This window comes from Lissotriton vulgaris, chromosome 4_1 (assembly GCF_964263255.1).
Source record: "Lissotriton vulgaris chromosome 4_1, aLisVul1.2, whole genome shotgun sequence".
NCBI lineage: Eukaryota > Metazoa > Chordata > Amphibia > Caudata > Salamandridae > Lissotriton > Lissotriton vulgaris.
In genome coordinates, this window is record NC_141691.1 from 219,295,272 (window position 1) to 219,432,342 (window position 137,071).

General features: G+C 47.3%; 1 protein-coding gene across 2 annotated transcripts; it reads left to right on the top strand.

Annotated features, from left to right (window-relative positions):
- Positions 1-64,869: 64,869 nt before the first annotated feature.
- Positions 64,870-121,683, top strand: LOC147718578 (C1GALT1-specific chaperone 1-like). Of its 2 annotated transcripts, none has more exons than XM_086918512.1 (2): positions 64,870-64,961; positions 119,779-121,683. In XM_086918512.1, exon 2 carries the CDS (start codon positions 119,785-119,787, stop codon positions 120,736-120,738), a length of 954 nt encoding a protein of 317 aa, XP_086774638.1. In that variant the 5' UTR covers positions 64,870-64,961; positions 119,779-119,784; the 3' UTR covers positions 120,739-121,683. The 2 variants fall into 2 exon arrangements, with proteins under 2 accessions (XP_086774638.1, XP_086774639.1); XM_086918513.1 differs by lacking the exon at positions 64,870-64,961 and adding an exon at positions 117,112-117,279.
- The last annotated feature ends 15,388 nt before the right edge of the window (positions 121,684-137,071 follow it).

Sequence of the window (137,071 nt, forward strand, 5' to 3'; positions counted from 1 at the left end):
TATCCTATCCTACACATTGAAGTTGCCACAGCTGAAGAAATAGATACAAGGGAGATTAGCATGTGTGGGCCTTCCTATAGGAAGAGGGGAGAAAATTAGCAGTAAGTTCCCACATACACTTTTGAACAAAATGTGGGCCCTTATTTATGAGGCCTTGCATCAGTTTTGCGCCACCGGTGCGTCACTTTTTGTGACGCACCAGCGGCGTAGAATATGCGCCTTGTTGCGCCATATTTAAAAAGTGACGCATCTAGGTAGATGCGTCACTTTTTAAACCCCTGCGTCACATTATACCTGCTTCAGGTATAATGTATGCAGAGGGGGCGTTCCCCCGCAAAAAGCCTCGCAATAGTGACGCAGTGAAATTTATGAGATTTCACTGCGTCACTTTTAGGGTGCTGTTGCGTCAAAATCTTGCGCCTGCCTCACAGCAGGCGTAAGACTGACGCAAGCCCTTTCACATGGGGCTTTCCCCATGTGAAAGGACGCATTGCTGGAGTTGCGTCACTTTTGTGACACACTCCAGCAATGCGTCACTTTTGCGCTTACAGATACGTCAGAAATACTGACGTATCTGTAAGTCCTTGCGACATGATACGTCATACATTAAATATGACGCATCATTGGTGTCGCAAGGAGTGCGCAGTAAAAAGTGACGCATCGCTGTTTTCACGCAGCGATGCACACTTTTCATAAATGAGGCCCCCAATGTTTAAGTATCCTTTATAATGATACAGAGGCCAGGCATGAGCTGACCCCTCCTTGCTCCATTGAACACCATGCCCCGGAAAGATAGACAAGTTAGTGGTACAAGCGGTGGTCAGACACACAAACTGGTTGTTTGAGTGAGCACTAAACCATGGAATTCTGACTACAAGCCTGAAGGCAGCATAAGGTATCCAGGCATGGCAAGATTTGGCATATTAGCAAATAAGTAAAACTTGCTCAACCATTCCATTAGAAGGCTGGTAAAAAACAATTTGGTAGAAACCAGTGGGATAAGGAGGTATGATTAAAAATAGTTTCGACATACCTGGCCTTTGCTGTAAGAAACAACCATAATTATTGCAGAACTGTTTACATTATTTATAATCATTCTGATACACTTGATTCAGATACATATTGTGCATAATTAATATTCATATAGTAAAATTCCAATCATCGTGCGAGCATACTGATTTCTGGGGTTTTGAGGCGAAACTCTATATATACCACCAGTGAATAAAAGATTCTCTGGCAGTTTTGTCTGAATCTAAACACTCTGGTCCAGTCAAGTCCAGATCAGTGAGCATAGAGTGAGTGACCGCTGCTAACTAGCTGTTCTCCGAAAAAGCTGTACCTGCCTTTCGGGACTTAGGAGTTCTACCAGGTGTCATACCAATTACCTGGAAGTAACACAACAAAACCAGGTAAATAAGCAAAGAATTAGGCACCATCAGTTCCATATGTGGTCATCAGAGGGAGGTGCCCTAGCATGACTCTGGAAGTTGCGTTGTTTATTGGACATTCAGACCAATGCATGGTATGATATAAACTAGTGCGGTCAATTCACATAAAATGGCTACAACTCAAGCAAACAAGCTCTGAAAAATGGGAGCTCTGAGGCAGCAGTATATTTTGGTGGCCTCATCACAGGGCCACACTTGGAAGCACTGACTTGGCATAAGAATGGGAACAGGCATGCTGGATCCATTGTCAATCAATAAATCCTTTCATTTATAACTGGGGAGCCCTGGTGGCAGTTTCCATTCTTCTCACCCAAAACTACAGGTGTGGGTTGTTTTAGGAATGAAGCATATTTGATTTATTTATTGGAAAAGTTTTATAAACCGCTAACAAGACCCACAGGGGTATCAGAGTGCAGTACAAAATTGGCGCCAGCAAGGGTAAAAACATAATGCAAGACAGTGAAGTTACAACCTGTGGGAAAACATTCAAGTTAAGGAGTAGGGATTATCAACGGTGCCTAGAACATGCAGAGTAAAACATCATACAACAGAAAGAACCGAGAAGTGCAATATGAATCAGGGAATTTTAACCCAAAAAAACAAGCGCAAGATCTGCGCGAAATCATCAGTTAATACAGTTAAGGATTAACCAACACAGACGCATGATCACGGGAATCAGGAGTTAATGTACGTTCATTAATAGTCGTTTTACCAGTTTATTAAAGGAAGTAGTTGAAGGATTGGATCTGATCACAGATGGCAAGGCGTTCCAGATTCTTGGAGCAAGACTGGTGAAAGCACGGTTGTAAGACCTTTTCTTTTTGAATCTTTGACGTTTCAAGAGAAGGGTAGGAATATGTTGCAGAGTTGATCAGAGCTCCTGCTAACTTCTCCATGATTTTCTCTATGAAAACCAGATTGTCACCAGTAGGGTGATAGATCGAGTGCAGCACACAAATCATCTTGCCTTTGTTCCAGATTTCAGTGAATAGCTGTTCACAAGAGGATAAAACAGCACATGAGGATTGTTTTACTGTGAGGTTGGAGCGATGAATGCAGGCAATTTCCCCTCCTGTTTTTCCAAGTCGATCACTTATGAGAATGGAGCAGTCATGGGGGATTAAGATGTCAAGAATTGGGGAGGAAGTATCATTGAGCCAGGTTTCAGTGATGATCAGAAGATCTAGGTTATGCACTATGATGAGGTCTGAAATATCAGCTGCATGTTTCACAGCTGATCTACAGTTGAGTAGCATCGAATTGATGTGCAGGTTGGAAGTGATCACTTATTGAAGAGAGGTGGTTATGTGAAGTAGGTTCTCTTTGTTCACCTTTCTGAGCTTAAGGCTTGGTTCCATGTTCGTGTCCGCAATGATTTAGAGGTTGTTGAGAGTAGAGTTGGGGTGGGTACACAAGAAGGGTGAGAATGTCTTCTTCAGATAGCTGAGGTAAAGGTCTGTGTGGCCTAGAGTGGTGATTCGGTAAAGGCCTCGAGCTCCAGCTGGAACTAAATTAGGATCAGAAGGCAGAATGGTCGCTAGTTAAGTAGGACAACTTCTGTGAATTGTAGATATCATTCCTCTGAGCGGGGGTGAGACCCAACGCTTCTCCATCTTCAAGGAGAACTGAAGAAAGCTTTGCACTATCTCTTTGACCAGTGAGATATCATGCTTAAGGTCAGCAATCTTCTAATCAAGTCCGGGATTGTTTATGCACTTGTTCGCAGAAATAGCCCTCAAAGGTAGTCCTGGTTCAGCTGTGAGAGGGGTAATAGAGGGTTTGCAAGACCATTGGCACAGTTACAGAGGGAGATAGATTCATACTTGAGACTGGAATCAGAGCCTGGAGTGGGAAAAGGGAGAAGCAGAGTAGAATTAGGAGGGGTAGAGGGTGGTGAAGTACCTAGTGAGAGTGTGGGTGAGTGTCTGTTATAGGTCAGCAGATAAGAGACAGCAACTACGTTCCAGGCCCTGCAATTGGAAGATCCAGGGCCTAAGGAAAGAATATCCGATCCTACCTGACTGTTAGAGTTGGTAGGGTGACCATCACTCCTGTTATTGTAGCGAGGAGTGTGTGACACAGGAGGATAGGAGGGAAAGTAAGTTAAAGGAGGAACAGTGGTGCGGACAGCAACATGGTGACTGGTGCTCAGGTCACTTAAACCCTCACCTGCAAGAGGCAGACGTGGGTTGTTCAGGTTCATGGGGCGGGGAGTAGAAATAACCTCTGTAAAGTTGGGTAGCGCTGTGAGGTACGTGTTAACAGAAAGGAGCATGGGAAAAGAGGAGTAGGGGTCGTCAATCACCTCGGGATCAGAGCAAGTGATTGGCACATTCTGACTGCGAGTGGGAGTGTTGGAGTTAGTTAATGTGTTCTTGATCCTCAAGAAGGCATAGTTAAATCACTTGAGGTTAAGGTCCAAGCCTTGAATAAGGACATTACCATTATTGTAGAGGGAGACCGTCAGCTTAGCCATAAGGGATGGAAGTGAGGTTAAACAAAAGCCATGCAGAGTTTTGGTCTGTTTGGAACGCAGCATAGAGGTGAGGGCCTTTCTCCACTGCGCTCTTCTATTGGTGTAGAAGATGAGATGAGTCACTATCGAGCCCTTACTAGAGATATATGTGTCAGATATAAGTGTTTCGGGCCACCGTTTGAGGATATTGTGTTTAAAGGTCTTCTTAGCCTTTATCAATAGGTTGGGGGGGGGTAGATACAGTAACATACAGTATATATTGTGACTGGTTGATGAGTGGCCAATACAGAAGTCATGTCAGGCCAGAAGAAGGCCTGTTAGGCCTGTCAAGCAATACATTCCTTCATTTAAAATTTGGGGAGCCTTGGGGGCAATTTACTTTTTTCTCAACCAAAACTACAGGTGTGGGTTGTTTTGGGAATGGAGCATACAGTATATATTGGGACTGGCTGATGAGTGGCCAATGTAGAAGAAGGCTTGTCGGGGAACACAATACCTCTTTCAATAAGCACACACAGCTGAAGCACATCTGCAAACCACATCATGATGCAAACCAGAAGTGAGAGGAGTCTAGGGCTAAGGATGCCGTAGTTTGATTGGGTACCACAAGGTCGGTCGGCATGCATAGCTAGAGTACCTCTACATAGCACATAATTCTGCAGGCCTGATGTAAAGGTGTCTAATGGACCAGAGGGGGTCTAGACAGGGCTTGCTATTGATTATCTGAATGCATGAAGGTCACCAGTGGCTTATTAGGACAGCAGCTAGTGCATGTATAGTGTGGTACCGGGGACCACTGTCATCTCGACACTCTACCAACCAAGAAGGAAACGTCTCCAGGGCACAGGAATGCTCTTCTTGCATGACATTACAAGAGAAGAAATGGGGGTTCCTCTTGCTGACCTCTTTTATTTTTCATACTGAGTTGCAATACTTGAAAATGTACGCTATGAGCCGTTGCATTACTCATTTTTGAGGATGGAACTCAAAAATGTCAGGGTAAGGAGTAGTAATATTGTGGAAACAGGTGATCACCTTGGAGAGGAAAGTAGTTTAAGCTGTATCTTTGTAACTGCTTCTTTGCCTAGAACAAATTAAGTTTGCATCACTGTCTCCTCTGATGTGTGACGGTTCTGAACGGGGTGCAGTACACCTGTGGGATTTGGCAACACTATGTGGCTGGTATCACACACACACACACATGAGTAGTAAGGCACAGTTTGGATTGTTATCATGGGAAGGAGTTGGATTAGAGTAGTCCCTCAGTCAGACAGTGTTTGGGAATTATAGGGTGTCCTTCATTGGTGAATCATAAGATATTAATTGGCATTAATACTAATTTACTGATTAATATTAGAGACAAAGCAACCACGGTCATAGAAAAACAAGCAAGTCTTTATCATAGCACGCTTTGGCCTATTGCCTACATGGAGAAAAACTGAAGAGACACTGAATGTAGGCTATGTAAATGTGGACAGGAGAACATTATACAATTACTGTGTCTTTGCCCCGAATTAGAAACGGAAAGGAAAATTATCCTTGAGAGACTATTTAATGACCGTGGAGTAAGGACATGTAGGCAAGCATTGATGGCATGCCTAGGTTCTAAAGATATATTTATGATCTCAGCATTTGTAAAATGTTTAAGTGCAGTTGGAAAAAAAACTAGAGGAGTGATATTTGAATTATTTATCCACTATATTCCAAAATATACTGTGTATTGTATTTTAGTAAGACATGATTGTAATTGTGTATATGGTGTTTTAAATCTTTTTATAGTTGATGATATTTTAACCACTTTTTGTAATATTTTAATTATTCAAACAAATAAAATAAACTTGAGATAAAGCAAGCAGGGCCCATCACAGCACCATTCTATATCCCAGTCCTGCTCCTTGGCACAAGAAAAGTTCCCAGTGGAATACCTGGGGCTTAGTCCAGCAGGCATCTGTGGATGTATGGCTCTGCACAGGTGCTACCCCACTGTGTCAACCTTTTCATGGCCTCTGTAGTAAAGGCTCTGACCCGGAATGTGAAACCATTCAATAGCAAGTCGAAAAAGAGAAAATTAATTACATATGCGAAAAGGTGGAGGTTTAACATACTGATGGTGCAAGAGAAATACTCTTGAATGGGCCAGCATGCCATAGTGGCTCCTGAGTGAATATATTCACCAGCTAATTCCTCCGAATCATAATGATGGTACAGCGGTTTCTGGATTGCAGGATGAAACTATAGTCTAGCCTGCTCAAAGAGGTGATGTGTTCTTGTGAGAGCGCCAGTACTGATCCAAGTAGTAGTGCAGGCAAACACTTACGCCTCTGAGTTCTTCAATCCGGACTTCAGACACTGTCAGGAGCAGAGATTCAAACTGCCAGCTTGAAAATATGCCACAGAGAATACACCCGTCTTCAAACAAGAGTATTGGCATAAGACTATGGATGCAAGAGTATTGGCATAAGACTATGGATGCAATAGCAGACAACTCACTGGGCCTGATTCACAAAATAAACTTCCACTTTTAAGTATGTTAACATTTGAAGTAAGTTTTTTACTTTTGGTATCCCTCCCACATTTACTACTAAAATCTATGCTTAAATGCAATCTATGCATGTATAAATGGAGGCAAAATTACACTTTGAAGTATGTTTTGTTGTATTGTTTGCAGTACTACAAAATGTACTACAAAGTGCAGTTAGTCTGTCAGGCCCACTGAATACAATAGTGATGTTTGAAGGGCATTAACACACTTCAAGCAAACTAAGTACATGTCGATTTTTTCAATAAGTGACTATGAGGTCGACTTACAGAAAACAGTTTCATAAGACCAGTGTTGCTGTTAGATACCAGTATAACAGTAGAAGAGGCGGATAAAGCCCCAAAGACATAATGGGCATCTGCTGGCTTTACCAATGCATGTTTTTCAATGCTTTTGTTAAATCTTTTTTAGAAAACCATTAAAAACATGGACACTTGTATGTGCACTTGCATTCACATACATAAATTGCCATCTTACACTGTTTTTGTAATAAAGTTTCACAAAAACATCAAAAGATGGTCGCACATAGAGGCAGCCATCTTTGAATGGTTTAGAAGCATATTCTTCAATGGATGCAGCAGGTGTAGCCCATGCACGGGATGTGGCACATTGCAAATGGTGGCACAGATCTGGTAGCAGTGTCTTAAAAAACATTTTAAAGTACTGTTCTGGACAGTGAAGGGAGCTACTTGAAAGCCCATACAATAAATGTGAAGAAATGGTGTATTATATGTTGTGGTTGTGCAACCTCACCATGTTATACACTTACCAAACCCTTTAGGGCCAGTAGATTTCGTTTTTTAAACCTTAGCTCAACCCTGGGTAGCTTTGACTTAGAGCAGCAAGGCTTACACAAAGGAACATGTGTAAAACATTTAAACAGCACCAAAACAATTGAAATAGACAACCCAAGATATCCCACACCAATTATTACAAGCATTTGCAAAGCAATCGGTCTCGCCTTTGGGACCTTATAAGTATTTAGCCATGCAGCACATTATCCTGGAAGCTGTAATATCTACTGTTGTTTAACATGGAGGCTTTGCTTTGACACTAATAGGCACATTATTGCATTATACAATGTTTACGATAATATTTCCAAAACAGTTGCACCGGCTCTGTTAGAGTGGAAGCGACCTAGTTAAACACATCATCACTTAAGGCCCTTATTTTCAAGTTTATGCCAGCTTTCCTGTTTGCAAAATCTACTACAATTTCCTGTATGTTTGGCAGCAGTATGAGGTTTTCTCCTTGCAAGGATAATCAGCCTAGAAGAAGAGGCTAACAACACTTAGAACAGTTGGAGCCTGCGTCTGGACCCATTCGACCAAATAACGGGTCACTTTAACCCAGGACCCGAATTACAGATAAGCGGAGAGACTACAGGCCGTCTCCTTTCTATACAAAGAGAGGCTGAAGAGACACACAAGGGGAAAACTTCACTTCAAAAAGAGACTTTTAGAGGCTTCCTAAGTAGCAATGACTCCAATGCACCAAGTGACCCATAAGGAAGGTCGAATAAGAGTGTTAGGGAGACGGTGCTTAATTTGTAAAATACTAAGTGCTGGTCCCCTTGCTCAGAAGCCCATAGCCGGTGCTACGTATATTGCGGGTGCCAAATAACAAGGGTACAAAGCATTGATTCCACTGGATAACTCTTTCTTCTACCACCAAACCCTCCCTGCCTCTTAATCTCTTTCAGGTTCCTTGTCATCCCAGCTTTCCTCCTTTATCATTGTTTTCACTTTCTCCTCCTATGCTTTTGTGTGTTTCTCTCTCTCTTGCGCTGGATGAAAGCTTGATGAAGAAAAATAAGTGCTGGCCCCAAAAAATAAGTGTTGGTGGCCCGCAGCGGCAACAACCAGCTCAAGTTAAACACTGAAGAGAGGACTCAAATTCTAATCTCTACACATGAAGATCAACTTCAAACCGTCCTCAATGCTTGAGGAACAACAGTCCCAAAAAAATATGCCTTTATGTCTGAGGCAGACTGGAAGCCTCAAAAGCAAGATCAGAATGGATATCAGCGGCCGACTTTTCTCTTGCTCACTCAGTAATGAGCAGATTTCCCAACACCAATTGTTTCTCTGAGTCGAGAGAAAGATATAAAGTCTACAGAGCTTGAGTAATTGCATCGTTTAAGGCATAGGGCTGTATTTATTGATCCTGTTACAAGACATTCTCCAGCTATGACTCCAGAACAGACAGAGACGTTTTAAGGCATTGGGCAAAGAGGGCCCGCGAATAGAGTAGATCTTTTCTGCAGAGAGTCTTGCCCTAGGACCTTGAATAATTCCTAAACTGGCCGTTTTCCTTTAATTTATGTTAAGGTGTGCAATATGCGAGAATCTATTACAGAGATTTTGCAGAAACATGTGTTTATGTTTCATGTAACATACATAGAAAATGTTGTTCTTTTTTTAATCAAAACAGGATCTTACCTATGAGAGCTTATCTGCAGTAATATCAGTGAGCTGCTGCTGTGTTACAATATTGACACTATTCCTTAATATTAGATGTAAACACATTAGGAATTTAGAAAAGTGTGCCTGTACCCTGCCAGTGACCTGGCCAAAGAGGTGAAACTAGATCATAAATTTAAAGCTGTTCGGATCAGCTGCCCCTAAAATATGTTTGGCCCAGGGCCCCCAGGATCTTTAAGATATCCTTAAGAGCAGCAAGAGGGGGGGGGGTGACACATTAGCAACAGACGCACTAACAAGAAAGCCAGCTGGATCACCACGGACCTCCAGGCCTCCAAGCAAACCTGCCAAAAAGTAGAGAAGAAATGGTACCGTGAACACACACTGGACAGCTACGCAGCCCACAAGAACGCCATTCGCAGACATCATCTCCTCATCAGATCTGCCAAAAGGGCCTCCTTCAAGGACCGCCTCAACAACAACGCGCACAACAGCAAAGAGCTCTTCAACATCGTGAACAAACTCTCCAACACCAATGACATCCCACTATTGCAAGACCTGTGCGACTCCCTTGCCACCTTCTTCCATCGCAAGATCGCAGACATCCACGACCGCTTTGACAACCTGGCTGCCCGACAGCCACTGACACCTCAGACCCCACGGCCATCACCCACATCGATCCCCTACTCACCTGGAACAACATAAACAACACCATCAAAATCATGAACATCATCCACTCCGGCTCTCCGTCAGACCCTTGCCCACACCACATCTTCAACAAAGCTAGCGCCACCATCGCACACCAGCGCCGCAAGGCCATCAACCTCTCCTTTGAGACCCCGACCTTCCCGGAGAGCTGGAAGCACGCCGAGATCAACGCCTTACTCAAAAACCCCAAGCCGGATCCGAAGGACCTCAAGAACTTCCGGACCATCTCCCTGCTCCCGTTCCCGGGGAAGGTCATAGAGAAGACTGTCAACGGACAACTCACCCGCTACCTCGAGGAGAACAACATCCTGGACTCGTACCAGTCCAGGTTCTGCAGAAACCACAGTACCGAAACTGCCCTCATCGCTGCCACCGAGGACATCAGGGCCCTGCTGGACAATGGCGAAACCACGGCTCTCATCCTCCTGGACCTATCCGCAGCCTTCGACACTGTCTACCAACGCACCCTATGCGCACGCCTCCACAACGCAGGGATCCGAGACAAGGCTCTGGAATGGACCACCTCCTTCCTGTCCGGCAGAACCCAGAGTGTCCGCCTCCCCCCTTTCCATTCCATAGCCTCCAAGGATCATCTCTCAGCCAAACATTATTCAACATCTACATGGCACCGCACACCCACATCGCCCGACTACACGATCTCAACATCATCTCTTACTCCAACGACACCCAGTTGATCCTCTCCCTCACCAAGGACCCCCTCACTGCCAAAACCAACCTCCACGAAGGAAGGAAGGCCGTCAAGGAGTGGATGAAGAACAGCAGTCTGAAGCTGAACTCAGACAAGACGGAGGACCTCATCCTGTGCTCCACCCCCTCAGCCTGGGACGACTCCTGGTGGCCGACCACACTGGGAGCAGCCCCGACACCCACCGACCAGGCACGCAACCTGGGGTTCATCCTCGACTCAACACTCTCAATGTCCAAGCAAGTCAACACAATCTCATCCTCCTGCTTCAACACCCTCCGCATGCTCCGCAAGATCTACAGGTGGATCCCCACCGAAACAAGTAGAACGATCACCCAGACCCTAGTCAGCAGCAGTCTAAACTATGGAAATGCCCTCTATGCAGGAGCCTTGGACAAACTCCTGAAATGACTACAACGCATACTGAATGCCTCTGCATACCTGACCCTCGCCGCAGCCACATCACTCCCCACCCGAGAGTCTTGCACTGGCTTCCCGTCAACAAGAGGATCACCTTCAAGCTCCTCACCCACGCACACAAAGCACTCCACAACACCAGACCGGCATACCTCAAGAGACGACTCACCTTCTACACACCGAACAGCCATTGCCGCTCTGCCGACCTCGCCCTCGCCACTGCCCCCGCATCCGAAGAGCGACCACAGGCGCAGTGGCGGCTCGTCCATGGGGGGCGTTTGGGCACCGCCGCACTGCTTTCTCGCCGTGCGAGAAGGCAGAAACAAATAGTAGTTATTACCGTAATAGCTACCATTTGTTTCTGCCTTCTCGCACAGCGAGAAAGCAGAAGTTAGAGTGGGCGGGGTTACTCGAGGGCAGGGGGGAGCGGCTTGCCCACTGTTGTTAATACTGTCTGTTTGGGCAGCCTGAGAGGCTGCCCAAACAGACAGTATTAACAACAGTGGGCAAGCCGCTCCCCCCTGCCACCTCCCACTCTGCCTGTTCTCTGTATGCTGCTTGCTGCAGCATACAGAGAGAAATGACGCGGTTGGGGCAGCCGACCGAACCAATCACAGCGCTGGCTGCGGTGGAGGGGAGGGAGTCTGCCTGAAGCCTTTCTGTTGACGAGCCCAGACGTCAGACAAATTCAAAATCAAGGACGGCGGGAGTCGGGAGTCTGCAGTCTCGGGAGAAAAGCGGGAAGCCAAGGTAAGTTTTATTATATTTTATTATTTATCGCATGTAAAGTGCTCTGATACCTTCGGGTAGATAATGCGCAAATAGCACCCCCCAAAAAAAACGCTATTGTTCCTGAACATTTCATTTACGATAAACACTTACATTTATGAGGGATCTGCAACTGCACTCCACCCTCTTTTGTAATGTGGCATGCTTGTACTACGTAATTCATAGTTTAGGATGACACTCTCCCTGTGAAAAAGGACAGGTCTGTCAGTTGTTAATGAAGACGGATCTCCTCTTTCTTTTGGGGTCGGTGTGTTATTTTGCATTTTATTGCCGCAGGGTCTGAGTGCTTCTTCGATTTAAGAGCAGTAGTAGGAGACGCAGTAGTTCGTAGTGATCGGCCGTCTGGGGGGTTTCTTGCAACTTTTTCCACCTTGGATGTCAGAGAAGCTCAGGCGGCGAACGAGAACAGACATTCCTTATCAAATATACACTGCTCTTTATTTTTACTGAACTTTCATTGCAAAGTATTTCGAACAGTGCTGTGCATATCTAAACACGTCAAAATCACCAACATCTAAATGTGAGCAAATCCTCTGTTGACTTGTTCATTTCCACTTTTTGTTCAGGCTGCTAGACAGGATATCCTGTAGGCTGGCGAAAAGGGAGGGAAGCTGGCAACATATCAGTTGATGATTTACTATTAATTTTCCAAGTGTGTTAGGCTGAACGCAGAATTTGTCTGCTGCAATTCCTGTGCGTTTTGAAGGCCAATAAAAAAATTTGATTTGCTGGAGAAAGAAGTCTGGCCAGTAGACAGGAAAGGACTCAACAAATTTGAAAACGTGATCATGGCTGAGGAAACATTTGGAGGTTTGCAAGCTCTGAAAGTCCACTTAAGACTTTGCTGAGGGATGGCTGTGACTGTGAGAGAGAGGCCAGTCTGAATGCAGCTGCAGCTCGAATACTACACTGGGGCACACATCCCTATTGTAACCTTATTGAGAGCAATAATGTGTATGACAATGTAAAATCCTGGTTCTTCTATAGTAATGTTACTCAAGAACTTAACTTAAGGATGTATGTATAAATTGTTGCTATCAAATAGAAAAATAAAATGTTTAGTCTGCCATAGACAGCTGAAACATTTTTTTCTGTGACTAAAACTGGTGAGATTTGGATAGGTTATGCATAGATTGTGTGGGTCATTATATTTTATTGCAGTTAGGATGCATTTATATTGCCCTTCATATCTCTGACAAAGTGCTAAAGTTCATTAGTAGATGGGTACAGCACTGCATGGTTGGTTGGTCGTGGATACAAGGATGCTGGTTACAGTGAGGAATGTGAGGGAATAGCTAGCCTAAGACCTCGCAGCATGGCATCACACTGTGTGTGCTTCCCTGCGTAAACCCGCATTCCTGCCACTCCAGTCTGTTTCTGGTGTCCGCATGAGTGATAATTAAGGGATTTGGGCAAAAGCCATTCTTGTAACAACATAATGAATTTTGTGTGTGCGAGTCAGGTGGGTGTCTAAGTGCCCATGGATGTCGGGCAAGCGTAAAGTTGCTCCAGTGTGCATCAGAAACCAGCTTATTGATAGAGAAGGGTTTCTGTGATATAAGTGTGCGCCTTCTATTTGTTTATTTTACATTGCAAGTTCAACATTTGGTGCCACTGCTTATGGATTGGCTGCTGTGCATTCTGTGCTTCGGTGGAATTTACTGAGCCCAGCATCCACATATGAGGACTCATGTGAGTTGCTTTCATGAGTTGCTTTGTCTGACACTAGTATCTAGTGAGAACGATTTAAGTGGGTGCTTGGCCTCTCATGGCTAGTATGCAGTATTAGGGGTGGCTGCTATTGACTAGGCATTACCAACCAGTACAGAGGACAATAGAGTGGTCAGTTCAAACCGTTGACACAATACAAAATTGGTGACACTCATCCTGAACCTTTACGCCTCACTACTTTCAAATGTCACCAGCCGCCACTGCACAGGTGGCAGATCGTTCTCCCACCTCGCCGCCAATACCTGGAACACCCTCTCCATCCTCCTACGGCAGACCCAGGACCTACTAACCTTCAGGAGGCTACTCAAGACCTAGCTATTGGAGCAGTAGCAGCACTCCCCTCCCACCCCCAGCGCCTTCCCACGGGTGAGTAGTGCACTCTACAAATGTTCTGATTGATTGATTGATAGCACCTGGACTACACACAGAGCCTCAGGAGCCAAGTGCACTGTTGTGTAGTTCCTAGGAATCCCCAGGACCTGCGCATTTTGGATGACCTAAACGTAGGGCTTGGTGTTCAAACCGCTTCCGGACACCCCCACATGATATGTCAGCTGTTAGACCAACTAGCTCTACAGTGCCACTGCCACCCCTAGCATATCTTGCAGTGGTGTAGTTAGTTTCTGGCAACCACTGAACATGACAACCCTGAATCCTCCGGGATCGTGGAAAACAATACAGAACTTTTGCTCAGTCACTAGTGCTTGCTTATTCTCAAAAAATACACAGGATGGCGATTAGGATGTTTCAATAAGTATTTATTGGTCCAGTTTCAGTCGTGTGTAAAACATATTTGCTGCGACAATTAGGAGACAAAATCCTATGAACAAAATCGCAAGTACTGGTCCCAGTCCTGAGGCGGAAGCCGGGAACTGGTGGTACTCTGCTGAATTTTTAACTAAAATTGTATTTTCGTCTGATTGTCACTTTATGAATGCTTTTAACCTAAGCACAACGTAGCGCTCACTCGCGCTCAGCTGTTCACTTGGGCTGCATCGCGCCCTCCTTGCTAATCACCTGCAGCCGCCATAGCCTCCGGCGTGCGCGCAGACTCAGCCCCCTTCTCAGGCCACGCCCCCTTACCCCCGCCTACTTAAACCGCTGACAACAGCGGCAACGTGATAAACTGGTCCCAGTCCTGAGGCGGAAGCCGGGAACTGGTGGTACTCTGCTGAATTTTTAACTAAAATTGTATTTTCGTCTGATTGTCACTTTATGAATGCTTTTAACCTAAGCACAACGTAGCGCTCACTCGCGCTCAGCTGTTCACTTGGGCTGCATCGCGCCCTCCTTGCTAATCACCTGCAGCCGCCATAGCCTCCGGCGTGCGCGCAGACTCCGCCCCCTTCTCAGGCCACGCCCCCTTACCCCCGCCTACTTAAACCGCTGACAACAGCGGCAACGTGATAAACTGGTCCCAGTCCTGAGGCGGAAGCCGGGAACTGGTGGTACTCTGCTGAATTTTTAACTAAAATTGTATTTTCGTCTGATTGTCACTTTATGAATGCTTTTAACCTAAGCACAACGTAGCGCTCACTCGCGCTCAGCTGTTCACTTGGGCTGCATCGCGCCCTCCTTGCTAATCACCTGCAGCCACCATAGCCTCCGGCGTGCGCGCAGACTCCGCCCCCTTCTCAGGCCACGCCCCCGCCTTCCAACATAAATGTGTATGCATAGGACGCGCAGCGGACGAGCGCAGCGGGAGCGCCGTTTGCGCGCCGAAGGCGCGCCTAAGGCAAGCCCGTCTGCGACAAGACGGCGACAGGCGCAGGACACTCTGCCCAACATACCTCTCGCATCTCCTATCATCCCAACGACCTCCGCCAGCTACAAGTCCCTAAGCACTGCCCAGCTACATTTGACCCAACGTCTATATCAGGCCCAGTCAGTTGCAAACTTTGCCACTGGTCCACTGAACTCCACTCTGCTGCCCCTGCGGCCAACACTCCACTGGCCCCTTTACCTCTCTTTAAAGGTGGTCTGATCAACGCACGCTCTATGTGCAAGCACAACCAAGATTTACACGATCTGATCTTGGAGTCCGACTTCGACTGCCTCATGATTACCGAGACATGGCTAACAACAGATAGTAACCCTGATATTGCTGTTGCTCTTCCCCCGGGCTACTCCCTTTTCAGGGCAGACAGAGCCAAGGGCCGAGGCGGAGGTGTGGCAATCATCATTAAAGACTCCTTCCCTTGTCACACTTTCAGCCTTGAGCCTCTAAAAAAGACCGAAGGACTAGGTTTCTCTATTAAACTGAGTGAGCACACCTCATTCTCAGGCGGACTTATTTACCGCCCACCTGGTAACGCATCTGAGTTCCTCGACTCACTGTACGATTCTTTAGGCCTACTCTCACTTAGATATCCTTTCTTCACCCTCCTCGGCGACTTTAACCTTCATTTAGAATCGAAAACAGACACTCATACCATTAACTTCACACAAACTCTCGTGATGTTCAACTTTAGGCAACTCGTTTCCTCACCCACCCACTCCCTTGGTCATACCCTCGATGGTGTCTGCACAAATTCCCCCCTTCTGATCACCCTACCCCCCTTACCTCAGATCTGGTCTGACCACTTCCTGATCCCATTTCACATTCCTAGCGAAAACCTATCCAGGCGTAATAAAGCTGTTCCAAACCTTGACAATTACATTAATTGGAAAAAGATCCAGGACAACATCACCCTCAATCCTACAATGCAAACTCAAGCCCCCATCCTTTCCGGCAACGTTGAGACCGACGTTGATCTTTTCCACAACTGGATCACTCAAGAAATCAAATCCAGAATTCCGCTCTCGCGTCCCCGCACTTCTCGAGGCAAAACCAAAATCAATGCCCCCTGGTTCACTCCAGATCTTACAAATGCGCATCTGCTATGCAAAAAGGCAGAAAGAAAATGGCGGACGACCTATGAAGTCACTAACCGCACCTCCTACATCGCGACTAGGAAAAACTACCTTTCAAAAATCAAACTTGCTAAAAAAAACTATTATGTCAATGCTATAAATAATGCAGGCCAAAAACAGAAGGCCCTGTTCACGATTGTCAAATCATTTACGCATCCAAAAGCACTTCAGCCTGAAATCCCCCCTTCCCAGAAGCTTTGTGATCAAATCTCTGATTACTTCGAGGAAAAAATTGCCTCTATCCAAAGCACTTTCCCTACCCCCACCATCTCCACAGCGCCCCCCTCATTGGCTCCCCCAGACTGCACGCTCAGTTGCTTTCCCTCTGTCACTCTGGAGCAGTCGAAAAAAGCTATCCTGGCCTGCAGATCCGGCGCCCCTTCCGACCCCTGCCCCCCCAAGATCCTTCACCAATTAATTGATGAGGTTAACCCTACCATTAACCACTTGATCAATTCCTCGCTCAGGTCAGGTACAGTACCCAGCCACTGGAAAAAAGGTATTGTCAAGCCCCTTATGAAGAAGGCCAACAAACCCCCGACGGAACTTACCAATCTCCGCCCTATTTCGTTGCTCCCGGCTTTGGGAAAAATCACGGAACATCTGGTACACTACGAGCTGAAACGCTATCTGGATGATCACAACCTTCTTCACCCTCAACAATCTGGTTTCCGCTCTAAACACTCGACAGAAACTGCCCTCATCGAACTCTCGGACACCATAAAAACTCTACAAGACCAGAGAAAAAACTCCATTCTAATCCTACTCGACCTAACTGCGGCGTTTGACACCGTCTCCCACACCATCCTCATCAGTAGACTCAGGGACATTGGCATCTCCGACTCCGCCCTTTCCTGGATTACGTCTTTCCTGTCCGACCGTTCCCAATCCATTACTCTCGGTCCATTCCACTCCAAAGACAAACTTGTCCTTTCAGGTGTCCCGCAGGGATCTATCCTAAGCCCTCTCCTCTTTAATATCTATCTCATTCCTCTCCTTAATCTGATAGAATCATTCGGCATACCTGTCACCTCGTATGCCGATGATACACAACTCATTGTACCCCTGGACAAACTGTCTACCAAAGCTGAACTCAACCTGAAACTCTGCTTGACCGAAGTATTCTCATGGATGAAAAATAACCACTTGAAATGTAATTCAAGTAAAACGGAGATCCTCCCGATTGGCACCAATAATACCTTCTGTCCAGCACTTTGGTGGCCCGACGACTCTGCTGCTCCCCCCCAGACAGTGTCGTCAGCTAGGAATCTTGGTGTAATCTTTGACTCCGAACTCTCCTTCGATCAGCATGCCAGAACCGTCGCTGGCAAATGCTTTGGAACCATTAGATCCTTGAGAAAATTTTTCGACTTTCTCCCCATCGATGCCAGAAAGACGGTGACAGTCGCACTTATAATCTCGCGACTGGATTACTGCAACGGCTTGCTCGCAGGAGTTAAGAAGAGCACCATCCTTAAACTGCAGAGCGTACTTCACACAGCCGCCCGTCTAGTCCTAGGTCTCCCCCGCAGGTCCTCTATTTCTGCAGCGCTCCGTTCGCTTCATTGGCTCCCCCTCCACAAAAGGATCCTTTTCAAAATCCTGATCATGGCTTTTCGGGCCTACAATAAGACAGGCCCCAAATACCTCACAAGACGTTTTCCCCATTATTTGCCCAGCCGTCACCTTCGTTCAAGCGATGATAATCTTATCATTCTTCCGAAATACAACCTGAAAACGAAAGGCGCGAAAACCCTCAGCTTCCTTGCGACCAAAGCTTGGAACAAACTACCCAAAACCCTCAGACAACAAACCCAGGAAAAACCCTTCAGAAAGCTCCTGAAAACATGGATTTTCAAACTCCCGGATGACCACTCTAAGGCTTCCATCTAATTCCTTCCATCTAAATTCCTCCTGGACCGGCTTTCCTTCATTCACCAGCGCCAAGATGCTCCCTTCGGAGCGAACGTCGCGCTCTACAAATACCCCACAAAATATCAAATATCAAAAAAAAGTACCAATATAGTAAACAGTAGATACATTTCTACCATAGTACTAGGAAGATGAACCTATACAGTTCAAATAAAACAGTAGCACTTGCATAGTCCTAAAATGTGCGCCTTAAGTAATTTGCCCAAATATACCTAGCCAAGATCTGTAGGTGTAGCATGTACAGGCATATAGATCCCAGAGAACAGTGATCTACTATTGCCTGCTGATGAAAGGCCCGGGCACCCGCATTTCCTGATGTTGCTGCATGCCTAGCCTTAATGAAGAGTGCACAGCTTTAACGGATTGGAGAGGCTAAGGTCATTGAGACTCAGATCCTAACATATTCTGCCAGAAACAGCCTGCCTTGAAAGAGAGTCAGACTGCCAAACATCTCCTCACCTCACTGTTTGATCGCACTGGAATACAGGAACTATTGAGGGAGGCATGGAGCTCGTCGCAGCATGGTCTGGGGAACCAGCTGGACAAGCGCCACAGAGCAAGCACCGCTTGATGTTTGAATTACGCTCAGGGTTTCCCAGTAACAACGGGACTGGTGTGGCAGATGGAGCTATGACGAGGCCCCCTGGGCGGAAACCATGAATAGTGTACTGAACATGGAGACTGCGCAACATGGTGAATGCCTGGTGGAGCTGTTTAGGCAGCTATAGAGGAGTTTGGCTCTGGTTCACCCCCTCGGCCGTCACCTACCCAGCCGGACATTGGACATAGATTTTCATTTTTCTCCCAGTTGTGTTTCCTTCCCTCCACCACCTCCTCCCTCCGTGATCCTGTGGCTACCTCCCATTTCCAGCTCATACCTTAATATCTCTTGTTACTGTGTAATCACTGTTTTTCTACTTACGTTTATTCTTGGCCCCTATAACTGCTGTAATTTTGTAACCTTTAACTCGCTGATCCTCATGTAAAGCTGCGGTGCCCGAACAACTTTGACTGATGCAGAGTGGAGCTGTCATTTGCAGCTATAGAGGAGTTTGGCTCTGGTTCACCTGTTAAATATTGAACGGATTTGTTAGCATGAGCTGAAATACATTTTGTATTTCTGGCAGTCATTTTAGTTAGCCATGTGCTGCCACGTGCTCGCCATGTGCTCTGTCCTCCCTCAGTGTTGACTGCGCTCTTGTAATCTGCCTAGAAACGAACTATATTTAGCATCTTCCGCCTTCGCACATGCTCAGTTGAGCTTGTAGCTGTCCTTGCAACTGTTTGTAGTCTGTAAATGTCAGGATGTCTTTGCCAAAAACAGACACGATTAGCTCCTCCCACTTTGTTGAGCAAGCAGATCTTTTATGCCCATATTAGTCATTTTGCATGCTTACATGTGCCAGGACCTCCCCTTGGTCTTATGCTGACTATGTAACCCTAAGCATATATAAGGCCCCAGTTTTCTGTACTCCTGAGACTGTCTCATTCATTTGCTAAGGCTTCTGTGTGACTTAGTCTCCCTCATCTGAGGTTTAATAAATATGTATTTTATATTACAGCTTCTGTGCCAATTTCTTCTTTGTTGGGTTAAAAGGACCAAGGTGTATCAGTGGGACCCCTGAGAAGGTTTCTATTTTCTTCAAACCCCTCGCCCGGCACCTACCCAGCCAGACATCGGACATCTTTTTCCTTGCCTCCCCGTTGTGTTTTCCTAACTGCATTCCTTACCCCAGTTTACCATTCCCCCTCTACCTCTTCACTTCCCATAAGACGTGTGTACGCGCTAATAATATCACATTATTGTGTAATCTCATGTTTCTTCTTTTCTCCTATGTCTATACTTGTCTATGTAATTATGGAACCTGTAACTCACTGAACCTCATGTAGAGCGCTCTGATACCTCCGGGTCTAACTAGCGCTATATAAAACTTTGTAAAAAAATAAATGAATAGATATGTATGTGTACATATGTAACCAAGAATTCCCTAGGAAAGAACCATCCCCCTCACCTGATGGTGGAGAATGAAAGACCCATCTCTGCTTCGAGGATGACACCATGCAAGGGATGTCAGACCGCTGTGTGTCGAAGATTCAGAATGCAGGACCCGTGTCAGTGTGGAAGGAATTCTCCTCTAATTTGCAGGGGGGAAAAGGCTCATATATATTAGAGTGGTCATTCCAGGGTTTCTTCTAGAATCGATATGTTTTGAAAGCAATCATAAATGTTTTGAAAACAATCACAAATGTTTTTCCAAACAATGAGATCATGCACAGCGGGCTGTTGGCCAAGGATGAAAAAAGTGGTGACCCTTATACAGAATAATTATGCAGTGCCTGAGGACATGTTTATGTACGTCAAATACATGGATTATGATAGAATACTAAGAGCCTGGTGTAGAAGAGACAGGATCAAGCTACTATGTAAAAGGTCACCTGTTCAGAACCATTATTGTCGTGTGGATGGGACAGTGTATGTAAAAAAGGGGCTACATGGCAGGACTATCCTAAAAGACATGACAGCACTTGAGTTAAAATCTTAAAAAATATCGAAGTTGTCTGAGCCGGAATAAAAGGAAAAACAAATTCCTAATAATACTATGCCCTATTTGCATCTGTGCATCAGAAAGGCACTCATATGAAGATGAGCTCACACAAAACTGGACGATGAATGCATCACATACATGATGGACTCCTATAACGAAGATAAATAAGAACAATATCCAGTAAAGACATATTTTACTGACACTACCTCTACATACCACTCTGTCATACAAAGGGTGGGATCTAATAAAGAGCACCAGTGGCTATAGAAGGGGAAGATGTCCCGATAGTGAATTTGTAAAGTACACCACCTACCCATGCTAAAAACTGTTCTTCCAGGTACAGCTGAAAAGGTAAAACAAGCATTTACAATGCAATGGCCTCAGCTTTGTTAAAGTTAGAGCTACTGGCATTGCAAATGGCATTTTTTTTTTAAACATAAATAAATGGTATTGTCATTTACAATGGCAATAGGTGAGCATTAGAGAGTAGTAGATAGTATTAGCGGACACGGAGCCACACACACACACACACACACACACACACACACAGAGCCATACACACACACAGAGCCACACACAAAGAGAGCCACACACACACACAGCCACACACACACACAGCCACACACACAGAGAGCCCCACACACACAAACACAGAGAGCCGCCCGCACACACACACACACACACACACACACAGAGCCCCCCCCCACACACACACAGAGAACCCCACACACATACACACGCACACAGAGAGCCCCCCACACACACACACACACACGGAGAGCCCCACACACAGATCGCCACATACAGAGCCACACACACACACACAGTCGGCCACGGGCTTTTGTGTTTGATAATGGATTAAAAGCTACCCCACATTCAACCACTGTTGTGTGTATTTCAACATTTCAATGGTTCAGTTTTCAAATTAGTCCTTAAATACTATAAATACTATAAGGATTGGATAGTTAGGAGAGCAGTTGCAGCGCTGTGAACAACAGGGGGGGGGGCAGAAAAGCACGCACAACGAGGGAAGGGGGCAGAAAAGCAATCACAGAACAGAGTCAAGAAAACGGCAAGACTCGGCGGCGCATGAAGTGCCTTCAATTCCTCAGACCCCGCAGGCACACGTGGGGGAGGGGGGAACCTGCCCCCAGATCCTACCTCCAGGCCTCTACTCCTCCTGGCAGCGGCTGCCCCTTCGCACTCCTTGGCCTCTCAGTGGTCTGTTTGTGTTTTTACGACCGGGGGCACTGACATGTTTGCTGTTTGCATGTTGCCACCCGGCGATGCCAACCCTATTCCCTCCTTCGCTCCCCACTCGCTCCTCAAAGCCCCAGGGCAGACAGGTGCACGTGTGAAGTGCATGCAGCGGACACCACGGCTGCCTGCGCACACGAGGACTGTGCATCAGGATATGCGTGCGCCAGGAGCAGCGAGCACGGGGGCATGTGCACACGAACACTATGCACTCTTAAAAAGAAAGAATACACACTATATTTGAACGCCTGTTCGCAATCCGAAATCTGCGTCTAATTTCCCAGATCAGCGCCGCCCACGTGTTGTCGGAATGAAGGAAACGCTCTTTGTAAATAAACTCTGCTCACATATTGTAGCGTCTTTAGCGCCCTCGCACTGCTAAAGACACCCGGGGTGTTGCACTTCATTCTCCGGGCGAGGAACGACGAGTCTGGGGCGGATAACATTTAATTTTCGGCATGGTTAGAAGTGGGTGTAGCCCACAGATAAAAGGCTCTAAGGGCCACACTTATTTCAAAGACGCTCTATTTTTTATGACTACGATGCCCCACTCCTCAGCAATGTACATATTTACGTGAAATGCCGTATTGGGTTTGGGGTCGTTTCGGAAAGCCAGGGAAGCAGTGTCCAAGACCCTCAAAAAGACTCTAAAATGGCAGTGCATTTCTTAGATAGCACTTTGTGCAGCAGCCAATGGTCTTTGCAGCGCTGTGAACAACAGGGGGGGGCAGAAAAGCACCCACAACGAGGGAATGGGGGGCAGAAAAGCAATCACGGAACAGAGGCAAGAAGAGTCAAGAAAAATGCAAGACTCTGCGGCGGTCGGGCAGAAATGGCATCACAAAAGCAGCGCCATTTTCGCATTCGGGGGTGTGGTTTTTGCAGTTGAGTGACGGATGACGTCACGGCGAGAAAACTGCAAAAAACATGCCCCTGAATCCGAAAAAGACGGGGCTTGAACGGAGTGACTCCCCTCTCCGCCAATGGCTGGCCTCCGTTTAGGAAGCCAGCCAATGGAGAAGAGGGGCGGGTTCAAGCCCCCTACTAAGAAACATGAATTCTCGGCGGCGCGACACTGCTGCGCAGTGTACGCTAGGCCGAGACCTAAAAAGAACAGTGGAGACTCACTCAATAACAACAAGGGTTGAGAGAAAATACAAACCACAAGAACTCCACCTACATCAAGGACCATAGCTGCCAGATTGCAGGGAAGCGCACTCTCCAAGCAAATAAATGGCCACTCAGTGGGCCCTCATATGATAAAGTTCAACAGTGATGCAGGAGGCAAGTGAGTAGTTATGGGCACAGATTTGAATAGAAGGATTTCTTATTTCCAACACACCTCAGTAGATATGACAGGCATCAATGTGAGAGAAAGAGGCTCCGCTGCAACCTTTGTCAGAAAAGAGATGGTTGTGGAAGGAAAGACTACTTTGAATGCAGATATTCACTGTGCCATGGATGCTGTGGATACTGTTTGCAGGTAGGTTAGTACCAGCATAATTCTACAGAGAAATGCTTGGCGCAGAATGTCGGGTTTTAGACATTCAGTCTTGTAACACTATGTGAAATCTACCATATGATGGGCAACATTTAGTTGGTCAATAACAAGATTGCCTGCAGGAAACGAGAACGAGAAAGAAGGTCAAAGGGGTAATACCGAAACTATATTTTCAGTGACTAGGTAACAGTACGATAGGAATGACACAGTGCATGTGAGCAGTACATTTTCTGTGGCACTGTAATTCCGACGACTGCACCATCAAAAGTAAATGCTACTAGTTTCTGGTTAATGTGCATGCCCAGTTCACCCACCGTGTCTCAGGAAAAACTTTAGCGCCCAAAAGAGCTGAATGGAAAGGGGAGACCACTCGGTCCCCCCGAACGTATGGATGGGTGCCCCGATCCCCCGGGAAACCATTGTGGGCGGGGGGCGTGTTCCGGCTGGTATGCCCAAAGCAGCGTAGCCGGGGCACGCCCCCACCGCCCAGAAGAGGTTGGCCTAGACACCCGCCCGGAAGTCCGTGCACGGATGGGCGTACCTGGGGCGGGCCCCCGCCCTCCCGCAGATGGATAAATAGAGCGGGAATCCAACAAAGCTTCCTCTTGTTCCTGTGCTCTGAAGGCTGCACCACTCGTCGCTCGTGAGCCCTCAAGGGAACAATCTGCCCTTTTTTGAGAACTTGTAATCTTTGTCTTTATCTTTCAGTATCAGGCGTGTGGAAGATCGAGTCACCTTGGGAGTTAAGTCGGACGGAGTGATCGAAGTCATGCCTGGCAAGAAATCCGGAAAGAGCTCCGAGATGGAAAGAATGCTGCGCACATTGGTGAACCAAGTGGCGGTGATGGACCGAAAGTTGGGTAAAGTTGACCAGCTCGGTCGTGGCTTAGCGGCCCTCAGGAAGCAGATGGAGGCCCAGAATGCTCCCTCGGGGCGGCCTAAAAGGGTCATAGGACCGGCCTTGCCAAACGTCGCCCCGGGGGATAAGGGTAAGAAAAAGAAGGGGAGGGCAGGTCCTAGTGAGGTCCCAGTCCCAGTAGTAACTCCACCGAGTCCCGGCGCGGACATTCCCGTCGCGCCGGCGGCCGGCCCGGTACCAGGACCGGATGGGGGTTTCCAATTCCCGTGGTGATCACGCCACTGAGGGATGAGCAGATGCCCCCAGAATTAGCACTTCAGTTAGCAGCGGTATTACCATGGCTGAAGAAGGGAGCAGGGGGATCAGCGGCTGCGGGGGACCCGGCTGAAGAAGCCAGATTAATTATTGAGCAGTTGCGGCAGTCAAGGGATGCCGGGACAGCGAATGTACCTTCTATTTCCCCGCAGATGGCGACGGGGGTCACGGCTGACGGTCGGGTGAAGACAACGGACACAGTTGGGAGTTCGGCTGAAGCCGGTAAGAGAGCGTTGCCATTGGTGGGGGAGGGCCCAGTACCCTCGAGGCGGGAAAGTTTGTCGCAACATATTCCCATGGTTACAAAAGAAATGGTGTGGGGAGACAAGTATATTAACATGTTTTCGCTTTTGACTGACCATCGTGAGTTAGAATACGCAAAGACCCAGAAAGATCTATGGCACCCCAGCGTATGGCGGGCCAAGATGGCGGAATTCAGGGTCGATGAGACCATGGTGAACTGGGTCAGGGCCTTTTCTATTTTCACAGCAATTATCGGGGAGCGTAAACCAGAAGTGTTGACTGACTTAGCATGTTATCAGAACAGGATCAACAATGTCCATGCGATGTATGGGGGAAATTAATGCAAGGGTTACGATGTTACCTTTAGGAAAGCAAAGGAGTTTAATCAGGCCTTGACATGGGATTGTTTGGATACAGTGTCACGGCATGCTCAGCTCTTGCCGGGACCGGCGGGTACTTCGGTGCCAAGCACGAGTGGCTCTGGGGCATTCCATCAGAAGCCGTCACAGCCCATTAGGGCAAGCGCCGGGGGGGATTCCCAGCCCAGGTCGGGCGGGAATGGAGGCAAGCGAGGGGTTTGTTGGGGATTTAACAAAGGAACCTGTACCAGGCCTCAGAGAACGTGTAGGTTTCAGCACGCATGTTCGGGCTGTGGGAATTCCTCACACCCGGAAACCAGTTGCCGATCTAAAGCCAATAGCGCGGGGGGAAAGGGGGGATCCAAGCAGGATTGATGCGGTGCCTCGGAAGCAAACATCTTCGCCTGTTGATATCTTGGCTTTGAACCCTTGGCTGAACCGATACCCTGATCATGCGTCCGCCAGGACTTTGAGGGATGGCTTTTTATATGGCTTCAGGATCCCGGCGGGCAATTTTCGGGGGAGCCCTTCCTGAAAAAACCAGCAGTCTATTCAGCACAACCCTGCAGTGGCCGCCAGAAAGATAGCGAAAGAAGTTAGCTTGGGGCGAGTGGCAGGTCCATTTGGCGGCCCACCAGTTGCGGAATTTGTGTGTTCTCCGTTAGGAGTGGTTCTGAAGAAAGACCCGGGGGAATATAGACTTATCCACAATCTATCGGCAAATAAATAAATGAATAGATATGTATGTGTACATATGTAACCAAGAATTCCCTAGGAAAGAACCATCCCCCTCACCTGATGGTGGAGAATGAAAGACCCATCTCTGCTTCGAGGATGACACCATGCAAGGGATGTCAGACCGCTGTGTGTCGAAGATTCAGAATGCAGGACCCCGTGTCAGTGTGGAAGGAATTCTCCTCTAATTTGCAGGGGGGAAAAGGCTCATATATATTAGAGTGGTAATTCCAGGGTTTCTTCTAGAATCGATATGTTTTGAAAGCAATCATAAATGTTTTGAAAACAATCACAAATGTTTTTCCAAACAATGAGATCATGCACAGCGGGCTGTTGGCCAAGGATGAAAAAAGTGGTGACCCTTATACAGAATAATTATGCAGTGCCTGAGGACATGTTTATGTACGTCAAATACATGGATTATGATAGAATACTAAAAGCCTGGTGTAGAAGAGACAGGATCAAGCTACTATGTAAAAGGTCACCTGTTCAGAACCATTATTGTCGTGTGGATGGGACAGTGTATGTAAAAAAGGGGCTACATGGCAGGACTATCCTAAAAGACATGACAGCACTTGAGTTAAAATCTTTAAAAATATCCAAGTTGTCTGAGCCGGAATAAAAGGAAAAACAAATTCCTGATAATACTATGCCCTATTTGCATCTGTGCATCAGAAAGGCACTCATATGAAGATGAGCTCACACAAAACTGGACGATGAATGCATCACATACATGATGGACTCCTATAACGAAGATAAATAAGAACAATATCCAGTAAAGACATATTTTACTGACACTACCTCTACATACCACTCTGTCATACAAAGGGTGGGATCTAATAAAGAGCACCAGTGGCTATAGAAGGGGAAGATGTCCCGATAGTGAATGTGTAAAGTACACCACCTACCCATGCTAAAAACTGTTCTTCCAGGTACAGCTGAAAAGGTAAAACAAGCATTTACAATGCAATGGCCTCAGCTTTGTTAAAGTTAGAGCTACTGGCATTGGAAATGGCATTTTTTTTTTAAACATAAAAAAATGGTATTGTCATTTACAATGGCAATAGGTGAGCATTCGAGAGTAGTAGATAGTATTAGCGGACACGGAGCCACACACACAGAAAGCCACACACACACACACACACACAGAGCCACACACACACACAGAGCCACACACACAGAGAGCCACACACACACACAGCCACACACACACACAGCCACACACACAGAGAGCCCCACACACACAAACACAGAGAGCCGCCCGCACACACACACACACACACACACACAGAGCCCCCCCCCCACACACACACAGAGAACCCCACACACATACACACGCACACAGAGAGCCCCCCACACACACACACACACGGAGAGCCCCACACACAGATCGCCACATACAGAGCCACACACACACACACACAGTCGGCCACGGGCTTTTGTGTTTGATAATGGATTAAAAGCTACCCCACATTCAACCACTGTTGTGTGTATTTCAACATTTCAATGGTTCAGTTTTCAAATTAGTCCTTAAATACTATAAATACTATAAGGATTGGATAGTTAGGAGAGCAGTTGCAGCGCTGTGAACAACAGGGGGGGCAGAAAAGCACGCACAACGAGGGAAGGGGGCAGAAAAGCAATCACAGAACAGAGTCAAGAAAACGGCAAGACTCGGCGGCGCATGAAGTGCCTTCAATTCCTCAGACCCCGCAGGCACACGTGGGGGAGGGGGGAACCTGCCCCCAGATCCTACCTCCAGGCCTCTACTCCTCCTGGCAGCGGCTGCCCCTTCGCACTCCTTGGCCTCTCAGTGGTCTGTTTGTGTTTTTACGACCGGGGGCACTGACATGTTTGCTGTTTGCATGTTGCCACCCGGCGATGCCAACCCTATCCCCTCCCTCGCTCCCCACTCGCTCCTCAAAGCCCCAGGGCAGACAGGTGCACGTGTGAAGTGCATGCAGCGGACACCACGGCTGCCTGCGCACACGAGGACTGTGCATCAGGACATGCGTGCGCCAGGAGCAGCGAGCACGGGGGCATGTGCACACGAACACTATGCACTCTTAAAAAGAAAGAATACACACTATATTTGAACGCCTGTTCGCAATCCGAAATCTGCGTCTAATTTCCCAGATCAGCGCCGCCCACGTGTTGTCGGAATGAAGGAAACGCTCTTTGTAAATAAACTCTGCTCACATATTGTAGCGTCTTTAGCGCCCTCGCACTGTTAAAGACACCCGGGGTGTTGCACTTCATTCTCCGGGCGAGGAACGACGAGTCTGGGGCGGATAACATTTAATTTTCGGCATGGTTAAAAGTGGGTGTAGCCCACAGATAAAAGGCTCTAAGGGCCACACTTATTTCAAAGACGCTCTATTTTTTATGACCACGATGCCCCACTCCTCAGCAATGTACATATTTACGTGAAATGCCGTATTGGGTTTGGGGTCGTTTCGGAAAGCCAGGGAAGCAGTGTCCAAGACCCTCAAAAAGACTCTAAAATGGCAGTGCATTTCTTAGATAGCACTTTGTGCAGCAGCCAATGGTCTTTGCAGCGCTGTGAACAACAGGGGGGGCAGAAAAGCACCCACAACGAGGGAATGGGGGGCAGAAAAGCAATCACGGAACAGAGGCAAGAAGAGTCAAGAAAAATGCATGACTCTGCGGCGGTCGGGCAGAAATGGCATCACAAAAGCGGCGCCATTTTCGCATTCGGGGTGTGGTTTTTGCAGTTGAGTGACGGATGACGTCACGGCGAGAAAACTGCAAAAAACATGCCCCTGAATCCGAAAAAGACGGGGCTTGAACGGAGTGACTCCCCTCTCCTCCAATGGCTGGCCTCCGTTTAGGAAGCCAGCCAATGGAGAAGAGGGGCGGGTTCAAGCCCCCCTGAAACATGAATTATCGGCGGCGCGACACTGCTGCGCAGTGTACGCTAGGCCGAGACCTAAAAAGAACAGTGGAGACTCACTCAATAACAACAAGGGTTGAGAGAAAATACAAACCACAAGAACTCCACCTACATCAAGGACCATAGCTGCCAGATTCCAGGGAAGCGCACTCTCCAAGCAAATAAATGGCCACTCAGTGGGCCCTCATATGATAAAGTTCAACAGTGATGCAGGAGGCAAGTGAGTAGTTATGGGCACAGATTTGAATAGAAGGATTTCTTATTTCCAACACACCTCAGTAGATATGACAGGCATCAATGTGAGAGAAAGAGGCTCCGCTGCAACCTTTGTCAGAAAAGAGATGGTTGTGGAAGGAAAGACTACTTTGAATGCAGATATTCACTGTGCCATGGATGCTGTGGATACTGCTTGCAGGTAGGTTAGTACCAGCATAATTCTACAGAGAAATGCTTGGCTCAGAATGTCGGGTTTTAGACATTCAGTCTTGTAACACTATGTGAAATCTACCATATGATGGGCAACATTTAGTTGGTCAATACCAAGATTGCCTGCAGGAAACGAGAACGAGAAAGAAGGTCAAAGGGGTAATACCGAAACTATATTTTCATTGACTAGGTAACAGTACGATAGGAATGACACAGTGCATGTGAGCAGTACATTTTCTGTGGCACTGTAATTCCGACGACTGCACCATCAAAAGTAAATGCTACCAGTTTCTGGTTAATGTGCATGCCCAGTTCACCCTCCGTGTCTCAGGAAAAACTTTAGCGCCCAAAAGAGCTGAATGGAAAGGGGAGACCACTCGGTCCCCCCGAACGTATGGATGGGTGCCCCGATCCCCCGGGAAACCATTGTGGGCGGGGGGCGTGTTCCGGCTGGTATGCCCAAAGCAGCGTAGCCGGGGCACGCCCCCACCGCCCAGAAGAGGTTGGCTTAGACACCCGCCCGGAAGTCCGTGCACGGATGGGCGTACCTGGGGCGGGCCCCCGCCCTCCCGCAGATGGATAAATAGAGCGGGAATCCAACGAAGCTTCCTCTTGTTCCTGTGCTGTGAAGGCTGCACCACTCGTCGCTCGTGAGCCCTCAAGGGAACAAGCTGCCCTTTTTTGAGAACTTGTAATCTTTGTCTTTATCTTTCAGTATCAGGCGTGTGGAAGATCGAGTCACCTTGGGAGTCAAGTCGGACGGAGTGATCGAAGTCATGCCTGGCAAGAAATCCGGAAAGAGCTCCGAGATGGAAAGAATGCTGCGCACATTGGTGAACCAAGTGGCGGTGATGGACCGAAAGTTGGGTAAAGTTGACCAGCTCGGTCGTGGCTTAGCGGCCCTCAGGAAGCAGATGGAGGCCCAGAATGCTCCCTCGGGGCGGCCTAAAAGGGTCATAGGACTGGCCTTGCCAAACGTCGCCCCGGGGGATAAGGGTAAGAAAAAGAAGGGGAGGGCAGGTCCTAGTGAGGTCCCAGTCCCAGTAGTAACTCCACCGAGTCCCGGCGCGGACATTCCCGTCGCGCCGGCGGCCAGCCCGGTACCAGGACCGGATGGGGGTTTACCAATTCCCGTGGTGATCACGCCACTGAGGGATGAGCAGATGCCCCCAGAATTAGCACTTCAGTTAGCAGAGGTATTACCATAGCTGAAGAAGGGCGGCAGGGGGATCAGCGGCTGCGGGGGACCCGGCTGAAGAAGCCAGATTAATTATTGAGCAGTTGCGGCAGTCAAGGGATGCCGGGACAGCGAATGTACCTTCTATTTCCCCGCAGATGGCGACGGGGGTCACGGCTGACGGTCGGGTGAAGACAACGGACACAGTTGGGAGTTCGGCTGAAGCCGGTAAGAGAGCGTTGCCATTGGTGGGGGAGGGCCCAGTACCCTCGAGGCGGGAAAGTTTGTCGCAACATATTCCCATGGTTACAAAAGAAATGGTGTGGGGAGACAAGTATATTAACATGTTTTCGCTTTTGACTGACCATCGTGAGTTAGAATACGCAAAGACCCAGAAAGATCTATGGCACCCCAGCGTATGGCGGGCCAAGATGGCGGAATTCAGGGTCAATGAGACCATGGTGAACTGGGTCAGGGCCTTTTCTATTTTCACAGCAATTATCGGGGAGCGTAAACCAGAAGTGTTGACTGACTTAGCATGTTATCAGAACAGGATCATGAATGTCCATGCGATGTATGGGGGAAATGAATGGAAGGGTTACGATGTTACCTTTAGGAAAGCAAAGGAGTTTAATCAGGCCTTGACATGGGATTGTTTGGATACAGTGTCATGGCATGCTCAGCTCTTGCCGGGACCGGCGGGTACTTCGGTGCCAAGCACGAGTGGCTCTGGGGCATTCCATCAGAAGCCGTCACAGCCCATTAGGGCAAGCGCCGGGGGGGATTCCCAGCCCAGGTCGGGCGGGAATGGAGGCAAGCGAGGGGTTTGTTGGGGATTTAACAAAGGAACCTGTACCAGGCCTCAGAGAACGTGTAGGTTTCAGCACGCATGTTCGGGCTGTGGGAATTCCTCACACCCGGAAACCAGTTGCCGATCTAAAGCCAATAGCGCGGGGGGAAAGGGGGGATCCAAGCAGGATTGATGCGGTGCCTCGGAAGCAAACATCTTCGCCCGTTGATATCTTGGCTTTGAACCCTTGGCTGAACCGATACCCTGATCATGCGTCCGCCGGGACTTTGAGGGATGGCTTTTTATATGGCTTCAGGATCCCGGCGGGCAATTTTCGGGGGAGCCCTTCCTGAAAAAACCAGCAGTCTATTCAGCACAACCCTGCAGTGGCCGCCAGAAAGATAGCGAAAGAAGTTAGCTTGGGGCGAGTGGCAGGTCCATTTGGCGGCCCTCCAGTTGCGGAATTTGTGTGTTCTCCGTTAGGAGTGGTTCTGAAGAAAGACCCGGGGGAATATAGACTTATCCACAATCTATCGGCCCTTAGGGGGGCCTCGGTAAATGAAGCTATTGACCCCGAGGTATGTTCAGTGAGGTATGCATCGTTCGATGACGCAGTCGTACTGTTGAATCGCCTGGGCCCCGGTGCATTGTTGGCTAAATCAGACATTGAATCTGCATTCAGGTTACTCCCGGTACACCCTCAAGACCAGTGCCTGCTGGGATTCATGTTTCAGGGGAAATTCTACATGGATAAATGCAAGCCCATGGGTTGTTCGATTTCATGTGCCTATTTTGAAATGTTTAGCTCCTTTTTGGAATGGGTGTTCACCGAGGCCACAGGGCATAGACAGGTGATGCACTATTTGGATGATTTCTTCTTCCTGGGCCCAGCGGGTTCTCAGGACTGTGCGCAGGCGTTGCAGGACTTCTGCACGCTCATGCGGGGTTTTGGGGTCCCATTGGCGCCAGGTAAGACGGTGGGGCCATCTACCTCACTCGAGTTTCTGGGTATTGAACTAGACTCAGAGGAGGGGTGTTTCCGTCTGCCAGTGGCGAAGGTGGCCAAGTTCAGGGCTTCCTTGGTACAATGTCTCCGAAAAGAAAAGGTGACCCTACACCAGTTGCAACAGACAGTGGGTCAGCTTAATTTTGCCTTAAGAGTGATGCCGATGGCTCGCCCTTTCTCGCGTTCCATAGCACAGGCTATGGTGGGCCTTAAAGAAGGACACCACCGCACTAGACTGTCGGCAGAGGTTCGCCATGACATGCTCATCTGGTTGGCATTTCTGGCGGATTTAAATGGTCGAGTGGTGTGGAACAAACCCCCAGCCTCGTCGGACGAACTAGGATTGTGGACCGACTCGGCGGGGAGCAGCGGGTTTGGTGCAATCTTTGGAAACCGCTGGTCAGCACAAACATGGCCGGCGTGGTGGCACACAAGCGGCCTAACAGGTAACATTGGTTTCTTGGAGCTATTCCCTATCTGGGTGGCTCTGATGGCATGGCCAGAAGACTTTAAGGACCTCTCAGTAGTGTTTTGGTCAGATAACATGACAGTGGTTGAGTGCATTAATCACCAGGCGGCACGCTGCAAATGGATCTTACGACTGTTGAAAGAAAATGTATTGCGATGCATGAGATTGAATGTACAGTTCAGGGCAAGGCATGTTCCGGGTGTACTGAATAATGCAGCTGATGCACTCTCTCGTTCAAACATGCAGGCTTTCAGGGTTCTACCTACCCACAGCGGAGCTAGTGGCGGCACCTTTCCCCGAAGCACTATGGCAGATCGGTGCCCCGGACTACAAGACCTTGTGGCAGCCAGTTTAGCGCCCAGGACGAGGAAAGCCTATGAAGGGGCGTTCCGTTCATACTGCGCCTTTCTGGGGCCGGTAGGAGAGCATAGATGGGGGCGGGAAGAGTCCTTGCTCCAATTTATGGTGGCACTTCACAAGGAAGGCCGGTCGGCGGCGACCGCCAACAGGTATAGGGCCGCCATATCATTTATGGCACAGCTCCACGGGATACGGGACCTGACAAATTCCTTCTTAGTCAGGAAGGCTCTCCGCGGCTGGCGGCGCCTGGAGGGTCGCAGGCAGGATAACAGGCACCCGATTGGGTTGGATAGATTGTCCACATTATTAGCGAAACTGGATGAGACATGCTCCTCGCCTAGTGAGGTACTACTGTTCCGAGCATCTTTCGCATTGGCATTCTATGGGGCCATGCGGGTAAGTGAACTGGTGGCAGGGAATAAGAAGGATGTGGAGGGAGGTCTACACAGGGATCATGTCCAAGTAAGGGGCGATTCTATGCTGATCTCGATAGCCAGGTCAAAAACAGACCAGGAGGCGTTGGGGAGTAGTGTGGTGTTGCAGCGCGCTCGGGGGAACCCCTGTTGTCCAGTAGGGCATGTGGAGGCCTACATGAGACAGAGGGTGACAACATGGGGGGGGGGGCCCTGCTTAGACACGAGGACGGCACCCCGTTGACAAGATTTCAATTTCGGAGGGTACTGACAATTACGATTGCAGCGGCGGGCTTGAACCCATGTGATTTTGGGACCCACTCATTCAGAATAGGGGCCGCTACAGAAGCTACGGCTCGGGGTCTACAGACAGAGGAGGTGAAACAGTTAGGTCGTTGGTCCTCGAATTGTTTCAAGAGGTATGTGCGCCTGCACATGTTGTAAAAGACTGATGAAATGCACTCACGCTTGTTGTCTTTTGTTTCGATTACAGTTTCGCAAGCCTGTTACGGGGGGCGGAAATTGGGATCGGCCCAACATCAGCTGACCATCGGGAAGGGATCACCAAATGGAGATCAAGTGGTCTGGGTCGTGGGCCACTCATACGTGAGGCGTGCAGGTGACGCGATCCACGCATCTGAGGAATATGGGTTCAGAGTGACCTTCCATGGGAAGGGAGGCCTCTGTATTGACCAATTGCAAAATTTTGTGGAGGAACTTTTAGGGCAGCACAGGTCACCGCCATCTGTAATCATAGTGCATGTGGGAGGCAATGACTTGGTGAGACTGGGAAGACGGGTGTTAGTTGAGCACATATTGTCTGCAGTTAGCTGGTTGGCCAAGAGGCTCCCTGGGTGTATGATCGCCTGGTCCCACATGATTCCCAGGAGAATATGGCGGGGGGGTTTGTCGATGTCAGCGTTGAATCACTCGGTAAAGAGGGTCAACAACAAGATTGAGAAACTGTTTCGCTCCGCTCATCTACAAAGCATTCCCCATGGGTGTATAAAGGGGATCACTATTATCTGAATGATGGGGTGCATCTGTCCAGGGCTGGGAATGACTTACTCATAGGAGACTTCGTAGCCTGGCTAGTGGGTTTGAGGAGACATGACCTTTAGGAGGTGTGGGGGGGCCGGATAGTCGGTCAACTATCCGGCCTGTGGCGGTAAGGTCATGATCGGTGAGCAGTGATTTCAAGGTCTCTAGGGGGGGCGCCACCCATTATGGATGGGAGCACCCGGGGGGAGGCGGCCATTGGCCCCTCCCACGGGGGGCGGCACCCTCTACGGATGGGTAGCCCAGGGGGAGACGGCCATAGGCCCCTCCCAGGGGGAGACGGCTATATGCCCCTCCCACGAATTTCCCGGGGGCCAGATATCCGCTCCGGCGGAAGAGAGTGTGGGGAAGGGGGGAGGGGGGAGTCCACGCTGTCCTTCTGACGGATACCTCGCACGGGAACTCGGACGACCTTAAGATGGCGTCGAGTGAAAGGGGGCCCCCACGACAAGGGAAGTTACAGTTGGATGCGAGGGTAAAGTCCTCTGCGCATGCGCCACTCACACCGTGAGGGCGGGAAGTTGGTGATAGGGATCTGACACCGGTTAAGACCTTGCCGTTGGCCCTTAATGCTAGGTTGTACAAATTCTAGAATGTAATGCATTTTTCAGGATGCTAGACTCGGCTAGGAAACCTCTGTATTAGAGATTTGTTAAGGTTAGCCCAAAAACCTGTCTACATCAAAATGTAATTGAAGTTGAATTTGTACATGATTCATGAAACGTTTATTTAAAGTTTTAAATTTTGTTTCATATTTTAATAAATACGGCCGGGGGGGTCGTGAGGCCCCCCGCCTTCCAAAAGTTTAAACCTGTGTCTGTGTCCTCCCATGGGGTATTCGTGTTTACATAGACAGCAAGAGGAAAAAACATATGTAAATCAGAACTTTCCCCTCACATGATTGCTACTTTATTTTTATGTCTGTAACTCAAAATATTCTGTCCAAAATAAACCACTAGTTTGATCCCTTAAAACAAAACACACATAATTCCATGAGGGAACCTGTTTTCCTGACCTTCACCCCCTTCTGTTTTTCTGTGAGAGGCTTTGGTTGATGTGGGTGGCCTACCTACTGGGAACAGCACCCATGTTGGCGTGCAGGAAGGGAATTTATTTGCCTGCCGCCTATGCGTTGATGTTTATGTAGAGTGAATGAAATTCACACGGGCGGCAGGTGAGTGTGTGAGCCTGTTTTTAAAAATCTGACCCAGGCCCACGGATCCCGGTGTTTTGTGAGTGCGGTCGGTCACATACATACAGCGACCCAAGAAGTAGATTTTAAAACAAAACTCATGACCGCAGCAATCTGCTTGGGTGTGGTCCTGCTGGCTGCCCCGGTGCCGGCTGTCACCAAAGTCCCTGGCAGTTGCTGCAATTAACCGCACTCACTTGAGTGACAACCGTTACTGCGCTCACTCTCTCCCTAGGGCCGGTTTTCTAACCAGCAGACCTCAGAAATTAATATTCGCCGGTGTGCAGCAGCCAACATTTACATCACAGCCCCCACAGAAAGGGCGGCCCGACCGCTGGTGGGAGCAGCACTATAGCACTGCTGTGAACCGAGCTCCAGCAAACAAGTGATGGTAACCAGTGCCGATGGTTGTCGCGCAATAAAGACACTCCACACAATTCTGCTCATAGCATAAAAGGTCACTTTTAATACTAGGACAGCCAAAGACAGACTCCGCAGTTACGTTTATTAGAAACCCAAAACTTTGCACATTTACCAAAACATTTTCCCCAACTTGTTTTTCCATCAAATTCCCCAATGATTCATTTTTTTACCAAAATTCCAAAACTTTTCTTTTCCTTATTCACCTACCCTCCCCCCACCCCCCAGAGAGAAAGGATATATCCGCTCGAGACTATCCTCCCCCCAAAAACACGCCTAAAGCAACATATAACAGACAAGGAGCACTGCCCATGCTGCCCTAAAGTGACATGTTCTGCATATATATATATAAATATATATATTTTCTCTTTTTTTTTTTTTTTTTTAAAAGAAAAACACGAAAAGACTGACAAATATAAAAAACACCTTTTAACAACCTAATAAACAACAAGGGGGTGGGCGGGTGGGGCAAAAAACCGCCGCCGCCGCCTCCTCACTCACACAGGGAGTGACGTGGCCTATCCCGCTCCTGCCCCGAACGCCGCTAAGCCCGCCCACAAAACCCACGGCGTCCAATCGCCTCCCTGTGGGATGTCGCATTGCGCGAATAACCCCGGGGGGACACAGGCTCATGCCAAGTACCCCCGGGACCCATCGCGCAATAAAGACACTCCACACAATTCTGCTCATAGCATAAAAGGTCACTTTTAATACTAGGACAGCCAAAGACAGACTCCGCAGTTACGTTTATTAAAAACCCAAAACTTTGCACATTTACCAAAACATTTTCCCCAACTTGTTTTTCCATCAAATTCCCCAATGATTCATTATTTTGCCAAAATTCCAAAACTGTTATAATACCAACCAAGTTTACCTTCCAACTTTTCTTTTCCTTATTCACCTACCCTCCCCCCACCCCCCAGAGAGAAAGGATATATCCGCTCGAGACTATCCTCCCCCCAAAAACACGCCACTCAGGAAAACCCAAAGTGTTTTCCTGCCCCACCCAACCTCTGCAATAGAAAAACAATCTTTAAACATCTTTAGTAGAACACCACAAATCAACCTCCCACAATTTTGCCAGCACATCCCGCAGTTCCATTAAATAATAAGATTGGCCCATCTGCGACAGGTGCACCCCATCATATATGAACAAATGAAGCATCTCACTTGAAAAATGTTCGTGTACCAAAACAGTGATACCCATTGATTTACAGAAAACTGACATTGCCTTGTTCAATTTGCGACTGGCTTTTTCCACCGCTGAGTGTATTCTAGCCCCTCTCCATTGGTGCCTGTAGACAAACTCAGTCCACACGACCCTTGTTCCAACCCAATTGTTTTTTAGAACTGCCAGATCTAACTTCATTTGTTTAATCAAGGTGAGGCCTGACAACTCCACTAAGTCGTTCTCTCCCAAGTGTATAACCAGCAGATCCGGAAGACCCCATTCAGCAGACAGTTTGGACAGCAAAGGAAAAAGGTCCTTCCATCTCATACCACCCACACCTTTCCATAAAACTTCATGATCTTTCCCATACAAACCCAAACCCCTTCCACATATTTGCTGTTCCGCAAAGACTGACGACCATTTAACCAGGGAATGGCCCACAATCCAAGTCCGTTTCTTTCGGGGGAAATCCAAAACTCGACCTAATGATAAAAAACCCACAATTAACTAAAAATACTTATGAAGATTGCATTTTACAACCAAACATATCTGTAACAGCAGTTGGACTTCCACCTCCCAATACGCTGAATCTCTTCCTTCCCCAGCCCAATCTGGCAGCTTCTGTTGCAGCTCCTATCCTAAAGGAATGTGTCCCGAAGCATTGAGGGTTTTCCCCAGCCAACGAAAGCCCCTTCCTTAGTACTGATAAAAATTGAAAACCAGACAGCTGATCCCCTTGCTCATGGCAGAAAATCACCCCGGGCCGGAAAGAATTTGATTGTAAAAAGGAATCCCACTCACCCAATGGGCAACAACCCACCACCCCACTCGCTCTCAACTGTACCAACCCCTCTCTGGTCTGTCTTTGACTGTCTCAACCTGATCTGTAAAACATCCCCATTCACAACCCGTATGTCCAATGTCTGGATCCCAAATTGATTCCTCAGACCCAATAGCTCAGAAATCCTAAAAGCCCCGAAGAACAACCATACCATGCATAATTTGAAACAAACTAACTCCCATTCGCTATAACAGCAACTAGGCAAAATACTTAAAATCTTACGCAGCAACACAAAAGTAATAGGTTCCCTCAAAGATTTAACAACAACCTTGCTACGCCCAGCCCCTTCAGCATTTTTCTCAACAAAAACCCCACCTGGGTAACCTTACCCAACAACAGTTGACTATAAAAGGAAATGCCCGCAAGCTTCCCAGAAATAGTTGTATGGGACAAACCTTTGTCTAGTAATTGCAATACAAAATTTAACATTAACTGTTCATTCTCAACTGCAGCACCATCCTGATCGTGAGCCAAGGCATAGGATAAAAATTCAGACCACGCTTGCTGGTAACTCCTGCGCGTGGACTTAGCAAGGGAGTGCTCCACCAATGCCACAATCCTCACTCCCCCAGGTCCCAGATGGTCGATGGAATCGCCGTCTTGCATCTGTCTGCGTTGGGCGCCAACAACCAGAACTTCTGCCAATTGCAACGAGACAGAGCATCGGCGATTGAGTTGTTAACCCCGGGAATATGTTTGGCTCGGAACACAATGTTCAACTTGAGTATTTGCAACATGAAAAGACGCAATAATTGTGGTACTCTGACATCTCTTAACCAAGCTTACCACTGCCATGTTATCGATGTGAAATAACACACAACGATCCTTAAACTCCTCTCCCCACACCTGCAGTGCCACCAATAACGGAAAGAATTCCAGGAAGGCAATACTGCAGCCTTGTTCCAACCAATGCCTCGGCCAACTCCTGGCGCACCAACGCCCTTCCCAGAACAAACCAAAACCTTGAGCCCCCACAGCATCCGAGAAAATCTGGACTTGCCACACAGTGTCATCCTCCACAAAGTTAATGGACACGCCATTAAACTCATGCAAAAATCTCAGCCAAATAGCCAAATCCTCCTTCACCTTGTTAGACTTTCTTATATGGTGGTGCAGTAAGGAAGCTCCAGACAAGGCAAAACCAAGACGTCTACAAAAGGTTCTTCCCGCTCTTACTACCCTGCAGGCGAAGTTCAGGTAACCCAAAAGCCGCTGAACCGGTCTCAATTGTAACTTCCTTTTACCCAGAACTTCCTTCAGAAACAACCTGATCTCCTGCACCTTGGCCAAGGGCAGCCTAGCCACCATTGCCTCAGTATCGATCTCAATGCCTAAAAAGACTAACTGTGACGTTGGACCCTTTGTCTTGTCTGGGGCCAGAGGGACTCCGAAATCACCGGCCATCTCCTGAAAACATGTCAATACCCTGGTGCATTGCTCGCTCCCAGCCTGACCGATAAACAAAAAATCATCCAGGTAATGACAAACAGCTGAATGCCCTGATTTTCGTTTCACACACCATTCCAAAAACGTGCTAAACGTCTCGGAAAGGGAACAGGAGATAGAACAGCCCATGGGCAGCACCCGGTCAACATAAAACTTCTCGTCAAAATACATTCCTAGGAGTTCAAAGTCCAAAGGGTGGATGGGCAACAACCTAAAAGCCGCCTGAATATCGCACTTGGCAAGCTGCGCCCCCACTCCAGCAAAACGAACCAGACGCAAAGCGTCGTCCACAGAAGCATATGACACAGCCGTGTCTTCCTCAGAAATGAAATCATTTACCGAGTTGCCCTCCGGCCATGACAGATGATGAATGAGACGAAACTCACCCTGGGCTTTCTTCGGAACAACTCCCAAAGGGGAGACCATCAGATTGGGCAGTGGACAGTTAACAAAAGGACCCGCTATTCTACCCAGCTCCAATTCCTTCGCCAGCTTAGCTCTGACCACATGGGGGAATTCTTTGGCAGACTTAAGATTATCAGCCCAGCGGTGTACCCGGGGGGCCTTGGTAACCAATCCGAAAACCTACCCGAAACCCCCAAAGCAGTTTGACCGCTGCCGGTCCATCTGAGTATTCCTCCAACCAACCCAGCATGACATGCAGCTTAACTGGTGTATGCGCCTTTTGGTATAAGAGGTGGGAGGGTCCCTCTGCCCCTCTGCCCTCTTCCATGATCCCCTTGGTGGTGATTGGGGAAACACTGAAATACGGCATGCCGACCCCCACACTGAGAACACTCGTGCTTGAACTTGCAATATTGGCGGATACAGGTACCTCTATTAAATCCCCAACACGCTCCCGTGGCAGGCAACTGTCCCCGTACCGTCCCACCCGCTCCAATGGAGCGGGACGCTGGAGAAAGCGCCGGTACTGTATTGGAAGACCACTAGCTGTATGTATGGTAGCTGATGCCTGATGCCCTGACATCCATTGGAGCCACAGCTCCTGGTCCACCTCTCCCCAGGGTTTATCGTTGAACAAACTCACTCTGGCCCTAAACTCTTCATCATAATTCAGCCAGGCGTAACCCCCGCCTGCAAATGAGCCCTCCTGATGATGTCTATGTATTTAAATAAGGCCACCGCCCTCTCTGGGTACCGCTCACAATACACACTTGCATAAATTATGAAAGCAGCCGTCCAATTCTCAATTGTCTAGGGCACTTTGGGGCGGCGGGATAACTCTAGCTCTTCCTCCTTAGACCCTTCTCTAGCCTGCAAATCCCTGTGTAACAGCCGGAAAAAATCAACATAGTCATGACTCCAGATCCTCTGTCTTGTCCTCTGCGACAAGTGCATGCCCAGAGGCATGGCCACCCCCATGTAAGGTAGTTTGGTGCTACCACACCCCCGGCCCTCACTCAACGCAGAGCTTACTATGGACGAAGCAGGACTTGCCCCCCCATCCAACTGGCCCCCAGAACCCCTATTGGACTGTGGTGTTTCTTGGACAACATTACCCAAACCACCCCGCCCATTTACCTTCCCGTCAGGCCCACCCTCCCCCGGCTCCACACCTGAGCCGCCCGCCAAAGGCCGCGTCCACGCAGCCCACCAGTCTTCCTTACCTGATGGCAGCTGTGTAGCCCTTTGCTGAAAATCCTTCAGTCCATCACGCTGATGACGACCGCCACGCCGTCCCCGATCAGCAGAGAAAACCGCTCTGGTTCTCTGAAACACACTAGAAGATGTAAGATGCCCCTCCCCCCCTCGGACCACAAAATCTTGCCCACCCAAACACATAGCCGCCTCCCCCGACCCCCACTCCCTAGAACTAATCACATTTTCCTTATTAGTTTCATCATAGACACCAATGTATTCATTTTGAAATATAGCATCATCACCGCTTGTACCTGGCATGGCGCCATCGCCAATGCCGCCATCGTAATTTACCCAATAGGTCACAGGCCTCTGTCGTGCGTGCCTGGCCGCTGACTCAAACTCCGCACTAGAATCGCTACGGGTCTGCTGTGCAGTACCCAAAGCCGCACTTTGCTTCGCCACTAAATGAACAGAACTCTGACCAACAAACCTAGAATCAGAGTCCGTTGACAAGTTCCCGCCGCACCAGCGAGGAACCGCATGCAACTTACCCTTCACCTGCGAACCAGTGACTCCAGCTAGAACGTTCCTTGGTAAGTCAGCGTGCTTGACCCACACCCATTGCCCTTGTTGAGGCCCCCTATCAGAATCAAATTGCACCTGAGGGTGACCCGGGGGTCGCCTGGACTCCGGAAACACCTCCACCACCTCGCTGTCCCTATTATGAAAACTCTTCCTGGTAGAACCCCCCACCCACGCAGAGCTCCCCCCACCAAAACTGCCCCACCCCACCCTTTCCTCTGACTGAAAGTCATACACCGACAAGTCCATGTTGGCGTCCACTTGGCTGAAGTCCACTGCCAAATTCACCCTCGGGGGGCCTCTAGCTTTAGGCAGCAAAACTTCTGGAAATTCTGCGCCATCCTGAGCTTGCGAACTGAGCATAGTACCTGATGTCTCACCAAATTCAGCAATAACTTCTTCCTGACCCTCGCCTTCTTCTTCGCTATCCGTGGGATAATCCACTAAAGCAGTCCTACCAACCTCAGACCAAGCCTCTGGCGCAATGTTAATTTTGTCGGTCTCCTGACCTAGTACAGTGCGCCCTGGAAGCGACTTATCCGCCAATACTGCGCCACCCTGTAAGAACCTCACGCCTGGTGACTGCGCCATTACACGGTCTCCTGAGGCAGAACTATCCAAAAACGTGCTTTCAGTCATAAGGAATTGCTCCTGACAACACTCCTCACAAGCTCTGCTTAGCCACTGGCATTGAAGTAACTTGCGCAGTCTCCACAGGACGACTACCTAGGGGCATACATGCTGCAACAGCTCGACTCACCCCTTCCGCTGCCAGCCTCCTTGGGCGCTTCGCCTCCTCAGGTCCTTTCAGGAGTACTCCTGGGCGCAATAAGTCAGTGCGCCCTACTGCCACCAAAGCTCTGATGGCCTCCTTGGCGATGTCATCTGCTGACATCCTGCTCTGGTCACACAGGAGCTAAAAAAAAACAGCGCTAAAATCCAGAAAAACGCTGCTCAGGGCGACTCCCAGCTGCTTCTTAGCCCTCCGTTACAATTGACAGCGCTGCAGCTGTCTTCTGTCAAAATTTCTGACAGGAAAACAACAGCTCCGGTCACCCAGGAGCTGAAAAAACTGCAAACAGCGTCTAATTGGCAAAAAACGCTGTTCAAAACGACTCCCAGCTGTCTCCCTGTACCTCCGCTATTCTTTCTAGCACACCAGCTGGCTTCTGTCAAAATTCCTGACGAGAATCACCAGCTGACGCACTAACTCGGCAAAAATCCGCCGCCGCCGCCTCCTCACTCACACAGGGAGTGACGTGGCCCCTCCCGCCCCGAACGCCGCTAAGCCCCACCCACAAAACCCACGGCGTCCAATCGCCTCCCTGTGGGAGGTCGCATTGCACGAAAAACCCCGGGGGGACACAGGCTCATGCCAAGTCCCCCCGGGACCCATTGGTGTGAAGAAGCCAGCGGGGGGAGGTGGGGCATGTAGTACCCCTGAATCGCTAGAGGGGTACGCGCCAGTACCTGGTGCACTGGTGCAATGTGTGGCAGCAGGGTGAGGCTATAGCAGCCCTTAGACGCTAGCGGAGCACTCCGGAGAACAACCACACAGATACTCGGTCCGTGCCGTCAGTCACGTGCGATGATGTCACCATTTATTAAATACTCACTGGTCCGCGCCCGGCCCAGGAAGGTGCATGCAAACAATGTATTGTAGCAGCTGGGTAGCTCACCACATCCCATCCAACATATAAACTGGCATGTAACAGTCACGATTGTATGTCCACACACAGCTACTCCTGCTCCGACTGTCCACTGTAAACAGTAACACCCCGAACTCCAACACAGCCATTTCATGGCACCGCCTCATGGTACAAAGTCCCTCAGCTGTGTGCTCGGCACAGGCTTGTTGCGAAACTCATACCTATGATGCGGACTCCGGTCTCTTCAGTTCCTTCCGGAGAGCTGCCGCTAGCAGGTGTTGCTGATCGCGCTCCTCCCTTTTCATCCGGTCGGCCTGGGGTGTCACGCACGTTTGGGCTGGCCTCCCCCGGCACGGGTCAGACTCTTCCCCCCACGGCTCTCCTTCAGTTCCTGGAGCCGTAAGGCATGGTCAGGTATTTTTTTGAACCAAGAGATGTTGCGCGCAATCCTCTGGTGTCCTTTCTCTGCCACTACCAGAGTTCCTTAAACAAGTACCACTCTCCAGGGTTCTGGTTCAAACAAAGTGCGGAACTTGGACCCCGGATACCTGTCTTTCCCGACTACATAGTACCCAACCTGGATGTCGGCTGGTCGGGCACCCCTCTTTTTGCTGGCCCGGTCATTGTTGTTCTTACGGTGAACCACTAGACAGGTTTCTGGGCCCCTGGGTAGAGAGCATCCGCTCTTTGGGTCCAGAAACAAAGCCCATCCTGTGCAGAAGTGTCATGCCCCTTCCCCCAAGATGGACTGTGCCCACGACCGGGAAGCTTCAAAGGCCTGCTGCCTTCAGACGCTGTCCCTGCCTTTTTTTGCCCCCAGCAACTGGCTCCCACCGGTTCAAACCCCCACTTGGGCGGGAGAATCAGCTGGAAATACAATTTAGGAAGAGAGGTGTGCCCACCATTGCCAACCCCACCCCTCAGGGGAGGGAAGGGCGGGGAAGCACAAATGTTAGTCCCCTCCATCTTAAAGATGAGTGGACTCAGTCATTTAGGAAGAGGCGCATGCCCCCTAATTTGGGAAGGTAGCATAATAGGGGGTGTACCCACCCCAAGGAAGGTACCCATTGGTCCTAACCTACACACCCCTCCAATGGCCCTACATTTTGTATTTAGGAGCAACCATGAAGCTTGCCTCCTCAAATTCGAGGAAGAAAGAAGGCTGAAGAGTCGTGCTGACCCAGGAAAAAACTGAGGACACCAACTGACTTGGCCCCAGCCCTACCCACCTGTCCCAACCACAACCTGCCTACAGCAAAGAAACCTGTGTGTCCCTCAGAAGCACACCCACACAGCCAGGAGGACCTGCCCTGCACTCAACTAACAGGCTCTGTCTTCCGTGAGCACCAGATTTGCTCAAACCGAAGACTAACCGCCAGAGTCCTGAATCCTCTATTGTGCACCACTCTGCGCCCACCCTCCTGCCACGGCTCGAGGTCGAGTGGAACCATACTCCAAAGAGGTCCCCCCCAGTGATCATAAGCTGGGATCCGAAGACCCCTGAACTCCCAAAAGCTTCAAAACTAAACCTACAGCCTTTACTTGACCTCTGGGCATGTTAAAAACCTTTCTTTGAAGTCTCCCCCACTTCAAAGGCACCAATGGGTATAAATACTGGACCTCTGACACCACCACTTCAGTACACTTCTGGACCTGTGAAGATTCTACCAGGAAGAAGAACTGCTGTGCTGCTAAAGGACTGCCAATCTGATGGACTGCTGCTTCGCTGGACTCCTGAATTGCTGTGCTTCCCGCCTGCTGGCTGTTGGCCTGCTTGGGTAAAAAGAGCAGGACCTGCATCACTTGAATGCAGAGCGACTCTGAGGGCTTGCTAGCTTGCTTCCTTATATAAGTCTAAGAGACATAAATGACTTCCTACTCACCTGCATCTACACCTGGACTCTGCCATCTTTGAGTCTTCCCTGCCAAGTGATGCCAACCCGTCCTGGACTCTAGGAAGTGAGGCCTAAGGTGCTTCTTCAGCCAAACCACACATCTTCATCTGAACAGGTGCATCTTCGGCGTTGCGCAGGTAATGTTCATGATTGTCATTTTGCTTTTAACAGGGATGGCTGGACGGATGGATGGACAGAGGGATGGATGGATGGACAGAGGGACGGATGGATGGATGAAAGGATGGGTGTATGGCTGGGAATGGATGGCTGAATGTATGGACGGGTGGATGGATGCAGCAGCGGGTGATGCAGTTAAGTTCAGCGGGCGGGTGATATTGACTGACGTTGGAATAGGATTTATTTAATTTACTCTATTCTATCATCTATAGATCTCCCCTTCGGCGCTTAACTGCACCGGCCGCTGCTGGATGAATGGATAGTTGAATGGATGGATAAATGGACGGGTGGATGGAATGATTGGTGTGTGGTTAAGGATGGTGGATGATTGGTTGGGTGGATGGTTGGATGGTTGGATGGAAATTTGGGTGAGTGGAATGGGTGGACTGGATTTGAAGGTTAGATTGCACATGACGTAGTAGGCAGTGGGAGGTGACAGGACACTAGGGCCAGCTGGGGGTCTGATTTCAGAAGTAGGCATGCGGCACTGGTGGCTGGGAGGTAAAGAGGCGCCAGTCAGAGACCCTCCTCTCCCCAGGCCTGTAAGGGGTGCCACAGTAAGCAGACCCTTCCTTAAGCTTCTCTTTAGAGTCTTAACACCCTGAAGGGACCACAGGCCTTTGCCAGACTGTCCCAGACTCATCAGTGAGTGGGGGCCCACCACCACCCAGACTCGGCCTGTGATTCTCTGCCCCTAAAGGCATCTCCACAGCCTCTCTCCAGCACTCCTGTGAGCCGCCATTGTCCAGGTGAACAGCCCCCAGTGCCTGCAGTCAATGCTCCAATGTTTACAATCAGCCTCGCCCAGTCCCTGGGCACCTGGCCCTGCCTCGTAAACACACTTGCTTGCCGTGCCAGCACTCTAGTGCTCCTTGTTAGCCCTCCCCAGAGAGCCCTTTAGGAACCCTCAAACCGCCTGTTATTCGTCAAGCACGCCCCTGACCTCGAATGTACCCATGCCCGGTTCTAGAGGGAGGGCCAGGTGGGCCAGGCCCACCAAAGGTAGCCCCATGGCCCTCCCAAAGCCGATTTGCAAGCAGAAAAACATTTTGGTTTTTTTCTTTATGATTTTATTTGGCCAGCAGCCTCGCTTTCTCATCCTAATTGTTTAATAAACATGATATGCACCAATGCCATGGACTGCTTGAAGTGCCTGGAGACAGGCGTGAAGTCAATGAGTCAATAATCTGATCGTATTTTGCCATCCCATGGTAAGTAATTGAAAATGTGGAATTAGTATTTATATTTTAGTGTGCTTTTGTGCTATTCTCAAAGTGCTGCACTATATACTGCAAATACCACATCCTTTGACTTTTCTGAAGTGAAGACTTTTGACAAGTTTCACTAATACAACACAGTTACAGCCTTGACTGGGGCAGTGCAAGTTCTTATTAAACGAAAAAACACACTGGCGGCTGTCCTGTGGCAGCACTGCCTACTTTTAATTTCCAGAGGTACTCGCTGATGGTAAGTCTAATATAATTGCACCTCATTATCACAAACACCACACATTGCGGTGAGCAACAGTGACTGATTCTTTTTATTCTCTTTTTTGTCATTTGAATAGATACAAATGGAATATAGCACTGCTGTAGCCCCTCAGATCATAAAAAGATAAGATACTCCTGTGGGCTAATGCACTTGCTTCAAAGATGTTCCTATAATCTGTGACTTAGTAAGTTAAAATCTTGTCAGCCTTTCATTACTTACACAAGAGTAGGACAACTTGTATGTCCTTACATCAGTATAAATATTCTGAGCTTCTCAGCGTCTCTGATCTGGGTAAACACAGATATTTAAGCTTCAAATGACTCTGGTCTTTTGGGGCATATCAAAAGCTAGAACACATAACACACTAATGTTGTTGATTAACTAGCAGCTGGGATGGTGTCTTTTCAACAGAAGTCCTGAAAACCCCAGGTCAACCGTTGTCATACCTGTGGCTCTCTAGGGCAGGGAAGATTATCAACAATTATAGAAATTTGATAAGGAAATGGGGATGAAGTGCAGAGATGAGAAATGGAGGAAGGTGATTAGAGGAGAATGTGAGGATAAAAAGATGAAGGTAAGAAAAAAGGATAAAACAAAAGAATGGCAAAGAAAGAGGTAGGTGAAATAAGAGAAACCGAGTGAGTGGAAAGGCAAGAGAACACATTTAACAGATGTTGATTAGAAAAGAGAATGAGGGTGATGAGTGTTAAACTAGAGAAGGTGATGAAGATGGTGTTTGAGTTGGATGAAGAAAGATGAAAGAGGACTCCGGGAAAACAGAATATAGGAGCAGGAAAATGATGAGCAAATTGGGTGATGCAAGTAGACTGATGATTGGTAGCCATGTACGGGGAGAGGGAGATAAGATGGGAGTAGTAGGAAAGGAGTATGAAATATTGAAGGTGAAAGATGAGTCTGGTGAAAGATAAAAATTATGAGAAAGGAAGGTGAGCAGAGAGAAGGGTGGTGAGCAAATGATAAGTTGGGGGAAATGGAGTGTTAAGAGGAGAGTGGTAGAACACAAGGAAGAGGAAGGTGATGGGAATAGGATATACTAGTAGGAGAAAGTAGGAAAACAAGAAAGAGGAGGGGACAAGCTAATCACAATTTAGAAGAGACAGTTCCGTTTTGAAGCATTCACATAAGATGTATGTTTTCTTGGGTTTCACCTAGAATGCATTCTGCTCAAAGAACTGACAGTCAAATCTTGTTTGAGAAACTAGCCACCAAACTGAAGGGCCACTTGTCATTCTCATAAGTTGTAATCCAGTCCTGTCAAGTATCACGCATCACACGTGACTCTAACGCATTTCAGTGTGGTGATCCGCATCACCGCACTGAAATGCATTGTCACGCATTTGCATAGTGTCTGAGCGTCACCTAGCACTGCCTAAAACGGTAATATTATGGAGTGTGGCAGCTAGCACTGCAGCGCAGGCTGCTTCTGCCGGTTTGGTGATGTAGGTGCGGAGCTAGGCTGAGTGCTGCGAGGCAGCTCCAAAGTATGAAAATGACGTCCCTGCTTGTCTCTCCGCTCTCGCGCAAAGGCTATTAACATCACAGGCAGGGGAGCCCCAATGACATAAAGCCATACGTGGCGCCGCCGGGTGACGTCATGTCCTGCTGCGCCTGCCGAAGGCGGGGAGTTTAATTTGGAACTACTGTCCAGCTCCTGACTCCTGGGGCGCGTGCGGGCGCCTTACAATCTCTCTCTATGGACTGCACTAACTTGTGCAATGGGTATGGCAGCTCACGCTCGCAAAATAGACTGCCGTGCATTGTGTGATCCCGACGCGATAGATCCGACCCCACCGGCCTTCTTGTGAACTTGCAGAATTTCAGGTACAGTTATGGCAACATTATTTATAATTATGGCAGAGCTCGCATGCAGGCGGCGGCCGCAACTCAACAAATGTCCACACGTACATGATTGCAGCCAGTAATTGCCTTGCGCCAGTCCTGTAGCCACAGCCCGCCCTAGCAGCCCCCAGCACCATCCCCGTGTGTGGAGGACAGGGACTCTGTTAGGCCTCATCTGCCCTACTGCCTCCAGTCACATGTGGGCTCTTTGTACTCCAATCCCTTGCGAGTGGCGGCACACTGACTTGGGAGAGCCAGTCTGCTTTCAGCTGACACAAATCATCTCAAGCGCCCACCGGCCACTGCAGTTACCGTGACTTCACTAGGGCCTTGTAGCAACGCTAGAAGACATTATTCTGTATGTATTTTCGTTAGTGTTTCACCTTTACACATCTAAAGCACGCACCTTAATTGAAAGATAAATGCAAGTTCAAGTAATCAGTGACAAATACTCTTACATTGTGAAACCTCACCTGGTTAATTCAGTCTTTCTGCAGATGTCTGTCTGTTTTTAAGGAGAGAAAAATAATTGAATCCTGCTTGGCGCAGCAGGGCATAGTGACTTCTCTATTTATAATGCTATGACATCCCCTGCTTCTGCGACTGAGAAAGCACTTTAACTATGCAAGGCATTGATTGTAATGCGCACAGTAGATAATGGTCACCCAAAGTGTCAATGATTTGGCCGCAGAATGTCTCTCCTAAGTATTCTGAAATCATGGAAATACCACACAATCAAACTGAAAACATGGCAGTTATAGAGAGTCATGATAGAGCGGACAAAGTTCCCCAGAACCCACGGAGGGCTGTAGGTCATCAAGGTCAGTGTGATGCCAGGCACTTAGAAGCAGAGCCCCTCCCACATTCACACCTACGTGCCCTTCCATTTCTGGCACTTTGCACCAGTTTTAAGTTCTTCTTAGAGTTTCTTGTTGCTCAAATGGGTGTAATTTCTGATATTTATACGTTTCCGTAGTATTCATTGCTTGATTTTGATCAAATGAAAGTGTCACTCAACGTTGTTGAAATGTCACTCATAATTACACTCAAACTTTGAAAATGTCACACATAGCAATCTTAAACCTTGGCAGCTATGGTAATCTTTGCACAGTGGGAAGCTAGGGGTTGAAACAGACCTCTGTTTGAACTTTGGTTGGTTCAGCTTAGGTTGGCAACTTTGATTGATCATCCAATTGTTACTTCTCTTATTTGGAGTACATGTACAGGAGGAGGCACTATCCAAAACTTTAAAAAAAATTGCATAGGCTATTACTTCTTCTTTAAAACATGTATGGCTTTCAAGTGTTTGTAGATGTTGTGCATGCTCAGGAGCACGCTATATAAATAATTCAGGCCTTGTAGCTGCTGTCATTCCAAATGGTAACGGTCACCAGTGAAGAACAGAAACAGGTGCAGGGATGCAATTTTGCACACATCCATGCACCCACATAAGTAAAGACACTATCCCTCATGCAGCAGTAGGAAAGGCAAGACTGAGAAAAGAGAATGAGGTGGAGAGAGTCAAGGTTGAGATAGATCGAAAGAAGAATAGGTGAAGCAGAGAAAAGGGAGTATTATAGGTAGAAGAGTGATGGTGAGAGGGAGGAGGGTGAGGCAGAGGGAGGATAGTGAGAAAGAGAGAGGGGGGTTGACTGGTGAGGCACAGACAGAGAGGAGGGTGAAGAAGAGAGAGTTGGGTGAGCTAGAGAGAAGAATGGAGTGGAGGTGGAGGCGCAGTCAGACCACGGAGAGGTGGAGAGAGAGGGGAGAGTGAAGCAGAAAGCGCGGCGAGTGAGATGAGAGAAAGATGGGGGTGGCTCAAACAGAGAGGAAGCCAAGGCAGGGAGAGAGACGGGAGAGGTGGAGAAATAGGAGGATGAGGCAGAGGATGTTAAAGGTGAGATGAAAAAAATAGAAAGGGGGAAAAAAGAAAAGAAAAGAGGGGGAGGTGGGTAGGTGAGCAGGGTGAAGTGGAAAGGAAGGAGGTTGAGGTGGAAAGAGAGACGGGTGAGGTGGGGAGAAAGGATCATGTGGTAGAGATAAAGAAGCCTGATGCAGAGAGAACAGAAGAGATTAAGCACGTAGGTGAAACCACAAGAAAGGCAGAACTAAAACTAGTGTACATGCTCTCAGCAGTAGGTAGAGTATGCAGCTCAGCCCCCCTTCAAAGCCCCTCCAGCATGCCTGATCCCATCTCACTGATACCTAGGAAATGCTATGCAACTCCATTTATCTTCACGGCCCACCCATGCTTTCTCTTGGCCCTCCCAGATCCTGCATCCTGGAGCCGGGCCTGAATGTTCCCCTCGGGGGCAACTCCTAGTGCCTGGAGTCAGCAGACCCCGTGCCCACTACAAGCCACGTCGCTTGCCCGTAACCACCCACTCTTGTATGCCCCCACCCCCAGCCCCAAGGTCCGTGAACACTCCACAGTGCCCTCGGCAGAACCATCACCCCAAAACCGTGAGCTGTTTCTGCCTCCCTCCCTCAAGTGAATTGACATCGGCGGCCACCCATCACCCACGCAGGCAACACTCTGCCATGAAGAGCACACGGCTTGCCACTGGCAGAGCAGCTCTGCTCAACAGTACTTGCTCTCGCTGGGTGAGGGGGCCCCTGGAGCACGGACCCCCCCCCCCCCCCGCTATGCGGGGGCTGCAGGGACCTATGTTACACCCCTGGTCCACAGTCAAACACTGAATCTTACTGTAGTCATCCTTCCAGGCCTTCTGCAAGGGTCCATCACCCACTCCTGCAATTAAAAAACCCTGGCCTGGCTTCCTGTAGAATCAGTGGCTTCGTAAAATGTAACAATAAAGGGTTACTTACATTTCTTCAGAGCAGTGTCAGCATATCGCACTGTCACTGCACAAAGAACAGAGCATGCTGGTGCCCGCTGAATATCAAGACAAGCAAGGTGCATGGCTGAGGAGTCCCGGGGCCTCCTGCACCTGGGGTGGAGGGGGGTAAGCCCCTTTGCGTGCACACACAGAGTTATATCACCTGTCTCTCCCTCTCAGCATTTCTTCTTCCTTTGAAATTCCTTTTGACCTTCTCCTGATCACTGCTCTGTGACTGTTTATTTCTGCACTCCAGCACTCTGATTTCCAGATAAATCCTGGGATGCCTTCCCTTCCAGGCCTTTGTACACAAGCAAGAAACAAAAGCTATAAATTGTAACTGTTTCTTTTTTTGTGTGCAAGATCTTCAGAAAACTGCTTCCTGCTCAAAGAAAGGATGAAGCTGGTTGGAACTGGTGTGCATTGCTCAGGCCTGTGCTTCAGCACTCTCTTGACTGTGGGGGAAGGGGGCCCCTTCAAATGTAGGGAAGCCTGAAGCTGAAAACTTTCTCCAGGTCAAGTCAGCTCTGTGCTGCCTCAGAGAAGAAGTGCTGGTGTTCCATAATCCGCTGCCCCCCGTGAGGCAGTGCCCCCCCCCCTGTTTTGCGCATGCGTACGCATGCGCACATTACGGCCGATGACGTAGTACCACGCCCACCATCATTCCGTGTCATCATCATTGCGCATGCTCTATTCGAACATGGCTCGCGTCTCGGGCAGAAAGTGCCCGCGGGGTCCTTGTGCTGACCTGTGTACACAGCCCGTCTCCGTACCCCCCACCTGCAGGCCATTATTGCCCCGCATTAAAGCTGCTACATATTTATTTAAAATGTACGTGTTAAACAAATTCCATTTCTGACAGCTCTCAGCGTATCCCCAGTAAGTGTCCTCAATTCTTTAGCCTTTCCTTGGTCCATCTGATCGGCCTCACTCGGACTTCTTCTCAGACCCCTCTCCCTTTCCTGCTGTAATCAAATCTCCATCATAGATGGTGATTAACATGACATTAATTAAAATGAATTTAGAACTGTTCCAGCCTCGTACACCGCCTCTGGCTGCTGGCGGCTCGAGGCTGTGAACAATGTTGGCACAAGGACCCCGCGAGCGCTCTCTGCCCTTCTCCGCCCCGTGACGTAGGGGGGGCAGCCACACACAGGGATACAGTGACTCTCGGAACACTCTCTCTGGGGCCCCCACCCCCATCCTTGTCCTGGGCCTGGCTTGTGGCTCTGACTGAAGAGAAACAATGTTGATACTTTGTTTCTCTTCAGTCCACAGCACGTGCAGGCTGCTTTACAGGCTGCTTTAGGGAGAGAGGATCACAGCTCTCTACCCAGTTCTCTATAAGAGCTAAGGGGGGCCCCCTTCACTTACTAAAGACTGCCCCCCCGCAGCGCAGGGGCTGGGGGGGTGCTTTTTACGCTCTGCTTCTATCATGTGTAGGCAACTCTGGGCATTAGCTTGCCTCATCTCCACAACGGCCCCCCACATACGCCGGGGATGCCTGGTTTCACCTTGGAGATACCCAGTAGGGACCATCTCACAGGGAAAGCCAGGGCGGGTTCCCCAGCGGTCTACTGCGCAGAGATACTCCTTCGGGAGTCGATTCTAGCGCATTACAAACCCACAATTAATTAATACTCTGTCTTCCATCACAGGCCTGTCTTCTCCTCAAGCTCCTTTACTCATTGGTTTCACTTCCTCTTCTCTTGCTCTTCTTGCCCTTTCCCCCATTGGCATATGTCTCCGCTCCTTCACCATTTGTCCTACCCCTGCTTCATGTGACTCTTCTCTTCAATTGTGGTACACTTTCAGAGGCCTGGGTGGGCTACCGGCCGAGACGGCAATGCCCAGGCCTGGACTGGATACCAATGATTTATTAAGAGGGCGGGGCCCCGGCCTGCACACCAGCACGTTAAGTAATGAAAGAAGATGCCGTGGCATGCCTAGCTGGCTCTGCCTAGACTGAGGGGGCCCCTGGCGCGGGGCCCCCGCACCGCGGGCTGCGGGGGCCTGTGTTACGCCCCTGAGGGAACCCCTGGGGTGACAAATGCAAAAAGAACAATTGATGGACAGAATGCAGAACAATGTCATACATTCACCCCAGTACAGAGATCTGGGCCTAAATCCATCGTTATTTTGCTCACTATGCCATTCCAGTTTGGACCCAGTCATATGCAATTCAGTCTTGACCCTGCGCCCAATGGGAACAGTCCAGCCCGAACTGCCAGGCCAGGTCCTCCCTGGACTGGAAACAAGCATCCTAGGACTGGTTTCGAGCTTTTCCCCCCAGCAATTATGAAAAAGCCTGAACCAGCCTCATGTGCAGATTCTGGAGCATAAGTCAAATGTGTAACCAGTTCATGCGTATCGCATGTTCCTACCGCTATTGGTGTAGTGGATAGAAAATTAGTCTCTGATGCTCAACAAGTGTACATCCAGCAACTTAGCCTCCCTTCCCCCCTGAAAGTAGAGTCCCGCTGTAGCTGGGAGCAGTCCTCTGAAGCCGCTGCAACAGAGGGTGTGCATAGCCTCCCTCTCTTCTCACATGACTAGCTGGGTTCAGTCCAGTCTCAGCCACTGACCCTAATGCATTTGCACAGGGCCAGCTACTGTAGTCCTGGCAATCCAGTGAGATGGCTGCAGCCTCCCTTTGGCTGTTGGCAAACACAGGTACAAGCTCTGATTGGGCCAATACAAACAGCAGGGCAGTTGCAGCCTTGAAACCAGCTGATATGTTCATAAGGGCAGTTCCAGCCCCGGCTGGGTTGATGCATTCAACAAAGAAGTTGCAGCCCCAACTGGCCGAGACATTCATTAGGGCAGTTACAGCACTGACCAGGCCTTAACAAACACTAAAGCAGTTGCATACCTGACAGGGTCATTGCAAAAACATAAGCTTTTCATGGTTCCTACAAAGAACCTTCTGAGACACAAGAAGAAACCTTTATGCAGAGATTGCTCTTGGCTTTGCTCTCAGGTAGTCAGCTTTCTCTTGGTGTCCCTGCGTTCAGGGACATGCTTGGCTTCTCTTGGACAAGATCTCCTCCTGCAGGACAAGGTAGACTTGTTCCCTCTCCCAGCAGACAAACTAGTAGACAGACCTTCATCTCCTCCAGCAGAAAGGAGAATTCAAGTGATGTCCCCTCACCTCTGGGATACTGACTGTCAAGCAGGCACCAGCCCAGCTCACACAGTAGTCTTTCAGGTTTTGTGCAGAGTAGTCCCTGGACTTGGGACTTGAACAACGTGGGGTGGTTTGGGGTCCCACTTTTTTTTTTTTTTAAACCTTTATTGTGCTGATAGGAGCATACAAAAACGGGCCTACAACCAGCCAGGCCGGCCACGACACATTATGAGAAGCACATAAATCAATAAGGAGGTTTCCCGGTAGTACCCAGCATTGTGCAAGCAAGTAGTTCAGTCTGAGAAAAGCTGAGCATGACCGCTGAAAGCAGGATAAAAGAAGGTTAATTTTATAATAGGGAGTATAGCAGGATCAGTTGCAGTTTTTAATCATCTGAGTTCCCATAGCGGGCCATTAATCAAGCATCAAGACATAAAGGCATCGATAAAGACGGTTATCAGCAAAAGTTCAAATCAATCACAATATAGACACCATATTTCAAATCAGTGCCCACCGTGGCCCGTCGCTTGCCCATCGACCACCTAATTATCGTACTGATACATAACGGAGGAACCAGAACAGCAACAGTGGTTACAATCATCCTCTATACTAACCCAAGTAATAAGAAGAAAGAAAAGGGTGGGGGGAAGTATTATAAAGAAGAAAAGAAAGAACGCCGTGCTGCTGCACGCGCCCCACAGCGATAAAGGCGCGCAAAGTGACTGAGGATCCCGCTATCGGGGGTAGGGCGTGCAAGTCATAATATATGTGCAATCAATACCGTAGAAAGAAAAGCAACTCGCCCCCCATCCCCACCTGCAGTCACACCATGGGAGACACGCACAGACACGGCATCCCGATAAAGGGATACAAAAGAGCCATAGAACTAAAGGGAAAAAGAACGGATAAGAGACCCCAACCCACCCACCCCGCCCTGCACCACTGCAGAAGACTACGGCCTACCCCCCCAGCAGCGTGCCTGTCACCCTAAATAGGAAACCTGAAATATAGAAAAAGGCAGAGAGAGGGAAAGGAACAAAAGAGGCAAAAAGGAAAAAGAACCAGGGGGAGGAGGAGACCATCAATCGAGTCGTTCGGCCCCTGCCCCCCGCCTTCCCACACATTTATGCAACATCAAAACGAGATCGACACAGTCTCAGGTATCATAAACCTTCGAAGGAATCGTCCATATTATCGTGATTGGGGGCATTCCTCATCTCCATCCGTTAACCAGTAGTCCTCCGGGTTCAGACCGGCTCACCCCTGTCCTTTCCTAGTCATTGCCACCATGCATGATAGAGTAGTGGGCAGCAAACATTTCAAGGTGGAGAGGTTGCTTGATCGGAACAAAACGGGACAAGGGTGTAAACCAGAGGACCCCGGCAACCAGCAGCAAAACAAGAACTTTTCGCGGCAGTCCAGACTTTCCATTAGCGACAACTGGAACAGCAAACAGTGTGGGTGCAGTCTCGCCGCACAGGAAAGTAAAGTATCCCCCGCAAGGTAACAACGGGACCTCACCGAGGCAGTTCGAATCGGCAATCCACATCGCTCCCCGAACATTCGAGCAGGAATGGGCCCCAGCGTGGAGCCCACACCCGCGCCCGCCACAATCAAAGCTACCTGGAGATTCGGGGCCGCAGGCGTACAGTCTTGTCGATGCACGGCGGCAGCACTCCCCGCAGCAACTGAGCGGGACAAAGCAGCGCACACTCGAAGTCGAGCCGCGTTCATGAGGGACGGCCCAACAGAAATGGCGGCAGACCTTCTATCCTGCACAGGGGCGTCGGGGGCCATGGCCGCATGTAAAGACTGTAGGGCGTCAAGGACATCGCCAAGCGTGGGCTCACGCTCACAGGACCAGGCCCCCGTGCACTTCAGCGACACAAGTTCGCCGCCCTGAGTAAATCCGTGACCCAGGGCGCCTGCCGCCATCTTGCGGGTCCAGCTGCGTCTCCACACGCCTCAACTTCTGGAGCGGGCTCTCAAGCAAGGCCACCGCTGGAGTTCACTCGAGCCCCAGAAATGGCAACCTGGGTGCAGAAAGGAGAGCCACCGCCCCGCGGACGCCACACGCCGACTCCGGGCGCAGGGCTTCAAGATGGCCGGACACGGCAACAAATGGGGTATCCTCCTGCGTGGTCTTCCCCCATCCACGGGGTGCCGCGCCCTACCACGGGGCCCCCCGGCCGCTGGACCGGGCCCGGTCAGTCTCCACCGGCATAACCGCACAACGGCCTCTCCCAGCCGACCCCTCTCCTCCACCAGGGGCCGCCGCCGACACCGTCACTCCAGCCGACCTCTACAGGCAAGTCCCCGGTCTCCACGCCGCGAAGGCCCCGGACCCAGCAGGAGCACAGCTTCGGATCCGCGGCTCGCAGGAGCCCCCGGGTCAGACGGTGAGTACGAGCGTTGCTTCACCTTTCCATTTCTTCCCGAGTGTGTCGTCTCGGGGCAGGATACTTGGCAGGATATGTGTGTTGGGCAGGAAGACTGGCGGAGCCGAGCTACAGTGCGGCCATCGCGGTCGCGAGCTTGGCTCCTCCCCCCTGGGGTCCCACTTTTATACACACTTTCTAGACAGGGGCTGTGGAGCCACAGTCTGAGGCTCCAGAACCAGTTTGAGACACACAGAGTCCTACTAGTGTACATGTACTACACACACACAATACAGAATGTCTACGGCCATCGTGAAATTGGTGCTGTGATTTTAGCAGTGATCTATGGAGTGTAATCAATTTTTTTGTTTTAGCATTGCAATTCTTGCAGTCATATAATTTGTTGTAATTCTGGATAGACTTGCAGTTTTGGACACAAAGTTTTTTATCTTTGGATGTCAAACTCAAGGGTCAGTGGAGTACCTAGGCCTTGTGCCGCCCTTGGTGGTCCCTTTGTTTGCCGCCCTCGGCACCTGAATGTAAGAGCCGAGGAATAACGCTGTTTGCCGCCCTGCGGCAGCCGCAGGTAATAGTGGGGGGTGAGGACGCCGCCCCAAAAACTCATGCTGCCCAGGGTGGACCACCCCCACTTGCTACGCTATTGTCAAGGGTATTGATATTCATCCTAAAGCTCTGGTAAATCAGTATATCGATATGGTATGCTATTTCCAAGATTACGTAACCTGTTTAGAGAGAACAACATTAAAAGAAATCTGTGTAACTATTAGGGGCAGCAACACCATAGAGTGGCAAGAACTAGCTACCTAAGTCTTATGTGAAAGCCTTATTCTGAAACTCACATGGTAGTATCTAACATGGTGATTTCTTCCATTTCTGATGTACTAGAATCAGGAACTAATTTGGTATAAGAAATGTTAGTGAAATTTCCTGAAGCTGCTCAAGAAAAAGTAGGTATAATTACTAAATCTGAGCACAGAATGAAATTAAAGCCAATGCAGTTCCTGTTATTCATAGTGTCAAACTTGTCCCCTCCGCGTAAGGAATGAATTTAAGCACTTTTGGCAAAAAGGTGTGCTGAGTCAGTAGAAAATAACTCATCAGAATGGTCAAATGATGAGAATATGAAATAAATCAGGGGTGATTTGTATACGTGCAGGTCTAAGCACTTTGAACAAACGCATTGCTGTGGATAGTAACACACTTCACAGGTTACAAGAACTGCTTGCCAATTTGGGTCAGGCAAGGTATTTTTCCCTTCTGGATTTCTGCTCTGTGTACCATCAAATTCCACTTTTTTTCAGATTCGCAGGAGTTAATTACCTTTATCACTCTCTTTGGGGATTTAAAATTCCTAGGATTGCCCTTTGGGTTTGCTTCTGCAGCAAGTGTCTTTCAGAAGTTGCTGGGCACCATTCTAGCAGATATACCTGGTGTGCAAGCTATTCAGGACGATGTGCTCATATTTGAAGAAATCTCAGCTGAACATAATGCAATTTTTTGGAGTATTTTATAAATTTTAAAGCCATTAGAATCACTATTAGGTGGAACAAGTGCAGTTGTCTTTCTTAAAAGGTAGATTATTTGGAGTAAACTACAATTGCAAATGGAAATAAACCAAGATGTTCTCTTCTAAAAGCCATTGAGAATGTTGTTCTGCCCAAAGATAAAGATGCATTAGGTTTCAGTAGTTTTATGCATGTTTTAAGGATGAGATGTGTTTATCTGGACTGAGGAGGCTAACAATGCATTTGTTATGATCAAGGAACTCATTATTTGGAAACCTGAAATTAAACCTTTGGTTGCTGGAAATAAATTAATATGGTTTGGGAGCAGTTTTGTCTCAGTACATTGGAGTAAAGGAGCAGACCATTGCTTTTGTTTCTCAGTGTGTAAGAAATGCAGAATTTAATTACTGTGTGATTGAACATGAAGCGCTTGCATGCATATTGGCTGCAAAGAGGTTTAAGATCCAGCTTTGGGATTTGCAGTTTGATATCTTTACCGACCATAAACCTTTGATTTATTTGTTGAGTGGCAATGGCACTTGCAAAGCTTCAGCCAGGTTAGTTAGACTTACAGCTCAGCTTCAAGAGTGCAATTTTAATTTCAAATACATTTGCAATGGTAAGAACTAGGAGATGACTGCTTGTCTAAAATGTCTTTGGTCTGTGTTGTGTTGGATCAGGAAAAAGATGATGTTGAATGTGTAGTTGCTTTTTTAGATATTGTTCAAAGCTGTGATGGTGTTTTAGATGCACAGATTTGGGAAAAAGCATATTGTGAGGATTGTGACTGGCAAAACAGTGTTTTGCCAAAAAAAAGATTGGCCCAAAGATAAGAGCTTGGGTGTGCATCTTAGACCCATTTGTGCAAGTAGCAAGTGAGCTTAGAATTGGCCACGACATAGTCACATGTCATGGCCTTTTTGTGCCAACAATGTCACTCAGAAATGGTTTCACTCAAATTCCTCTTGAGGGTTATCTAAGTATACCTAGTATATGTAAAAAACATAACCAATTTTACTGGTGACCTGACATGGATGGAGCTGTACAAAGCTGAATTAACTCATGCTGACATGTCTACTTTTTGATAGGCACTGGAAGACAGCTTTGCCTTTGCCAGTGGAAGTCTGGATATGAGTAGCCTGAGATTGTGCAGGTCTTCAGAGGTAATGCTTATGAATGAAAAATGCATGATAGTTTTAATCGACTATCATTTGAAGTAGATTTGTTTTACTTCTCTCTTCTGTCAGTTTTTCTTGTGGAGTAAGCGAACAGTGGTTCTGCTACTTTCAATCATAGAAAAGACAATTTACTATCAAATAAAGGCCCCTGTAGTGGCATGTTCACTGAATGAAATGTAAAAATCAATTACAAAAAAGAGGGGAAAAATATAAATTCCAAAATAAGAGAATTCTCCCAAATATCTCTGAAAAGTTATTATTTATAATAGAGTTTGATAGTGTATTCACACACATAATATAGACAACATATTATTGATAACATAAATAAATCGCATCACATTACAAACATAGGCAAGTGTAAACATTACATAAATATGCACATCACAACACATTACTATACATCTAAAAATTATAATATACATCTAGTTTTTCAAATCACGTCCTATTCTTAATTTAGATCATATGTCAAAACATCAGAATTGAATTGTGCAGTCACTTATTCGACACTGATTAGAACGTTTTAATGGACACGTCGACGTTTCGACCCCTCTTTGTATCGCATTGACTTAATTTGTCAATCTGGGGTCTTCATCAGGACTACATAAAAGTGTGTGCAATCTATACAAAACGAGAACCACAGCACATCTATATTAGAAAAAGGGGTTCCCATTAACTCAGGAGAACTCTCTTCTACATTACATTACAGATCCAGTGCTCACCAATTTAATGCAATGTAGTGTCTTCAATAATCAATAAATCAAATGCTGGTTACCATAAAGGAAATCCAACTTCCTTCACCTTATGCAACAAAAGTAAGAACAAACACAGTAACCTAATTAGACATATGTTGAATATTCTATTGTACCCTTACAAAACAAGGAAAGTGTACAAAACTAACCTTCTCAATACTTGTATCGCCAATCCAGTTTAACAAACATGGACACGATCTGACCATCAGACTCCGCATACAACAGCGTAATAGTTTAACCATCAAGACATACTTCTCGTGTTGTCTAAGTCTCAACACCCTATATATTTTCTTATATGACCCTCCTGGATGAATCTTCTTTTCAATGCAGATAATCAATCCGGTAATTTAATTACTTCCTTTAGCTTTGTTCTCCTTATAGTAATGTTAAACCTTTGTTACCTACTGTTCTTACATAAACATGCAAATACTCCGCCATTAAAGCCGACATAGCTTACCCATAAAACAGGGCTTGTCAGACGCTGTTTTATTTAGATTCGAGCTTTTGACTTTGTATACGCCTCCTGGTAATTGAAAAACTGTCGTGTTGGGCACCAGCGCTCTTTGTGGATAAAAAATTGAAAAAGAAGATCATTAAAGGAAGAAGAATTGCACAACAAATTAGCGTGATGACTTTCCCGTAAAATGTACTCCACAGAGGTCTCACATTAACCCAGGACTGTGGCGTCGAATTATTACACGCTTCCTGGGGACACGACATGAAATACTAAGGTGTACACCTACCAATGATACGAGAATTCTAGACCATTGAAGAGAACTCTGGTTTAACCATCACACCAGTACGTACAACAGGAATCTTTTAGGATTGAATTGATCGATCCAATTGGTGTGGGAATTATAACCACTTTGTTCCCGAGAAGGGGTCATCATAAAGATCCCCGTTTTGCCCCGTTACAGTATGTCCTGAAGAAGACTCGCGTGGCCCAGGCATAATTAACCGCAAGGCCGCAAGACGAGTCGAAACGTCGACATTATATTGAAACCTGGACCGCTATTTGTATTTGTATGTCGATTTGTAGAGCGCGATTGCTGCCCGGGGGCGTCCAAGCGCTAAGAAACCAACAGAACAAGAGGAGGTAGCAGGGCGTTATTGGGCAGTATTGAAGAGGAATGTTTTTAGCTGTTTCCTGAATGAGGTAAGATTAGGATTTTTCCTTAGGTGGAGGGGTAGGGTGTTCCATAGCTTGGAAGCATTGTAGGTGAAAGTCCTACCGCCAGTTCTGGATTTTTTTATTTTGGGAATTGTGGCCGTGAAGGTCTGGTTGGATCGCAGATTCCTAGTGGGAAGGTAGTGTGACACTAGGTTGCGAGTGATGAGAGGGCCCGTTTTCCAGAACGCCTGGTGCGCAATGCATAAGGCTTTGAATTGTATTCTTTGGGGAACGGGTAGCCAATGCAGTTTTTTCAGTCCATTTTTGACTGATTGACGTCGAGGAATCTGAAGCAAAGTGCGCGCGGCACAGTTCTGCACCGTCTGTAGTCTCCGTATCGTGTACTCTGGGGCGGCGAGATAAAGGGCGTTGTTATAATCCAGTCGTGACTGGATAAGGCCCTGAATGGCTACTTGTTTTGCCTCCATCGGTAGAAGATGGAGTACCTTCCTTAGCACTCTAAGGAGGCCGAAGCAGGTGGCTGCCAGTTTGGTGGATTGGGTGCCGAAGGACAGAGATCTGTCTAGCCACACCCCAAGGCTCTTGATGCTGTCCTTTGGGGCCGGAGGGGTACCCAGGCAGGGTGGCCATAGAGTGCTGAGGGAGTTAGGGTTGGCAGGGCCCAGGAGCATAAGCCCTGTCTTGTCTCCATTCATTTTTAATGAGGAGGAGGACATCCAGTCCTTGACTTCCTCTAGGCATTTCCTCAGCCCTCCTTTCGAGGTATGGTTAGCCTCCTGTGCCAGTGAGACCACTAGCTGAGTGTCGTCAGCATATGAAATGATCTTAATTCCATGCTGACGAACAACTTCAGCCAGTGGCCTCATATATATGTTGAAGAGTGCCGGGCTCAGTGAGGAGCCCTGCGGGACTCCACATTTTGATGGTCTGCTGGTAGAGGAAGATGTTCCATCAAATACCCGAAAGGATCTGTCCTGTAAAAAGGATTCAAACCAAGACAGAGCTTTGTCCTTTATGCCGATGTTTGCCATGCGGTCCAGCAGTATGTCATGGCTGACCGTGTCGAAAGCCGCGCTTAAGTCAAGGAGGATCACTGCCACTGATCCTCCCTGATCCAGGATGTTTCTGGATTCCTCGGTGACCATGAGGAGCGCGGTTTCGGTGCCATGTCTTGGTCTGAAGCCCGTTTGGGTAGAATCAAGAAGCTGGTGGTTTTCGAGATATTTGATCAACTGGCTGTTAATGTGTCTCTCTAGGATTTTACTAAGCCATGGAAGGAGAGAGATTGGCCGGTAGTTACTGAGGTTCGAGGGATCCAGATTGGGCTTCTTTAATAGTGCTCGGACCATGGCTTGTTTCCATTGTGGCGGGACTAGGCCAGTAATAATGGAGGAGTTAAGGAGGTCCATGATGACGGGCAGGGTGATAGCCGAGGCTGACATAATGATGTCTGGCGGGGCTGGGTCCCCCGGAGACCCGGATTTGACTTTTTTTGCCAACGACTCAAGAGTCGAGAGGTTAAGAAGAGCAAAGTGGTCCAAAGTGTGGGAGGAGTTCAGGTCAGAATTGCTCGCGGTAGAGAGGGTGTTGGGAGGAGCAGGGAATGATTCATAAATGGTAGTAATTTTTTGCAGGAAAAAATCTGCCATGTTGTTGCAGTGTACTGCGGTCTTGGTCTCATCTAGACTGGGTGGTAATTTGGTGAGGCTTTTCACGATACGGAAAATTTCCCTGGGTTTGGATTTCGCTAGGATAATTTCGTTGGCGAAATAGGCTGTTTTGCTGGCCTTGATTTGTTCTTTATATATTTTGAGTAGTTTTTGGTATTGGATTTTGTTTTCTGGCAAAGAGTCCAGGCGCCATTTCCTTTCCGCTTGTCTACACTGACGTTTTGTAGTTCTGAGGGGTTCAGAGTACCATGGAGCTGATTTTTGACTATTATTCTCTCTCCCCACGATTATGTGCAGATATTAATGACATATAATTCTGTCTGAAGTCAATAATAGAGAGAGTGTGGATTAATTAATTTAAGTGGCTAGGTTGTGCAGGTCCGGCATTTACAGGCCTGATACTGTTCGTCAAAATTTAAAATTATTGGAAATGTATTTCACTTTTTTTGATTTCTTCTTTCGTTTCTTCTTTAATCACTTTCACATTTCTTGACACCCTTTGCTATGCTGCACCTTCTATATGGGGCAGTGTATATATTTTTGTATTGATTTGCAAATTGAAACTTTGAATTTTATATTCTTGGTTGAAATTGATACAATAGATTAAAATATTGTACCTGTTTTTGGAAATGGATGTTGTTGCCTTATTCATGTGTTTTTTATTAATTGAGCGTAGCTGATCAATAGGTACATGCTCCTAATTTGTGAATTTTGATTGATCAATTCAATTTGCTTGTAAATATAGATGTCTCGGACCATTGTTGTTTAATATCGATGTAATACCCAGGTCCAGTACCTTTTGGGTTACCCCATTTCTTTAATGGTTGTTTTCGACCTCAGCTCCAGAGCTTTTAATCCTAGCCGGTAAAAACACTCTGCGGCAGCTCAGCTGAGTGACATTAGAGAAGTAATAGGAGCACGAAAAAAATACAAAAACACGTCATCCTGGGACTAGTTAACACTCTAAGGCAGTAAACGTGAACTATAAATGGGATCTAAATTACTGACATAAAGTGTATTTCCAAAGCCTACGTTCACCCAAGGATATCTCTTGGCGCTTAGTAACATAAGTTTACTGTTACAAAGGGTACTCATTTTATCGACCTCAGAAGGCTGAAATGACAAGTGGGCCCACCGCGATTTGAACCTGTGGCCATGAAGTCGAACACAGGCCGCTACAGTCGATTCAGTCCACTAAGCCACCAGACAATGTTTACCTGTATATTTTTAGATTCATTAATTGTTCAGAAATCGTCTGTATGTTTCCCAATAGAGTTAAGCACTTACAGCTCTGCACTGACCTACTTCTTAGCGGTGTACATTCAACAGCAAAGGTGCGGCTTTGTTCAGGCGCGCTCTCGTCCGAATAAGGCGGGTGTACGAGGTGTTAAGGAAAATCACATTCGATTCCGGGAGAGGGAGGTGGGCGGGGCCAGGATCCGGATCCAGGTGCGCTGACTGAAAGCAAACAACGCGCTACCTACCTACGGACGAGCATACATCGCGTGCCTGTCGCAGCGCTGGGTAAGTGGCAGATGTTTGTGGATTGATAAGTCTCCTAGATAACGTTCATTCAAAAGAGCAAAGCGAGGCGCGCGTGATTGCGTCACTCAGTCCACCCTGACAGCAGTGTAGGGGAGTGGGTGCACGACAAAGAACGACTGCGGGCCATTTTAAGGAAAGGAATGCTAGTGAAATGTATTATTCTAGAACGTAAATCGTTAATTAGACAGTTGATGCATAATACTGAGGTGGGTTCACATCCTACACCACACCGCTGACCTCTGGTACCAGGAAATGTAAGTGCCTGTTTGTGGCACTGAAGAAACACTGGTGGTGAACACTGCCTGGCCTGCCCACAATCCCAGAGAAAGGTGGTGAAGTGTCGGCCCTGGCTGCAAAGGCGAGGTTAACTGGCATGCATAAGATATGCTTCGTGCACAGGGGCTGCAGGCCCAAAGCCAGGGCTGGGCTAAGAGGGGCTGCAAAGGGATACGGGGGCAGCAGTGGTGTGATAAGTTGTCATTTCGAGGAACTTAAAGTGGTGAGGGCACACCCACCATCATAGTTGGAAACATTTGCCAGCATGTGAACATGGTATCCACCGATCAGCCTAATTTAAATGAAAGCGTTCCCTGTCGCGTTTGACCAACCACATTGTATTACACTTGATGAATTTCAAAGTAATCCAGGAAAAAGGACGACAAATGAATTACCTTTTTAAAATACATTTAGAAGTGGACACTCAGAAGACAGCTTAGAATAGTTGGGCTAAAATTATAAATGTTCATGTCAAAGCTTGTTAAAACCAATCCTCAACAGAAACCTGTGCTGCGATTTAAAAACATATTCGAAAGGCAATTTACCAGCATTGTACAGCGGTGCACAGGAACTACTGCCCATCCAGCGCTGCGTGGACGCAGGCTTACGGGGTTGGGGGTGCACACGGCGCAACTCCAGGCACAACCTGGGCATGCGACTAATGTCTCTGCTCATTTAAACAATCTGGTGAGTGACAATTCGCGCATTAGTAAAGGCTCAAAATGACACTGTGACATAGGAGATTAAACACACGTGCACGCCCTGCCTTGCTTCATGCTAGGCAGCAGTAGGGTGGAGAAGTGTGGCTCAGGGGTTAGAGGCGGCAGACCGGGAAGCTGAGATCGGCCCTGGACCAGGGTTCAAAAATTCCACGGACTCGATAATGCTCGCTCCGGTGCCTTCTCGACTCACGGGTTCACACTCTGCGACTCTGGGCAATAGCTTGCTTAATCTCCACAACGCCCGGGGTTATCTCACAGGGGAATACCAGGAAGGGTTCCCTAAGCAAGCGCTTAGATGCCTGCGATGTGGGTAATTTGCGCTATATAAATACATTTACATTGGGCAATAAATCTCCACAACGGCACCTTGCGGCGGGATGCCTGGCTTTCACCTTGTGGATACCCTGCTGGGGTTATCTCACAGGGGAATACCAGGAAGGGTTCCCTAAGCAAGCGCTTAGATGCCTGCGTTGTGGGTAATTTGCGCTATATAAATACATGTACATTTACATGTACAGGTACTCTTAAGGTGCAGTAATGTAATACTTGTGAAAAACTCTTGTCCACTGTTATACATCAGGTTGGTTCCTTAGAGTAACTATGTACTTAGTAGTGGGAGCGTTGGATTTCATTCTTTATACGGAAGACTCAGGGTAATCATCAGATAAGGCGTCTTTTCACTCCTCGCCTTTGCTTTAGCGTGATGGAGACGGAGTGCTTCTTTTTTTTATAATTGAAGAAAGTTCCTTTTATCTGCGTAGTCGAAGCTACACGCCGCCTGCCTGGTAACCCGGTCTCCAGCGTCAGTACTCCAAGGAACCAACCTGATGTATAACAGTGGGCAAGAGTTTTTCACATGGTTGAAATCAACATAAAGAACGAAACTCAACGCTCCTACTACAAAATATAGAGTTACTCAAAGGAACAAACCAGAATTATAACAGTGGATAAGATTTATCTATCCCCAGGATTTAGACTGACACCGCAAATTGAATACTGCGAATTGTATTGAAGAATTTTACTGTAGTCCTGAGGAAGGTGTACCATCAATCTTAAACACCGAAACGCGTCGACAACTTGGCTACTTTTAACTATTGTTAACATGCAAATGTGTTGAATGTCAATGTATTGTGATTGTGTTTTTATATGCAAAACTGTTGATTATATATCATGCTGCTTTTGATTAAGTTTTTAATAAATTTGATTTTAATGAAAATTATGCTTGTTTGAGATAATTGTGGAACATGTTAGGATATATACCATTGAGATCAGAAAAGTTTTTGGTGTCTTATTCCTTAAAGCATTTGGCGCTTTAATTTAGGAACCACAGAAAGGAACCAATTCCCTTTTGATTGTTGCTATATTTCCCAGTCCTTTCTGGGTTTGTTTGGGAAAACTCTCTTTTTTTGTTCAATCTACCTCGGCTCCTGTAGCCAGAGAGCTTACAAAGAAGTAATGGATACACTTGGAACCTTCGGGTTCTCAGAGGACCAATGCAAAAAACTCCTTGGTGGGTCCTTAGTTATAGGTACAGCAAAGTCCTTCATCAAAATATACATTTTCAAATGTCAAAATGCAAATACAATCGATTTAATTTGCAGTCCAAAACAAAAAATGTAATTCAAATCCGTTCATCATATATCCAAAGGTCACCAATTCCAACAGAAATCCTCTTTGATTGAATTAATATACAGTTCAAAAGGTGCGGTTTAAAGTTCCAAAGGCACTTTCGATTGAGTAAATATTCAGTTCCAAGGTACGGCTTTAAACTCCAAACGCGTGTGTGAACATAACAACCCTATGGCTGTGCTAGGACTTCTACAGTGACCCAACTCTACCTCAGCAACATGACCGCCCTGCCCACGTAAAGAATAGTTTCATAAATGCCTCATTATAGCGGAGGATAAGCTGTACACAAATTTAGAGCTGTGGAAAACTACGCAGCACCATTTGAGGGAGCTGCGTGGGTATATTCGTCATAAAGTACCTGGCACAGGGCTAGGTCTGCCTGGACTGGTGGACATACTTTGGGCAGGTGAGAGCCCACCGCACTACTCCTGAAAGGACATCCCCGGGAGGAGCCTCATCCCGCTCTGAACACGGCCCCCGCCTAGCCACGGCCTAACCTCCAGCGCTGTTCGCCTGAAGATACCGCACCAGTGCTTAATTTGTAAAACATTAAGAGCCAGGGCTCTGACCAGGAGGCCACTGCAGCTTGCACCACCCATCGCCCTGGTCATCGCTGCCAAAACAACTACTGACCATCTCTCTTGCATGTAAATGCGACAGTTCATATTATTCCAGATCCCCAAAGCTAACAAAAATGGCTGGGGAGGCAGGTATACTTAATTTTAATGTATATATTATTCCTAAACATCCGTTGTTCTGTTCATTTCTAAATTAAATGAGCAGCGCTACCATGTGGCAGACTGTTCTAAGAATGGTGTTGACAATTCGGTGCCGGTGCCGAGCACCGAAAACCATTTAAGTGCTGGCGCCTCAAAGAACAGGTCCATTGCAACATGGAGGCCGACCAGTTCAAAAAGACCCCTGCCTGCCCTCCACCACTGGACTTAACTACGCCCCAGTGTCTGAGGAGGCAGTGAGAGGACTGGTTCAGCTCCTCGAGCTCCCATGAGGCGCTAGACGGTGGATCATTGGGGGTCTCAAGCGGTGTGGCGCAGAGTACCCCAGGCCAAGGTCCCAGCAGTGGAGCTCAGGGTGTACCAGTCCCTGTTGTGTCGGTTGTAATGCAAATGAACTAATGCGTCAAGCCGGTTTCCTATCTCTACCCGCCAGCGCACCACAGGCACCACAACAGTTCCTTCCTATCGCGATATCTGTCTTATCACCCAAGTGAAATAACCAAATCGAAACACAGCCTTGCACCAAGTCTGCACAGGCGAGGGATGACCAGCACCACCCTCCCCCATCCCCTAATCCTTCACTGCCTTGGAGTGAGCTGTTCTGCCCACGGTCATTCTCCAAAAGACCAATGCAAAAAGAACAATTGATGGACAGAATGCAGAACAGTGTCATACATTCACCCCAGTACAGAGATCTGGGCCTAAATCCATCGTTTTTTTCTCCCATGCCATTCCAGTTTGAACCCAGCCATATGCAAATCAGTCTTGACCCTGTGCCCAATGGGAACAGTCCAGCCCGAACTGCCAGGCCAGGTCATCCCTGAAGTGGAAACGAGCATCCTAGGACCGGTTTCGGGGTTTCATTCCTCATCAGCCTGGATAGCTTGACTCCAGTAGCATGAAGAGCATGGGACCCATGTCTGGGCATACCCATCCCATGCGGGGTGACAAGTGCAAAAAGAACTGGATTCAAGCAATCCTGGCTGATTTATTTATTTATTTATGAAACTTGTAAAGCGCGCAAATGCCCAGGGGCGTCTCGGCGTTGCAGACGTGGCACAATGATAAGCAGCTTATTGATTGAACAGCCATGCCTTTATTTTTCTTCTGAAGGCCAACAAGGTTTGAGACGATCTGATCTCCAGCGGGAGAGAGTTCCACAATTTTGCAACTGAGACAACAAAACGTCGATTCGCCCCATGAGGCAGTTTTGGTCCGCGGCACTGACAGGAAGTATGCATTGGAGGATCGGAGTAGCCTGTTGGTGATATGGATGGCTAGAGAGTTTAGTAAGAACTGAGGACCTACATTTCGGGAGGCTTTGTAGGCAATACACAGTGACTTAAATTTAATTCGGTTCCTCACAGGGAGCCAGGGGTAACTTTTAATTACGTGTGCAATAGGATTGCATTTGGCGTTCCTGACAGCATTCTAGCTGCTGCATTCTGCACAGATTGCAATTTTTGAATAATCCTTTTTTGTGCAATAGAAAAGAGTCCATTACAATAATCATCATTACAATAAACATCACCAAAGCACCGACCAAAGTCCTTGCGCATTAAGAGGAAGGTATGGAAGGATCTTTTTGATTATTCGTAGTTTGTCAAAAGAAGCAGAGACAATTGCATTCGCATGAGGAGCAAAAGTCAGTTTTTCATGGAAAATTACACCCAAGTTCTTGACTTTGGAAACCGGGTTTGGTGGAGGACCGAGAACTGACAGCCACCAGTAGCTATACCAGATGGGAGAAAGCGTACCAGAAATCATAACCTCCGTTTTGTCGGAGTTTAGTTTAAGACAATGGCTGGCCATCCAGCTACTGATGGCCAGCATGCTTTTTTGGAAGCTGGCTGCCACCCTTTCTCCGTTGTTCTTTATGGCGAGCACCAGCTGTGTGTCATCAGCGTACGATGTTAGGCCCATCCCATGTGCCTTGATGAGTTTGGCTAAGTCCGACACATAGATATTAAAAAGAGTCGGACTTAGGGATGAGCCCTGTGGGACACCGCACGGTAATGTCATCTGGGCAGAATGGAAGTTGCCCAGTGTTACAGTCTGGGTCCGGGTGGTGAGAAAGGAAGACAGCAGGTCTCTTGCTTTGTCCTGAATGCCCATTGCAGTGACACAGTCGATCAGGATGTTATGATCGACCGTGTCAAATGCAGCTGAGAGGTCCAACAGGATAAGAACTGCTGTCCCTCCCTGGTCAAGGATGAATCTTATTTCCTCTGATGCCTTAATTAGCACAGTCTCGGTACTATGACTTTTACGAAATCCAAATTGGGTATCGTCTAGTCGGTGATGATCCTCTATGAACTTAGAGATTTGATTGTTCAATAATTTTTCAACCACTTTGGCCGGGAAAGGCAAACTGGCAATAGGCCTGTAATTTTTGGTGTCCTCGGGATCAAAATAGGATTTTTTCAATAGAGGTTTTAGTATGGTATTTTTCCAGGCGGTCGGACATTTTCCAGAGAAAACCATTGCATTACATATCTCTGTTAGTACAGGAGCTATAATTTCAGTAACTGGGGCAAGAACACCTGGTTGACAGGGATCAAAAGCTGAGCCGGATTTGATGGTGATCATAGTATTAATGACTTGGGCTATACTGACTTTTTGAAATTGCACTACGAGATGCTCAGGAATGTTTGGAAATGAGAGTTGAGCAGACAAGTTTCTTTGGACAGAAAAGTTGGAGTAGATGTTATTCACTTTGTCATAGAAATAGTCGGCTAAGGAATTGCACAGTGTTTGTGAAGGTGCAGGGAAGATTTGTGACGCTTGTTGTGATATCTTGATTACTACTTGAAAAAGTTGTTTATTTGAATTTTTAGCCAATTCGATCTGCGTGGTAAAGTATATACTTTTTTCTTGAATGATCATTACTTTGTATTACGCTAATTCATTCTTATACAGAAGTTTTTCTTCATTTGTGTACAATTTTCGCCTGTCTTTCCTGATTCCTGCATTTTTGCTTTTGTTCTCTTGAGTGAATTAGTGAACCAACAAGCAGAAGGAGAGCTTCGATTTTTAGATATAATTTTAGTTGGTACTAGCTCGTTCATTGCATTAAGGAGCCAGTTGGTATAGGCTGTTGAGGCTGTATTTGGGTCATCCGAAACCTCAGGTTGAGCAGAGGACAGATGTATCGTTAGCTGTTGATTATCTAATTTTTTCCAGGCCTTAAATGCAACCGTTCCATTCACAGATGTATTAGTAGACAGGTTATTGTTGAGTGGTATATCAAATATAACAGCATGGTGATCAGACCATGCTAAGGGTAGGATTTCTTTTATAAAGATATTTTTGGAATTGGAAAATAGACCGTCCGAAGTATGACCGGCCTCATGGGTGCTATCGCAGACTAGCTGTGATAGACCCAGCGACTCAAGATCTGCTAATAAAGTTTTAGTGTCCTTGTCATGTAAATTTTCTAGGTGAAATTTGAAGTCACCTAAAATTGTGAAGATGTGTTCAGCTACTATGGACTCCAGCACATCACTAAATGTGGTCAGAAATTCCATCCTGGTTTCCGGGGGTCGATAGAGTAGAATGCCCTTAAAGATTTGGGAGGGGGTCAGTGAGATGGAAAAATATATTGCTTCACAAGTTGTCAATGGGACATGAAGTATCTTTGTAGTGAAATTGATGCAAGAGATTATTGCTGATGAGGGGTGAAACCCCACAACCTGTCCTAGGATGCTTGTTTCTGGTCTAGGGAGGAGCTGGCTTGGCAGTTCAGGCTGGACTGTTCCCATGAGTCACAGGGTCAAGACTGATTTGCATATGGCCAGGTCTAAACTGGGGTGGCATGGTGAGCAAAAGAATGATGGATTTAACCCAGATCCCTTGACTGGGGGTGAATGTTTTGATTTGTTCTACATTCCGTCCATCAACTGTGTGTCTTTTGCTTTCTCGCCCTAAGTGTGCCAGGTATGCCCAGATGTGGGTCCCGGTCTCACTGTGCCACTGGATTCAAGCTAACCTAGCTGATGAGGGGGTGAAACCACACAACTGGTCCTAAGATATTTGTTTCCGGTCCAGGGAGGATCTGGCATGGCAGTTTGAGCTGGACTGTTCCCATGAGGCACAGGGTCAAGACTGATTTGCATATGGCCAGGTCTAAACTGGGGTGGCATGGTGAGCAAAAGAATGAAGGATTAACTTAGATCTCTTGACTGGGAGTGAATATATTGATTTGTTCTGCATTCTGTCCATCAACTGTGTGTCTTTTGCTTTCTCGCCCTAGGTGCGCTGGGTATGTGCCACAGGATTCAAGCTATCCTGGCTGATGAGGGTTAAAACCCTGAAACCGGTCCTAGGATGCTTGTTTTTGGTCGAGGTAGAACTTGGCAGTTCGGGCTGGACTATTCCTGTGAGTCACAGGGTCAAGACTTATTTGCATATGGCCAGGTCTAAACTGGGGTGGCATGGTGAGCTAAAGAAGGATGGATGGAACAAAGATCTCTTGACTGGGGGTGAATGTGTTGATTTGTTCTGCATTCTGTTCATCAACTGTGTGTCTTAGTTGAAAACATTTACCAACACACTGTATCATTGCTAGGCATGAACCGAGCTCCAAGATAAACAGCAAGGCTGTTGCTGATCTGAATTTGCAGACATCCCCTGCACTGTCCTAGCTGCCATGCCCTCTGTCGCCTCTTTTACAGAATGTAATCCCCACAATGCTTTCTGGGTAACCTTATCCAACAACCGGCCGCGATAGCATTTCCAGGTTACCATGTAGGCAGGAACTCGCGAGGATGGCTTTAATAAGGCAAGCTTTCAAGAAAAGAGTTGGCAGCGGGAGCCGCGAGCTGAATACAAGGGTCTGGTGTGGCTGTAATTGAGAGCATGTGAGCTTCCTCAGAGAAGGATTAAGGGAAAAAGACAGACCTCGCTGCAAAGATTAGTATCAATTAAATGGGCTGGAGACAAAAGTCGTCGTGCATGAAGTAGGAGAAACTCGATAAAGTAAATAGTGCTTACAGAGTAAATAACAGATCCCGTGTAACAACAGAAGTAAAGGGGCCAGTAGCCATGGGAGGGTACAAATGAAGACAAGGCCCTACTATGGAGGGACTAACAAGCATATAAGCCAGTATTTACAAAGAACAAAGACACAAGCCAATGAGAAATAAAGGGGACAGTGGGCGGGCCTTCTCTTCCATACTCCACTACAGCAGATCAGCGCATGCACGCTGACGCAGGCTCAACCTAAAAAGCTTGAGGGGGCAAGCCATAAAACGGAGGTGCAGGGGACAAAGTAGGGAGCAACAGCCGACAGAGGTAGGGGGCAAGCAACATGAGGGATGCGCAGGGAGGAGGATGCAAGCAACACCAACAGGAGGTGAGAAAAAAGCAATATAAAGGAGGTGAGGGGAAGGAAGCATCAATAAGCGATTGCAGAAGGTGGAGGATATTGGGAAAGCAGAATGAAGGAGATTCACGCAAGGAAGGAGGGAGCACCAACAGCGGACAGTGGGAGGACAGTAGGCAAGGAACAAGAAATACAAAGGAGGTCTGGGGGAAGAGGGAGGGCTCAGCAACACAATGGAGGCAGGGAGAGGTGTGGAGGGCAAGAACACGGAAGGTGGGAGGAGGGAAGGTTAGAAGACACATGCGCGTAAAAAAGTAGAATAAAAAGTATTACTAGGAACCTGTGACCAGTAGAAGGGCACTGGCCGCAGACAGGAAGCTGTACTCAGTCCATGCTCTATGGCAGGGACACATAATGGAAGCACCTGAAGGAAGCAGGAAGGAGCAGGAGGCTCTGATCATTCAGAAGTAAAATAACAAGAGAGACATGGAAACCAACCAATGGTAAGTAATGGGCGGGCTCCAAGCTTGTTTTAAGCTTTTTTTCTTAATAATAGATTTTGCCGACAGTGCATGCACACCGATGAGGTGAAACCTAACAAAGAGAAAACAAAAGTGCACATCTCATTTTATAGGCACACCATGAGTGATGACATTACACAAACATGCCTACAAGATGATGCAGGCGGCACTTTTTTTTATTGACCGATCCAAGGCAGATCGGGAAATAAACAAGCATTATCAAAGCCAATAGGTTGCGCCTTTATAATTCAAGTGCCGAGTTGTTGGCTTTGTCTGTAAAGTATTATTTAAAATAGCAAACACATACCTAATGGTATCTCAAAACAGTACATTGAATTCAATGCTTCAATCTTTATAAGTGGAATAATTTATTTTTTAAATACTTTTCACTCAGGAAACTTTGAACAGAACTTAAAAAGAATAAGGAAGTGTCAGAATGTAAAGTTGAAACACTTGCCAAAGCCCAATTCACTATCCACAGGATTCCTCAATTTGGTTCTCTGCAGTAGGTAAGGGAGCAGATTTATGGGCCTCACAGAGACTTTTCATGCTAAGTACACCTGCCTTAGATGCCAACTGAGTGAGTGCAGCAGATGGCCCTTCCTTCACCACCATAAAGGTATTTGTGTCAACTCTTATATTTTTACGCAATATGTGGAATGCAGTAGATAAAACAAGTCTTAAAGTCTGCATTTCTGCCATAACTAAGCACAAATATTCCTGTTGCTGTGCTTTTACAGACAAACTGAGGGGGGTTAGGAGCAACACACCGCAAAGGACTAGGAATTGGGTGAGGGAAGCAGCACATGAGGGAGGGAGCTAGAAAACCCATGCACTTAAATGGAGTGCTGAATGAAAAAGAAATACGTAGTTCCCTAAATGAGGCCAGTGGAAGGATACAAGTCAGCCAATCAAAAGGATGGTAAACTGTCTATGCTTCGGAGAGGGACAAAAAGAAAAGGAGGACAGCAAGTGATTGAATAAGAAGCAAGCAAATGAGTGACAATAAAGACAACCAATGGTAATCAATGGCTGGGCATACGCCACTGTAGGTTCACAATATGTATTTCACAACTAGACAGCTTGCACTGATAGATGAGACAAAAATGTAGCGCGAAAGTGCTTATTCTTTGTTTTTTTGGGCAGAAGGGTCTTCAACAATTTCCCGACTGGTTCTCTCCAAAAAACAAATATATTAAATAAAATATGTTTTCTGGAAAAGACAGGTGGTGTGGAAGTAACGGAGAACTGAGTAAGGGAGAAACAATACGTAGTGGACCGGGCACGAGAAAGGCAGCTCACGAGGAGGGAGAGCAACAAGGAAGTAGAAGAGATGCACACAAGCAAGAAAACAACAAGAACACAGGGGAAAGAACTGAAAAACAAATACAGTGGGTGCAGCAGCGAGTTCTCCATGTGGGCGGAGGAGCGTCGTCCCTCCTGCTATGGCACAGCAAAAGTGAAAAATAAAATGGTAATAAGGCAATTTTATTACCATTTTATTTTTTGTTCTGTCTGCCGGAGCTGAGATTAGACCCACAATGGTGGCTGGGCCCAATGGGAGAGAGGGTAGGCAGGGCCACACTAACGTGAATCCAAAAAATTGCCTATGCCTCCAATTAAATTAATTCGAACACTGAATGATTGAGGATAAACCATACATTTATTGGTTTATCCCGACAAAACTTTTTGTCACTGAATCAATACTTGAGTTAAACAATTTTCATTATACAAAAACAGACTGTTTTTGTATAATGAAAATTGTTTAACTCAAGTATTGATTCAGTGACAAAAAGTTTTGTCGGGATAAACCAATAAATGTATGGTTTATCCTCAATCATTCAGTGTTCGAATTAATTTAATTGGAGGCATAGGCAATTTTTTGGATTCACGGAGCTGAGATTAGGGCATTGTGGGGTCATTGCTGCAGACTAGGGGCAGGGAGGAGTGGTGACTGGCTACACCAGTTTAAAGTGCACCTGCTACTTTGGCCAGTTGTCTTGTGAGGGCCATCCTGACATGCACACTTTAAACTTCTCCAGCCCAAGCTGTGTTAGACAACCAGGTGGATAAATGGCACAGGCCCCTAGGGCCTGTATGATTGCAGGGCCGACCCGCGCCAACCAATCCTGGCGCTTCTCTCATGCTGATTAACAGCATGAATAAATGAAAAGTGGTTTAATGTGGGAACTAATTCTTATGTCGTTAGTTATCCAATGATACACAAATGATTGGTGCTATCTGCACAATTTCTGGGAATTTATTTTAACATATTTGATAAGCTTATAATCGTTCACTCCTGGAGTGGGTACCCGGGTTCTATAATGTAGCAAAGCACATTAAACATACACAAACCAAAGGAGATAAGAGACAATCATTGCAGCAAGTTACACATACATAAAACATACGTCAAAAGCTCAACACCAAATGTACCAACTAGGAAGTTATTTTATTCGCTCTTCCAGTTGTTTCTATCAAAAATGGCTGTGTTTTTTGTTTTTTACACAGTCAATGGTGGAGAAAGTCTATGGTTTGTACACGCATGAGGAGCAATTTTGCCCTCTGAATTCTCTGATGTGTATCAAAATGTCTTTGAAAGTGAATGAAAATTATAGAGACTCCTCTATTAGAAGTGCTGACTTGTTTTGGACTAGAAACTACAAGCCTCTTCAGGACGGAAGAAAGACGACGTACCTATAAGGGGGATATGAATACATATATACATTCAGACTGGTGCCACGCACCATTACAATTGGTGCACCAGCAGATGACGCTCAGGTGAGCATAGTTAATAAAACTTGAACACTAGAGCCAGATATTGTGAAACAAGGAAAAAGTTCATATTATTCTCCATTAGTTGTCTGCAACGACGGGGCTATCCATTGCATGACCCACCTTTCACCAGCTTTTGGCAGTTCTTCCACACACAGACCCTGTTGCAGGATTATTAAGCACCCACGCATGCCCAAGTAACATCCACTGCCACTTGATAGATGCACATGAGCTCTAAAGCACAGGGCAACGTACACCAATAGCCTCATCATTGCAGACGACTAATGGAGAATAATACTAACCTTTTCCTTGTTTCACCATATCTGACTCTGGTGGTCAGGTTTTGATAACTATGCTCACCTGAGCGTCATGTGTTGCACCAGGCTGAATGTATATATGTATTCATATTCCCCTTATAGGTACTTCGTCTTTATTCCATCCTGAGGAGGCCTGCAGTTTCTAGGCCGAAACGCGAATGCACTTATAATGGAGGAGTCTATAATTTTCAAAGACATTTTGATACACATCCAAGAATATAGAGGGCAAAATTGCTCCTCACGTGTGTACAAACCACAGACTATCTCCACCACATACTTTGTAAAAACCAAGAACACAGCCATATTTGATAACAAAACTACTGGAAGAGTGAAGAAAATAACTTCCTAGTTGATACATTTGGTGTTGAGCTTTTGATATGTTTATGCATGTACAACTTTGTGCATTGATTTTCCCTTATACATGTTTTGCTCATTTTGTTTATTTGTGTATGTTTAATGGGCTTTGCTACATTTTGTAACCCAGGTACCTACTCCAGGTGTGAACTATTATAAGCTTATCAGAAATGTTAAAATAAATTCTCAGAAATTGTGCAGATAGCGCTCGTGATCAATTTGTGTAATCATTGGATAACAAACGTTTAATTTATATATGTTTTATTCCAGGTTATTTAGGTTGATTAGGGCTAACCCCTATAATTTACTTTGGTTAAAAGAGAGCAGCATTTAGATTGGATAGGGGAGTTGGCTCTGGGGTGCAGCCAAAGGGTAAGTTAAATTAATATTTCATTTTTTATTTATATATTTAAGCAATATTCCAGAAAAAGAGAGTTAAGAAAGTCCATGTATGGAGTGATAAATATGTTGGATGCTGGTGGCATTCTTCCGTATGCACTGCCAATAGTACTGAATGTTCAAGGTTATCAGGAAGCGTCTTGCACTTTTGTTTTTACTCTTTCCTGGGGCCAGACTGGGAACTCAAAGCAGCCCTGGCAATTTTGTAGGACCAGCCCAGGAGGTTCAGTAGGGGGCGTGGGGTGAGGCTGTAAGTGTGAAGCACTGTAGCTTTTGTTATTCAGGCCTGATATTTCAGCACTGCTGCAAAACTTTCCCCCAGTATCAAACAAGCAATTACAATGCAACGGTCTCACCTTTGCAAAAGTTAGAGCTATTGGCATTGTAAATGACAACATTTTTATTTATGTGTTGGCTTTGAAAACAGATATATAAATGGCATTGTCATTTACAATGCCAATAGCTTAATCTCTCGCAAATGCGAGACCTATTGCATTTGCAGTGCAATTGGTCGCGCATTTACGCAAGTTTGAGCTATTGACATGGCAAATAACACCACGTTTTATTTATGTTTCAAAAACACACACAGCCACACACACAGAGCCACACACAGAGCCACACACACACACAGCCACACACACACACAAACAGAGCCACACACAGAGCCACACACACACACAGACATAAAAAGACGCACTCAAATGAGGGACAATAAGTTTAACCACTGGTAAACTGGTAGACAATGTGCGACCTCTGAGCCCACTTTAAGTTCCCAGTAGGTCTTTCAGAACCAGGCATCTTACGGGGTCTGTCGAGCAAGCCCTAAATAACACCAGCATCTAAAACCTTATACTTTCATTATAGACAATACGACTTATAAGTGAGATGTATTTACAGAGCTGTGAGAGTACCTTTTCTTGGTAGGCTCTAATCTCCTGTAATGTTTTAGTAAATACACAATAGGTCTTTTGTGGCCAGGCTCCACCTAAAATGGCTCATGGGTGGGTTGGGAATGCCTAAATTTAACATGTGCTGTATGTACTCTTTGAAATTCGAGCTGCACCTTGGCAGGTGGCAGTGAACCAACAGGCTAATTTAGTTATTACTAATAAAACGTTACCTTTTTAAGTAATTATTTTACTACTTACTTGGAATCGTAATCTAACTGTATCGGGGATGGAATGGAGTTACCATTCCGTCTGTTAACACCGGTGTGGATTAGGACCAATGCCAATGAAACTCTTCTGATGCCACAGAACGTGACACGCCTTGTTGTCACACTTGTTTACTGGAACACACTAGACCGCTAATTGATAAGCTTTGAGCTCCGTGACAGACTAGAGTCTCGGAAGTGTAGGAGACGCGCATGTCCTCCTAGTTGCGGTCCCTCCCTCACTAATTTCTCTCCACGCCTCTAGTCCTTACACCCAGTGCTACGTCACTTCCGCCGTAAACAGACGTGTCTCTGCGTAGAACAGGACAGGAAGGAAGGTTATTGTTGTCCACCAGTCTGGCGGTGGCTTGCCAGATCAGCAGGTACTGTGTGGCCGTGCACGTGAATGTGAGCGATGCACCGATTTTATGACCCCGCTTGTTGTGACTTTTTTCCTCTCCAAATTCAAGATCATTGGGCATGTCTGAGAGGGGAAGTATAATGCCCCTCTGGGCTAGCGGGGGAATATTGCTTTGCCTTCTCACATGTACGGATCACTGGTTGCCCCTTATGCTTGCCTTTGCTACTCTGCAGGACATGCTTCTCTTAAGAGAATATATCACTAAGCTTGGTGCAATGGAGGGAGGCAGGCTTCCAGCAGCTAGAACCCAGAGGTGATGAGCTCCGAAAGAATTTCAAAGGAGAATGTGAACGGAAAAAACCTTGCAGCATGATTTAATGTGATTACTAGTCGGACTAAAACAGTATTTTTCTGAAGGAGCGGATTAACGAAAGAAATTCCTCTTTTAGCCCCGTCCTTTTCAGACTGGGTGCCCCGACTTCCTGCTGTGGTTAAAGGTTCCTTATCTTCTTTATGGGGCCAGATAAGAAAGCTTTTACCACAAACGTAAGTCAAGGAGCCCAGTCTGAAAAGGACGGGGCTTAGAGAGAAAGAAGAACGTCACTAGGACCTCTTCTCCAATGGCTGGCCACCGTTTAGGACGCCAGCCAATGGAAAAGAGGGGCAGGGCTTAACCTCGCTAGTGAAACTCTCCCAACCTCATTAAATCTCGCCAGCTCGACTGCGCATGTGCGCAGTCTTTCGCAGGCAGAGACCTAAAAACGCCCCAACTGCTGCAAAACCACACCCACCTTTCGAGCCTCCCAACCTCCCGATGCCCGTTCCAGCCAGTCCGGTCCTGCTCTTTCCATATTTTTTTAAAGAATAGTTGAGGCTTCTGGCACTCGATACATTATAATAAAATAGAAACAAATAATACTGCATATCTTTTGTTGTTTCTTTATCATAGTAAATGTAAATAAATGCTCGAGCAGGTTCCTTTTACTGACTGATGTAAAAAGCATTTGCAATGCAATAGGTCTCGCATTAGGACATTTTGAGCTTTTGGTATTGTAAATGACAAATTTGTTATTTCTGTGTTGGTTTTGAAAATAGCTAATTTAATCCCTTTGTCATTTACAATGCCGATAATTATAACTTTCGCAAATGTGACACGTACAGCATTTGTAATGCAATATGTGTTGCATTTACGTGACTTAGATGTATTGATATTACAAATAACAATGGCTTTTTTTATAATTAATGCTTAAATAAAAGTTATTGTAATTTATAATGGCATTAGCTTAAACTTTTGTAAATAACTTTTGTGAAGATTATGTTCAGTGTATTTTTTGACACGAAAATCCAAGAACAGAAGTGAAATATTAACCTCTTTTGTGACATTTGTAATAAAGCTTGAAACATTGAGAGAACATATTTGAACCAGTTGTTGTTGAATGGTTGCAACGATTGATGCGGTGGTGGCGCTGAGTGATGTTGTGGTGGCGACAAGTGATGCTGTGGCGTTCAGTGATGCTGTGGTAGCTCATAGTGATGTGGTGCTCCTGAGTGATGCTGTGGTGGCAGTGAGTGATGCTGTGGTGATGCGATAGATAGAGTGAGTGCAATAGATAGATAGAGTGAGGGCGATAGAGTGAGGGCGATAGATAGAGTGAGGGCGATAGATAGAGTGAGGGCGATAGATAGAGTGAGGGCGATAGATAGAGTGAGGGCGATAGATAGATAGAGTGACGGCGATAGATAGAGTGGGGGCGATAGATAGATAGATAGAGTGAGGGAGATAGATAGAGTGAGGGCGATAGAGTGAGGGCGATAGATAGAGTGAGGGCGATAGATAGAGTGAGGGTGATAGATAGAGTGAGGGCGATAGATAGATAGAGGGCAATCGATAGATAGATAGAGTGAGGGCGATAGAGTGAGGACGATAGAGTGAGGGTAATAGAGAGAGAGAGTGAGTGCAATAGGTAGATGGTTGTGGTTGTGTGGTTGTGTGTGTGTGGTTGTGTGAGTGGTTGTGTTTGTGGGGTTGTGTGTGTGGGGTTGTGTGTGTTGTGTTTGGGGTTGTATGTGTGTTTGTGGGAGTGTGTTGGGTTTGGGGTTGTGTGTGTGGTTGTGGGGTTGTGTGTGTGGTTGAGTGTGGTTGTGTGTGTGCTTGTGATTGTGTGTGTTTGGGGTTGTGTGTGTGGGGGTTGTGTGTGTTTGGGGTTGTGTGTGTTTGGGGTTGTGTGTGTTTGGGGTTGTGTGTGTTTGGGGTTGTGTGTGTGTGTGTGGGGTTGTGTGTGTGTGGAGGGGTTGTGTGTGTGGGGGTGGTTGTGTGGGGGGTTGTGTGTGTGGGGGGGGGGTGTTTATGACAGTGCACCCAGTGGCCCATTTGTCTTTATTAGATAAAAATATATGGAGGTTTAAGATCGTCCAGTTATAAACACGATTACTAGAGATTTCAAAGTTTAAAATAAACAAGACCACTAAACCATGGGGCAACAGGGTGGCTGTACAAGCCCGCAAGTGTGGAGGCGTGCCCCTGCCTGTGGGGATTAGCCCTCACCATGGGGCCGTAGCGCGCTGTTGCTACAGTGGCGACCCTGCAATAACAAAGGTGGTGGGAGGCTTATCTCTGGGGTAGGTAAGCAGTGGTTGCCACAAAGTGCGGCAACTTTAATACATGGATTCATTGTCCGTCTGTGTGTACTGCGGTTGTAATGTAGATGTAAGCAAGCACTGATTGTGCAGAAGTGAACGGGGCTAGCTCCAGTCTTTCACCATTATAAAATGACCACTACCATCCCCACCTGTTAACTGTTGCAAAGCCAATGGGTATCGCCTATGAGAGAACTATTGGCTTTCTCAATGTGTTTTTAGCCAAGATGTACAGCAGAGCGGCTGTTGTGCAGCATGCCTGGAAAAAAAGCACCGATGCTGACCGTGTATGCCGCGCCATAGTGCTTTCTTACTTTATTGCTATGGGGCGGGCATTGGGACTGGAGGCACAATGAAGGAAAGGCGCGGGGCAGCAAGGACGGAGGGTGAGGAGGAAGAATCACTGACGCAGCTAGCATATTCTTGTTTATTGCAAACGAGGGGTTGGGAGACAACAAGGAGTAAGGGGGTGGAGTAAGCGGGAGGGGGCACAGACAACAGAGGGAGGTGCTCGGGGTAAGCTGCCTACAAAGGAGAGTGGGAGGGAGGGGCTGGGGCAGATAGACGGGCAACAGCTGGTAGGAGCATTGCTTTAAATGTTTATACATCTATGTATGCAAATAAGTATACAAAGTCCGATGTAAACATTTGAAGAAACCAAGTAGACATAATGTAAAGTCAATGGCACTCTGTAGCCATCGGAGAAAACATGCCCGGGCTAGCAGCTGGGCTCCGATGTTCCAGGCTGCTGGCAGGACTTCCGGGGTGGTAAAAGCCCTCAGCTCCCTGCCCGCTTCCTTCTGCTGGGGAGAGGGGGCAGTAAATGAGTTACCCTCGGAAACACCACACATGTGCATCACATAGGAGAGACTCTTCCAGGGGGCCGACGTCACTATTGAATGTTAATTAACACTCCAGCAGTGAGAAGGTTAATTCAACTTACCCGGGCGGTGAGTGGGATTTGTATTAATTAAAGCTAAAGCGCAGCACCCAGGACAGGGATAAGAGGCTGCAAGTTGCCGGTGCCAATGGCAAGTTTTCACCATGGGAAGTTACAAAACAAGCAGAGCATAGTAGGGATGTTAGAATTCATCCATTTAAAAAAAAAAATGGTGCTATGTCATGGTGTTAAAACAGCTAAAACGTCACCGTGCTAATCTGATGGAGATTGTATTATAGTGTGGGTGAATCGTGTCTCTCCATATGTAGCTAGCTGCATGGGTGTATTTACTTCCTAAAAATCTGCAACCTGAAGGTTTTGAAACACATCCATGTGTGACGCGCCTTGTTTAATAAAATCAGGGCTAACCTGTGTGCAAAAGAAATGCAAGAATGCGGCAAACAAACATGGCATCAAGCTCGTGCCTTGAAAGAATAAATTAGGAGGATTGTTTGCAGTGCTATGTCATCATTTTATAAGATCACTAAACCATGGGGCGGATGTACGTTGTTACAACGCATGCTTTTAGCACGCATGCTGTAACAACGCAAGTTTTAAAACACATTCCATGACAACGCATTACACTAAGGGGTGTTGGATAGTGAATATTTTAATTTACTATTCCAACACAAGTCCCCGTGGACACTAGGGAAGGTGTTGGATAGTAAATTAAAACTATTACCCATCCTAGAGCGCCCCCCAGTGTAATGCATTGTAATGGAATGTGTTTTAAAGTCTGCGTTGCAATAGCACTGCGAGCTAAAAGGTGCGTCGTAAACGACGTTTCCCCCATGGGGCACCAGTGTGGCTGTACAAGCCCGCAAGTGTGGAGGCATGCCCCTGGCTGTGGGGATTAGCCCTCCCCCGTGGGGCTGTAGCGCGCTGTTGCTACAGTGGCGACCATGCAACAACTGAAAGGTGGTGGTGGCTTATCACTGGGGAAGGTAAGCAGTGGTTGCCACAAAGTGCGGCAACTTTAATACATGGATTCATTGTCCGTCTGTGTGCACGGGGTTGTAATGTAGATGTAAGCAAGCACTGATTGTGCAGAAGTGAACGGGGCTAGCACCAGTCTTTCACCATTATAAAATGACCACTAACATCCCCACCTGTTAACTGTTGCAAAGCCAATGGGTATCGCCTATTAGAGAACTATTGGCTTTCTCAATGTGTTTATCCAAGATGTACAGCAGAGCGGCGGTTGCGCAGCTTACCGGAAAACAAGAAACCTGGTAGGAAAGAAGGAGTGAGGAAGAAGGCAAAGATTGGCGGCAGTGGCGTAACAATACTTGAGGGGGGCCCCCTGCAATGTACATGGAGGGGGCCCCCCACACTCCGGACTCCAAGCCCCACCCTGACCCTCACTGGACTCGGACCTTCATCCCTCAGACCCCAGGCCTAGCCCCGCCCTGACCCTCACTGGACTCGGACCTTCATCCCTCAGACCCCAGGCCTAGCCCGGCCCTGACCCTCACTGGACTCAGACCCTCATCCCTCAGGCCCCACCCTGACCCTCACTGGACTCAGACCCCTCATGCAGACCCCACGCCCCGCCCTGACCCTCACTGGACTCGGACCTTCATCCCTCAGACCCCAGGCCTAGCCCCGCCCTGACCCTCACTGGACTCAGACCCCTTATCCATCAGCCAGACCACAAGCCCAGCCCTTACCCTCACTGGACTCAGACCCCTCATTGAGAACCCAAGCCCCGCCCTAACCCTCACTGGACTCAGACCCCTCATCCAGACCCCACGCCCGCCCTGACCCTTACTGGACTCAGACCCCTCATCTAGACCCCAAGCCCCGCCCTAACCCTCACTGGACTCAGACCCTCATCCCTCACCAGACCCCAAGCCCCGCCCTGACCCTCACTGGACTCAGACTCCTCATCCGTCAGACCCCAGGCCTAGCCCCGCCCTGACCCTCACTGGACTCAGACCCTCATCTCTCAGACCCCAGGCCCCGCCCTGACCCTCACTGGACTCAGACCTCTCATCCCTCAGACCCCAGGCCCCGCCCTGACCCACACTGGACTCAGACCGCTCATCCCTCAGACCCCAAGCCCCGCCCTGACCCTCACTGGACTCAGACCCCTCATCCCTCAGACCTAGCCCCGCCCTGACCCTCACTGGACTCAGACCTTCAACCCTCAGCCAGACCCCCGGCCTAGCCCCACCCTGACCCTCACTGGACTCAGACCTCTCTTCCCTCAGACCCCAGGCCTCGCCCTGCCCTGACCCTCACTGGACTCAGACCCTCATCCCTCAGCCTGACCCCAAGCCCCGCCCTGACCCTCGCTGTACTCAGACCCTCATCCCTCAGCAAGACCCCCGGCCTAGCCCCACCCTGACCCCTCAGCCAGACCCCCAAGCCCCACCCTGACCCTCACTGGACTCAGACCCTCATCCCTCAGGCCCCACCCTGACCCTCACTGGACTCAGACCCTCATCCCCCAGGCCCCGCCCTGACCCTCACTGGACTCAGACCTCTCATCCCTCAGACCCCAGGCCTAGCCCCGCCCTGACCCTCACTGGACTCAGACCCTCATCCATCAGACCCGAGGCCCCGCCCTGACCCTCACTGGACTCAGACCTCCCATCCCTCAGACCCCAGGCCTAGCCCCGCCCTGACCCTCACTGGACTCAGACCTCTCATCCCTCAGACCCCAGGCCCCGCCCTGACCCTCACTGGACTCAGCCCTCTCATCCCTCAGACCCCAGGCCTAGCCCTGCCCTGACCCTCACTGGACTCAGACCTCTCATCCCTCAGACCCCGCCCTGACCCTCACTGGACTCAGACCTCTCATCCCTCAGACCCGCCCTGACCCTCACTGGATACAGACCTCTCATCCCTGAGACCCCAGGCCTAGCCCCACCCTGACCCTCACTGGACTTAGACCCTCATCCCTCAGACCCCAAGCCCCGCACTGACCCTCACTGGACTCAGACCTCTCATCCCTCAGACCCCAGGCCCCGCCCTGACCTTCACTGGACTCAGACCTCTCATCCCTCAGACCCGCCCTGACCCTCACTGGACTCAGACCTCTCATCCCTCAGACCCCAGGCCCCACCCTGACCCTCACTGGACTCAGACCTCTCATCCCTTAGACCCCAGAACCTGCCCTGACCCTCACTGGACTCAGACCTCTCATCCCTTAGACCCCAGAACCTGCCCTGACCCTCACTGGACTCAGACCTCTCATCCCTCAGACCCCAGGCCCGCCCTGACCCTCACTGGACTCAGACCTCTCATCCCTCAGACCCCAGGCCCCACCCTGACCCTCACTGGACTCAGACCTCTCATCCCTCAGACCCCAGGCCTAGCCCCGCCCTGACCCTCACTGGACTCAGACCGCATCCCTCAAACCCCAGGCCTAGCCCTACCCTGACCCTCACTGGTCTCAGACCCTCATCCCTCACCAAGACTCCCGGCCTAGCCCCACCCTGACCCTCACTGGACTCAGAGCCCTCATCCCTCAGCTAGACCCCCAAGCCCCGCCCTTACACTCAATGGACTCAGACCCTCATCCCTCAGACCCCAGGCCCGCCATGACATGCTAAGAGACTGCAATTATCTGTTTAAACTATCTGTTCAAACACGAAAACAAAACACAAATCTATATTTTTATTTAAACTGCTATTATTTGCCAAGTTTGCTTGATTTTATTTTAATGCAAACGTTTTTGTAGGAAACTTCTCACCCTTTCCCGGTATTCGGTGTAATGCACAAGGAGGGCAAGAGGAGGTGTGTAACCTGATGTACTGGGAAATATATAGGCACAGAAAGCACAGAAGGATTACCTGTCATTTCAGACTGTCTTTATTGCTCAGCTACTTGTTTCCAAACGCAGTCCATTAATTGAATTTCGAAAACCAACTTACTTGTAACATCAGTCTGAAAGTCGACAAACTTCTCCGGAGTAGGCACCTGGGCAAGGCTAAATTATGCCCGCCGACCGTACAGTGATAGTCCTTCTCTCAATACGAAGTCTCTGGCTGGCCGGGTCCTGGGATGCCTCACAAGTCACGCTGCACACGCACTTTTAATTGAGCTGCTCAATGCGCAGGCATTCGTCACAAGGCCTCTACCAGAATGCCCGGCCCACCCTGAAGAACGTGCAGACATGCCTGTAGAGACAACTGCGCGCCACCACTCACTATTTAATTATGAAGAGGCCCGGCTGGGGCCAGGGGTGCGCATGCGCACCAAGCAGACTTGGAGAGGCTTGTTTGCTGGCTCGCTGAGGGGGCCCCCACTTCAGGCTAGAGCGCGGCCCCCCGCACCACAGTGGCTGCGGGGGCCTGTGTTACGCCCCAGGTCGTGTGCAGTGCCAGTGTGCAGTGCACCAATTAATTTATTAAGAGGCAAGGCCGGGCGTGTTTTAAATCTTCTTCTTTATGAAGTGAGGGGGCCCGAGGAGAAACGAAAGTAACAGGGTTAATCTTATAAAACACGCTCTCGGCATTGCTGTGGGGGAGGGGAGGGGAGTGGGTGGGCGGGGGAGCAGCAGCCTTTGATGTCTGGTGGTGTGAGAGACAAATGTTGATGTGCGAGGCTTCCTTTCAAGTCGGGTGAGAGGGGCAGGGGAGCAAGCGAGTGGGAGGGAAAGAGCATATGGGGTGTGAGTGAGGCCAAGCGCGCACCTGGCGTCACGCTTCAGTAGACAACATGCATTGGGAGGAATCAGCTTGTTCAAGAGTATTGTTTCCCCTACAATAGTTCAGAGCTATAAATAACTCAACCTAAAAATGAAGCTCCTTAAAGCGGGGTGAAAGCCGGTAACCGGTGTAGCTCAGTTCAGTTTATCACACAGAGGTTGGGCTCTCAGGACGCCATGTGTCTGGGTGAATAGATCTCCCAGTGCATGCCGGCTTTTGTAGTTATGCATTTGTATAGAACTGCAAGTTCCACAATGCACAGAGACACAAGACCGAGGAATGAACTGTCCTTATGGGCTTTTGTGGTAACGCTTCATGTTAACTTGTAAGACGACAGCACAGTGTGATAATGCGCCTGTTATAATCATTTTAAAGCAATAGGTTCAGATTTCACTTAGACTTTTTATCACGGAGAGAACAATTAAGTATAATCTAGCAGCATAGCTCCTTCCGAATGCTGCGGATACTTCACAGCATTTCAATCCGCACCACGAGTGATCCCGCTGGTTAGTAGTGGCGGTGGCATGGTCTCCGTTGGTGCAGCAGGTGTAGTCGGCACCGGGTTAGAGGGGCCCACTGACCCAGATTACTACTGTGTTTTATAGTTCAGCCAGCAGCCGGGGGAGGGGTATTTCCTCCCTTGCTCTAGGACACGTGACACATGGGCAACGCTACTGAGTTGTGGGGAAGTTTACATATTGGAAGCCTTACTTAAGTAAACCCATAATCCCTACTGTTCGTTTCTGCTAGAATAAAAGAAGCTGCCCCTGTACCCAGACCCTCAGGGCACTCTGTAATCCAGGTCCTAGCTAAAGTCCCCCGGGGATCTCCCAGTACCTCTGCCAGGCCCCGGGCATCTTTCGCATCCCTCCGTCTCCTGGCAACCGGCTCCTGAGCCGCAACGTCCAGAAGAGGAGCCGCTAACAGAGGACTAAACCAAACAGCCAGGAGTCACGGGAGCTGGAAGGTCGCCCAAAGAGAAGAGAAGGACAGTTGGCCTTATTAGCCATCAACAGCATGCAAGAAAATACGAACTGCACCCATATGCAGCCAGGCAACGGTGTGGCAGTGGCACCACCAGACATCCAGGAACAGTGTACACTGCGCAGTGGCAGAACCCAGTCGGCCTCCTTGCACAGAACCAAAAAACAACAAAGCACAGTGTAGATCTAAAACAAGCCGAGATCCGTAAGCAGCCGCCAACAAGAAACCAAGCACCGTGTGCAGCTCCAACACGCATATACGCTCTGTGAAATGCATACCGAAGAGCGAGCAAGTAGTATCTACCCACATCGCCTACCAAGTATCAACACAGGTCATCAAGCAGCTTGTCCACAAACAGACTGACTGTGCGGCTCGCCAGTCACTGCTCACAGCACCAACAGGAAGAAGGGACTGTGCACAGAGCCATCAGACAGCTACGCACTTCACCCCCCCCCCCCCCCCCAAAGAACACATTTAGGGGAGAGCACATCAGGAATCTGAAATGTGAACAGTAACCAAATCGCTGACAATCATTACATTGACATTTTAACTTTAAAACGTTAATGCAATGCACGTCGGCGATGTGGTTACTGTTTCTGCATGCAAGCGTTTTATTTTACTTTGCTGGGGTCTGCAGTCGCAACTTTTTGACCCACTGATAGGCGAAACTTGCACTGCATTCAGCCTCAACTCCAGGGCTTTCCGTCATGGCTTGTTTTAAATCCTGGAGGATATTTACAAGAAAATACAGAGCGTGGTGTTACGCTAAATTTGGCCACGCTACGACATTTTCAAAATGCAAAGATACAATTCAATTTCAAAGCTTTATTCGACAGCATGTCATAAAATCAGAATAACATCCTATCACAACCATTATAAATACTACATAACAAAAGAAATTACAATGTAAAAAAGTTATTAAATCTTTGTAGCTGTCATTTGTAAAGTTAAAAAGTTTGTTAAAAGACTATTTAAAAATAGCTAAAATTTATACATAAAACAAGATCAATCATATGTTTTTGGAGGTCTTACCGTTCATTAGCGAACTTCTGGAGAGTTTAAAGTGCGAGTGCGTATGATCCAAGCCCACCTTAAAAATTTAGCAACAGCAATCGCTATACACGGGGAACAGTCAGTCTCTAATATTCACAGAGCTTCATTATACCTCCGGGTGCCCAGGTTGGTACACGTTGGTTTTAACCACTTACGACGAGGGCTTGTGTAAAGAGGGCATACAAACAACATATGGGCTACATTCTCGGTCAAGTCTGTACAATTACGACATTTGTCATCCTGGGTTGCAGACCATTTGTAACTGAAAGCTTTTACAGGTAGAGTTCCAGTTCTAAACTGGAAATACAGCTTTCGGTCAAACGGACGCTCTATAATATCCCAGTAAGCCTCACAAGCTGGGCGAGGTTTAACATCAAGGAAACGTACTGTTAGATTAGTGGTTGTACAGGTACTGTAAACGGACCTCCAGATCATTTCCCAGTACTTTTTTTTCAAAATTATTTTCGATGGTAACCTTGAGACATCTGCGTCTTCCCATGGATAGTCAAGCTCCAACTTTTGTAGTAGGCCCCTTATCTCTTTAAGCCATGGGATAGAATGAAAGCGATCTGCCCTAATGATATCCTTTAATGCCAGGGCATAGTTTGCTAATTCCGGAATTGTCCAGATACGCCTCCAATAAAGTAGAGGCCGTAGCCGAGCTATATCCTCAATTTTGTTCCTGCCAAGATCATATACTAGCGGTATGGTAGGAGTACTTTGGGGGACCACGACTAAACAGCGTAGAAATTTGTTCTCAGCCATTGTTAGTTGGTTCAGATTATTAAACCCCCATAGTTCTGAACCATACAAAGAGGCACTTATAACCTTCATGATGTAGATAGGGCAGGTGTGATTGGCTTGGTAAAGGAAGCTTTGTGGCTAAGGCACCCGCAGCTGGTGAAATTTTAGCACAGCCATGTTAATATGACTTTTCCAGCCCATATTACTCTGGAAAGATATTCCTAAATACGTGAATGCCTCTACCTGCTCTAGTGAAGTTCCATTAAAATTAATTGTACCTTTGAAGGTTTTTCGCTGATTCAGGGACATGAACTTAGTTTTTGAGGTGTTTATCTCAACTCCACGCAGTTGACAAAATTCTCCAAATGCATTCACGGCCTTTTGGAGCCCACTCGATGTCCGGGAAATAATCAACGTGCCGCCCGCAAACATGAGAACAGGCACGCGGGCCCCAGCCAGAACGGGGGCATCAGTGGGGAAACGGTTAAGATGATCCACTATGCCGTTGATGTATAAAGAAAACAGCGTGGGTGCCAGTACACACCCCTGCCGAACACCACGCTCGACAGGAAATGAGTCGGTCACCTCACCCTGTTCCCCCATCTGATTCTGGCGTAGTTGTTCTCATGCAAGCGGACAAGTAAAGTTAATAGTTCCGGGGATATCCCTGCTTCAGCGAGAACCCTCCAAAGTTTGGAACGGGGGACTAAATCGAAAGCCGATTTCAGGTCTACGAAGACCGCATAGAGTGTCCCCTTGGTTAAGGCTACATTCTTCCAGTAAAGTGTTATGAAGTAAAAGACCTGGTCAATTGAACTAGTACAAGGCCGAAAGCCAGCTTGGTATGGGGACAGAATATTATGTTCTTCTATCCATGTTTACAATTTGTTTTGCACTAGACGACCAACAAGTTTTTGGGCTGAGTCTATAAGACTGATTGGTCTATAGTTACTGGGTAGAAATTTGTCACCCTTTTTAAAAACTGGAATTATTTCAGCGCCTTTCCATGATGGTGGGATTGGCGCACCCCTAGCCACAGAGTTAGCTAAACACTCAAAGTACTGACACCAAGATGATCTATCACTTAAAAACACGTCAGCGGGGATGCCATCCATGCCTGGGGCTCTTCCCCAGGTCACGCAGTCTAATGCGATACTGACATATTTAGGTGTAAAGAGCTGACTTTTATAAAAAATAGTTGGGGGTAGTGGGCAGTCTTCTTCAGCAAGGTTACGAGCATATTGTGGTCTGAAGAAATCTACCCATTGTTGCTTGGCAACGTTATTTTGGGGGGGTTCAGCTTCACCTCCTCTATCCCATTTCACAATGGCCCAAAATTGTTTTGAGTCCTTTGCGCCACAGACTATTTTCAAATCACGCCATTGTTCCTCATCCCACTCTTTTTTAGCTATTTTTTGGGCTAGCCTATAAGTTTCCCTTGCTTTTCTCACTCTCAAGAGTGAGAATAAAGAGGGCATTTGCCCATGTGATTTTTACTGACAGAATGTCATGCGAGGGGGGATTAATTTGTTGCACCCTACAGCATAAGGATTGGCGGACCCAAATTATCAAACCCCCAGCCGGTCGGCCTTTAGATTTCTTAGTGGCAGGGGCGTGAAAATTAAGAAACCCCAAACGATAAACTGGAACCATTGACCAGGTTTCCTGAAAAAGAATGAGGTCATACTGGTCAACAAAACTACACCATTCTGGAGATATTAACTTATTGTCAATTCCAGCAAGGTTCCACGAAAGGAATACCAACCCTGCCTCACCTTGTAAGCTGCAGGATTTAGCTACTGGGGTCACACCGTCAGTCACTGAATGATGTTCTATGTTAGTGGGAACGTGGCAGTGCATCTCTGGAGGGAGCCCATCCGGTTTCCTACTCCTTAATTCTGTACTCAAGTTTTGACGGGCTAATTTACAGGCGTTGTTATACCACCCCTCCTTTGGTTGTTTTTTGTTTCCCTTGGCCTGTTTTATGGTTTTCCTAAAGATCAATTGAAGTTTTACGAAAAAGTGGATATGGGCCTCAAGCATTATTTGTGGAAAGTCTATCTTACTGATGTGAGTGTTTAAATTAACCACTTCTTGAACAACAATGTTTTTAAGGACCTCCAATTTCTCAGGGTTCTCAATAAAATTACCCCATTTAATGGGACGCATGTTATTGGAGGCAACAATATCCAGGGTGACTTTCCCACACCCCAGGTTCTGATCTCTAGTCCCCTTCTGTGCTTGGAATTCCAAGCAAAGTGGATTGTGGTCACTTTCCAACCTATTTTTAACAGTCATATCTATCAGTCTATGCCATCCTCTTATATCCACCAGAAAATAATCTATGCGACTAGTGTGTCTACCATTATCAAATGTATTTTCTCCCAGTCGATCGAACGGAGTACGCCCATTTGCTGCTCTAAGCCCTCTCACTAGGTATAGGGCCTTAAGCTGTATCGCTACAGCTGTCCATCTTCTTATGGCAGGTAATTCAAGCTGGGGGACACCCCATTTATTGTCTTCCTCAGCAGCAAGAAACTGATCCTCTTGTCCAAGAGGTTCAAAAGTAGTATTAAAATCTCCACCTACTATGATAGACATCTGTGTTGGGAGGGCCTCGAGCAGATGATCAAGATCAGAGATTACCTCAGATGTTTGTCCCCCCTGCTGTCCCCCTTGTATAGATATTATAAATAGCCATCCCCTGACCATTTGCCCATGTGATTTTTACTGACAGAATGTCATTCGAGGGGGGATTAATTTGTTGCACCCTACAGCATAAGGATTGGTGGACCCAAACTATCAAACCCCCAGCCCGTCGGCCTTTGATTTCTTAGTGGCAGGGGCGTGAAAATTAAGAAACCCCAAACGATAAACTGAAAACATTGACCAGGTTTCCTGAAAAAGAATGAGGTCATACTGGTCAACAAAACTACACCATTCTGGAGATATTAACTTATTGTCAATTCCAGCAAGGTTCCACGAAAGGAATACCAACCCTGCCTCACCTTGTAAGCTGCAGGATTTAGCTACTGGGGTCACACCCTCAGTCACTGAATGGTGTTCTATGTTAGTGGGAATGTGGCAGTGCATCTCTGGAGGGAGCCCATCCGGTGCTTGGCAGTAGTTTTCCCCAAATGGGTCCGAGCAAATTAATTGACACAAATCCGTGCTCTCTGTGTTCTGCCCTGTCTGGTAGGATCCCTCCAATGGAATTATTTGTGGAGTACGGGCCTTGTTAGTTTGTGTCCTAATCCTATCCTTAGGACCATACATTCTGCCAAACTCTGTTTCTTTCATATCTACAAATCTTTCAGCCCTCAGGAGTCAATCACATTCATTTAAGTCAGACAAAACCCGAACCGATTTTCCAAGGTGATACCTCCATCCCTAGTATGGGCACCTCTCCCTAGTGTCCTTAGCACAGGTGTCCATTTAGCCATAGTCTACTGTAGTTCGCTACACTCCATCTCCTACTGTAGAAGAATTCCAATGTTAGTGCGATCATAGCGGAATCCCTGCGTTGTGGGTGGAATAAGTTTGCCAGTATATTTGGGAGTACATCGGGTCTTGAAAAATTCAAGGCTATACAATCTCCCTTACACTTTTTCGGGTAGTCCCCAAGCCAGGCTACCCTTCTAGCCATAATGATTTCCCCTGTTAACTGCTGTTTGCCCCAGGGAGACATCTTCATGTTTTTCGTCAACTAGTGCAGCGCTTTATCGATAAGTGATGTTGTTGACTCCACCTGACCAGGGGCCAAAGGGGGGGCGTTTGCCAAGTCTAAAACTAGGGGAGAAGCTTCCACAACAAATTGGAATAAATCTCGCTCTTGGCGCGGTTCTGTAGGTGTTGTTAAGGGAGCCTCTATAACTACAGTTTGAGAATCCTCACCTACTGTGAGCTGGGTAAGGGGGGGGGTTGCTGTACAATAATCTCACTACCTCCTTCCCCACTCTCAGGGTGAACTTCATGGGTTTCACATCTGCTTGATACCAAAGCTGATAAACTACCCACTTCCTCCATTGTCTTATTGAGGAGTCCTCCTAGTCTTTTAACCTCTTCAGTAAGCTGATCGATTTTTGCCACAAGGGGTTTAACAATACCCTTGATCTTTAAATCAATCATACTTACTAATTTTTTTATTTGTTCGTCCTCCCATTTCCCCGTGCCCCCCTTCCCTGTAATAACATCATCATTATCTAGGATTTTGGGTGGAGAAACTAATCTTCTTCTAGCCGAACGTGACCCCCCACGTTTGTTCTGTACTTTCCTGCACGCTCTGACTGCTCTACGCACAGGAGTCGGTAGGTTCTGCACCAGAGTATCCAAGGATACTTCTAGATCAACAGTGGGAACAATGTTTTGTTCAGGTATGTCTCTAGCAGAGAGATCAAAACTAACGATATCACTGCTGTCATCCCGTGCCGGTAATACTAGTCAAGGTTGCGCAGCGGGTGTTGTGGGGGACGCGCTTAACCCTAAAGACTGCCGTCTTTCACTGTTGATTTTGCTCACAACCTTCACTAGGTAATTATCCAAGGTGTTAGGCACCAGGGGACCCTTTTGTTTAGACATACCCAACGGTGTTAATTGTAAAACAATCTGAAACTTTATCTAATAGCACGGATAGAACAAGCCACCTAAGATAAACACTAGGAACTCAAATTAACCAAGAGGAGTATATTGAAATGCAGTATTGTCTCACTATATGAGGGTCACGGAAGTCCAGCGATGAACAAAAATCAGGGTCTCTGCCCCAGCCCAGCCCAGTCACGTCACGTCCAGTCCCGGACTGTCACAGACTGTCCCGGGCTTCTCCCGGCGCGTCCTCGCAGGACGAGGGACCGGTCAAGTCTTTATGCGCCTCCTGGCACGTAGAAACAGCACGTCCTGCCCCTGAGGAACCTGGGGCTTGTAGGCGTTGACAGACAGCAGCAGCAGTGAGATTGGCTGAGCCAAGCCCGGCCGGTCGAGTGAAGCAGGTGGCAGAGCAAAGCCCGGCCGCGTCAGGGAAAGCAGCAAGACCCAGCGCCCAACAAACACCGGGGGACTCTGCACCGGTCAAGTCTTTATGCGCCTCAACAAACAACTGCATATACCATTAGGTTGGGGCAATTTGAGTGTTTGTTCCGATATGCAGTGTTGTAAAGCGGTTCGCAGCGGTCCGAGGGCTCCCCGGCAGCTCCAGCCGCAACGGAATGCTCCCCGGCACCAACCCTGCCGGGCAGAAAGGGAGAAGGCGGCTCTGGCCGCACAAAAAGGCCCCCCAGCGGTACTGACCCCAACAGGGTGCCCAACCGGGCGAGTAGGTAGAGGCGGATGTAGCCGCACCGATGGGCAGAAAGGTAGAAAGCGGCTCCGGCTACAGCGAAAGCTCCCCAGCGATTCAAGCCGCGATTCAGCCGCGGCTGGTAGAGGAGATTCTAGCCACAACGCCATGGCAGAAGGGTTAAGGGAGGGTCCAGCCTCATCGAAAGCTCCCCGGCAGTTCTTGCCGCGGAAGGCAGCTACACAGGACCCGCCCCGCCTGGGCGGAAAGGTAGATGCGGCTCCGGCCGCACCTGGGGGCTCTCCGGCGGCTCCAGCTGCAGGCTTCTCCGGGAGGAAAGATAGAGGTTACTCCGGCTGCACCAAGGGCTCCTGAAGGGTCCAACCGCCATGGACTAAAGAGTGTAAACTCATATCCTTGACCAAAGCAGCTGAAGGGTGGAATTCATGCAAGTTCACATGTCGTCGCTTCTCCTCATCGAACGTAAGCTCCCTACGGGAAGGCGTTTTGGTGTGGGTCGTGGAGGCATGAAACGTGACTGCAAGCTATTCATTCTCACACACTGCTGCCTATCATCTGTATGGGGGTGGAGGGGTGTAATTTGTGCTTTGAAGTAAAGAAAATGTTGACTTACGTTAGTTGCAATGTTGCTTATCTGTATAGCTATTTGTATACTTAATGCTACCTCAGGGGGAGGGGGCATATATCAAGAGAGAAAAGCAGAAAGTAAGGGAAGGCACAATTAAATGAGAAATGACTAAGAAGATGTGTATATGTAGCAGGTCTTCTAAAAGAGTTGGCATCCCGCAGAGCAACAGTGCTTTACATGTAGTTGCCACAGGCATCGGGCCCAAAGGAGCTAAAGAAACTCAGAAATAAAGAGGGCCCGAGGGGAAACATCCTTTAAGACAGCGGCTGAACCCCGCATGCCTTTACCACACAGGCTTTACAATGCATGCGCCTTTAAGGCTGGCTTTTACAACGACTATTCCTTTACCACACATGACTTTAAAATGAAAATGTAAGTATTTTCAGGCAAGTGTATTTTATATATATATATATTTTCACTGAAAAAAACATAGGTTTCAGGCACGTTATAGTTAGAAATTAGCATTAAAAAACCTTAGAAATTCACTGAAAAAAAACATAGGTTTCAGGGGCGTTCTAGTTAGTTGGACATTTCACTCGTACAAAACCAAAGAAATTCTCCCGTTATAGTTGGTTCAGCTAAAAATAACGTGGGCACCCGCAATGCACTGCTGATATCACATATTACATCACTCATGACATCACTGATGACATCATCCAGTGAATGTGTGTTTTTCTGAAAATTAAATATGTTTTATATATGTATATCTCAAGGTCGATGGAAGAATGAATGGTTATATAAGTGTCTAAAATGGATGATTTGTTTTGTAAAATTGATTGTATAACTGACTGATTAAGTGTATCTTAGTGAATACATGGGTTAGTGAGTAATGTTTAAATATGTAAATATCTGTATGAGTCTCTCATTTTGTGTTTAAGTGGCTGAATGGGTTGGTGAGTAGCTACATGAGTGTTGTTGGAGGGGTTCTGCTTATACACAGAACTGTGCACAGAGACCCAGGACATCAGTGAATTGTGGTGGACCAAAAAACTCACCTCAGTACCTAGAACCCCTAACCAACTAGCATCAGTGTCACATTAGCTCTTTGTTCTACAGCAAATGAACCAATGATAAGACATCCCAGAAAATGCGACTTAGGTTACTCTCAGGAATGGTGGGAATCAAGAACACACTTTCGTTATATTCTCATACCAGTACACAACATGGGTAAAAAAGATACACATTAAAGTTTAACATGTTTATTTCAACGACGTTATCTAAGATGCAGTATTTTTGCGAGCATAAGCAGGCATATGATTAAAAATAATACGATCAGCATTGTTACAATTCCATACAACACAAAAGGAGAAATCATATTATAATGATGGTGGAAACAGATACTACAGTGCCTTGTATGCCACCCTCCCTAGCTAGGAACTATGTTTTATAAAATATAGAAGGTCTCTTAGGCTTGAATGGGGAACCCCATATCTCCAAGATCAGCAGAAGTGAATCACATCAGGATCTGCAAAAGCTCTCTGTTTCTCTGGAAACAGATTTTCTTCAGAGTGTTTCAAATCATGTATGCAGTGCAATATTAAAGGCACTAGGATATCAGCTAGCTGCAGCTGCGTGCATGTTATGTCTACTGCATGAGCCTATCAGCCCGAACACCACCTAACATTGCTATGATAACCTTGGAGGCTTCAGCACTCACTGTGCAGACTAAGGTCGAGATGTAAGTCTAGGAACGTTGAAAATAAGCCATTCTCATGTGAAGCAATTCAAGCAGCCTAACTTACAACAGTTACATATAGTGTTGTGTGCAAAAGCAGCAAAAAGGGAAAATGGTGTTTAAACTTCTAATAAGCCACGCTAACATAGCAATGTGACTAAGTAAGGCCCTGCCTTCACTACACTCTCCCTTGATCGGAACACGCACAGAACGGGGCAATTTAGAACGCAGAGTTCAAGTTCGAGTGAGACAGAATCAAGTTCAAAATTTGCCAAACTGTACAATTAGGAATAAAATCCGGATTAGTAACCACAAAAAAATGTTTTTTACTCAAAACCAAGCAGAGGTTGCATAGTGTCTAAGGCTCGTAATGTGAAAGGTGTAAAAAAATTAAAGAAAAAAGTCAGGAGCCCAGTACGCATTTGAAGCCAGAACTATGCCACTTCAATCCAAAAGCGTGTAGGCACAGTACGTTGCAACAGCCTCCAATAGGAAGTCTTTATCTTCAGAGAACATTGTAACCATCCAATTCAATAATGGGAGAGAACATACATGTTCTTCAATAGCCGGAGCCTCTTGCACAATCAGAGAATAACTTGTGTGTTCTTCGAGATAACTGCGTGACAAAAAGTCATGGGCTGCAGTCAATATATGCCAATTACCTAGGACTCCGTGTGCCGCTGCGCAGGCCATTATTCCAATACCAGAACAGTCTAACTCATGAGCAACTAAGGGACTCATTAGTTGATCATAATCTGGGTTAGGAGACACCGTATTGTAGAGACACAAATCCAGAGCCCATTCAAAATCGCAATCCAGGCAATGGAAGACAGGCTGAACGCATGTAAAATACGAGACCTGGAAAGATAATCCATATGCTACACTTAAGGTAGCCAGCTGTAGCGCTCCATAGTAATCAAGCATCCGGTTACGAAGTTGGAGCAGCCGGTGCAGGTTGTCGTGGGGCACAGATTGTGCAGCCATTTTTGAGTAAGCAAATGAACAGCAGTATACTGGCTGCCAAGGCGAGAATCAACGGTACACCGCAGAAGAGGCTGGAAAAAATAGAATGAAAGAATGCCTTTATCACACCAAATATTGGAATGAGGTCACAAGGCCAGAACTTACAATTTTAAAGAAGTGTGCCAAACCCGTGGTTGACGAGGCATTGTAGATAGTGTGAATCAAGTCACCGAAATGCAGGGGGAGATCAGTATTCAAAAGCGCATGCACCTCGGTGTGAGTGTTAGCCACGTGAAGGACAAATGTTTCAGGCGAAGATTTAAGGGCGACTTCTTTTTGAGACAAAAGAGCCCTCATTTGACTCATCTTGTTGAGCTCTGCTTTCAAGGTCGGAATGGAAGGCCAGATGGATACATCGAGCTTCCCATGTGGAGGAGGGAACAGCACATTTTTGCAACAGACTACACATTGGGAAACAGTCACAATGTACGGTATCACTGCCAACATACCACAGCAGTCTTCATTATTTAAAAACAAATAACTACCGTTTGCTAGCAACGTGAAAGTCGGAGTTATGGCCGGGACAGGATTTCCTTTTAAAATGTATGCTAAATTCGGGGCATCAGAATTACAAGAGCCATGCAATTGGATGTTCCTGCAAACTAATGAGTGATCAGGCGTGGAAGTGCAATCTTCACCTTTCAGATAAACTTCTTTACCCTCCCTCCGGCACCTATAGGTAAATGGCAGAGACCAAGCTTCATGGAGATAAGCGCTACCTAAAGGTTCATATCTGCCTATGGCATAGTATTTCATACATGAATCGAATTTAAACAGTGAAAAAGGCAATGTTATTAATCCATGAATGAGCCGTACTGCTGAATTATATTCCGCAACAGAAAAAGGCAATGGCTCCAACTTTTCAATATGCAAAAGTGAATACGCAGCATCCTTCATAGACATGAATTGTTGTTTTACATTCAAATTAAATGGTAAAAATAAAGAAGACTTATTCATGTAGTCCCAAGGTACTTTACCAGCCTTCAACATTTGTAATGTCCATGTAAATTGCATAATGGAACAGACACTGTGTCTTGTACTATATCAACCACAGATTAAACAATATTGTCCAATGTATAAATTCGGGAAGAAAGGGTGTTAATGCTATTATCAACAACTGCAAGCACGGTTTCTAAATTCACTTCATCTATTTCACGTAAAATAGAATCTGCTTCAATTTGAGACAGTTTCCAAACTTCTTTATAAACAGCATATATCCATCTTTTTGATCTGTCTCCCACAGGGCCTTTAACAAAGTCATTCAGATCAACATCTTCAGTTAATTTGGACAGATGGAGTTTAACTAACGTTAAGGTGGAATGTTTGAGCCAGTTCTGACACAACTTGCCTACTGAATAGGTAGTAGCAGAATGATCACTTTGAAACCGGGGATCTACCCTCACCTGTGTATAACCAGGGGTCAGACCCAGAAAACGATGTTGGCATAAATCTGAACTTTTTTGCCATAACAACTAACCGTGGGAATCAAAACTGGAAATGTTAAAAGACTACTTCAGCAACAGAGACTGTAATTCACTAAGGGACAAATCTGTGTGATTTTACCATGTCGGTATTCTCCTAAATCAAGAAGAGAGGGAGCATTTATTTTTTTAGACATAGCCAATCCAAAGCAGGTTGTCTGTAAAATTTTCGAATTTAAAAACATATGGTTCAGGATGAGACATGCACGATGCAAAGCCTCAGTGCCTTGTACCTGCCAGCCTTTAGAACCCCAAACAGATTTAAGATCAATAGTATCTTTCCACAGTTCATAGCCCCCAACTGCTAATTGGTCATGAAAGGACTTCAAATATAGTAATTTAGTGTGGGTAAGTAACTTTGGAGGAGACTTGCCAGTCATCTTAAAATAAAATGCGTCCGCCTTAGATTGATTAAAATCAGTAAAATATGTAAACTTTTTCAAAAGCGTTTTTGAGCTGCCCTCTACGGGAGCTGGACAATGTTCCCATTGAGTATAATTAATCACATTTCTAAATGTCTTTGCTTTGTGCAGAAAATGGTTGCCATAATGTTGGTAGCAAAACAAGTCAGCATAATTTGCCGAGTCTAAATACAGATCTTCAGCATCAAAAGCAGCATAATATTTCAAATCAGAAAACAGAGCCTCTACGGCCTGGACATCCCAATCATCAGAGCGTATGTTTTGTCTAACCACATCCCCCATTGAAACACGTAGGACATTGGGAACATTAATAACCTCTGTGGGGCCGTGTATCTGAAATTTCACAGCATCCCAAACTATTCCATCTAAAACAGGCCAAGCTGTAATGTTAACAAAAGGCTGGTTCCTCTTCATGATGCGAGATGAGGAGTGGGGTGCCAAAGTTCCATCAATTAGTCTAATTGAAGTTCTTTCTTTAACATAGTGTCCATTTACAAAACAGAAAAAATACACCACAAATCCAATCAACATGAATAAAAAAAATAGAAAAAAGCACCAGCCAATTGTAAGTCCATGGGGGTATCAAAAAATGTTTCTTTAACCAAAAAGTAAAAATGGAAATTTTTGACGGGGACTTTGATGTAACAGAGACAGTGTCAAATGAAAAGCGTGACTGGTTAACTGCAGGTGTTTGTAAATCAGGCATCGACAAGTCTGTAGGGTAGGTATACTCAGTCTCATTAAGGGGATCACCAGCCGGTGTATCCAATAAAGAATCAGTAACTACAGGCATCTCAGTGGCAATGTCAGGCCTGGTGGAACTCGCCGGATCCAAAACAGAATTTCTCAGCATCGCTGGAAAAGAGATACCTGGAGTCATACTAAGGAATATCAGCCACTCGCTGTAATTTGACATTGTCAATGGAAAAGTACCTGTTTTCCTTGCGACCAGGAAGTGGAGGTAAAATGACTGGACTTGTACCCTGCACGCCAAGCACAGGAACTGGTGCACAATATGAAGGGCAGAACTCCTTGTTCTCCACCTTCTCTCGGACCAGATCACCAAATCGGGATAGCCAGCCAACTACCGGAATCTGAAGAGCAGCATCAGATGTGGAGGGCAAATGTTCCTTTGCAAGACTGTCTCTGGTCTTTTGTAGGTCCTGTAACAGTACAATGTTCATCAACGTCAAAGGATGCGGCAGGCGCCGCCATGTCTAGACACTCAAGGTCCGTAACAAACATTTTGATGCCAAAGAGCATTTCGTATGGGGTCCACCCACCCATAGACCTTCTAGGGAGATTAAGTGCACGCTGTACACTATAGAGATGGGCTAGCAAGTTCCGGCCTGTACCTAAAACCTTAGTGGTCAATGATTGCCTTAAGTCGAGGTTCAATCGCTCCACAACACTATTGCCCTCAGGCCTGTATGGAGACGAAAATTTGACTTGGACCCGCAATGAACGCATGACATCCTCATACGCCTTCGAGGCGAACACCGGCCCAAATGAAAGGTACCACATGCAAAAATTCCCACATAGACATGCAAATCCCTGATGACAGAGCGGGCATCAGTACTCCTTTGTGGCCACACCCAAACAAAGCGTGCGCACGAATCAACCGCAGCTAGGATGTACTTATACGCAGTATCAGAGGAGAAAGGACAGCAGTGATCTAAATAAACACACCCAAGCGGTTTACTAGATATGTACAACTGTGTCTGGGGCAGACGCGCAGCAGTTGAAGGTTTAATCTGCTGGCATATGTCACAATGAAGGACATAATCACGCGTCCGTTTGTACAATCCGCTCCACCAGAAACGCTGTTGTAGAAGAGATACAGTAGCTGACACGCCGACGTGAGCCGAGGCCATGCCCTCGTGCACCACTGTTATCAAAGTTTGCATGCGATCCGCGTTGGGAATCAACCTGTCACCAACATCATTAAATCTCACATAGGGAACTTTATCAGGACTTAAAAGATAAAAGTATTTAGAAGGAAAACCTCTAGGGTAATTACCTCCCTTCTCTGTTGCGGCAATAGCTGCCTTGATGTCATCATCAATTTTACTTTTGGAACGTGTAACTGATGCTACTAAAATATGTCGCAACTGCAGTCTTCGCTGCTTCATCAGCAAGACATTTACCAACAGCGTGTACCCCCACGCGTTGGTGACTAAGAGTATGAATTACAAACATGAGTGGTAGCCGTTCTTTAAGCTCGGCCTCTCGATCCCATAGCATTTTGTGTTTAATCGTGCTACCTTTGGAATCACAATAGTCATTCTGAGTCCAAAAGAATAAATTGTCATTGTAAGACTGAACACAGTAGTCACTCACAATAAGAGTAGTCACACAAGGGTCAGCATACCCCAGTGTAAGCACCAGAGCACATAGCTCTGCCAATTGGGTGGTGCAGTCCCCTAATGTCTGTGTATTCACGACATTGGACTTGAATTCTCCATTCACCATAGTAACAACCACTATTGCGCAGGCTGCCAAATGAGCATGTTTTGAAGCCGTAGCCGGCTGCGCTGATCAGTCTGTGTAAATGATACAATGGAAATCCTCCAGCGGGCACATGGTTAGAGGAGCTGGATGAACAAATTCATACTGCAAGAACTCCTGAGTTTGCAAAGAGGAATCAAAGAGATGTCAAGGACGTGGCCCATTGTATCCACCGCGGGTGCAAAACTTTGGAATATGGTATTTGGTACACTGGCTTTCGTCACTGCCTCCAACGCAGGATACGGTGTAACAACCAACATGCGTTTCCCCTGCGACAGTGCCTGTTCTTTAAGAATCGCCATCTGCACTGCAGCCAAAACTTTTTCCACAGTGGAAAACTGCATTTCAGCCAAAGTTTACAAGTGTGACTTGTAAGCAATAGGGACTGTGTCACCCTCATTAAAAGTTAGGTATGTGAAACCCAACGCCCCAGGCACAGTTCTTATGACCAGGTTGATGTGGTTGTCACGAGTCAGTAAGTATTTAGATTCAAGAAGATCAGACTGCAAAGAATGCAAAATTGGAGAATGTTCAGGCAGCCAGCAAGATTTGGTGAAAGTAGGTTGTACCAAGGCATATAGCGGCTTGATACACTGGGCATAATTGGGAATATAAGTACGCCCGAAATTTAAAAAAAAACAGTAAAGATTGTAGTATTTTCAGAGTTGTCGGAGCGTGCAGTTGTGCGCATTTCTCCAGGAAGTGAGGTGCTAAACCTCGACCTTCATTGTTGAACTCGTAGCCCAGGAACAACATTGTGTACTCTGCAATGTGTGATTTTGCAAAGTTAAATTTGTGACCGAAGTCCGCAAACATGCAAATGTTGCGGTCAACGCGACACGGATGCGGCCATAATTCGTCGTCAGTGAGATAGATAAATATCATCCACATACGAGCATGCATCAGGGTCGAGTCTCTCCAAAAGAGACAATGCGGACGGCAAAGACGCCCAGACTGTGTTTATAGCCCATACCTAATCTTCGGAACGGTTTTTGTTTACCGCCACAGGTAAAAGCTGTCCATTGACTACTAAGAGAGGATAGGTTATGGCTAAAAAAGCCATTGGATATGTCAAGTGTGGGCACAAGACTATCCACAAGGGCAGAACTGTGAGTATTCTGTACAGCGCAGGTCTGACAATGAGAATTCAGGTGCCGGTGATCTAATACCAAGCGGTACGAGCCATCAGGCCTGGTCGCAGTAAAAAGAGGATTATTGAACCCCCCCAGATGGAGGACTCAGAGTCGGATACCAGTATATGAAGAGAAGGGGTTTAAAGGGCCCTCACCGAATGTATGACCAATGGGAGTGGGAAGATCACAAAATGTTATTCATGTTTATTATACTACTAGTAAATATCACAGGGAAAACAAAAAAAAGTGTAAACATGATGCGGAATACATATCTGTAGGTCATGAGTATGTACTGTTACTGCAATGCCATAAGAACGGATTAATAAAATTGTTTCCCCCCCCAAAAAAGGATTATATATCGGAGACACCACGTTTCAATTACACCTTGATATTCCAATTGTTCAAGGATTTCTGCCACGGGAGCTTTCGCTTCACGTCGCATGGGATACTGAGGTTGAAGCTGTGGCATAGAACGCAATGGTATCTCATGTCAATCAATCAATCAATCAAAGCATTTGTATTGCGCGCTACTCACCCGGAAGGGTCTCTAGGCGCTGGGGGGCGAGGGGGCCGTTACTGCTCGAACAGCCAGGTCTTGAGTTGCTTCCTGAAGGAGAGATGGTCAGCCGAAGGTGGATGGGGAGGGAGTTCCAAGTCTTGGCTGCCAGGTAGGAGAAGGATCTTTCTCCGGCGGTGGCTCTGCGGATGCGTGGTACAGCGGCGAGGCTAGTCGATCGTAGCCGACGGGTGGGTGTGTAGAAGGTCTGGCGTTCATTGAGGTACTTGGGGCCCAGGTCGTGGAGGGCCTTGTGTGCATGGGTGAGGAGTCTGAACGTGATCCTCTTGCTGACGGGGAGCCAGTGCAGGTCTCTCAGGTGGCCGGAGATGTGGCTGTGTCAGGGGATGTCCAGGACGAGTCGTGCGGAGGCGTTCTGGATGCGTTGGAGTCTTTTCTGTAGTTTGGCTGTGGTTCCGGCTTAGAGGGTGTTCCCGTAGTCCAGTCGGCTGGTGACGAGTGCCTGGGTGACGGTCTTCCTGGTCTCGGTGGGGATCCATCGGAAGATCTTACGGAGCATGCGTAGGGTGTTGAAGCACGATGAAGAGACGGTGTTGACTTGTCTGGTCATCGAGACGGAGGAATCCAGGATGAAGCCCAGGTTGCGTGCGTGGTCCGTTGGCTTGGGGTGGTGCCCAGGGCAGGAGGCCACCAGGAGTCGTCCCAGGCGTAGAGCGATGATCCCAAGATGATGACTTCCGTCTTGTCTGAGTTCAGTTTCAGGCGGCTGTTCTTCATCCACTCGGCGAAGTCTTTCATCCCTTCATGTAGGCTGGTTCTGGCGGTGGTGGGGTCGTTGGTGAGGGAGAGGATCAGCTGAGTGTCGTCGGCATAGGAGATGATGTTGAGGTTGTGTTGGCGTGCGATGGCTGCGAGGGGGCTCATGTAGACGTTGAAGAGGGTTGGGCTGCGTGATGATCCTTGTGGCACGCCGCAGATGACTTTGGTGGCCTCAGATCTGAATGGGGGGAGGTGGACTCTCTGGGTTCTTCCGGCGAGGAACGAGGTGATCCACTCCAGTGCCTTTACTTGGATTCCGATGTTGCTGAGGCGCTGTACTAGGGTGCGGTGGCAGACCGCGTCAAACGCTGCCGAGAGGTCCAGGAGGATGAGGGCTGCTGTTTCCCCGTTGTCGAGCAGGGATCTGATGTCATCGGTGGCTGCGATCAGGGCAGTCTCGGTGCTGTGGTTGGCTCGGAAGCCGGACTGCGAGGGGTTGAGGGATCCATTAGTCTCGAGGAAGGCGGCGAGCTGTCTGTTGACGGTCTTCTCAATGACTTTGGCGGGAAAAGGGAGGAGCGAGATGGGGCGGAAGTTCCTGAGGTCGGTGGGGTCCACTGTTGGTTTCTTCAGGAGGGCGCTGAGCTCGGCGTGCTTCCAGCTTTCCGGGAAGGTGGCGGTGTGGAAGGAGGTGTTGATGATGTCCCGGAGATGGGGTGCGATGATGGAGTCGACCTTGTTGAAGACGTGGTGGTGGTGGTGGTGGTGGTGGTGGGGGGGGGCGTTGGTTCAGTGGTTGGGTGCGTGGTTGGTTCGCCGAAGCTGTTGTGTATGTTGGCGATCTTGCGGTGGAAGAACGAGGCGAGTGAGTCGCAGAGGTCTTGCGAAGGAGTGATGTCGTTGTTTCCGGTGCTGGGGTTGGAGAGCTCTTTGATGATGCTGAAGAGTTCCTTGCTGTCGTGGGCGTTGTTGTCCAGTCGTTCTTTGAATGCTGTCCTCTTGGTGGTGCGGATCAGCTGGTGGTGCTTGCGGGTGGCGTGCTTGAGGGCGGTCATGTTGTCTGTGGTCTGGTCGTGGCGCCAGGTTTTTTTGAGGGTGCGGCAGTTCTTCTTGGAGTCCTTGAGTTTGTTGGTGAACCAGGGGGCTTTCTTGCTGCCGGGCCTGTTGGAGGGGGGGGTTCTTTAGTGGTGAGAGGTCGTCGGCGCAGGCGGTCAGCCACTGTGTGAGGTTGCTGGCTGCTTCGTTGGGGTCCGTTGTGCTGGCGGGAGGGTTCTGGCTGAGGGAGGTGGTGAGCTGGTCGGTGGCGATCTTGCTCCAGCTCCGGCAAGGAGCCTGCTGCGGGTGGTGGTGGGTCGGAGTTCTTCTGAAGCTGAAGTAGACGCAGCTGTGGTCTGTCCAATGGAGTCCGGTGGAATGGCTGAAGGAGATGTGTTTGCTGGAGGAGAAGACTGGGTCAAGCGTGTGTCCGGCGTAGTGGGTGGGGGTGTTCACCAGTTGCTTGAGTCAGAGGTTGGCGAGGTTGTCCAGCAGGGTGGTGGTGTTGCAGTCCTTGTTGTTCTCCAGGTGGAAGTTGAGGTCCCCTAGGAGGATGTCAGCGGAGGGGAGGGCATGTGGGCTGATGAAGTCTGCGATGTCTTCGCTGAATTGTGTGTGTTGTCCCGGGGGTCTGTAGATGAGGGTGCCTCTGAGGGTCATCTTGGGGTCGGTGTGTATTTGGAAGTGGAGGTGTTCGGCGGCGGTAAAGGTGTCGTCAGAGCTGGTCGTGATGCGGATGGTGTTTTTGTGTGCGATACCTCCTCTAGTCTGGTTGATGCGGTCCCTCCAGGTGATCTTGTATCCGACCGGGATGGCTATGGCGACGTCGGGTGCTGAGGAGGCGTTCATCCAGGTTTCTGTGAGGAAGGCGACGTCTGGTGAAGTTGTATCGAGCAGGTTCCAGAGTTCGTCGGCGTGTCTGTGGACGGAGCGGGTGTTGAGCAGGATGCAATTGAGGTGGTAGTTGCTGGTGCTTGGTTTGGCAGGTGCGGTGCAGGTCCGGAGGCAGGTGAACTTGCAGGCTTGGCAGGTGAAGGGTCCGTGCGTGCATATCCGGGTGGCTCGGTAGCAGGTGGGGTTCCGTCCGGTGTTGAGTGCGATGATGGTGGCGGCGTCGTAAGTCCGTCGTGTGGGCTGGCGTTGTTGGGGGCCAGGGATCCGGTACTGGGCGCGGTCCAGGCGCGGACGGTCTTGCCTTTGGCTCGCCTTCGGCGCACAATCGGCGCACCCGCTGCACGCGTCCGCTGCACATTCGGCATGCGGCCTCCATATGAGGGGCTGAGGGAGGGAGGAGCAGCTGGGAGGCAGGAGCGGGGTGGCGAATGGGAATAGTGGGGGGGCGGGGCCGCAGGGAGCAGCAGCGGGAAGCGGAGGGCGAGGCGGGAAGCGGGAGGGCACCGTAGGCGAGGGGTAACAAAGGAGAATAAAACAGGCAACAGAAGGCACAAGTGGGGGGCGACAAAATTACACGCACAAGTCGGAACAGGAAACACGGAAAGGAAATATCGGTCAGAGGCGGGGAGGGCACAGAAGGCGAGCGGGGAACGGTGAAATCACAGGCGCAAGTTAGAACAGGAAATACAGAAAGGAAAACAGCGGTCAGAGGAGGGGAGGGTACAGAAGGCGAAATCACAGGCACAAGTTAAAACAGGAAATACAGAAAGGAAAACAGCGGTCAGAGGAGGGGAGCGGGGAGGGTACAGAAGGCGAAATCACAGGCACAAGTTAAAACAGGAAATACAGCAGGAAGCAACAGCGCAGCACACAGCACTGGGAGGATGACGCGGTGGCTAGGGGGGGGGGCGACCTACCTGGTGACAGGGTCAAGGGTCTGGGGGAAAATTTGTCCCATCCCCATTGAGTATGGTACCTTGCCGGTGCAAGCACCTTAGCCCACTCTTCGGCAAAATTCAGGGCTCGCTCCTTTGGCACTGTGTGCGTGAAAGCAGGGAGGATTACCTCCTCCCCTTGCGGAGCGGACAGAACGAAGGGTGGGGGCCAATCAGCCTCTGCTAACAAAATGTCATAGGTAGTATTCCGATTTTCCCAAAAATACCCATTTTATAATACGCTGTATGTCACCTTCAATTAAAAGGACTATTTCATAAAGTCCTTCAGGGGGAGCCACTCTAGTGTCAGCTGTCTCAACAGTAACAAATTTGTCAGTTGCTGTCACCTTCAGAAATAGACACAATGCTTCCCGCACTACTGTAATTTCCGCTGCACTGTCTAGCAGCATCAGCGCCCATGTCAGATTCTGAAGCTGCTTTCTCACTATCCGTTGCAAAAAACACAGTTGATGGACAGAATGCAGAACAATGTCTTACATTCACCCCAGTACAAAGATCTGGGCCTAAATCCATCGTTTTTTGCTCTCCACACCACCCTAAGTCAGACAATGGCTATATGAAATAAGCCTTGACCTTGTGCCTCATGGGAACAGTCCAGCCCGAACTACCAAGCCATGTCTTTCCTAGACCGGAATCAAGCATCCAAGGACGGTTTTCTGGCTATCAGCCTTCTTCAGCCTGGATAGCTTGACTCCAGTGATGTGGAGAGCCTGGGACTCACGTCTGAGCATACCCAGCCCACTCGGGGTGAAAATTGCAAACACAGTTGATGGACAGAATGCAGAACAATGTCTTACATTCACCCCAGTACAAAGATCTGGGCCTAAATTCATCGTTTATTTGCACTCCACACCACCCTAGGTCAGACAATGACTATCCGTGGCATATCTCGCTGTTAAAGCGGCAACTTTCTTCTTCTGAAACTGGGGTCTTTGACACAGAGTCGTTTTGCTTGCCTTTACCCTCGGTCTTGCAGGGCTACTCACGGCTTTGTTGGGCACCCCATCCTCTGCCACAGTCTCCTCCACCGGTTTGTGAGACCGATGCATCCTGTAAAGAAGGAGAACGTTGATCAGGAACCTGAAAACTATCATGTGCGCTCAGTAGACACAGGTATTGGCGAAGAAGGACGTGACCCCTGTTTCTATTGCTTTTTCCCCTGTTTTTTATTCTTATTCTGATTCAGCTTTGGAAAAGTGGTGCGTTCATCTTTATCAGAAGTTGCTACCTTAGTTTGCTTCTGCGCTGCTGTTTTAGCACCCAGACTATTGCGGCCAATGGTCTTATAAGCAGACGCAATTATTTTCGTTAACTGCCAGGGCTTATCGGCATCGGGACATCGCGCAAAGCATTAGACACCTGGAAGTTCACCGTATCTCCCTTAACATTAGCAAGGACGACAACCTCAAACGCTCCAACATGTCTCGTTCCCAATTCAACAGCCGCCTCCGCTCAGTGTTCACCCTTGACACGCTTAATGATGGAGGGTAGGACAGCCATGAACAGAGTGCCAAAGCACTTCGTATAGACAGTCGCAAATATCTTACCCAAGGTTTCACAATCCGGTATCAAGTCTTTCTGCAAACTTATTGTTAGAATCCTGTGCTGCTCAACAGGAGTCGTATTAGGAAATACTTCTTCCAGCTGGTCAAATTTCTCAGCAAGCCAAAAAAGAGAAATCATCCTTACTTTGGGGCCGCTTGCCCATAACCGAATTAACCATGACAGGATTCATTTTTATCCCGGCTGGTCCAGCTGGTTGCGCCACAGCGCCAGGCGGCCCTGAGGAAGAGTTTTTGTATAAATAAGTATGTGTTTCTATAAGTGATTGTTTGAAAGTAAATATGTGTAAGTTTTTGTAGAAGTAAGTGTGGTGGTGTGTGTATAACTATATATGCAATTAAATGGATGTTTGATACTTTGCATGTGTGACTGTGTGAGTAACTCCATGGATGAGTGGCGGTGTGTAACAGGATGTATAGGTGTATGAGTACATATGATGAGTGAGTACATGTATGAGTGACTGCATAGGACTGTTGGTGAATGAGTGGATTGTATAGCTCTTGGAATTACTGAATAGGTGTGTTGTAACTGGAATTGGTTTGTCCATTGTTTTGAAAATGTTAGTTTCTATTTTTGTGTGTGTGTATCAAAGATTATATTAAGGTGAGAGGAGTTCTGCCACTATCATGTCATGAGTGATGTCATGAGTGATGTCACTGACCATGTCATGAGTGATGTAATATGGGACGTCATCAGCAGTGCATTGGGGGCGCGCAAGTTATAGTTAACTGAACCAACTAGAACGGGGGAATTTCTATGGTTTTGTACGAGTGAAATGTCCAACTAACTATAACACCCCTGAAACCTATGGTTATTTCAGTGAATTTCTAAGGTTTTTAAATGCTAATTTCTAACTATAACGTGCCTGAAACCTATGTTTTTTTTCAGTGAATTTCAAAGGTTTTTAAATGCTAATTTCTAACTATAACGTGCCTGAATCCTATGTTTTTTTTCAGTGAATTTCAAAGGTTTTTTAAATTCTAATTTCGAACTATAACGTGCCTGAAACCTATGGTTTTTTAAATGAATTTCTAAGGTTTTTTAAATGCTAGTTTCTAACTATGCCTACAGAGGAAGCAACAGAAATCCTCAAAGACGAAGAAAAGTGCAAGAAAAAGCAAAACGTGCAGAAAGAACAAATAGAGGTGCAGAAAGAGCCTTGTTGCAAAATCATCCTGTGCCCTCAACTTTTTCAGATGGGTACTGGTGGTAACTGATTCAGACTAACCAGGCCTAGATCCAGTGCTATGCTAAAAGACACTTAGAATACAGTGAAAACACCTACATACACTAGGGAACACTATGCGTTGGGGTACCCCTGTGATTAGCATGACCTCCTCTGTAAGGCCCTAGTACATAATAGGGCAGGGGGACTAAAACTACCTTTAAGTCAGAGGTGCAGAAAGGCAGGGCCCCTTTCCTTCACCACTGTGCCAACGCGCCCGTGGCGCATTTTAAGTTGGGGGATTAAGTCCACTTGAATCCTGAGAGTCCCTGGGGTCCAACTAGCCCACCAGGTACCTCCAGTAAGCGCCACAGAGCTGGGTTGCAGAGAGGTGTAAAAAGGTGCTGGCCTGGACCACCTCTCTGCAATGCAGGTCTCTGGCAGTTACTGGAAGTACCTGGTGGGCTAGTTGGCCCCAGGGGTCCTCAGGATTGAAGGGGAATGAATTCCCCAACTTAAAACATGCCACAGGGCATGTTTGCACACGTCACCTCAGGCCCCGCCCCCTCCCTTTACCACTGTGCAAATGTGCCCCTTGGCACGTTTTAAGTTGGGGATTACGTCCCCTTGAATCCTGAGGGTCCCATAAGGGCCACAGAGCTGCATTCAGAGAGGTGTAAAAAGGGGCATGGCCTGGACCACCTCTCAGCAATGCAAGCCTCTGGTGCTTTTTGGAGGTACCTGACGGGCTAGTTGGCCCACATGGGCCCTCAGGCTTGAAGGCGAATTAATTCCCCAACTGAAAACGCGACACAGGGCGTGTTTGCACACATGTCACCTTAGGCCCCGCTCCCTCCCTTCACCACTGTGCAAACGCGCCCCGTGACGTGTTTTAAGTTGGAGGTTTAAGTCCCCTTGAATCCTGAGGGTCCCTGGGGTCCAACTAGCCCACCAGGTACCTCCAGTAAGCGCCACAGAGATGCGTTGCAGAGAGGTGTAAAAAGGGGCGTGTTCTCTGAACACCTCTCTGCAACGCAGCTCCTGGCGTATACTAGAGGTACCTGGTGGGCTAGTTGGCCCCCTGGGACCCCCAGTTTTCAATGGGAATTATTTCCCCATCTTACAACGCGCCAGAGGGCGCGTTTGCAGAGTGCTGCTGGGAGTGGGCAGGGCCTCCTGCATGATCCCAAGATTTATTACATTATCTTTTTTTTTGGAAGGGAGGCTGTGTGGCCCCCATTCTTTTTACTTTTTTTGGACCCTGGGGACCCCATCCCCCAGGGCCTGACCCCCATTAAAAAAAAAAGAAATTATATATATATATATATATATATATATATATATATACATACATACAGGAAGGGGGTCGCATGGCCCCCCACTCCTGTGGCCAATTCCGGCTCAATTTTAATTTTTTTAATTTTATTTTATTATGGAGGAGGGATGCGTGACACCCCTCCTCAGGCCACTTCTGGCCCTGGGACCACATCCCCCAGGACCTGGCCACCTTATTGGGGACCGTGGAGGAGCCCCAATTCCCCCACGGTCCCTGCTGACCCCGCGTCCTGCGGTAGCCGGCATTGCTTTTCCACATGGGGAGCTGCTGACATGCAGCTACCCGTGTGGAAAAGCAATCTGGTTCGGATTTTGGAAGAGAGAGCTCTCTCTTCCAAAACCCAAACCAAGTTTGCTATTACAGCACGGAAGCAGCATGGCTCCCGCCCTGCCAGAGCAAACTGCAGTGTCCCGGGGTGGGCACCCCAGGACACTGCAGGAGCTGGCCCTGGGAGTGGCCTTCCCCAGGGCCATCCCTGGCACCAGGAGGGGGCCGCGCGGCTCACATTACATGCTGAGACTGGGTGAGATGATGGTCCCCGGGGCCGGAGCCGCCACGAACCCTCACATTAGCATATTAGTGACCCGGGGAGGTGGCGGTCCCCAGGCCTGTGGGGGGCTTTGGACCCCCACAAATTACACAATTAAAGCCCCGGGGTGGCGGTCCCCGGGTCTTGGGGTGCCTTTGAGGCCCCCCATACTTTTTAAAATGAGCCCTGGGGCTGGAAGGGCTGCATGCCCCCCCGCCCCCAACTATGTAATCAAGCCCCTGGGAGGTGGCGGTCCCTTGGGCAGTGTGGGGGGATTGGGGCCCCCCACACTTTTTATTTTATTGACACCGGGACCTGGCCCAGCAGAGGGCTAAATATTCAATTTTTTTGTCATTTTCTCAGCCGGATCCGTTGATCCTCAGTGGATTTTGCCGATCTGTTTTAAAAAAAAATATTTTTCTGGGCCTTGGGGTCCTTGTGGGACCCCCTGAGCAGGCTTAGGGGGTCAGGGTGTTTCTACCCTGCCCCCTTTCCTTGTTTTGCGCTTTTCTTTTTCTCTTTTCTTGTGCCTCGGTTCTACCGAAGCACAAGATGGCTGCCAACACTTCCTGGTTTGAAGTGTTGACAGCCAATTAGAATACAGCTCAGGATCGGCAGGGTGCGCGGATCCTCCATGCCTCTATATATCGAACCTTTTATTTTTTGATTTTCTCAGCAACTACTGTACGGATTTACACCACTTTTTGCCAAATTTGGTGTAATTCCATTTAGCAGTTCGAGCTGCAGCCGTGTCTAAAGTTTCCTATGGGAATTAACATGGAGAAATCACGTTATGGGACCCCCCTTTTTTCTCGGCCCCCGCTTGCCGAATCACCCCGAAACTTACAAGATAGGAGCAGACCGGAGCGCCCCACTATTTTTGAAAATTTCGTGAAGATTCTTCAACCGGCGCCAAAGTTATTGGGAAAAGAAAAAAATGCGTTTTGAATAGAAACAAGGTCCTAACTAGAACTGCCTACTAGCGACCGCCAGTGGGTGTAATATAAATATACATATATATATTTTGGAAAATCGCCACGCTGCAGACTGCCACTGCATAAATCAAAAATGACGAGGAGTGAACCCAATATTTGCTGGTGCAAACAAGTGAATTTATTTCATGATTGCCAGCGCTGCCGCCATATATATATATTAGGGTGTGGGTTTTTGGGTAACAAGGGTATTTTTATGTTGGGTATGGGTTTTTGGGTAAAAAATTTTTATTTTTAGGGTTCAGTGTGATATGGCTTTTATGATGGCAAGGGTAATTTCAGGGTTTAGGGCGAGTATGGCTTTTTGGTGGCAAGGGTCATTTTTAGGGTTTAGGATGGGTGTGGCTTTTTGGGTGGCAAGGGATATTATGAGAGTTTAGGGTGGGTGTGGGTTTTTGGATGGCAAGGGTTTTTTTGGGTTTAGAGTGGGTATTGGTTTTTGGGTGGCAAAGTTATTAGTGTTGGGGTCGGTGTGGGTTTTTGGGAAGCAAGGGTTATTTTTAATTAGCAAGGATAATTTTAGGGTGGGCGTGGGTATTTCGGTTGTAAGGGTGATTTTAGGGTGGGTTTGGGTTTTCGAATGGCAAGGGAAATTTTAGGGTTTAGGGTGGTTATGGCTTTTTTGGTGGGAAGGGTCATTTGAGGGTTTAGGGTGGGTATTTGGGTGGTAAGGGTGTATGCATGTGTGCATATATATATATTTACAAAATTTGATGGCTCAGCAACACAGTTTTTTATAGTTATGACAGTCTAAAAATACGCTCAGTACAAACTAACCCAATTATTCAACATAACACACAGACTTTATTGTGTTTGTTCGAAAGAAGAGTTATCTTTATTCATATACACAAACTTTTTTTTTTTTAAACCATCTTCTTTGAAATATATGTACCCAATGCTTTTTGTCCCAAAGGACTTCTTCACGGCTTCAAAACACATAAAATAAAAATTTAAGAACAATTCAAAGGAAATTTCTCTTCAAAAAAAGAAAAAAAGTTGAAGAACTAGAAGAAAAGGGACAAAAGATCAACAATTCACATATTGCACATATTGTTAATCGACATTTAAGTTCTGCACCTGTAAAACGAACATCTTAAGCAATGCCAAATAACTAAATTGTCACTAGGCCAGTATCCCCTTAATACAAATTCATCACTGTGCATTACAAAATGTACTTTCATCTTTCTGTACACAGTAAGAATATATATCCAAAACTCATTTCTTGACAGAAATACAGGTTAAAGAGCAATTAAACATTTATTCAAACTACGAGGCAGACTGGCAGTCCATCCTCAGCACTTGCCCTGACCCCAAAAGCGTTTCAGCTTCTCCTTTCAGCCTTGATCACAGGAGGGCATTTCCATCAAACTAGTACAGGGATCACGTGCTAGTGTAGCAACGTCAGGATTTCCTGTTGGTGAAAGTCTGACCTTTAAAGTGTCCGTGTTTGATGCATACAAGTTCAAATTGTGTTTGTTAAAATTATTATTCAACCAGCAAGCGGAGTGGAATACCCGCTTGCATCCCTTGCCCGTCTCCTTAGCAATTTCTTATGGGCAAAACGGGATTTTAACTGAAACTGAAATTGCATAAGGCAAGCCCAGGGCACTTTTATGTTTTTTGACATTTTCTCACGAGATGAAATGTACTGCTTTTTGAATTGTTTATCAGTTTTCAGTTAAAGAAAACAGTTTTATCTAATTTGAACTTGTATGCATCAAACACGGACCCCCATGAAATCCCATGTGTGATGTAGGGTTACCATGGATAATAACAGGATAATACCAGGTGCACACACTGCAAATCTAACCAAACGTGACTTACATCCGGTCTTGCTGAGAACTTTACTGGCCAGCTGTGCTTTAAAATCCTCTATTCACCAAATATGGTGTAGTCGAGAGAATGACCCTCTGTGTTATGCAAGTCACACGAACAGCTGAGATTCTCCCACACTACTATTTTGACTCGGCTCAGAGGATGTATCCTTCACCCCTGCTTGCCGTGTTACCCCCTACACTACTCTCAAAGTTTGAGTCAAGTTGCATCCCTGTGGGTGGGACACATTCAGCTAGTTATAGCAGTGGCAGCTGCTATCATTGTTTTCCTCCCGTCCGACCCACCACTAAGCAATCAAAACTAAACATCATTAAAATTATTAAAATGCACTTACCTGCTGCTCTGATAGCTGCTGCCTTGCTCCTCTCGTTCGATCCTCGACTCTAGCTGCACACACAGCGCAGGCTCTCAGATGCCAATTCCAGTGCGTCTCTCATGCTGGTAATACTATTCCCAGCAAGAGAGAAGCGCTGGGATTGGTCTAAGTGGGTTCGTTTGCTGCTCAGACGGTGCCTGGGAGCCTTAGTGTTTCTCTAACTTGGCTGTGCAGCACAGCTGGGTTAGAGAAACCCAAGCGCGCGTGTCTGTTCGGCCAGCCTAAAACGGCCGGCCAAACAGACGCGCATTTAAAAGTGCCCACCACTCCTCCCCCTGCCATACCTGTCACACAGGATTGCCTGGCCCCACCCTGCTGAAGACTCGAGTCATCAACTGTCAAACAGGCAAAAATAAAATGGTAATAAAATAGTTTCATTATTTTATTTTTCCTCTTTTTGCAGGGGGGCGGTGCTCCTCCGCCATTACGAATGAGCCGCCCCTAAGTCATAGACTAAAGCACAGAGGTCCTAGCACTTTATTCGCCCAGATTGTTGAGTCCATACATACAAGGTGAAAAATGACAATATCCTGGTGGCGGACTATAAAGCCAGGACTGGCTGGTGTGGTCACATAAGACATGGGGCCACTTTGCAGGTACTCAAAATGTTAAGTGTTTGTATAGTGCTTCATAAGTTGTTCCTTGTTTGCAGACATTGCATGTAGGCTACTGTTTATTTTCTTTATAAAGTGTACAGGTTTAGAATAAATATCAAGATTAAAATCTGAACTTTACATTCACAACCATATAAATGCAGGAAAAAAAATCATTTATACCAGCTAGAAAGTGCAGGCTCAAAGACAGAAATCTAGGGAAATACAAACAAAAAAAACATAGTAATAGGCTAGAATTACTGCATGTTAATTGTGAGACAGCCAGTAAAAGGAGCTACTGGGTCTATCAGGATTATAATTTGTGGGGTTTAACACTGAGATTTAGAAAGCTGGAATTAGCTGAAATCCATATGTGAAACACTGGGGAAAGCCAGTGACCAAAGCGCATTAGAATAAGCATGGACAAAGCCAATAGGTCTCAGCAATGCCAGAGTAATTGGCGTTGCCAGTGTGTTTTAGCCCTGTTGTATAGCAGCATGACAAAGTCCTTGAAAAAAAGAACTATGACGTGGCTAGGGCAGGCTGTGTCCTAGTGCATGTTTGCATGGCAGCAGGGGTGGGACAAGCAAGACAGCACTGGAGAGGTTCAAGCAGCACAACTCGAGCCAATGTCAGTCAGTCCGTGAATAAATTTCCAAAATATAGAGAAGTTTAGCGGCACATGAAGCTAAAGCGCAGCTAAGTACGGTGCCCACATTTGGTTAAGGGAAACTGAAAGGTAGGAAGTCTATAATAACTATATACGGTGTCCATTTTCAAAGGACTCCGGTTTCAGTTTAAGCATATATAAACTTATGTGACTAGATAAGAACAAGATTTACAGGCCTGTTTACAGAAACAGAGCTAGTGGAAACACAAGCGTTGCACATAGATATAAAAAACAAAAAGGAAGGCCCTTAAAGGTATCATGTCAAATGTAAAAATGTATGTGGGGTAAGGATCAACCTGTGTCTAATGTCAAACATTGGTTGTCTGTATGAATTATTATTCAGTTTTCTGAATAAATGTATCAGTCATTCTGAGGTGTGTTTCACAGGCAAAGTATGCCAGTATCAGTCATTTGGGCTTAGATGGTTCAAGAATTGGGGGAAGTGGATTTCGCCAATGTTGGTCAGACTGTTTCATTTCCAACACTTGAGGACTTAAGAGGTATGTAACTAAAAGCAAAACATTTGAGGGAAATGAGCATCTGGATACATATTTCCAAAATATAGATAACATAGCGGCACTTGAAACTAAAGGATAGCTAAATGTGGGTGCCCACATTCGGTTAAGGGAAACTGAAAGGTGAGGAGTCTCTAATATGTATATACTGTGTCCATAATTCACAGAACCCAGGTTTCAGTTTAAGCCTATAAAAACTCATGGAAACAAGACCAGCGAGTCTGCCTGCAACAGTTACTGTAAGTCGTTAAAGCATTTAAGCATATGAGAAAATCAAATCTCAAATGTGTGTCCAACACGTTCATCTACAGGACCCCGGTTTCATTTTTAAAGCCTTGTTATACGGCAGTACCAGTCTTTCAGAAGAGCATTTAAGTTTATGTAACTGCATAAGTAAAATTCGTGAAAGAGGGCAGGACCGCCTTACAAATGAGGAATAAGCAAGACAAATAAAACAAAACAATGTCCATGGGCCGCAAATGCGCTCACTTTGAAGTCACAGAAAGAAAAGTAACCAGGGACCCTCGGTAGGGAGCGCCTGACATTTGACCTATGTATTTGAATGCACAGCAAATGTGACTAGATAAGAACAAGATTGACAGGCCTGTTTACAGAAACATAGCTCGGAGCGAGTGAAAATACAAGTGCTCATCTTAACTTCTCTTTATCATAGAAAAGAGTAGTCTGTAAAACAGATGCTGAAATAAGAGCTGTGGATTGAAAGTAGTAATTGGTCCATGCTCAAAGGGGGGCTAAACACAGGAAGAGGTATGACTCATGCCATGACAAATAGAAAGAATAGGAGAGCAACAAAGGAGTGAGCAAATGGGAAACCCATGGGCGGGCTGAGGCCTACAAAGTATATCTTTCACAAAAACAAAAGGGTATCTCTCTGCGTAAAACAGTTAAAGTATGCTTGTGGAATAAACACCACCTCTGCACTATGATAAAAAGAAAATTAATCCTTTTTCATATCCAGTCTACATCCACTCTAGTAGTGGCATGCTTCATCATTGGGTTCACCCTGAGCCCTAAAAGTCAGGTGGTTCAACCGTTTCCCAGGGAGCGCTTTGTATATTATAGAGTCTGGGGGAAGCTATATGTAACTAAAAATATCTCATCCACTCCCAAGGTATCCCTTTATTAATGTGGTGGGCAGGCAAATATTAAAAGTAATTAATATTCGAAGGGCATGCAAGAGAAAATGGTCCTATATCCATCGTAGCGATTTGTGCTTTACACAGGCTTGTGTTTACAGAGAAACTGGTGTAGTTCATTGATCTATGTGCTAACATTTATCCCTACCCCTTATTTCAGACAAAGATGACTCCTGAAAGTAGATCTTTTGTGAATGGCCTCATGTTTGGGAGTATCTTCTGCATAGCGGTGACTATGCTTGAGCACATGAATACAAGTCATGACACCAAAAAGCACCATATACACAGTCACATCAAAGCACCACAAGCGGAAGTAGTGTCAAAGCTGTTACTTTCTGAACGCCTTGAACTGAGCCGCAGCATTCGCGTGTACTGCCTGATCATGGTCAAGCCAAGAGATATCACTTATTGGGCAGCGGTGAAGGAAACCTGGAGCAAACACTGCGACAAGGCAGACTTCTTTAGTTCTGAAAATGCAAAGGTGTTCAAATCTATCTCCTTGGAAACCGACGACATGTGGAAAATGACGAGGAAAGCTTATCAATATGCATATGAAAATTACAAAGATAGCTACAACTGGTTTTTTATGGTGCTCCCCAAAACTTTTGCAGTTGTAGAAAATTTGAAGTATTTTTTGGTATCAAAAGATCCGGCACAAACTTTCTATGTTGGCCATACTATTAAATCTGGAGAACTGGAGTACGTGGATATGAATGGAGGTATTGTCTTGAGTGTAGAGTCGTTAAGACGCCTTTACCTGGTTCTCAATGACTCAAAGAAGTGCCCTGAAGAGGCAGGAATGATATGGACTATGTCTGCAGATGAACAGCTGGCAGTCTGTCTGAAGTATTGTGGAATACATGCAGAGAATGGAGAAGACTCAGAAAATCAAGAGGTCTTCAACACGCAATCTATTGAAACTCTTATCAACGAGGAAATGAAGAGTCACCCGCAGCAGTTGTGGGACGGATGCTGCTCTGATACAGCAGTCTCTTTTACAGGGATGTCACCCGAACACATGCATGTCATGATGTATGGGGTTTACCGGCTCAGAGCTTATGGACATACATTCAAAGATGCTTTGGTTTTCTTGCCGCCCAATGGTACAGACAATGATTGAAAGTATGTGGGCTGGGCTACAGGTACAATTGTTTACCTCTCATCAACAGGTGGTGATGTATTTGTTTTTTTTAAAGATTCGTTCTGAATATTATGTCTTTCTATTCTGGGTATTTCCCTGCTTGTGTTACACGTGACAGCCAATCGATTACAAAGTGTATACTTATGATGATGCTGAACGTGTGTGATCAATAGGACAGACATTGAATTGTTACTATTGTGTTCTATCATCGGAAATTCAAGCTTGTGTGAATATATTTGCAGTATATATTTCAAATGCAGACTGCTTCATTTTACATTAGCCGGTTTTTGCTTTTCAGAATTTCTAGATGGTTGACAACTCCATGTCTCTTTTTCGTTATTTTAAAGAACACAATCTAGTAGTAGGAACATAATTGAAAGGGAATCAGGCCACTTTCTTTGAATTTAGCCAAGACTTTCTAACGACAATGAGATTAAGTTATAAAGGTTGAGAACAGAGGGAAGGGTATAGAGGAAACTTCCTGCCAGGTGACTTTGGACAGGCCATTCAGAATAATATCTCAGGTCCCAATTGAAGGCTATTGGGACGGGATGCATTTAGCCTTTGTTCGCGGATTTATCTGTGCAGTGGTCATTGTGAGAAGAGAATGGCATACCTTGTGACTTCCTTGAACATAGGATCTTTGGTCAAACAGGTATGCAGGTGTGTATTATCTCAAACTCAAAATAAATTGTATTGTTTTGCTGTGCTAAAATTAGGTGAGCGCTTCGAAATAGCAGAATGATGAGGGGATTGCAATAGATTTACCACCGCAACCATGTTAGTGATTAATCTTAATTACACTTTTGGTGAATGTTGCTGCTACCATTTTACGTGTATTTATTGTGGTTTTATATGGTTACTCGTATCATGTGCACTAGACTATTATGATTTTAAATAAATATTGCATATTTACCCCTTTTGTTCCAGTTTTCTCCAGTGTGTTTTTCTTTAATACGAGAGGTTTTGGGGTTTTACTGACTATCACTGTAATGTCTTGTGGGATTGATCGGGATCTGAAAGACATCTCGCTCAAATATTGCTCAGTGGGTTGAGGAACTGTTGCAGTTTAACTGTTTTTCTGATTTAGGTTGCCACATTGACTATGTCCTTGGTGCTAGGGGGATCCAGAAAAGCAACCACTAGGTTTCTAGAAAAATCTCATAAAAGTACCAAGGTAAAAATATTATTTCACATTCTAGTTCTTTTTCAGAATTTAAAATGATCTTTGGAAGAGGTGAAAGTAAATGCGAATTGTAGATTGGAAGTGAGATACAAGGAATGGTAAAGTCAAATTGGTAAAGTCAATAGTGTGTATTATTCTAGTACAGCTGGCAGATTTGCAGACTAGTGTGCAGATACCTTGCCTCAAAACACGACTACCAGCAAACCAATTTTACATGCACTCACCAAGCCAATAAATAGATCAGGCATTACTGTTACGGGGAATTGGCTGTTACCTCATCTATCTAAAAAGAGGGGGAAAAACTGTTTGAAACCAAAAATATTTTTCGCCTCAAAAGCACATATCATAGTAGTCACTGGCTTTTAAGGGAACTACTTTGTGGGTGGATGTGCTCCTAGTGAAAAGGAAGAATGCAGCCACTCACTGTAAAAGTAGACAATGGCTGAAGTGGGCAGTAACCCAGGCTCTACGCTGTATTGGGTGTGAGACAAATGTAAATGACAATAACAGACCAAATGATTAACACGCTGGCTGAAAACCCCTGTAATTAGGTATAATATACACATAATTGTAGCTGTTCGAATGTATATAATATAGCTGTTCAGGTAACAAAACAGCAGAAGGAAATTATTCCCAATCTTTAACACAAACAAATAAGCTTTATTGGGATAAACAGCCACCAATGGGGTAAACAGCTATCACTCTAGCTTCAGTAACAACAATATTGTAGCGGGCAAAGATACCCATCGAGTCTTAGCGGGGCACGAGTCTCCATCCAGAGCAAGCAATTCCCTAGTATCTGTACAGCTGCAGCCACCCTCACCAGAAAAGAGGCAAGAGCCCAAAGCAGCATAAGCCCTTGAAATAAAGGTGGTATAGACTGACCCTAGCCAAGGATCCCAAGAATGGTTATCATCACTGATGGGTATCAGGCCAATCAAATAGGTAGTTCTGCTGGTGCCCCAGTATGCCTTATGACATATGAAGGTGTGTCAATTTGATGAAACTTTAAGATAATAAACCCCTCGAAAACCTCAACTCATCAGATAACTTTCCAATAGCCTTCACAAAACCCAAAGGTATCCAAGTGACGGAACCTATTCCGAATACCATGGCATCACCTGACCTAGCCCAAAAAGTGCTTGGAGAAAAAGAAACCTTTTAGGTACGGGCATCAAGATCTCGCACTAACAGGACAATAGTTACCCATCTCCTTCAGAGATTCCGCAGGAGACTTTGGAATAAATGTATCCAGATAAAATGCCATACAAAACTGTAGTAACCACCTGAAACTCCATCCTGGACAATTCATCACCACAGAGAAGAATTGAGCACGACATGCAGACCGGAAAGGAGCTATTTCCACACACTCTCTTCTCCATCCTTAGAAATTCCATTGCCTCTGCAATCTCAACTCTACGGGCTCAAACCCGTCCAGTCTAAAGACAGCTCTTTCGATCCTAGAAGTATCCCTGGGCACTAGAGCCCCAGCAAAATCGGATCGGTCATGGCTTTCCTCGGTATTGGCAGTAAAGAGTGAATTATAATTGGGGAAGGTAGTCCAATTGCACATCAGAAAGCAGGCACCAGGCAAAAAACCCAAATGCTAATGGAAAATATCCTGTATTTGCAATAGGGTCACCAACCCGGAAGTGGACTATTTATTCGGCAATTTTGAATCGCACTGCTACAAGAGACATGGGTTGAATATGCAGTTCCATTGCAGGGTACATGGGTTTTCTGAAGACTGCATCCAGGTCAACCTGTAAAGTACGCCTAAAAGGGCATCTAGCAATTCTGAACCTCCAGGTTAACCTAATACCCTGTCCAGAGAATTGACTTCAGATAATCAAAACGAAGGGCAGGGCTCAGGGGCCAAAATAGCCATTAATAGTACTGAATGTTTCTCTTAACCCAGAATCTAAGTCAAAGCTGGTGGCAGTGATAACTATTCTGGAACGAACCTCGACAATCTGAAATCAGCCCATGATACACAATTCATAATAATCTCTGGGGATTTTGATTTTAACCTTTTCAAACTGCAAGATGATGATGATCATCATCATTTTTCAGCACAAGATGCAGTATGGAATGTCCCGGAACAAGCGGTTACTTTAAAAAAAAAAAAAAAATTTAAAACCTTTATTACAAGAAAAGTAGTACAGTTGCAGACCTACAACCACAGAGGCCGGCCATTGGCAATAAATATCAAAGTTGCAGTGTTACACAGCTCATCAGCCGACAACCTGTGGGTCCGGCAGCGGTATCACACAACATTGTAGAGATCCTGTGGTGATAGGAGGATGAATGAAAGGTTTCACATTTTAGATTTTATAAAACAAACATACAAACAAAAATTTCGAGGCTGTAAATTATACAGTAAGTGGCTGTCCCAGGCAGGAGGGGGAGCGAACCCAGCTGAATGTGTTTATTTGATAAAGGATGGAGGATCTCGGGGAGGGAGGGGGGCCGAGAGTAGGCAAGCAAGTCAAACAATAGGATGTAAGAGCCACGGAATACACTGTCACGGGGACAGTGGAATGTCAGGGACGTCTACAAAAGGGGGGGTGCAAATCTCACCACGATACGAGTTCCATTGGCTCCATATCCTCCCCCACTTCTTGGGCCTACCACGGGCAACATATACAATTTTTTCTCTGAACATGCACCAGTCCATGTTTTCTTTCCATGGTGAGACTAGAGGTGCCCTCTGAGACCCCCACAGTTGGGCTATGTCCCTCTTCGCTATCATATTGCCAAGGGTGGCCCATTGAGTCTGAGCAACATTATAGTCATTTGGCTCCCAGACGTTCAACAAACAGCGTCTGGCCTCTGGCAATAACGACACACCTGTCACATCTTCCATAACAGCATGCACACGGTTCCAAAATATCACAACAGCTGGACACTCCCATAAAATATGAAGAAAGGTTGCAAGCATCCCGCAGCCGCGCCTACACAACCCATCCACAGAATAACCCATACACATCAGGCGTGGACCCGTGACAGACTCAGTGTAGAATCTTCAGTTGCACCAGCCGGAGACGCGCCGGAATCGCAACTTCCCTGGGGGAAGATATCGCGGTCTGCCAGTCTTCATCATCCAACTCCAGTCCATCGCCGGTCCAAGCCCCACGAAGCTGTACGAGTAGGTCCGAGCGGTCATTAATACGTTTTTTATAAATGAGAGAAATAGTGCTATCTGGGACATATCCATCAAGTACTCCATCTTCCAGGGGAGAGGACTCTGGAATAGTGGTTCCGGCTGGAAAGACCGACTCAAGCGCGTGGCGGATCTAGATATAACGAAAGTGTTCCCTATCACTCAATGCATATTCCTGTTTAAGCTCATCGAAAGTTTTGATTCTGTTCTTGGCCCAGAGATCTCCGGCCTTGCTGATACCGATAAGGTCCCATTTGTCGAATCCCTTCGTCGTCCAGAGACCGCCCAGTCTCTCTGCCGCGTAAAGCGGGGTAGCTCTAGTTAACCTGTCCGACCACCCCGTGGCAGCGGTAGCACTACCCCACACCCGTACCGCGACGCCGGTGGGGCCAGTCAGATTCTTCCTAGCCGATCGAGAGTAGAGCGCCCTATAGTAGTCGCCTCCAGGTAGCTGCAATCTGTACATTTCGAACGCGGGATTAGGGACAGGACCGTACATTGCATGGTTGACTGCACTTAATTGTGACGCCCAATAGTATTGTTTGATATCGGGCAACGCTATGCCTCCATCGTACCAGGGCAAAGTCAATTTCGCCAATGCAATGCGAGGTCGCCCGCCCCACACAAGTTTCCTCTGGAGGCTCTCAATCTCGCGGAAATAACTGGCAGGCACCAAATCAAGCGTGTTTTGGACGGCGTACAGGAATCGGTGAAGAGACATCATCTTAAAGAGGGCCGCTCTCCCCACCGGGGACAGCGGCAAGCTACACCATGCCGTAACGTCCGATCTAAGCCGGAGAAGCGGAGGAAGCAAATTCCTCTCGTATCGTGCTGCGGAGTCCAACGATATATAGATCCCCAAATACTTGAAACCGACGTGCGAAATCGGTATCGGACAAACGCGGGGCAAGAGAGGCGTTTCTCCAGTAAGCAAGTAAATACAGGACTTGGTCCGATTAATGATCAAGCCGGAATTGTTCCCGAAGGAACTCAAAACGTCGAACAACACTCCTAGCGACTTACGAGGGGAAGTTAAGTACAGTAAAATATTGTCCGCATACAACGACATACGATCTTCAAAGTCGGGGGACCACCTAATGCCTTGGAGCGATGGTTCCCACCGAAGCCACGCGGCATGGGGCTCAAGGGCGAGCGCGAAGAGCAATGGTGACAAGGGGCAGCCCTGCCGCGTGCCTCTTCCAAAAGGTTCAGAGGCCCTACCGTTGACCACCACTTGGGCTAGCGGTTGCTCATACAGCAGTCTAACCCACCCAATGAAATTGGGGCCAAAACCAAATTTTGCAAGGGCCGCCCACAAATATGGCTACTCCACCGTGTCGAAGGCCATCGAGGCATCCAAAGAAACCAAGATGGCCGGCTCACGAAGCGACCCCACCCTTGCCAACACGCCATGGAGACAGCGAAGGTTGAGCGCGGTATTTCGGTGGGGAATGAACCCAGACTGATCTGGGTGTATCAAATCACTGATAACCTTTATCAGCCGATTTGCTAAGAGTTTTGCCAAGATCTTTGGCTCGGCGTTCAGGAGCGATATTGGCCTATACGATGAACATTGGTCACGGGGCTTCCCGTCTTTGTGGATGACAACAGTGGACGCAAGTCTCTGATCCTGAGGAAGGGATCCGGGATCTCGCGATTCCAAGAACATTTGGCGAAGATGTGGCTCCATTTTGTCGGGACACAACTTGTACAGCTCTATAGGAATGCCATTCCGGCCAGAGGCCTTCCCCGAGTGAAGGGAGCGGATAGCGAGCGCTATTTCATCGGGGGAAAATTCCGCCTCCGTAAGCTCCCTGTCTGACTCAGACAGGCTAGGCAGCGCGACATCCCTAAGTAGCAAATGTGAGTCTTCCTCCGGTCTGTCCGAAACTGGCGCATAAACCTTCTGAAAGTGCTGGGCAAAGGCCCCAACTATCTCAACCGGGTCCACAACCCGCACCCCATCCGCTCTTTCAACAACTGGCACCACTCGATTCAATCTGTCTCTTTTATCCAACCAAGCAATCAATTTTCCCGCTTTATCACCAACATCATACAGGCGCCCCTGTTGCTCACGACTTATTGCCCTTGCCGCATCAGTCACCAGAGCCCTGTAGTCAGACTGTTTAAGGGTCAGAACATGCAATCCCTCAGGAGTAACCCCAGATTCTAATTCTTCTTCAAAAGCAGTAATTTCATTCTCCAGACGTACCACCTCCTCATTCTTGCATTTCCTCGCACTGGCAATCAAGGACAAGGTTTGACCACGGATCACAGTCTTATATGCCTCCCATATTGAGATGGAGGAGGACACCGACCCCACGTTCTCAGCAAAGTAATAGTCCATGAATTTAACCACCTCGGATCTAGTTTTTGGATTACGAAGGTGCCAGGGGTTAATCGGAGCAACACGGCCCTCAACTCCCAACTGCACATCAATAGTAAGCCAGAGCGGGGAGTGGTCCAAGATGCCCCTAGCCAGATGTCGAATTTCCCTCACAGAGACCACCTGCACCGCCGGTATTAGGATATAATTAAGCCTCGAGAGACTCCCATGTGCTACCGAATAAAAGGTATATTGTGCCTGTCCGGGGTGTAGTTGCCTCCAACAATCCACTAGACCCAGCGCATGCAGGAAGCTGCCTAGCCATGTTTGTGATTTCGGGAGAATCCTGGGGGGGCTACGATCCTCACTACCACTGACAGCCGAGTTAAAGTCACCACCCACAACCAGCATACCCTTGGGGAAACCCAAAACCACCCTTCCCAAGTCAGAGAATGTAGTGGATTGCAAGCATGGCGGGACATATACAGAGAGTATGGATATCGTCTTCCCTTCCCAGCGGCCCGTAATAGCCGCATATCGGCCTCTATCGTCCAGCACAGTGTCGTCCATCTCCAGGGGGAGGGAGCTCCTGACGAGGACACCCGCCCCCCTCGACCCAGTAGTGAATCCGGAGTGTGCAGCCAGACGATAGCCCTGTCTATTCAAAGCATGGCATGTGTTCCCTATTAGATGCGTTTCCTGCAGTAACACTATATCCGGGGAAAGACGTTTCAAGTATTGCAAAACTATCCCCCGCTTTATCCTATCACCCAGACCATTGACATTCCAGCTCAGCACCCTCAGCCCTCTACCCCCCATCCCAGAAATGAGAACATTGCTCCCCCCACAACGAACCGGCACAAAAGACGAAATATGCAGCAAAGCGTAGCCTCGAAATAAACAAGGAAACAAATACCCCCACCACCCCCAGAAAAGTCCCCAAAACACACCCCCCACCCTGCACCCCTGCGTTAGACCAAAAAGCCACCCCAACTTGCAGTGTGCCTGTCGCCCCATTAAACTAATCTACAAAAAGAGAAGAAACCCCTAGAGGAGGAAGAGCCCCGATTCCTCCCGCCCCCGGGTAATTACCAATATATGCACACAAGAATCATCGAACCACTGCTATAAGTCTATAGAGTTTGCACACCGGTGAGGACTCACTCCTCCTGTTCCTCCAGGCCACCTTCAGCGCCCCTCGAGTGTTCTGGGCGAGCTTAATGTGTCGGCAGAGTATCGAGCCAGTCACTGACAACCTCAGGGCGGTCAAAGAAGAGCGTACGTTCCTCATTCAATCCTCAATCGGGCCGGGAAAAGCATGGCGTACTTCAGTCCCATGTCTTAGTCATCGTTTCACCCCCGTGAAGCCCATGCGTTGTTTTTGCACCGCCTGTGTAAAATCCGGATAAAAACTGATCGATGCGTTTTATAATTTTGTGGGACCATTGGTGCGTGATGCTTGGAGGATAGCGTCTCTGTCCCAAAAATTAAAGATCCTGGCTATGATAGGCCTCGGGCTGCACCCAGTTTAGGCTTCCCGTGAAAAAGTTACTGAGGCCCTTGGGTGTTAAGTGATTCAATACGAGGTCCTCCACCAGGAGGTCCGTAGACAATTCCGTGGATGGCTCCGGAACACCGATGATGCGGACGTTGTTGCGCCTAGCCCGGCTCTCGAAATCATCCAGCCGACGGGCAAACAAGTTATTAGATGACCGGAGATTACGGACTTCGGTCTGAAGATCTGAGACATCCGTAGTGAGACTTGCAGTCTTGATGTCCAGGGACTTGACCCGCTCATTGGTCTTCGCGAGGTCCGTCCTGATGAGGTTGACTTCGATCGCCACCGTATCCATCTTAGAAGACAGTGTCTCGGACTTCTTGCCCATAGATGTCTTCACACTTGCAATGGCACCCATGACGTCCCTTAATGTCAATTCTTCAGTCGCACTAGAGCCATCTCCAGTCTCGTCCAGAACTTCACCTACACCACCAGGGGATCATTTTGGGCGGGTGAAGCGATCCATAGTATTGGATTGGGTGATACCCCCTCGGTACGTGCCCTTGGTGGCCCGCTTCTCGCTCTCCGTCTTGCCCGCCATTTTGAGCAGCGAGCCCTGGCGGGCCTTTTGGGACCTGGTAGAATGGCTCTCCGCAAAGCTGACTTGTAAAGTACGGGGACGAGGGCGAAAGACAAGTTTATAGCCAGTAGCAAGGCACAGGCCAGCAGTGTCAACAGGCAGCAAGTCGCGGTAGACAATGGCCAAAAACGAAACCTAAAGTACCACAGGGGCAGTGGCCGAGTCTCACTGGCCGTTGTTGTTCAATTGTCACCTGGGTACCTCAGGGACTCAAGTCCGTGGATAGCCGTCGATGTAGGCCTCGGAGTTTCGAAGTAGAGCCAGTTCCCGGCGGCCAAATCGATTTTTGAAAAGAGTTCCCGTGTCAGCAGGGTATCGGCTAGTAGAACTCGTCGTCTGTATCAGGATTCGTGGCAGGATAGATGCGGGAGGCGGAAAGGGTCTCGGGAGCCCTGTGCTCACGCGTCCATCTTGGATGCGCGTGAAGCTCCTCCTCCCAAGCAGTTACTTTTGAGGCGATGCGACTACCTTGGCTCACGGCTCGCTGCATGGTGAACAGCTCTGAATGGGACATTTATAAGGGATTAACCACCGGCATGGATACATGCCAAAAAGATTCACTACAATGATAGCTTACAGAGCTGCTTCACTGGCTCTGTTTAAATGTATCACCCATTTTAGAATTGAAGGGCAGCTGGCCAGGTGAAGCTGTTCTCAAGTGTTTGTGGGTCCCCAATCTCTGGCAAGGATGAAAATCTGTTCTGCCCACCCTGTGAGACCTTTATCAAGTGGTACTGCAAATGTGCCAAGGGCCCTAATACAAGCAGGGAAATAGGACCACGTACCAAAATCTGGTACTAAAGAAACAACTATAAATGGGGTGCAGTGGGCCCACAAACCCCTGGAACTTTTCACCTTCTGCACTATTGTTAGGTAAGCCACTACCTCCATTTTGTCAATAAGGACAAGTTATATACCTTTGGTTACTCTCCCTCTAACTGCAGATTCCTCACCTAGTGAATACCCCAGGTGCAAGACTGGATCTGAAGTTTTTTCTCAGCAATTCCCTCATGTGCTGGTAGGTGAGGGTGTGAGGCTCCGTCGGGCCCTTTCCACCCTGGAAGTGACATCTCACCACATATAAACAGCCACACCTGCATTTCAACAGTTTCTTGCTAATATTTGTACACACCGGTCGCAGAGCCTTTTATGCATCAGATTTGATAGTGTGCAGACCTCTAAATGGGACAATTCTAGATGCAGAATAGAGTCCATTCCACAGGAAGTAGTAGGATTAATGAGGAATCTGCCATTAGACAGAGTGCATCCTCCTGAAAGTGTATCCGAAGGTAAGTAACTTGTTGTTCTTATGGATACTTCAAACTGCTTATTCCTCATCTTGTGAATAGATACCAAAGCAGTACCTCCAAAATGGCTCAGAACGAAATGCCCTACGGCACCGAATAGGAAAAGTGTCCCTCCTACCAGGACTTGCTGTCCAGAAGATAGCAGTTTGTGACTAGACACCCATGAACCGCCTGGCAGATGTCCAAGACAGGCCCTCCATGTTCCAGCACAGTGCTAGCAGCTTTGGCTCTGGTGGAATGAGCCCGTAGACTTCCCAGAGGTGTTATTCCAACCCATAGATCTGTATGCAAAGCTCAGTCCATCTAGAGTTGTGTGCACTGCTATGCTCTTCTTCGTACCAGAGAACTCCAGATAGTGCTGATTGACCACCCAATAGTCCTTGATGCAATCAATATAAAAGCTATGGGATCTCGGAGTCCAAACAATGGAGTCTCTTCCTCCATGGGTAGATGAGGTGGCATAAAGAATGCAGACAGTAGAACAGACTACCAGAGATGAAAAGTCAGTAACTTTTGAGAGAAATGCTGCCTTAATCCTCCGCACTAATTTGTCCAGAAAAAAAGGTGGTATATGGTTGCAGGACAAATAATGTTTGCACCTCAATCACAGGACGAGCTGATGTTATCGCTATGAGGAAGCCGGTCTCCAGAGTAAGCAACCTTAGAGGGCAGCTGTGAATTGGTTCAAATAGGGTATACATCAACAATGTGAGTACCAAAGGCAGGTCCCATTGAAGCATCACAAAACCCTTTGCCAGAAACATATTTGCCAGCCCTTATAGAAAGTGCATCACAGTACGTGATTTAAACAGCCATGGCTGATCAGGGAATTGTATAAAAAAGGCAGACAAATAACCTTTAAAGTACCCTCAGCAAGGCCTTCCTAAAATTACATTCATTACTCAGAGGAGGATCAAAGACAAGTACCTGTCGCAGCTCTATCTCCAAGTATGGAGGTGTAAGTTATGCAGGCCTGGATGTAGGGTGCTGCCCTGTTGCTGTGACTGAAAGTCCTCCTGGAGCGTTAGTTCTGGGTGGAGTAAGGCGAATGGTCTGACAATTGTAATGCCGCAGCCACAACTGCCGGTCTGCCGCAGTCTCCTCCAACACCTAGATTGAATCTGACAGGTGCCCCTGAAGAGCCCACATGTGCCACCTGATGTGGTCCACTAGCAGTATGTTTGAGGCCAAGAATTCTCAGACCCAATCTCATTGAGACCCAGATCAAAGATGAAACATCAGGATTATGGACTCATGGGGGTGGAGAGTAGGCTTAGAATAGTACTGTATCCAGGATGGGTCAGATGGAAGGGGGCCTCTGCGAATGAGTTTGGTGTGACTATGGTACATTTATGGAAATCCTAAGGATGTTACCAGATTGGCCATCATATGGAGGTGATCCACGCTTTATTGAGGCTAGCCCGCCTTCAGAAACCAGTCTTCAAGGCATGTGAATACCGGTATCCCCAACCTTCGAAGATGGGTAGGGACCACCACCATCACAGTTTGTGAACACCTGAGGGGCACTGGTGAGACCTAAGGGGAACACAGGGAACAGAAAGTGCTTGTTGCCAACCTGAAACCACAGGTAATGCAAGTGGAACTTCAGGGCAGGGATGTGAACATAGGCGTCCTGCAAGTGCAATGCCATAATCCAGTGGTTTCCAGCATCAGAAAGTAATGGGAGCAGAAACCAGTCCTCAATTCTAATGGCAGGACTCCTTTATAGCTCCCTCGTCCAAGAAATCCTGAACTTACTTACATAAGACGGACAAGTGTTCCACCTGAAATTATTGTGTCGGAGGCCTGTGTGGAGGGGTGAATAGGAAATGTAGGCTGTATTCATTCTGGATGAATCAAAGCACCCATCTGTCAGACATGATGCTTTGCCACCCGTGGAGGAAATAACTTATCCTGCCTCAACCAGGACACAATGAGCCACAGGGGGTGAACAAAAGGGATTTTGGAGCAGAGGCGGCAATGGGCGTCGAGGACGGGGTAGTGTGTTGCCTGAGGGCCTGGATGCTGTCGGCTGGATTCCCGACCTCTATCTCGGCAGGATTGGGAGGTCTGTTGTTACCATGGCAGACTTTGACTGTCTTTGGTGGATGCCTCTTCCGAAGCCTCAAAAAGGGCAAAATTGTTAGGTAAAGTTACTCAAAGGCTCTGAAATGATATAGGAGCGCACTGTAGCTTTGAGGTATTTAAATAGTTCCAGGGCAGAGTCTGCTCTGTCCCCAAAGAGATGGAAGCCATCAAATGGAAAGTCGATCAGTAATCCTTCGAGATAACTTGAGAGGCACGTGGATCTTACCCATGCATGGCACTAAAGCACCACACTGGTACCATCTATCCAACCCAGTATGTAGTGCCCAGGCCTGATGACATACTTTGCTGGATATTGGCCAGTGAGGACTCTGCTGTGACCCGCTCTAAAACCATACTGAGAGGGATCCAGCATTTGTGTTTCTGCTAGGAAGAGGCTTGGTTGTCTATTCATGATTTTCTTGATCAGTTTTGCTGGTAGTGGGAGTCTGGAAATCGGGCAAAAATTGTTCGAATCTTTGGGGTCCAAACTGGGCTTTTTTAGAAGGAGCACAATGGATGCCAGTTGCCATCGCATTGGGAAGTGCCCTGTTATCGACATCATATTAAATATGGATGTCAGTGAACCTACGATTGGGCCCAAGGCCAGTTCGATCACCGCAACTGGACAAGGGTCGTAAGGTGAACCTGAGTTTATATCCATAAGGATCTTTTGTGTGTCCCCAGGGAACACTGACCGGAATTTCTCAAACGTGGGGGATGAAGCCCTCACTGTCTTGGATTCCTCCCTGACCATATTCATCCTGTCTGTACTTGCCCCACTAAAGGCCAAGAAAATAGATTCCACCTTGGACAGAAAGAAATTAGCAATTTCTTCACATAGTTCCTGGCTCGGTTGAACCATAGCCGCGCTAGGTGAGGCCAAGGTGGCAACCATTTTAAACAATTCTTTGACCGAGATCTTTGTTCCTTCAATACGAATTGTATAGAATTTTTGTCTGGCCGCAAAGATAAGTTGTTTATAGTTCTGCAGGCTGAGTTTGTAGGACTTTCTCGGATTCCCTGTAGCTTTTCCTCCACTTTTGCTCGAACTGTTTACAGATGAGTTTTTGGTTTCTTAACTCCTGTGTAAACCATGGAGCGAAAGGATCTGTCCTTTTAGGACGGAGGGTTTTAGTAGGAGCTATTATGTCACATGCCTGCTCCAGCCATTCCGTATATGCCTGGCTCGCCTCTTCCACTTCCAGTGGCAGTCGGGGAGCTGTGGAGGAGAGAAGCTCCTGCAGAGTAGTTGCCTCGATTTTATTCCAAGCTCTCGCTATAATTTGTTCCTTATAGCCTGAGCCCCTCCTACTTTGCTCTGTCAGTATTATCTCAAATTGAATGGCAGCATGATCGGACTACACCAGGGATAGAAGGCCCACGAATTGAAGGCTCGAATGTTTGGAGAAGATCCCATCCAGGGTATGCCCTGTCACATGCGTAGGACCAACTACCCTCTGCTTCATGTCAGATCATTTAAAATCACCGTGTCCGTTTCTGCTAGTGCTTCCAAATGGAAGTTGAAATCTCCCATAATTTTATAGGCCTCTGAGAAAACACCCTATTCCAGTAAGTTTCCGAGGGATGCTAACAAGGGATTTCTCATTCCAGGCGGCCTATTCAATAAACACCCCTTAAAGGTGTAACGATGGGATAGACAGGTTGTAAAACAGGGCCTCACATGTATCTATTTGAATGGGCTGAAAAGCTGCCTTAATCGATCTATGATAGATCACTGCCAGGACTCCGCCTTTCCTCATTGGCCTATCTAACGTGTAGCATGAAAATCCTAGAGGGGTGGCCTCCAGGGACAATGCAGAACAATGTCATACGTTCACTCCAGTACAGAGATCTGGGCCTAAATCCATAGTTTTTTCGCTCACCATGCCATTCCAGTTTGAACCCAGCCATATGCAAATTAGTCTTGACCCTGTGCCTCATGGGAACAGTCCAGCCCGAACTGCAAAGCCAGGTCCTCCCTGGACTAGATACAAGCATCCTAGGACCGCAGGGTTAAACACTCCATCCACCATCCCCTTTTGGTTTTGCTTTTTTCGCCCCAAGTTGGCAGGGTATGCCCAGACATGGGTCCCTTGCCCTGCCAAATTGTATCTCCACGGGAGCAGTTTGCTACACACCTGGTCTTGCACAAATACGGACCCATGTAAGCACAAGGTCGATTTCAAATGTTGCCAGTCTGGTGTGGAGTCTGCTTAGTGAAGGTGCCAGCAGCTTTGATTACTATTGTCCACAGCGCTTAGAAGTCAAGTGAGGTGAGACACTATTTTTCTTGTACTTTCTTTATGTGGATGAGACTTTGTCAATGGCGTTGGAATACAGCCGTTGTGATGATTGAATTCAAACGTAGCACAAGCCATTAACAGCGGGGGAATCCTACCTTCATGAGGACGCACGCAGCTTCGTGTTGTCTTCTGTGACGTTCTCCGGAGTCTTAACTAGCTGTAAATAGACGCTTGGCACACAGAGCATGCAGTGGCCACTCGGCACGGTGTGAAGAAGCGTGACGCCATCTTGTACCGGCAGGCGCTCTTGTTTTTGCTGGTTTTCAGCCCGCCTGCCAGCCTGTCAATCTGCCACCCACGTTTTTTTTTTATATGCGCAATGTCTTTATTGATATGTGCAGCACGAAGATGGACAGGATTGTCGAGGTTTGGAGAACAAGTTTGCTGCTGTTTTGTGATTTTCTGCAGCATTATCTCCCAGAGAATGGTCAGTAATCTTACAGTGGACTGAGAATGCTTTTTGTACAACTGCGGCGAGTGGAAGTTCTTTTTTTTTTTTATAACTACCATCCGGTGATGAAATCTCTCCACTGACTTTCTTCCGGTGCCATGTTTCATGTATCTGGACATTAAGAATGCGCATCCTGAATTTTTAACCATTTTTGAGATGGATTCATTTCAATTCAGAGACTTATGGCTGCAGCAGTGTTTTCAAAACTGATCTTGTTCACAGGCGCACATTATTGGACAGTCTTATTATGGATTTGTCGTACATGGGCTTTCTCAGACAACACTAATTTTTGTAGGGTGGTGTGCACAAGTTGAGTGTGTACACAGCTCGGGTGAGATATCGCTCACCGGCGTAGTCTGTTTTTCTTTCCTACAAAAAGGTTTTTGTTTTGCTTGTACAATGAGTATGTATTGTTCAACAACCATGCTTGAGGGATTTAGGTTTACTGTTTATATGTGCTAGCTTCCACAGTTTGGGTTTTCTTTCCCAAAGGACGTCCTGATCTAGTTTGTTTTAGTGGGTAGCTGCACTACAATGTTCCCTTAACAGGTATGGGCATGCGTTTAGGAATTATTCCCTTTGCGCATAAAGTGTTACATAAAGCTCCTACGCAGGGCTGGGTATTATGAGCTCTTTTCACAAAGTGTTAAATGTAGCACATAGCCTCTACACTGGGGTGAGTTCATGAGTATGTTTCTCACATACTCTAGTTTGTTTGGTAACCTACGCGGGGTATGTTTATCGGGTCTTATCCGATCAACATAACAGGTAACCCTTTCACTGGGTTGGTTTTAGTCATGGGTACGATTCCCAGTTACACTGGTTAGTTTGGTAACTCCTACGCGGGGTATGTTTTGGGGAATTTCTCCAATCATAATTACGTGTAACCCTTACACTTAGTACGTTTTGGGTTTATGGGTTCGGTTCCCCTACACAGGGTGTTTTTACATAATTTGTGTTCCCATATTCATGTATAAAGTATTAATGGACTATATGAGTCAATGTCCCTAGTGTTAGTACCTCGTATGAGGCGTGGAAGTTTGGTTTTTAGCTCCTCTTTCACAGCAAATGTAAGGTTCCTTATGTGATTAAAGGTACTTAAGAACTTACATGTCTACCAGTGTCTACTTTCTACCACAGATCACAACAGTGTGTTACAGGCTCTACTGTCTGTCGACTTTTGCACTTCTTGCCAGTATTACAGTGAAAGTTCTTCCATTGAACACAAATCTCTAACAACTACAAACCGTCATGAACCTACCTATCTGCAACGCTCACTCTTCTCTCAATAACTATCCCATTCTCTACATTATTCATTCAACAATGTGATGTACAACACCTACTTAACTT

Excerpts from the sequence above, each read along its gene's own strand:
- LOC147718578 (XM_086918512.1), top strand. The coding sequence starts at position 119,785 with ATGACTCCTGAAAGTAGATCTTTTGTGAATGGCCTCATGTTTGGGAGT.